Source organism: Hippoglossus stenolepis, chromosome 19 (genome assembly GCF_022539355.2).
Source record: "Hippoglossus stenolepis isolate QCI-W04-F060 chromosome 19, HSTE1.2, whole genome shotgun sequence".
NCBI lineage: Eukaryota > Metazoa > Chordata > Actinopteri > Pleuronectiformes > Pleuronectidae > Hippoglossus > Hippoglossus stenolepis.
In genome coordinates, this window is record NC_061501.1 from 1,185,509 (window position 1) to 1,329,687 (window position 144,179).

General features: G+C 39.9%; 1 pseudogene; it reads right to left on the reverse strand.

Moving 5' to 3' along the window:
- Nucleotides 1-16,130: 16,130 nt before the first annotated feature.
- On the reverse strand, nucleotides 16,131-88,755 carry LOC118098899 (annotated as a pseudogene).
- Between the last annotated feature and the right edge of the window lie 55,424 nt (nucleotides 88,756-144,179).

A 144,179-nucleotide genomic window follows, 5' to 3' on the forward strand; every position in this document is an offset into this window, starting at 1 on the left:
AAAATTAGAACCAGGACAAGTACACCAAGTGGTTCAGAACAGGTTTCTGTTTACTCTATGTCTGCCCTGGGAACCAGTTAATGTGACCTGTTCTTTTGCTGCCTTCATGGGAATGGGACATTATATTATCATCTATAAAATTTGACGAACAGATTTAGTTCTCCTGAAGAGATTTTAGGGTTTTAGATAAACTTCATAAATTTCCAAACTTTAATCTTCAGGCAGTATCTCTTTGACTGAGACTCCACACAACCTATTCCCTGGAAGAACCAAGAAGTCATCGCTATGATGAACTCCATCTTCAGAATGTATGGACTAACGACTTCAGTCTTAAAATTTATGAAACAACATGGTAGTGAGTGAGATTATTGAATATCTTATTATTTGATTTAGAATTTTTTATTTCAGGAAAAGATTTAATGGTAAAATTTAGTCTTAAATAAGGAACCAAGGGGCGGCGTATAGCTCACCTGGTAGAGCTGCTGCCCCAACGAGGCAATGCCTCAACCTGAAGAGGCCCGGGCTCGATTCCGACCCGTCGCCATTCATCCTCTCCCGCTCTCTCTTTATCCCCCCTTTCACAGCTTACTCTGTCCTATCCATTAAAGGTGATAAAAATATAAATTTTAAAATATAAATACATTTAAAAAAAAAGAAAGATTCATCCTCAAATCCAGCACATCCTGAAGGAGTTCTTCTGGATTCAGATTGAGAGATCACTGAAGTTCACTGAACTCACTGTCATGTGCATGAAACCAGTCTGAGACACCTTTTGCTTTGTGACATGGATCAGTATCCTGCTTGAGGTGCCATTAGAAGATAGTAAACTGTGGCCATAAAGGGATGAACATGGATAGCAACAATACTAAGATTCAAACCATTATTCATTGGTATCAGGTTGGGTCAATGGATTCATATTGTTGTCTTTAGATTCTGAGGTGACCATGTGCAGCCTGAGCAGAAATCCAGACACGACAAACCCTACTCTCAGCTGACAGGAGTGGAATATGATCTGGTTTTATGCTGTTGCAGACCATCCACCTCAAGATTTAATGTGCTGTTCAATCTCAGATGTTTTTCTGATCACCACCTTTGGAAAGAGTTATCTGAGTTACCATAATCTTTTTAGGTCAAACCTGTCTGGCGATTCTGCTCAGATCTCTCTCATCAACAAGGCGTTTCATTTGCGTAACTGCTGCTCACTAGACGTTTTTGGCACTATCTTTAGTTAGCTGTGGTGCATGGAAATCCCAGAAGATCAGAAGTATCAATAATAGTTTGAGTCAGTCAAAGTCACTTAGATCACATTTTTTCCTCCATTCCAGACCAAGGCAACACTTTGGACCTGCTCTTAGTTATGCTGCTATAGGTCCAGAATGTCTTGGGATACATGACACATGGAGCTTCTCTTTCTTCTTCTCCTTCATTATCACATTAATATCTCATCAATACATGTCACTAACTTGACTTCTTCCCTGGAGTGCTTGTGCTTTATCGTTTACAGATCCAGGACCTGCATCTACATCGTGGATCATGATGGTGGATCGCGAATCAGAGATCGTGATCCTAATGGCGGATCCTGTATCGTGCTGGCATCTGATAATGGTGGTGGACCATGATCGAGGTGGCAGCTGATGGTGGATCCTGATGGCGGCAGTGGACAATGACTTTGGACTATAGTGGCATCCGATCTTGATGGTGGATCATGATCTTGGTGGCTGCTGACCATAGACTATGATTACAACAAGCTTGATATACAATATGTCTACTCAGATACTCGACCATTACTGACAATAATCCATCAATTCATTTATCTTCCATTATGCTACAAACTGTTTATTCTAATCAATGCTGCTAAAACCTTTATCTTTCTGATGTTCTCCATTACACGTGACATCTACTGCACTTCTGTCCGTCCTGGGAGAGGGATCCCTCACATGTGGCTCTCTCTGAGGTTTCTACGTTCTTTTTACCCTGTTAAAGGTTTTTTTTAGTAGTTTGTCCTTACTCCTGTTGAGGGTTAAGGGCAGAGGATGTCACACCTTGTTAAAGCCCTATGAGACAAGTTGTGATTTGTGAATATGGGCTATACAAATAAATTTGATTGATTGATTGATTGATTGATTGATTGATTGATAATTGTGAAAGGTTGTGTGGTATCATGAGCTGTTTTACCAATAAGCAGGGTGTAGGGCAGTGCTTCACAACAGGACAGAGCAGGCAAATGTGCTTTCAAAACGAAGAATCCGGTTTATTCACCAACACAAAGTCTTTCAGGAAGCAAAACATAAGAGTTCTTCAAAGGCAAAACATATGCTCCATAAAGTCACTCCTCACTTGTATCCTACCAACTGTAGTTGCCAAATCAAAGTTCCCCAGACGCCGAGCTAAGTTTGTGCCACGTACGATGCCCCCTGCTTGGTGTGTGTGTCCACTCCTTTGTTCTCTCTCTCTCCCACACCTGAGCTCTAGCGTTAATCAGAGGGCTGAGGCATTTGCACCTGTCTGAGTAGTGCATTCTGGGAGATGTAGTTTTCCCGGCAGCCATCTTGTGGCGTGGTAGCCACTCCCGGAGAGGAACATAACGCCCCTCTACCACACGTCCTCTCGTGATGCCACAGTTGACTTCAGTATTTTGGTTATATTTGGTTCAGCCAGCCAGGTGTCTGTCTCCTGGCATATAAGATTGTTGTCAACCTTCACAAAGAACATACACATACTATATATATATATACACATGTATATATATCGAAAGCAAAATTCAGTTCCGTTCAGCTCGTAGCTGCAGAGGAAAGTTAGTTCTTAAATGAATAGCAACTAACAAACCAAAAGAAATGTTATTGTTACCTTAAGAGTGATTTTGTCGGTGAGTCAGTTCAGTCCTTATCGCAAAGATAGCGTGTTGCTCTGAGTTCAAATCTCTCTCTCTCTCTCTCTCTCTCTCTCTCTCTGTCCCACTCTTTCCTCTCTTCCTCATTCAGTCACTGATTTACGTATATACTGGCCTGAATTGTGGCGAGAGCGAGCAGCGAATAGCAAGTGTTTGGGGGAAAAAATGAATATTTACTGTGCGTAACCGGCAGTGCAATCCTGTGGTGTCCATGTAACCAGCTTCCATTAGGAACTCAGTATCTGCTAAACAAAATGGGTCGTGAATGCTCTGCTTGAACTCCACCTCCACCGTAGCTGCACATGATAGCTGTAATGTGATCGAGTGGATCATGGCTGCTCGTGGTAAAAGGCCATTCTGTCTGCACTGCAATGACTTTTCTTCTTCCTTTCTTTTTCTGCTCTCATTCCTTTCCAACTCTCTCTCTTGCAGGTTACCGACAAAGAGATGGGTGGGTGTCGTGGGCTTCTTTTCGGTGCAGAATTAATTAAGGCCTATGGCAGCTGACGCATCAGATTCACATTGACCTGCAATTAAAGAGAACACTTGAGTTTGGAGAGCTGGGGATATAACAGCCTAACATATAGTCCTGCCAACTGCCATGGAAAAATACATCCTTTTCACTGGGCTTTACACTCTCATTAAAAGTTACTTTGTGACATTTTGCTTTGGTAACCACAGATATGTTTTTTCCTGCTCTAGTCTGTGTGCTTCTTCTGCTGCTGTTCATGTGAGGACTCCATATTTTCGCAAAAAACTTGATTCCTCATTAAATGGGCAGGGATCAGAACAACAGTGAGATTTAGGTTTGAAGATGGATTGATCGTTAAAGGGATAGTTCGTCCAAAAAGGAAAGTTCACTCATTATCTACTCACCACTATGCCGATGGAGGGGTGGGTGAAGGGTTTGAGTCCACAAAACACCTCTGGAGCCTCAGGGGGTAAACTTTGTTAGACCAGAATCCAATACAATTGAAGACAATGATGAGTCACACGTAATAAAACAATAGAAAAAACATAACTGTGGTGTCATCCAAGTGTCTGCAAGCCCCGACATTTAAATTTGATTCGAAATGAGGTCATTTACACCAAGGTTTTAGTCTAAATATCCTGATATCTCCCGACGAGGTACATTCAGGGACCGTTGGAAATGCTAAGTCCGCTAGCTCAGCCACTTCTGGTGGACTTTTAGGCTAAAAACTTGGTGGAAATGACCTTTGTTTCGAGTCGATTATGAATGTTGGGGCTTCCGTACACTTGGATGACACCACATGAGCAGTATGGAGGCATGATATGTTTTTTCTGCTGTTTTATTGCGTGTGAAGATGTGAGTTGCAGTTTTAGTCTAGTCTGGGGTGCACACAATAATGGAGAGAAAAAGAAAAGGATGTGTTCCAGTCGTTCTTGATCAACAGTTTTTACACAGTGTCAATCCTGATTCTGCACTTATAGTTTTAATTATATAAAGCTAGTTATTAAGAGTGAATGAAGATCAACAGGTTTGGTGATATTCTGGACAAGGATAACATTTTTTCCAGGGGAACATCTCTCTGGTTACTGACATTTTTAGTTTCACGTGAACATTCTAAATACAATTCATTGCAACAGCTCTGCCATAAATTATTTTTAGAATGTTCATCTGTTCTTGCTCACATTTTCAGGTGATGTAATTCGATATCAAAGAATATACATTTTTATTTGTATTTCTTTTAGCAGTCATATCTCAATACAATTATTTTAAAAGAACCTAATAATTAGAACTGTCTGCACCGTCAAGCTTTTCTCCACTGTTCAACATGCTCACTCCTCCATACTGACTGAATGTTGTGTGCATGCATGAGACCAAGTGGGGGACTAACAGTCTACAGTTGCGAGTCCCTGTGTTTTTTTTTTCACTTACAGAGTTCTCTGGTGGCTTGTCAGGGCCTGCTGATGTACAAGAATAGGTTGTCCTTTACAGTGAGAGCTCTCTCTATTCACATGTGGAAGTTTCTCTGATAAAATGGATGAAAGTAATATTTTATAAATCTAATACCAAGTAACCTTTTAGGGTTAAAATTTAGTTTGCCTCAACCTCTAGTTGGCTTTGATTCTCTGTTTCAGTTCAAATAATGAATGAGTCAACACTGCATCATTTAAAAGTTGATTCAAGGTTATTTTTTCATTGTGTTGGTGCTAGAACCATCAAAATAATCAGTTTTTCACTGTCATGCTGTACTCAATACTATTGTTTCATTTTCTCAAGGTACTGCAGCATCTCTCTGTGTGTTATAAGCTTGCCGCACTGCGGTGGGTACATATTTGTGAGCCACCAGCCCCCATATGATGCCAAATATTATGTTTGGGAAGCTTGGTTAAGCATAGCTCCTAATTTTTTCTGCTAAGTGTGACATTGTGCAGGTGTGAGGAGTTGGAGTGGACCAGCACCTATGGGTGCGCCAAACTTGAAATGTCAGAACTCTGTCATGATGAAGACAGCTTCCGGTCTTGGATCCATGTGTTAACCTCGAGCTGAATTTCAGGAGAGCGTTAATGAAATGTTCAAAGGAACTTTATGACTACACAAGAATGTCAGTGTGGGATGAAACCCATATTCAATCCAATGACATTTTTGCCTTTTTTCCCTTCTGCAATATCTGTGCATGATGACCACAGTATAGTTATGAATTGGGAGGGATCATGGATACTGCAAATAAACTCGGTGTGATGGAGGGACACTTAATCATGTAACAGGGTATTTATATGTTTAGGATTTTACAAGTTTTGGCTGACGATATATCAATGTCGTATATCAATTTCCACAGCCTGTGTTGTCATAATTCAGTGAATTCATCTTCAGATTGGCGCAATTCCTAGAGACACAGACGTGGTAATGTAATCATAAAAAACAATACATCATTCAATCCTATAGAACGTGGACTTTCACCTAATTTCAAAGCGGGGAGTCCCTACTTTAGGTTTGGCTGGAGAGCAGGACAAATGCATGCGCTTGCCATACACTTCAGTGCCCTCCAGTACAAACACTAACATGGTGAGTGACAGTCCAACATTGCAGGAGATTTCGAGGAAATTTCATCATGTTGCGAGAAACCCATGAAGTGGTTTGTGTTGGGATATGTGTTTGCTGTGCCCTGTGTTTTCAAAGTCAAGGTCGTCTCTGGGTGCACTCAGATAACTCAGAAGCACTGCTTTCATGTGCTTTACACACACCTTATGTACCTTTTTGGTTTCTTTTCTGTTCTGTGTTACCATTTCTTTGCTTTGTTCCTCTGTGAATGCTAAAATGCATTAGCAATAACAAATAAGGGTTGATGTCCAGGTCAGCAAAGCAAAACAAAATTAAAGAATAAAAACACCTTCAATAAATTAAAATGCAAGTGTTTTTTTCTCACATTGATATCTATCTTTTCTTTTAAAATTTTGAACAAATATTTCTTATTTTTGGTCTGATAAAATATCAAGAGTTAAGGGATATAGGGGTTATTTTAAGTTGTAATAGATAATTCTGGACTGAATTCCAAAAAAAAGTATCCAATTTAATGAATAGTTTAATTATGATGCTCTTACATCATTTTTGTTGATACAAATTTAGACCTCTGCTCTCTGCATTTTTTATTTGTATTGTTCATGATAATATTAATAAATATTGTCAAACCAATAAAACTCGATTTTACATCTAAAGTGTCTTTCTTGTCTTACACACCCAGTACTCTATGTTCCACTGTATGAACCATACACTAAAGTGTGTGTTTTGCTATCTTCCACAAATTCCAGGTGTGAGGTTTCTATGACTTTACAGTACATGACTCTGTACCAGTTTGAAAGATAAGACGTTGACAAATAATGGCAGTACAGAACAGTGTGACAGGATTTAAAAGAGCCAGGGATCATAAACTGAGAGAACAGCAGGTTTATAAGAGTTAATCATTTAACACCAGTTCATTATGCTATAAAAAATGTAATCGTGCCTAATTAATGTCAGTTCAGGTATGAGCAATATTAGAACAATTAATAATTAAAAAAGTTATATGAAAGTTTATAGGAACCATAAACAGATATATAGAAAAATGGTTTCATAATAATGATAATAAAGTTCATTTCTATAGCCTCGCACCTTTCAAACCCCGAGTTACAAGGGGCTTCAAAAATACAAAACGCAGTAGCTGCAATGATATCAAGAGCAATTAGACAAAAAATAATAAATCAATAAAACAAATTACATACATAAAACAGGGATTTGAAGAGATGGGAGACTGAGACATGAAGAAAGTTTTATTATACAACATTACAACATATGAAATATAAACATTTGGCATTATAAGATATACGAATGTTGGTGGGTTTTTCAAAGGTGGGTTTTTATTTTAAAAGCTTTTTTTTAAATGACACTGTTCTGATATCGAGGGGGTGTTTATTCCATGGAGCTAAAACAGTACAGCCATAGTCCCCCTTTTTAAAGTCAGGAACATGCAACTTTTAACTATATTCTATTATTATAAACGAGTAACTGCTTCATCATTAGGGCAAGTAATTAATGAGTTGCATTGGTGGTGGTTGAAGTCATAGTAGGAGCTGAGGGTGTCGATTAATCGTTCAACTTTGTTTTTGCGATCACACGTTTGGGGATGCATCTAGGAGGAGAAATCCATCTTATTATACATCCTAAAACACTGTTTCATATATTTGACTTTCAGCTCCTGTTAGCAGGTTCTCAGCGTCCTGTAAGAAGTACAGCGATCTTTTAATGTCTTTACTGCCCACTGTGTGGTTGTTAGGCCATTTTTTATTTGATCTATTTGTTTTATTTGTTTTAATATCCTACTTTGCCAGTGTCTGGCCATATTTAAATCCTTCCAGTGAGTTAAAAACAGTGCTGTGGAGAATTCTGTCATATTTATTTGATATGTAAGCTATTTCAATCAGCAGACGGGTTATTTGAAAGAGATGCTTAAATAGCGATAAAGTCATTTTATTTTCCATAGATACAAACTAATAAAGCACAATAGAGAAACTTGTGAGGAATAAAAATATGTGAGGAAACTTAAGCAATTTGACCCGATTGTCATTAATTTAAAGGGGTAGTATTCTATGAGCTGGGAAGGATGGAGTGTAGGCACAAGAGGTGGTGGTACACTTATGGAGTGAAGGACGATACCTGAAAACGTGGGTGGATGTGATCGGGGTTGGCTGTCCCAGAAGGTCAGGAGCTCGAATCCCAGCCCATGCCAAAGTGTCCTTGGGCAAGATGCTGAACCCCTCCCAAAAAATGGCCCCATAATTGTAATGAACAGATGTTTTGAAGGTATGAGGTTGCAGGAGGATTCTACTGATCTATAGTGAAATGAAATTGCCCTGTATGCTCCTCCATGACAGCTGTCTGCTGCGTGTTCCAACGTGAGCTTGGTGTGTGATGGTGTTGTCTGTCCTCTTCCCATGCCCCTGTCTTCTCTCTCAATCTCTCCACACTCCTGCCCTTCCTCAGGAATCAACACACCTACCTTCCAATGTATGAGAACCCTGCACCAACAGCCAGTACCTGCTGGATCATTATGCAATCTATGGTTTGTTGATACACCACGCTTTAGCTCAACCTGTAAAGAATCAATCTGTCGTGCTAGTTTGAGATATTAGCCTGGCAGTCTCATCTAACACCTATCTTCCTTGTCCCCAGGATGTCCAACCTGTTTGCCCACCTCACCAGCTAGCTCACTGTTCCAAGGTCCGCTCCGTCCAGCCTCTACTCCTATAAACTAACCCAGAGGGTTTTGTCTCTGTTGAAAAAGAGGTAAGACCCCCGTGCTCATGCATTGATTTCATAACACTCAAAATCATTGCTGTAAATCATTTGCCTCTCACAAACTCTACCTTTTGATTCTATTTCAAATATTAAGTGATGCTATTCAAAATCTGGCACATGAGGTGGTCTAGTGTTTGTTTACTCAGACAATATCCTTACATTTAACAGAAACCTCTGAACAGCTCCTATATATACAAACAAATACCTGACAACATCAACTACCCAACAGTAAATAACTATGATGTGGGCAGTTGTGCGCTCCTGGTGGGGAAACAGGCAGTGGATGAATGGCTGAGCTACCCTGGTTGATCTAGACTGGGCACAAAATCTGCTGTATATTGAGTCCGAAAGACGTCGCAGTGCTTATCGAGCCAGGTGGGCAGTTTCTGTTTCACTTTAACATAGAGGCTTCAGGAATATTAAGCAAGACGCTCTGTCTCCAGTCCAGTCCTGTCCCTGTCCAGCTATTCCCCTGAAACCGTTATTCCAACGTAATGTGTTGCAGCAGTCTCTACCTGGAAGAGCGAAGGTGAACGAGGATGAACGCCACATAAACCCATCCCAACCTGGTTAAAGGTTCCTTGGATCACTTGTCAGATGCTGTTAGGTCCGAGTGGGTTCACTCTTCAAAGCTAACATGGCGTAACTTGTACTCAGGCCTTCCTCTATAGCTGCTACTAGTAGCCGTCAATGGAGTACAATTTGGGAACAGAATAACACTAACCTTGCATTGACTTGAAAGTTGTATGTATATGGTGACAGTGATGTTGTTAACAGTACTGCAAAAAAATACTCTACTACTACTACTATGAGCAGCATTATCTTTTTGTTGGAACAGCAGTTAGTAATATAAAAGATGGCTCTCATTTAGAGTGCAGACAGTTATTAAATCATAGATTATGGAACACAATATGGCCTGCATATTCAATATCTTCATCAAGCAATTACTGTGCCTTTGTCAAATTGGTTGGCCAACTAATCTTGTTGAGCCATTTGCCTGAGGCCTAATCCATGGAAAGTGATACAGTGAGCAACACAACTATTTAGAGGCGTCACTGTAGCTTCATATCAGGACCCTGGTATTGTGTTTGTAATTATTAAGACGTAATGTGGGAGTCAAGGAGATATTATATGTAATGACTATCTATTCTTATCATCTATTAGAGGACTCTGGAGGCTTTTAGGTTTTGCATGTTTTTTCTACCTGGCAGACGTCCTTCAGCCAGCCAACAATTCTGGGACGAGGTTTTTGTATGAAAAGACATAACCGCATTAAAGTAATGCCAAGTTAATAGACCTCATCATATATTGTGCCAAAATCATGCTATGCAACCCTAATCCAGAATGATTGCAACCTGGCAGTTAGTGAGTGACACATTGCTATCTCCTCCCCTTACCTGTGATATTTCCCACACCAGTAGTTTGATGTGGTAAGATCTCTCTTACTGCACTTAACATTACCAAACCAAACTGGAAGTTGAGTTGTAAACAATTGTAAAACAACAGGACAAGCCCCAACAGTCCAATTACAATAAAATAAGTAAGATAAAAAGCTAAAAAGTAACAATTTCCCTGGTAAAAAAAACAACACCTACCATCGATAAGACATTTGGACAAGACTATTTAATCTAAAACAATACTAATCAAAGTTAGTTTAAAGCATTATACAATTAAATAAAAAATATTGTGTATTTAGAAGAGGATTGCACCTTTTGTGCAGAGGATGTGATCAAACTGATAATTTACACATTTTTGGGAAGACTGCCCTAAATATTATGATTTTAGGGCAGATATGCAAGGACATATTTGTGACAAAATTTTAAAAAGCCACTCAACTGAAGTTCTAGAACAAAGTATGTGAGTGACCATTAAACCTACTCATGTGTTTAATGAAAAACATAAAGGAAATCTACTGCAGTAATAAGCACATTAATATATTTCTGAATGTTGGGATATTTGGTACAGTGCTGGAGTTACTAGTACAATAGTTTCAAAGCCAAGGTGCATGGGTTTGAATCTGCTGGATGGACAGATGATAAAACCATCACCTATAAGCAATTTGATATATGCGGCTGGAGATTACCTCTAATTATAGCTTTTGTTGGTGTTTTGTTTGTTAGCAAGATTACGCTAAAACCACTGGACGGGTTACCAAGCAACTTGGTGGAAGGATGTGGTACTGGTTAGGACATGGTTCATTTCATCCGGATCAGAGGGTGAATCCAGGAATTAACAACACAAGATTTTTGTCAATTTCCAAAGAAATACAGAGATCTTCATGTCATTGGTGGGGCTGGATTGAATTTAAACGGACTGTATGTGATGTGCTCTCTGAGTACCATTCTAGTTTTAGGATGGAAAAACAAAACAAGGAAAAAGTGCCCCGGGAGTGCTCAATATTTTATGAACAACATGTTATTGTTTGCTGTCAAACTGACAGTCAGCTGAGAAGATTAATATCGGGTTTATCTGTGGGAAACAGCCATTGTCCAATTCTATCCATCAAAGTGAGTCACCTGGTTTTGTTTATCACTGCCTGCCAACCACACTACGAGGGCACACTGCCTGTATTCTCAGCACTAAAAGGTTGTTTTGTTTTGGTAAAGTGGATTTATTTTATATTGAAGGTATGTTTTATCTTTTTTTGTGGTTTAGGAAAACAGTGTCTTCCTGCTTTGATAGTGTCTGGTAAGCTAAGCTAAGAATGTCCAGGACTATAATGTCCAGTGAACACAGAATTATACAATTATATAATTCTCAAAATGAGTATTCCTTTAAGGTATATAATATTTTTGCCTTTACTGTGCAGGCTACACATTTGAATGCGCAACTCTGCAGTTATAATTTACTTTCTGTTAACATCTACCACCCTGTTATTGGGTGAACACACATACAGTATTTGTGCCACAGTGTCTGATGAGAGACACATAAAACATATTCACAGGCAGGCCAGAAAAAATGATCTCAACATACATCATATAGCTGCGTCGAAAAACAAATATTCATGTAACAACATGCCTACATGTATCACTTTGTTATGTTCTGTCTTTGTCCATGCCCACCTTCACACACAGCATAGCTCATTGTGTATGCGTACAGCAAACACAATTACATAATATAAAGCCTTGTCAGTCAGCAGCCAGAGGCATCGTGTCCTCAGGGGAAACAATTCACACACAAACAAAGCACAGAGACTACAGACAGCAGTACAGACAAAAAGTTTTTGTTAAAACGTTGCCTAAATGTTCAAATTCCAGAGTGACACTGAGAGATTTCTTTGATGGGTTTGCTTTACTAGGGTTTAATAAAGCCAAAATAAGTAACTCAGTAGGTCCAGACTCCATTAACCACAATAATGTATCTCTCTGTCCCATAGGACATATTTGTATGAACTGTATAGCTGTTTAAATACATCATACAGTCAGGCATGGTTTTTGCTTAATTTACTTAACTCGTTTAATTGTTTACACTTCCTCTGTAGTTTTTATGTTTACCTTGTTAGATACTTTGTGTTGGACTTTGTGAAAATTGCTATGAAAATAAATGTATAATCATTAATAATATAAGACAATCCTTTATTCGTCCCACAACATTTGCAATTTGCATTATTATGTATGATTTTCAGAGCTCTATAAACATGGACTCAAATGCACATCTCTGATATTTTGTAAATGGTTATCTTGATACATGATTATTCTCATTTGAATCCACCCAAATGCACAAACCTGTGTATTTGAACGTGTTCAAGTGTTCCAGCCACACCCACTATTTCTGCAAGCATGGCTGTCTGTAAGGCAGGGAGGAAATGTCAAACTATAATCTATATTAATCATTATGTAGTGTGCATAATTAGTTTTTGAGCTTTATTTAAAGGAAACTACTTAATTACTTATACATGTGAAAACATAATAGTTAAGAGATATTTTTAAATGAATTCCATTAAGTTAATACTTTTATAATATGATTTATCATTGTTATAAACAAATAATATAATGCTATAATACAATTTCATAATAATAACGATAATAATATTTTTGAATGAAATACCCTACTGTAAATGATCTGTATTTATATGGAGACTTTCTAGTCTTGATGACCACTTAAAGCACTTTACAGTACAGTTTTGCCATTCACCCATTCACACGCACATTCATACAGTGCATCTATGTGCAGCACTATTTACCGTGTTGAAAACAATACACAACCTATGTGATGTAAAAAGTAACATATGTTTAATTACAAAAACCCCACCATACACCAGTGTCATTCAAATAATATAATTTCTTATTCAATAATAACTTTTTATACTTTTACTTAGAAAATGAGCTGCCATACATATTTGTTTATTTTCCCATAGCATCAGTTCCAAAATTCCACTTAGTTAACTGGATGTTTTTCCTTGATCCTCACTCATTATGATGGTGATGATGATTAACACAATCTTTACAATCTTAGAATCAGCAAAATCTTAAATTTTAGAGCCTATAGATTAGTCCTTTAGATATAGTTATATATACTTTCATTAACATATAGGTGTTTACACAGCTTCAATATATTGCATGAATTCAAAGCATGAAACCTTGATTTGTTTTGTTTTATCTCTTTAATGTGTTATAGTTCATATTGTATGGAACTATAACGGAACACAATGAGGTGCCTAAAGAACATTTGTAAGTGATCTTTAAAATTATAGTTGGTTGTAAAAGATAATGAAATTGGATGAAACATACTATATTCCAATATTACCCTCATATATCTTTCAGATTCCGAAATTTAAAAACACTCAAAAGCAGCCAAAATGAAACTCAGATTTTTGTTGGGAATCCCTGACTCCCTTCACCAGCCCCCAGGAGTCCCCAGACTCCAGTTTAAGAAGCGGTTAATAGCAGTTACAGAGAGAGACCAGCTCACATCAGAGTAGTGTGGCCTCTGCTGAATTCACTTTTCAGTCACAGAGCATGCAGTCACCCAAGAAGAACAGAGGTGTTTCCTCTGCTTGCAGCTTTGCCATCTCACCGGGCTTAGTTCAAAGGTACAGTGTTCTCCCCCTGAGCTCTGGCTTCATTGTTTACAAGAAGCTGAACACCCTAACAAGCCTTGACACTGTGCAGGCTGCCAGCCTCTGCTGCCGCACAAATAGCTCCACAAGAAAACAGCCAGCTCAGACTGGTGTGTAATGACTGAAGAAAAAGAGAAGAAAAGTCTTTGTGTGTGTGTCAGCATCTCCAGGAAATCGGTTTTCTAATCTGTCTAGTGTTAGGACTACTATCCTACACCCACTATAGGACACACACACACACACACACAGTTTACCGGCACATTCACAAACACACAACGATACACATGAACTCAGATTGATGCTGATTTCCGGTTTTGGCTCTGTTATAGACCCATTCATCATGAAAGTAGTTGTGCAGGAAAGTGCATTGCATCCACATCATCTAGCTTGACACTCCACCCCACTTCACCGCTTGAGTGGCTTTTCCTACTGTCATATTTAATTCATTAAATATATAAAGACTCTGTTTCTGCTAACCAACCACACGGAAATCTTATCAGCAACCATTGGACACTGCGTATAGTGATCACATCTGTCCAGGTGAAAATCAATATCAGCACTTTTGTCTTTACATCTCATGCAGATAACCATTAACTATAATTGGTATATTAATCACATAAATGACCAAGGATCAAACCGCTGACATTCTGGTAAGAGGACGACCACTCTAACCCCTGACACAAGCACAAGAGAGTATGTACAGTGGGATGCAAAAGTCGTCACCTTCCCAGTTGGACCAATTTTCAAGACTTGTACCCAACTGTACACACTCATCATGACCATACTGACTTTAAGCGAACTACTTGGTAACTATAAGCAAATTATCGAAATAGCATCTGCATAATAATAATTCTTCGCCAAACCTTTTGATCAGTATGAGCTGTTGATCATAAGCAGTTTCACTTTTCCCAGTATTTCTTTGTTTTGATTTCTACATTACATCACAGCAGACAGAGTGCTCTTTGTAGTAGATTGCACAATTATTGCCTCTGCCTTTGTAGTGTAAGTGGCATTTGCTCTCAATCGGTCTGTCTGAGTTTCTGCTGTAAGAGCACGGTGTAAACAGCAATCACAGACAGATGCCTCATAGTGTTTGTGCACGATTGGCATGCATAATCAATGTCGTCCTGTCCTTTGCCCCTGCTGAACAAAGGAGCAGCTCGGTCGCAACTAAGCAACATTTGTGACACATTTTTACAGGTCTGACATATCCCCCACTAAGCACCATCTAGTATATGCACAAATTATATAGACTGTATGTAAAAATATTTATACTAAATATTAAGTACTACTACTCCTAAATACCAAATGTACTGCTAAAGTTTAATATGTACTTTACAGGGTTCCTGACATTAATATTCTTCATCAAATAGGCCTCTGTCTGAGAGTCCTAGGATCTCAACGCTGCTTAGAACAATTGAGGGCCTACGTTGAACGCAGAGCCCTGACTCAGGGTTTCTTTAAGCTCTGCAACCATTGTTGAAACACTGGACGAGACCCACTCGATTCCTCAGGTGTTCCATGTGATGTGGCTGTGACATCACCAAGGTAATTGGAGTGGACTTCCTCCCCTTCTCCCCCTCTTTCTCAGTGGGCTGTCATTTTTCTGTTTCACTTTGGCTGCTGTAAGCAATAAAAGTATGGCACCCAAAGTGTAGACCTCGGCGGGTCTGCGCCATTATGAAGTGACTGAGGGAGCTGCTGTGAGGGGGCATTATTGAATCAAAGAAAAGTCATTGATTTAATTAACCAGGCAATACCCTTGAAAGGCCACATAACAGCAACATATGTCAAAATCAAAGAAAAAAAGCTGTTACATAAGATGTACCACTATATCGTTATTGCTGCCGCACAAACGTCTTCTGCTGCGGCTCGAGGAACAAGCTGAATGCAACATCACTGCTGCTGCTGGGGCCACTGCCATGGGTTGGTGTTCTCTGGTGTGTCGAAGGATAAAAATGTATAAATAATTCCTACATAAATAGATCTCTAATCATCATCTCCATCAACACCGACCACATTATACACAACACAATTACTACAGTTCCTCCCCTTCTCTGAGTCATGAACACAAATAATCAAAATGTTTAATATTTAGCCTTTTCTCTATCGCTCCTTAGTTATGAAGAAAAAATTAGTGAATCCATTATTGTATCAAAAATCTTAGTTGAGGCTAACGTGATGAATGGGAACATTTAGCTAAATTCTAACCACACAACATCAAATGGTAAACATTAGCAAGTTTTTATTTACTGTCAGTGTATTTTAATAATTTCTGCATAACCCATGTATCATATCAACGAGCACATATCTGACCAGTTCATTCTCTGTGGATTATTTCAATGAATGACCATGCCTGTCAAAATCTGACACTAACAGCAGGTTCACACAGGACGCTGAAGCGCCCCGAAGCTCCGCTCCGCGCCAGTCTCGTGCGCGCAGCCGCCTGGCTGTTCACACTGGACGCGATTTTCTCCGCGCCAGTCAGCCCACTGCTTTCTCTGGTTGTTGTATGCTCCGTTCTATGTAGGGGTTAGGGGGTAAATGATAATGGTCTTCATGCCCCCCCTCCACCCCTCTCTTTCTCTCTCTGTCTGTCTGCTTGTGTGCCTGTAGTGGATGGGCAGATGGGGAAATTTAATCATGTGAGGGGAAAAATCGGGGAAACTGAAACTCCAGGACAACAGCAGTGAAATCCAGAGTATGGGATGCATATTTGATCATTTATATCATATATAATATTTTTCAGTGTGTTTCCTGCCGCGATACGCTCGCGGCGAGCAGAAAAAATACACCAGACGCCGAAACCATCGGTGCAGAGCACGAGACGCCCTCGGCGCTGCGCGGTGCATCGCAGCCGATGTGAACAGCCCAATTGAGTAACATGGGGGCAGAAAGTAGACGACCGGCTTTTCTTGGAGCTGCGCGGCGCGGTGCTTCCAGTGTGAACCCGGCGTAAGTGCTCTTTGGCCCTTCTCTCCAGCTCTTTCACCTTCCCATAATCCTGTCTGCTCAACCCATCCTAATGACTGTGCCCACTTCTATCATCGGCCACATAGAACCTCATGGACAAAGCCTCGAGTAGCATTCATACCGAAGCATAGTGTAGTTTAAAATCTGTGCATGCACCCAAAAAATAGATGTATGTTATAATGCTCCAGCAAGATCACCCAAACAATATTTTCTCTGTGCTTCCCAATCAACGTTAAATTGATGTTGGAGGACCACACTCCACCACTTCCCCACCCTAAATGTAATATGCTAATTTGTATAAATACGCTTTGCGTGGGCTAACCCTCTCTTTTCACATTCATGAAAAATGCAAAAAATAAACTTAGGTGAAAATGCTGCTATCAGCAGTAAAGTAAAACAAATTAGGTATTTGGCACACTGTACTCTGACCAATAATTAAAGGAATAAAAAGGGGTAGGAGAGTGTTTCAGAGGCCGTTAATGTGGTGGGCACAGAGAACAATTTCAGACGACACTATTCACAGAGACATTGGCCGTATGTGAGAGTACAAAAGCACAATGAAGGTAAATAAGTTATTCTGTATTTGGGTAACCTACTAGATTTGTTTATGATAGGGTATTTCTTATACGATAGCCTTTATATTGCACGTCAGATGTAATTTTATACGTAAAGAATCAGTATTGTAGACTACCATGTGGGCATCCAAATGTATAATAATTAAACAGAGTGCAATGTCTCCTGCTAATTCCTCCTCTTTCTCATCAGGGTTACTAGCCTCCAGCCAGCACCCCAGTTGGCTAGCCTTCGGCCTGCTAGTATTCATTCTTCTCCCTGGCCCACTAGCTTGCACCACAGCCACCACCATTTCAGATGCTGACTTTAAAGACCCTGAGCAGTATCCTCTCTTTGGGACTTGCCTGGCTATTGCCTTGAGATATATATACCTAGAAGGAAGTGGGGGTCATGGAGATGTCAATATCCCCCATTCTACGGAGCCTCAGCTGCCTAGCTCTACTTTCAATGCCGAGCCAGAGCCTAAGGCAGATCCTGAGTTTAATATCTCTGCTTATGTTCTGCCTTTTCCTGTGTTGGGAATCCCTGCCGACGTCTATCTAAACCCCATTTCTCTCCAACCCTCCATTCCTCTGTCAACAGTACCAAGATGGCGTTCCTTTATGACACTACGTTAACCTGCTTAGCTGGGAATGCCAAAGAATGATGAGAGGAAATGTCCCCTGGGATGAGACAGAATACTCACCGCACTTTGCAACGTGTAAAGTTATGCCCTCAAAGCTTTGAATGATATGTGTTAGAAGGCAGATACCATAATACTGTAATATTATACTTATATACAGGTGCAGTATGTAAAATCACGGTTATGAAAATTTGCCTTTCATATATCTCATACAAACACTGCCAGCACAGTAGGCTAATCCCCTGATTTTCCATCCAGCCCCACCAGCGGGTCATATGGTGGTTGTGGAGGTGAGGTGGCTGGGAGAGCACCTTCACCGGTACTGGAGGATCAATCAGCAGAGGTGAGAGCTTTTAGCTGATTGATCCTCAGGTTTAAAAGGCAGCAGCTGACCTGCCTCACTGGGACGGACACACAAGGACTGAGACCTTGTAGTGTGTCTCATGAGAGACACTTCCGAGCTGCAAAGCTCACACGCCAGCAGAAATTCTCTGAATAAAATTTTAAAGCCTGAATGGTTTGTGTCAGGCTGCTGTGGTGAGACCCCGGTGGCAACATCTATTGCCACAGTGGTCATCATGGTAAACATAGTACCTGTGTAACCGGATAGGTGGTCTTCCACCCTATAGTCCAGGCAAAGTAGCGTTTTACGACAGACTAATTGTAAAACAATTTTTTGCAGCTTAGATCATTTCTATGAGGTGTCCAGAACAACATACTAAAAGTCCTAAGAAATCCTAGTTGAGGAAATATGTTAAATTCTCATCAATCCGAGATGTGTGCCAATAAGGCCAGGCAACAACACACCCCAATGGGGCTATTTTTTTCCTTTACTCCTACCACAATAAAACTTTACATAGTAAAAGTATACATGAAAAGTAACTTTTTTTGTATTACAAGTTTCTTTGAAAATGAATTTTAATATGCAAATGAGCTATACACTAATCGAATATGCCCAAAATACACCCAAATAGGCTTAATTTTTTCCTTTACTCCTACCACAATAAAACTTGAGCTCCACACTTATTGAATATGTCCTAATTTGCATAGGCAGAAACACCATTCATATGTATGACAAATACATCGGCCCAATCTTCATCCAATCATCCTACTGCCAATGGGTGATGGCAATGCTGCTTTTAGACTGGCCTCGAAACCTGAAAACTGCCTGGCTTGGTAGTACCTGCCAGGGGTATAACCCCCGCCGGTATAGTCTTGCATCTGGTGATGCATCTGGACCCCTAGGCCAAGCTGAAGAGGTGCAATCATCGTCCTTGGTCTTATTGCTTGCATGATGGACTGTCCGATTGATGCAACCTTTGTATCAATGTTTTTACCAGCAAACATATTCCTCAGTAGAACTTGTAGTGACTCTGGAACATAGCTTGCAGCAGCTGCAATGTCACTTGAGTCTGGGTAAGAATCGTTTAGGACTTCCATGAATTTGACATCACTTCCAATTAACTTTGCAGCTGTTTTAATTATATTCAGCTTCTCGTCTTCTGGATTCTTAGATTTTTGTTGCTTGTGAAATTCACGAAGAATTGAGTGGGCTGTGTCTCGCAAAGTGACCACACATTGATTTTCCAGGCCAGTCATTATTACTCTATCTCCAAAGTGTTCCTTTATTTTAATTTTCATCCACTTTGCACAATATGGTTCACAACCTGTGTCTTGCAAGTACTCTGTCATCTTTACCATAAGGTCTTGAATAGTAATTTGTTCATCATCGTATTCTTCTAAAAAGTTTGCCACCTTTAGGAATGCTGTTGTTCTCTCATAATCTTCAGGTCTTCCGACTTTGAATCTTTTGGGTTTGTTGCCAGGGTTTGCAGAGAATTGACTCGGAATATTCTTCATATTTCGAAAGTTAGTGTTGCATATGTTGTGGTACATTGCATCGGCTGCATGAAGGTCATGGACAGATGATATTCCCCCCAAAACTGTATCAGACCCTTCATCGTTCCTTAAGTGGCAAACCTGCACAATCCTTTCCTGGAAGTCTCCTGTTCTTACTGGGTAGATATCAATTTTCTCTCTCTGCTTATTTTTATTATCTATTTCAGTTGGTTGTCCGCAGAACAAGCAATGCTCTTGAAAATGGAAGTTCTGTTCTGAGCCGAGATTATGTTTGATTTGTGGTTGTTGCAAAGATGGTATTACATTATCACGTACAATATTTTCTGCTTTACAATAGCTGCGGCGGCATTCAATGTGTACTCTGTCTCCAGGAATTGTCACTAAGCTACTTCCACGTTGAGCACTGGCACGGTTCACACCATTGCTGCCTTTTGCTCGTAGAACAACCGATGTGTTTTCATCACTGAATGACTCATTACATATTTTACACTTCTCCATTTCTCCCTGTTTACATACATTACACACTGCAGAAACAAAAAAGAAAAGAAAACAGTGTTGTCTAGCAATGAAATTAGGCCCAATAGAATTTGCTAGTGCTAGCAAGCTAACGTTAGTTCGTTTCAGTAGGCTAGGCGATGCTACTTCAAGATGAAAAGTAGTTTTGGCCTTAAGCAAAATGTGTCTACAGTAAAATGTCTAGTTAGAAAGGAGTTGGTAACTTAAAATGTTCTGATTGGGTTACTGGCACACATCTTGGATTGATGAGAATTAAACATATTTCCTCAACTAGGATTTCTTAGGACTTTTAGTATGTTGTTCTGGACACCTCATAGAAATGATCTATGCTGAAAAAAATTCTTTTACAATTAGTTCTATTTTTGGCTCCAAAATGAGTTACTTTGCCTGGACTACTACCATTATATGGCACTGTGTCAGATTTACCAGCACCTTGATTGATGGGCGGTGCCGTACACCCTACACATACAGGTATGTTGCCTCCTTTTGCTTTTTCTTCAAGCCAGCATTCGGGTTGGTGTTGTTGCAGTTAGGCATGACTGAGATTAGTTGGCGGGACTAGGACATTGCCTCTCGGCCTGTGTCATTTTGTTTCCACTTTGTTTGCTGCTGGTTTGTATTGCTGTTCTCTGTTCTGCTGCATAGTCTTGAGTTGTGCAGCTCTCCCCCTCCTGCTGTCTTGGAGACTTCACCTCTACTCTCTGGCTGCACTCCAGTGTGCATAACTTCATCGACTGCCACTATCTGGGGGAAACTGCTGTCTTGGTTCTCTCTCTCTTTTTGGATCTGTAAAGTACCAACCCCATTGAACCCTGATTTGGCTCGCCTTATATTCAGTTTTGAAGTTTGTTGGCTCTCTCCTCACCTCTGGTCTGGCTCGCCTGTTCGTCTTAGGCAATTAAGCATTGTAATGCAATATTTATTTTCTTTTTGGAGGAGTAATGGATTTTGAGTATCAGTTATGTGATTTATTAATTTGTATTATTGTATTTGGGTTATTTGGAGGATTTATTGTGTAGTTGTTTTTCCGTTAGTAAGTTTAAGTATTGGTACATTTAGGTTTTGTTTGTTTATCTTGTTATTTTTCATGTGGGACTAAGTGAGTGTCAACCCAATCCCCCTGGTGGTGGTGTCTCTTCAGAATCTTCCTTTTGTTGGTTTGTTGTGTCACAGGTGTTTTTGGCTCCAACCCCCCTTTTGATTAGACCCATGTATAAATGTTGAATTGTTAATAACAGCATTATACCAGTGGGGGATTGTTTGTGTCTGTTTTAAAGCATTTCCAATTATATTTATCTGTAAAATAAGTAAGTTATATGTTTGGAACACCCTCTCTCTGCTCAGTGTGTTAACTGACCTGTGTGACCTTTCTCTTTCCAAGTGGTTGAAATGAACTTTATAATGTTCCTCCCTTGCACCTGCTACACCTGCTAAAAGACTAGTTTTGACATTGTCGCCATGAGTACATTACCATCAGGCTTCTGGGATTGCAGTAGACTTCCATTCTTGGTTTGGATCTTCCTTTTTTATATATATATATATTTTTGCCTTTAATGGATATGACACAGTGTAAGCTTGTGAAGGGGGGACAGAGAGTGTGGGGGAGGACATGCATAAATGGCTGCGGGTCGGAATCGAACCTGGGCCTCTGTGGGTTGAGGCCTTGCTTCGTTGGGGCGGCAGCTCTACCAGGTGAGCTTTACGCTGCCCCATAATTACTAAAATTTGAGAGCACAGTAACATTGCTAAAGCAAAGTCAGAAAATCAGAGGTCATAAACCAAAAGGTTTATTGAATTTAATAATTTGCTATAGATTACAATAAAAATCACCAAGGCCAGTTTCATGAATTTCATGTCACTGCAGAGGTAAACTATGAACATGTACGCACAATATTTAAATGTTCTTCCTTTTATATAACCTGTGTTTTGTTTAACACATCTTGCTTTTCGTTGAATGTTATGTAGCAGTGATCCCACATCTTAATCAATACTGTGGAATAAATCTGAATTGTATTTAGAATGTTTGAAACACCACACATCTGCCTTCTGCGTTGTATTTCATCTTCTATTCTTCAATAAAATAGAGGATTGTTTGTCACTATAATTCTAGAACAATCCTTTTGATTGTTAATGTTTGCCTCTTGGGTATTCAAGTGCATAGCTCAAAGCTAGGCTAATAAGGATGAAAAAGAAATGTGATTTGCCAGTAAAAAGGGGAAACTTTCTGAAGCTTCCCAGCCATAGTGCAAACGTCAAAGCTTTCATTAGTGTCTTCATTTGGGGACTGGTGACAACAGTGGCACGACCTTTGCTGAACACTGGGCACTTAAGACAGGGGGATGGTGGGTGCTGGGATGCCTTGGTGACTCCCTGCTACTGCTGCTGTTGGAAATATCTTTTGCAATCTCATAATAATAGCCATCTTTGGTGCAATTAAATCATCCATTTTTGCCCTCATGGCCTTCACCTCCTGTCACCTACATGCCTTGGATTTAATATCTACCACAGATAGGTAAGGACGGAAGAAAGGAAAGGATTCTCAAAAGCTGTAGAAAACAAGGAGGGGGGTGGGGGTGAGGAAAGAGAGAGAGGTCAACAGAGAAAGAGAGGGAGAGACGGAGAGGATGAGAAAGGCCTTTTGTGTGTGTGCAGATTAATTAGAATCCTTCTGGACTGCCATTAGAGCTCATTAAAAGGAGCCACAGCCATACAGGCATCAAACAAAGAACTGGGACTGAATTCAAACCCACCCCCACCACTGTCTGCTCTACTCAGAAGACTGTGTGTGTGTGTGTTCATATATATATATATATATATATATATATATATGCTTTATATAAATCTGCATCTTATGCTTGTCTACGAGTGTCAATGTGTGCACACATTTATGTATTCATGTATTCATGTTTTGCAGTATGTGTAGCATATGTAGTATCTGTCCTCGGCCCTAAACTATCACAAACTATGTGCACGTGTATTTATGCATGTGTGCATGCTCATGTATATGTGTGGTGTGTGTTGTGTGTGTGTGTGTGTGTGTGTGCGTGTGTGTGTGTGTGTTCCTTTGTGTGGGTGCTAGGATTGGTATGTAAATGAAGCATTATGTTAATGATATTTCCCTCTCTTTTTTGGCAGGGTCTCCACAGGCCCTGTTAGCATTAATGATGCTCCCCCAGCTAGTCGAGTGAGGCTCGCCCATTACCACTAAAGGGATGAATTAGGCCTCCGAATCCCAGATCACATCCATGTTCATTTTCAATAAGGATTGGACTGGGGTTCCACATGCATTATGGTGACAGTGTTTATGGGTGCTTGTTAGTTGGTGGCCAGGGTGGCACCGAATGAGAATGTCCTGGCCTTATTTTAGCAACATACAGATCAGGCATGCCGCTTTAACAATTATGATAACAACCTGTGATGGTTTAAAAAAAATTAATAGCTTTATATTTCAAATTTATATTGACTGTGTGTGTGCGTATGTATAATGTGTGGAATGTTACAGGTGCCTGTTGTGCCAGTACTGTATCTTTCTCTCAACTCAACTTGTTGGAAATAATTGACAAAATTCGGCAAGGTTTTAGAATGAACGAAAGCACAGCACACCTCTTGTCAGGGTGATAAATGATTTGTTCTTGTCTTTACAAAAGGACACAAATGGAAAGCTAGCACCTGTTGTAAAAGTGGATAGGAGGTAACAGTCTATATCACTAGACAGTTGTAGCATCTGTAGCATTAATGGGAGTTTTCTTCCCTGTTCTGCTATCCAACTATTACATCAATAAATGTCTGTCTGTCCTTGAATTTTCTCAATAACTTATCATCTTATTGACTTGAAACTATAGATGTGTTGCTGAGGACAGGTGGAATGTGTATGTAAGTGAATGTGATTGAAAGCACTTAACATGTCATGAAGCCCAGGATAGTTCCATATCAATAATAATAATACCTAAAATTTATGTTCATGTTCGAAATTATATTTTCAACTTTCCAAACTCAGAAAACCCACAGGCTTTCACAATCTTTCATCTTCCAATGCAGTGTTGCCAGATGAACGCTATTTATTGTATTTGTATAATAATTTTGATGTCTGTACGATGTGCGATCAATAATGCATGATGTGCCATAATTTAGTCGTTTTGTGACACTTAGTATTATCAGTTGTAATCTGGATATTAAAATATGGTTCACGTCTGTGTTTACACATTTCTTTTCAAGTGACGTCTTTCCAGCAAATCATGCATGTTGTGATTATGAACATGAACATGTACCCCTACATCTGTATTTATGCATCTCTTCTCACGTGACGTAGTTTCAACCAATCATGCTTATGAGGATGAACATGACAGTCACGTCGTGACGCTTTGACTCGCGTCTCGGGAGCTTATTACAAGTCCTTCCTGTCTCATCTTTCAAAATAAGAGCCTTGTGCCTGGAAAATAATTGTTCCTGTACATCATGACACAGCTTCGAAACTACGGTATGGAGCGTCCCTTCGCTATACCATAATTCTCTTCAAAATACGATAATTTTCTGCTTCTGGTACGACACTTCAACATTTTCCGTCTGGCAATGCTGGGAGCACATCTCTATCTGAGAAGGGAGGCAAGGAACCAATGTTAATGAGTTATCTGCTGACCCCCCTCGGCCAGCTCTGTCCAAATAAGGTGCAGTGCCAGTCATGTGTCTGTTTTGTCAGGTTAATAGCATTTCTTTTAGATGAAGAGCAACCCTTGCTTTTGGTTTCCTGTCTGACATGGAGGTTTTATGGTTTAGGGGTTGGGAAAAGGTCGACCTGCAGGTCATAGGATCTGGATTCCCACATCTTGGCTCAGTGAGGCCTCGAGCCACGTCAGGGAAGTCGGATACATTATTAAAAAATAAACTTGTGTCCAGAACCAGTGGAGGAAGGCAACAGAGTGAGATAGACAGCCTTGTCAGCAAAATGCCATAAATCTTAGTTTGCAACTTGTAAAAAAGCTGAAAGTTTTATCAATATGAAAGAAGATAGGACAGGTTTTATGAGGATATACTTAAGTCTACAAAGTCAAGATCCAGTAGTTTAGGAGAGAAGTGATCATTTAATACTAATTAAGGGGGATCTTAAAGTTTTCTTTAAGATCATGTTTACTTAGTCAATAAATCAATAAAACGGCATTTGTATATAACCTGTCATACATGTTCATATATGTTATTGCCAATTAAAGTGATACACATTTGACTGATGACCCAATAATACGACAAAGAAAAGAAAATACCATGAAATAGATTCAAACAAATATAACAATAACGACAATAAAACAGACACAATGAATACAAGAAAAAAACGTCAAAAGGGAATAAAAAATATACACGTATAATATTAACAGACAGTTAAAATTAAATATAGTATACAACATAGATGCAAAAAAGTCTATAAACCATAAACAAAAGCCAGGCAAAACAAAAACACTTAGTGGAAAAAGTCACTTGTAACAAGGACATACAGTATTAAAAGAGCTTGAGTCATGCTTATTTGACAAAGATTTTCTAAAATAGCCACAAAAAAACGACTGGTAGCCAAGAGAATTTATGTTAAGTAAGTTGATTGTGATGATATTTTAAGCATACTATTGTCTGTAATTGGTATCGCAGGTGTCTTCAATCTTATAATCATTAAGTATTGTATTATGTATATTTATGTAAGTATTGTATTGAATTATGTGTGCACCAAACTAAACATGAACAATAGAAAGAAAAGAAGAGATGAGGAGATGAAGAATAAAAGTGGCAGGCATGGTCAAGATAGGCTGCCGCCCCGTGAGGATGTGCGCCTCTGCAGCTGCCCAGGTTAAAGTCCAACCTGCGTCCCTTTGCTCCAATGTACCAATTGTACCAATGTGGACCAGTGGGGTTGTTGGTGGGCCAGCAACCTAACATCAGATCTAGGTGGAATTTCCAAGTACTTGCTTTACTTGCCTGGCAATGAAGGACCTGCCGGCTTTCTCAGTTGATTCAGGTTTGGACGCCACTGGGCTCTTTCCTTGCACTGTTGAATTCTTGTTAAGTTTGAGGTCGGAATGTAGAATTTTGTGTGTGTCCTAACAGGTACTGTCTAACAAATTTCTATATTTGACTCTGCTAGAAAGCTTTTTGGAAATTGGCATTGGAGCAGTCTTTCAGGAAAGTCTGTTGCACTGCTTTGTTGATGGAGCTTCAGATATTTCTTCTGTCAGCATTACTTATTTAAAAGTAAACTTCATAAGTGACAGCATGTGAATAAGTGGCAGTTTGGCCTTTCAAAATTGGCATAGTTGTTTGGGAAGTTTGCATTATGACTTTGGAAATCACACTTTTAGGACCTCCCAATCTTGTAGTGATCTTAAAAAAGAATGTGCTAGATACACGCGGTGTGTGTGTGTGTGTGTGTGTGTGTGAGTGTGTGAAAATGACAGCCTGTGCCAGCTTACCTCACTATGCAACATATTGTAGCAAGCTTGCCAGTTGGCAGGGGTTTATGCAGGGCCATTGCCTCTGATTATCTTTAACATCTTGCTGAGTGCACTGCACTGGGCTGCTGGCACAGTTTCAGACACACACACACACACACACACACACACACACACACACACACACACACACACACACACACACACACACACACACACACACACACTTGGAGCTAGTGGGCCGCTTATTACTCTCTTGGCCAAGCTTATTTTTAATAAATCAACAATGATGATCCTGGACCTGTGTGTGTGTGTGTGTGTGTGTGTGTGCATGTCAACTGACATACTGGTATCTTTCTTGTGGTTATGCCTGAAAATGTGTGTATCCATACATCTATATCTTATAGAGCATCTCCACAAACTCGCTCCCAGGTCATCTCTATCTGTCTGTTTGTATGTTCCTCCAGAGGACCATCATTTCAGGATCACCTCGTTTCTATTTCCTTTCTACTTGGTTTAACTTTCTACTTCATTTGTGGCTAATTGTTTTCCTACCACCAACATGGCCAAGGAACCTCCTCTAAAAGACCACCAAATATATTCTTAAACTGAAATGGCACGCGCTAATTCAGATTTCTTCACTTTCACATGTGCGCATACACACACACATACTAAAACAGACACAGGTCACATTTAGGTTATGCAGTATATTTCATGTCTCTTATTATTGTTCCACAGGGAAATTGATAGATGGGACATGACATGGCAGACCTCAAACTTGCAGTATTGGAAAACTGTAAAATACAGATTTAAATATAGGTGTATGTATTTTGTCTGAAAAACTAAAAAACTAAAAAACAAGACCTTAAGAGTGGCCAATGTCTTCATTTTCATCATTATGTAATTAAGAGTCAATTCAGTTTGTCCTTTCACCCACAATATTTCATTCAAACATAGAGAAGTGATCAGTACAATAGGGTTGCACAGTGGAAGGAGGTATTTTTATGAAGTTATGTCACTTTTCTTATGGCTAAGACACTAACAGTTGGGATACTTTACCAGAAAATGTTGGGATTTAAATAAAATAGTAAAAAAAAAAAAATACCACTATGAAATCTAACCTGAGTTCCAGGCGTTGATTTGGTTAGAGTTGTTGGTTAGAGAAGATGGAGCAGATCGAGATAGCAGGTGAAAAGAGATACTGCAAATACAAAAACCAGAGTAAAGCCAATCTGCAACTGTTGTAAATTTCAAAGCTGGCAATATGCTCTCATTCTTGACACTACACACAAAAAACAGTTCCAATTTAGCAGATTTTGCTTCTTTTAGGCTGATAATCAGAGAGACACTGCAACAATTTGATTAATTCTCACATCTCTAACCAGCTACACATCAGCTAACCTGCAGTTGAAGTCATGACTAGCATGGTGGCAGCAAAGCAGCTCCAAGGTAGAATTGGTACAAAGGTGATGACTTCTTGTGTGAAAGCCAGCAGTGTTTGACACACAGATCAAGGTGTGCTCCGTGCTGCTGAGCTGCATGAATACATGCATGATTTAGTGCCCCATTATGCCAGAGCCGGTATCATGGCTCCCCACTGATCCCATGTGTGGATTTTAGTGCACATGTGTGTATATGAATGTGTGTGTGTGTGTGTGTGTGATCCCACTGTTCCTGCTTCATTATGTCTGTCACCCCAAGGAACCCAAGGAACCCAAGGAATAGTGGATACACATCAACTTGGTCATTCACATCATGAAAATGTTATGGAAGATAAGGGAATGGCAGTGTTGTTATGGGCTCTATGGTGATGTTGTGTTATGCATACGTAAGAGCTACACATCTGTATAATATAATACTGCTTCAGGTCATAGAGAGGACAAGTTTGGAGGTGCTGTAAATTGGCCTTCTTTCCTCACACAAATTAAAAATACACATATACACACATTCAGTAGCAATACCTGTTGACAATCAACAAGTCATTTGAAGTACTGAAACCTAGATTGAATAGTCAGTGGAACATTTACAGTGGGACATTTAAAAAGGACACTGCAACTGTACCAGGTCCAGGTGTGAAGTGCACTGCAGGGCCCTTATGATCAAACATTACTGTAAGTTGACTGTATAATTGTATCAATAAAGATCAAGATGGCCAGAAAATAAACCTATACCAAAGTACACTAACCCTAAGCCCTAACGATAATGTTGTCATTGTTAATTGTATTGCTCTTCTTTTCTTTTTGTCTTGAATTGCTTGTGAATTTCCAGTAGGGCCCTCAGTGTTTTTATGCTTCCCGCCCTGCGACAGCCAGTGGCCGGAGGCATTATGCTTTTGGGTTGTCCGTACGTACGTCCCATTCCTGCCTGACTCGCCAACACACACACAAAAACACACACACATACAGACACACACACCAACACCGACTCACTGACGTCACTGACCAGCTATGTCGTTTTTGTGCGCTTTCATTCATTAATTCAGCTTGTATCTCGCACTGACATACGCACTCACACACATACAAACAACACATGGTGTGTACTTATATAGCACTTTTATAGTCTTGATGACCCCTCAAAGCGCTTTACAGTACAGTTTTACATTCACACACACATTCATACAGTGCATCTATGTTCGGCACTTTTCTCTATGAGAAGGGGCAATTTAGGGTTCAGGGTCTTGTCCGTGTCATCGGACACCTGTGTAAACTCAGACTGGGTAAAACAACAGAATTTGTAAACTTGGACAGTGTATCGTGAGCCGGAGGAGATGCCAGGGCACGCTCAGTTTGGCTTGAAACACCGAGAGGAGCAGTGAATTACTGACAGAGCCGGCAAAAACTGTAAAAAATTACTTCTTTATCGTGTATTGGCTTCATGGCTTGAAGAAATCAAAACAATGGTTCAGGTGCCAAGTAAAGTTAAATATGTTGTTAAAAGCGAGACCTAATTAGGACATTGATGTAGTTGTAGGTAACTGTCTTCTATACCTGACTTCTTTCTCTGCACCAGAACATCAGGTAACTCCATCAGATCTGTCTTTTGTCTCAATTTTCCTCTTTGGGTGTATCAGTCAATACAGGGCTCCTCTAACTGAGTCTCTGTAAAAGTCAGCTAGTCAGCTCCTGTGTGGGGTTATATTGAAGGTATTGATGAAATAAGCGGTGGTCATGGAGAATCAGTTACTTCTTCGCTCTGTTTTGTTGTGCTGTTAAAAAAGCGGTCATGGCTCTTAAACAAATAATATCATCGTCATATTTATGTATCGGTAAGTTCCTCAGTTTGTGTTGAATCTTAAGACGGGACAAGCTGCACATTTATTGACTTCTTGTTTGTTTTTGTACATACAGTATATGAGGTTGCACCGAAGAGCCACAACATTAAAACAGGTAACTAGTTGTGATGTTGCTGTGGCTCACGAGGGGGAGCGGGCTGTCCACTTCCCAGACGATTGGCAGTCAGATCCCAGTCTCCACTGCTCTGTGTGCCAAATGGTCCTTGGACGAGATACCGAAACCCAAATTGCCCCTGACGAATGTGGGATTATTGTGTGATAGAGAAAGTTTTGCACTAAGATGTATGTGTGTGTGTGAATAGAACAACTGTATTGTGAAGTGATTTGGAGTGGTCATCAAGACTTGAAAAGTGCTGTAAAAATATAAACCATTACCATTTCCACAAAAATGGGATTTGTACGATCCTTGACTGCTGGACAGTGTGTAGATATAGGATGTTGAAAAATGTAGCTTAAGTGTGCACTGAGCTGTGGTGGCATTTTGGTAAAAAATAACTTATCAAATACCCAAAATGTAATCGACTTGAAACAGCAACATAAAGCCGGGCACTCGTAAGTAACCACACACAGAGCTGGCAGACACTGCAGTTGTAGCATTAAAATACGATACACACGCAGATTAGATCAACTGACTTCAATTGGCAATCATTGAAAAAAAAGCCAAAGTATTCAACAGTTTCTGATGATAATATATCACCAATGAAAATAAACCAGTCCCATTAATAAGCCATGTCTCTGTGTGATGCCCTCACGCCGAAGCTGTATACAATGTGCCATGTGTGATGAATCCCAGTGAATTTGGTGATCCACTGACTCTCATTCTATGGTCACCATCAGATGGACAATTTGGGTTTTCAGTAAAATGTCTCAAAAACTCAAAATTATTGAATGGATTGTTTTTTAAATTTGGTTCAGACATTCACAGTCCCCCAAGGATGGATTGCGATTACTCTGGTGATTCTCATCGGGATTTAATTTGACTGATTTGACCATTACCTTTAAAATTAATGACATTCCTCCATTACAGTTATTATGTCAAACCACTTCACAGACTCTATATGTTGTCCAACAGTCAGCTGGTTGGCTGTGGCTGCGGATGTTTTTACCAAACCTTCCCATTACCATTCTACTGCTGGCCCATCACTGTTTGCAATCTTGCGGTTCCCTCCTCACTGACGGAACGACTGACCTTCTCCAAAGCTTTTGTGTTAACATACATTGTATTTCTCGATCCACATAATAAGACTAGAGTGAATCCTAGGCCCTTGGATGTTTGCCTTTGGTTTTGTTTTTTAATCCTGTCCTATTGTTCCTTTGAAGCATTGGTGGTCTGCTGTTGTAGCCACAGTAGCTAATCTGGCTCTGACTAATCTGGTTAGCCTTGTTGTTTTAGTCTGTTTGTGAATTAATGATGGTCTATTTACTTTGCCCAGACCAATGCCTTTTGTCTCACGTTCCAAGTGCTATTCCATGTCTGTGTGTGCGTGTGCTTGTGTTATCCCACCGAAACACTTTACGTCTTCCACTTTTGGAAGAATTCTGATGATCCCTGTTTTATTCCTGATGACTGTCTGTCTGAATACAGTGGCCCACTTCTTTAAGTGTGTCACTGTCTTACAAATGCCCTTACCCTTGCTCAATAATTAAGTTTGGAATTCCCTTCCTGTTCTCCTCATTTCGTCACTGTTAGTCCTGTAAATGCAAATACAGTGGGAACCGCTTATAGGTGATCACATTTGTCCCGGCAAAATTGATCACTATAAGCATCTGTTTACTATAACGTAATTGCGTAGCTTCTGTGTGATGTTCCCAGATTTTGAGGGAAAGGTAACAGCAATTTTCAAAATAAGGGCGATATCACATTGGGCACACACACACACTCATTTGTCTCTCTTTGCGCTGAGTCACACGCATACACAGAGACACAGATTCTGCTGACCACTCTGATCCGCTACAGTTGAAATGTCCATTTGTTCTAAATAACCGTGACAATATCAACACTGATCACCACATAACGATCAATTTTTCAATGAGTAAAATCTTTCTTTTATTAATTAATTTGAGCTCTTCCTGACTGGCTCTCTTCCTGTCTCCCTCGTGCTGACACACAGAGACAAACGCACTCACACACACAAATAGTGTCTTCGGACACATCAGTAAACTTAGACTGGGAAAAAACAACAATTTGTAAACTTAGACAATGTATGGAGAGCCGGAGGAGATGGCGGCGTGCTCGGTTTGGCTGGATGCGGTCGACAGTGCGCAGCTCAAATGATGGAGACAGGAGGAGTAAATTATTGACAGAGCCGGTAAAAACTGGGAAAAATCACTTTCTCACTGTGCAAATATGTATCAATTAGACCCCGAATGAACACTGTAAGCAGACTACTTGATCAATATCATCGGATTATTTAAACAGCATTTGTATAGGAACAATTCTGTCCCAAGCTGTTTGATCCATATAAACGGTTGATCTATAACAGTGATCACTATATTCGGTTTCCACTGTCGCTCTTACCATTGTTTCTTTTGAGTCCAGCTCTAATGGCATCTGTTTGATCACAACGCCTGTGCACACTGAACACAACTGTATTTACACACATCGGGATCACAGCCCTCTGTACCCACAGAGTTACTGCTACTTCCTTACTTCAGTCATTCTGTTCTGTGTCTGCAGGCTCACTGTATTCTGGAATACTAATAAACTTACGTCACTGCAAACTCTAAATTGGGCTGTGGATGATTTCTTCAGCATACTGCAGCTGAATCAATTCAACAGTCTTTCAGCCAATCCATCAGTACGTTCTCAGCAACACATATATTATCAAACGTAGAAGGGAGGTGTCAGAAATGAACTATGATATATTTTCTATGAACTTAATGACTTCTCACTAAATGGTTGGGTTAGAAGTACTTCTAGCCAATTTCCTGACTGCTCGGCAATGTTTGTTCTTTGATACCACAATTCAGAAAGCCTCTCTACTCTTCTCCCAAGTAAATGGTCTCTCGACATTTGCATCACCCTCTAACATCCTAATCTCAATACTTTCAGTTATCGGCCTAGAGTGTTCTACTTCAGAGGCCAAAGAACACAAAGCTAAAATAGCATGTGAGTGTCACATCACTCATCAGACAATCCTACACAGAAAGTCCTGTTTTATTGCTGCATGTTGGATATCATGTTGTGGCCTCTAACTACACTTTATTACCATGTGAAATAAAAAAAAGATTATTAGAGCAATGATGACATTTGGGGCATAAATAACACCCAGACATTTAGGTTTGTCAGAGCCCCACGTCATTGCCATAAATAAGAATCTTCACTCACAATTTTTCTTCGAACAGAGGAGAACAAGCAGCTTTATACTTTGCAACATAGCCTGTTGGATACTAATTGAGGTTGAGCCAGGAAACACATCTCAAAATTGTTTGCTGTGGATTGGAACAAACCACTGCTGAAGGAAGCTTATATGAGGAACATGGAAATTATTTGACCAGTTTTTTTCAGGGGAAATAGAAATAAGATGTTTGCTGGAGGCATGCAGAACACATTAGCTATTTAACTTTCAAAAAATGCTTAGATAGCCACTCTTGAAAGGAAAAGTCATAATAAATGACACAGTGTGTGTGTGTGTGTGTGTGTGTGCGCACACTGCTGTGAGAAGGCAAACAGAACTGACTCATTGCTCTGGTTTCCGCCACCAGGGAGGTTATGTTTTCATTGCCACTTGTCTGTCTTTTAATCTGTCTGCAGGATTACTCAAAAAAACGATTTCCATGACCTTAAGCTTTCAGACATGCACTAATCCTCATTTTATTTTCTCAGGAGGAGATGAATGCGTGAATGCAACTGTCCAAGTAAGTCGCTGCTCAGTTTCTGCGGACTTTCTCTGCCTGACCTCCTAATATAATGTCCGTAGAAATCCAGGGTCAGTCGATGTGTGAACACAGCAGGGGATCCCTGATGGATTTACTGCAAGCAAGTTGGGGGGGGGTTGATGATGCTCCTTACGCGCGACAGATGCAACAATTAAAACAAGAAAACAAATATCTCTGGGTGAAAAAGCAGTGACACACGTAGAAGACACCGACAAAGATGTCAAAAGAGGTTGAGGTGTTAAGAGCTGACGACGGTGTCTGTGTGTTATCAAGAAGACCTTGTGATCTCCGCAGCACAGTTAATACGTCACGTCCTGCTTCTGATAGAGTGATAGAGTGCATTAGCGTTCATGGAGGTAGCACCCTTCTAGTGTCAAGAGATCTTGTAAATGCTACAAAACAATGGAATTGGTCTATTTCAACATTGGTGTTGATCTAATAAATATCTTGTTTTATTTATATCCTATTTCTGTCTGTATGCTTCATACTAACTTTGCTCTGGCTAGAAAATAATATATAATAAATAAATTTAAAAAATGATATGATAAATAATTTCATCCATTACATTCTGCGTTCAACCCAAAGTAAACAGTCTTTCTTCAGTAGGGATTAGGAATATTCAGACCTGTGGCAGATCAGTGCATGTGAAATGAAGTTGCACAGTAGAGGTTTCTGTGTTTCTCTTGACACAAAGTGAAAAGTTGGCTGTTGGCAATGAGACATGATAGGGATGGAGTCAGGGTTGAGCTAGAGAGCATCACGCTTGTTCTGTATAAGGGCAGAAGGTGCTGTTGTTTAGTTTGTAAAGCCCGATGTGGCAAAATGGTTGTTTGATGACATTGAGACACTATGTGTTCTGGAGACTATTTGGCTATTTGGCTGGAGATATACTTGCTTTAAACTAACCATATGCATATTTGCACATGAACGCACAGTGTAGTGTAGGGGCGGAATTTGACCTACAATTTTATTTCTTCCCATTTTCAGTCCAGAAGTTCTATACAGTCTGAGTTCTGTGGTGTGCCCTCTAGTAAGATTATTAATATGCATAGTACACTTGTAGTACCCAGCAAGTGTGTGAACAATTACGTTCACAACACATCTTGTAATCTACATGAATGTGTAGTTTAACGGAATAACAGCTAGTATATCTCCGGGCTAAATTTTGTTCGTTTTTTGAAATGCCACAATGTTTCATCTGATTCGGCTGAGTCATGGATCACTACATATTATCTGACTTCATCTTAACCCGCCTGTCACCATTATAGCACAAGTCATCCCATCCCTCTAAATGCCTTACTTACAGATCAACCTATATTCCCTGAAATAATGAAATTGTATGAAACTTCATCATCAGTTATTTCCCCTACAAGTCAATGAGACATCATTTATTCTTATATTCAAAATCTTAAATTTATCAAGTAACCATTGAAGGAACCATTTCTGTCTAGCTAGAAAAAAAATATTGCCAGGATGTAACTATTGCACTTTGAAACTACGTCTTTAGAGCTTCACAGTTGTGTGCCATTACTGTGTCACTCTCATGGCTGCCTTTCATACGATCAGGTCACAGCTCCTGCACAGAAATGAATTGGTAGAGACTTGGTGAAATTACAGTTTCACAGACACAGCATTTTATATTTAACTGCTGCTCTTAAACTGGTAAGTGACATCTTTGAAGTACTGAAGCACTGCAGAAACAAACTAAGCGACTTCTGATGAAGGCTTTTGACACAGATGGCCGTGGTACCTTTGTTTATCAATCAATATGCAAGTCATTAAAACTGGTTGACCAAAACTCGTTTGCATAAACATTAAGTACCTGAATAAGTGTCTAATTGTTGGTATGTAGCAAACAAAAACGAAACTCATATTAATTTCAAAAATCTAAACGTTACAAGCTCACCAGACTATCAACTGAGCTTTTACTTGAAAATAATATGACCTGAAAATGACTTGTGTATATGGACTGAAAGTTATTCTAATAATCGTTCTCCTACATTTCTTGATTATTCAAAACAATCCTTTGTATCTTGCACCTCAAGTCGCACAGTAAGATGCTATGATTAGCTTGTTTATGCTTCACTTTGTATTGAAGAAAATTGGATCTAGGGTCTAAAACCCATCATATTATTTACTGTATTGTACTCATTTGATGTATACAGTATTCTTATGTTGCATTCTTAGTAATTTATTCTCTATTTTACCAGGTAAAATGAATAATTTAACAGTATAACTCATAAAGGTTTAAAAGGGTTGCTGTCTGGTACACAGAACTAACCTTGTACATTTGAGCCTGTGCATTTGTGAGTGTGTCTGCCGGATGCTGTGGAGTGGAGAAGCTGCTGATTGCTGATCAGTGTTAAGCTAATGCTAGTCTACAGCTTCACTCAGAATTGAAAAGTTGAGTGGGGCCACTGGTGATTGTAATGGAGGAGTCCAGCTCTCATCATTCTGTTCTTCTTTTCAGCGCAGAAGTGCAACTGTGTTGTAGACAGAGGAGGAGAGATGGTGCTAGTCTACATTGTCTATTTCTTTTTCAAAGGATTTTCAGACAAAATTAAATTGTACTTCAAGTGACAGCTAACTTGACTAAGAAGTGCAAGTGCATGTAAACAGAAACATAAAGCACAATCTATTAATGAGCTGTTTATTATTGTTTATCTAATTAACAATATGACAATCTTCTGACTTCATAGTTAAGTCATGACGATGTCATTTCAATCAAATGTTAATAAATTATTTTTCATTTGATATAAGCTTTAGGTTGTGTTTGTAATAATACTAAAGGAAGTACAGGTATGCGGAAAAATGCATTGATGCATAATTTTCTGATTTCTTCATGACATCATGACTGACTATGGTGTTTCCAATTAAATATCAAGACTGTGGCAGCCCCCTATAATCTAATTATTCCCACCAGAGCTTCATAATGATTCAAATATCTTTAAACAACAGGAAAGATCTCTAACTTAGAATTGTGCACGGTTCGTTCATTGCAGAGCTCTGTGCAGCACTCAGTGGTTGCTGTTGTTCTTGCTCACTCTCCCTGTTTCTCTCACTCTCTCAGCCACACAGAATACATTGTGTCACAGTCAGACTGGCCAATATCAATCAATCAATCAATCAAATTTAGTTTGTAAAGCCCATATTCACAAATCACAATTTGTCTCATAGGGCTTTAACAAGGTGTGACATCCTCTGCCCTTAACCCTCAACAAGAGTAAGGAAAAACTAAAAAAAAAAAACATTTAACAGGGTAAAAAGAAGGTAGAAACCTCAGAGAGAGCCACATGTGAGGGATCCCTCTCCCAGGACGGACAGAAGTGCAATAGATGCCACGTGTAATAGCAGCACCAAGATAAATTCAGCCTGCGTCATTGCACCTTAATACAGCCATAAAGTTTTTACATAACATTGATAGATACAGTTTTAGCTGCGCGTTCACTCGACAAACTTATAGTTCTCATGAAACAGTCAAACCTGCACCATGTGCACATGAGAGCTTGCAGTGGGCTACGTTTGCCAGTTAGCAACACAGCAAATGTGTGGCATATTTTGCTATGGCATTATACAAATATGGCAGCTATAACTGCATTGATTTAGATTAGTCCCGAATGAGTTTAACTGAAAATGCTGCAGAGCATCTTAAGAAATTAAAAAGAAGGTTTCAGGTTCAGCTTCAAGATAAAATAGACATAAATTAGAAGAAACAGTTTGGCCCTGCAGTGCGTCTGACTGTCAGAGTCAAGGAAGGTGGGAGTTAGCTAGTGCTGCACATTTTAGTGTTTTCTGATTTGTGAATGCACAATTAAGTATTTGTATTGAATAATCTTTGAAACCAAAAAAGGAAACTATGATACAGAAAAAGGTTCAGTTTTCTCACAAAACCACAGCAGACCAAACCGTTTTCCTGACCAGAGCAGATTGTGTTCTCTTTCTTCACACACACACTGCTGCTCCTGTGGGATTTTGGCATTGACAAAATGGTACAAAGTGACCAAGGTTCGGATTTCACTCCGCAATTGTTTTCATAGGCTTGGCGGCAGCTCCATATAAAGCACAACCTTGTATCTGCTTCACATCCAAAGTGTAAGGGCACTTTGTAATCTTTTCATCAGCCCTTAAAGTCAGTCCTGCACTCGTGTACTGCCCTTAGCTGTGATTGGGAGGAGGGGCTGACGTGGCTGCTGCTCGCTGCCAGGGAGGCTGTAAAGGGAAAGACTGGGTGTTGACTAAATTGTAGCGTTTGATGAATTTGTACACATTATGCAAAAAATAGGGGCAGCATCTCAGGGAATATTCAAATAGGAATAAGTAAAGCATATAGATTTTATATATTATATATTTTTGATGTATGGAAGAGACAGGTGATAATTTGGGTGATGGTGGCAGATAATATATTTGAGTAGGGTTGTGTGGTGATAACATTAGCAGCAACTAATATATGAGTGAATGAGTGAGTTAATTTAGAGGTTATAACTCTGGTAACGACATTAACCCAGTCATGTGAGGGCCACTGTACCATGGACATTCTTGGGCTCAAACCGTGGTTCGGTGGCTGGTAACCTCACGTCAGGTCCAAGTGGTCCGTCCTTGCGACGTCAGTTGTTCAGCAACAAAGTTACACCTGCTTCTTGACTGAATCATCTAGATAATACTCATCAAAATGCAAAAAAATCATTAAATGCATAATTATGTCTGTGGTCTCCCAAATTTTTAACCAGTTAAGATGCAAAACCGTAACCAAGTATTGTGGAATGTATGTATAAACTTAACTGAATGTCAACAAATACTCATCCAACAGCTTTTCAAGGTTCAGCGTGATTCTGTTCGGAGGACTTATTGGGTTGTTCTGATGAGTCTTCTCTTTGTAAAGTGACGGGGAACACAAAAGTGATGCCAAGCACCCTCCCATCCCTCTCTGTCTCCATTTTCCATCAGAGGCTCTTGCTGCAGAGTGTTTTGGCCTTGAACCTGCAGGCTAAAAGCTACACAAAGCTCCACTCGAATGCTGCCAGGAGAGTGGAGAGAAGAGGAGCCATTGGAAGAGGAATGAGGAGAAAGGCTGCGATGTGAATACATTCAGTATTCAGTAAATGGGTTTACAGCAAAATGAAAAATTGTATCTGAATTTTGGGGGGGATGAATGCAGGTTTATATCAACTACCATTTTAAGAATATTATATTACTCATATTACTCATCAAGACATACAGCTTGTGGTGACAATTTACCAGTCCGGTGCTGTTAGGACATTGCAGAACAAGATAATACAACACAATGCCATCTAAAAGAGTCACAATTAAATTTAACAAATGATAAAAGCCTAAATAAAGAACTTCACAATCTCCTCATTGCCCCAAACAGATCAGCCCTGGCTGTGAGCAGCATACGTCATTGTAAGTCCTGTGCTTCATGTCATGAGTGTTTCCATTGCACATTTTTGTATTTTGCTTACAGTATATTAACAACAAGCCGACTTTTCCACCTAAGCAAGGATTAAAATATTTTCTTGCAATATTTTGAGATATTCATTGATTTACACTGGGTGTTTTAATGCAAAAATTTAAAGTGTGCAAAAATAAAAATAAAAATGGAAAAGGAAACCCACCTAATAATCTGAGCCACTGGAGGTATCTGGTCAAATAAATTTGAGTAGTATCGAGTTTTGTTCTGCATTTGAGATTCTAAATTGTGTGATTATAAGTGCATCCTTCTTCAGTCTGGGTCTATCTGGGTCTCTTACTCTTGACAGTTTACGTTTCCTGTCTGATAAAGCTGAAAGTCAGGGCTTGAGCCAGCCCCTAGTCACGTTGCTATAGGCCAAGACTGCCAGGGGACTTCCCGTGATTCACTTAGTGCCAAGTGCTTACTCAGAGGGGAATGTTGAGTCTGTTAATAATATAAATACAACTACAGTGTAGACCTGATCCATATGAAAAGTGCCCTGAGGTAATTTATATTCTGATTTGATGCTATATAAATGAAAGTGACTTGACACGATGTGTGTCTTCACAACAAATGTAGTTCTACAATGACATGTACCATTGTCACTGCTGCAATGAATTTAAACAGTCCTCTAGTGTACAATAGGAGTGTTTTATTTACTGTTTTACAAAACCTCATTAAACATCCCACATCAAGAAAATTGGCATTATAAAAATCACACTAAACAATTTCTTACCCAAACTTTACTTTAAGTAAACCAGTTGGATAGAATAAATGCAGCAATCATTAATTAAAACTAAAGTGAATATTTAATCAAATAGTCATCATATCCATCAAATTAGTGGCGGGCGACAGTAATTGGGCTGTCTCATTTGAAGACACACACACGTGCGCGTGCAGACACACACACACACACACACACACACACACACACACACACACACACAGTGGAACAACATGCTGACAACAGAGTTATCTATGGAGTCCAGGCAGCAGCAGCAGAGAGCTATTTGTATCTGCATGAGAAAGCCTGGTAGCTGAGTTGGCAGCTCATTGCTGTTGCTGCTCTCCTACTCTCCTTAAAGGCAGGTGGAAGTCTAATGTATCTATTGTCGACAAAATGCTGTTGTTTTCGGAGGAAAAATTTAAACTCTGCTGAAGTCTCTCACTCAATTTTAGATTTGAAGCTCCTTTTTCCAAGTAGAGTCCTGTTTTATATTTGTGTCCAGATAATGTTATTGACATCCTGTATATACTGTATGAATTAAGTTCATTTCATTTTGCAGGAGTGTGGTGATAATTCAGCAAACTTAATTACATAAACTGACTCTACATTGTTTAAGTTTAATAATTATTAATTTATCTATGTCTGTGCTGTAAGTATAATGAGGTTTGGATGAGAAGGTTGGAATAGCTTTTGTCAAATTAAAGCCAATTATAGTCACTCCTTTCATATCCTTTGATTCACCGTCATGACTCAAAGTTCAAGAATCCTGTGGAGAGTTTTCCTCAGAGAAAACATTTCTGCCTGGGACCTTAAGAACGTCAGATATGAATACAGCAGATCGAAGATAAGACCAAGAGCAGCTCACGACTCTATTAGATACATTCACTATTGTGAATGTGCCCGAAGATCCACCAATTATCATGTTTCCCATGCATAATAAAACGTATTTGTATGTTATTAAAATTCTATACTCACTTATTTAAAATGCTTTGCACACCTTAGCTATCTTTTGTTATTTTATCATGATAAATTTACCCCCAACAATCACAAACATATTATATTAGTCCGGACTGATCCATCTGTACTATAATTAAATATGTGCTGCTCTAAGCAAAAAGTTAAGTTCCTGAGTCTATATGTGGGTTGACAGTGCAAACCACCCCCCCAATCAATATTTGATTATTTTGAATGTTTAATCTCACAGAAATACTCTGCTGGTAATAGTTGAAGTCTGTGAAAGCCTGGTGCAAACTAGAGGATTTTCAACTCTTGACTGATTTAAAAAAATGTGGGAAAATACAGACACATGACAAATTTAACCGATTTTTAATCTTATAATCTTCAGAACACACACTAGATGAAATGGCCAGAACGTCGGACCACACACTTGCCGTTTGTAGGAAATGATATCAAAGCATTGATTCCAGATACTTAAAATCTCACAGAATCTTGTGATATTCTTCTTCTTCTTCAGTTTTTTTATGGTTATGGTTGGTTGGCAACAACTTTAAGTGCATTACCGCTGTTGAGGAATGTTTGACCATCCTCACACATTACTGTTTATGCCCCTATATATTATGTTTATAGTGTATATTACACATTATATCTCTACAACATTAAGAGAATAGTGCCTTGTCTTGTTCCACAGATTCTCTCTCCAAGCAGTACCAAAGGTCAGGTTATATCAGGCCCAACCAGCAGTACATTGCAGCGTCTACGCTTAGAGACTTTCATATCTAACTCAGATGAGTCAGACAGAGAGGCACCAACTTCAACTCTCACAAACTTCAACTCTTTTGCGTATTTCACCAGTGGCAAGACGTAAGGACACTAACTTTAGGCTTAACTATCCAATAGGATGCGAACACCTACATGTAACATGGAGAGTGACAGCAATTCTAGACTTTCACGGATGTGCTGTTAGAATGGGTGACGCAAGTAGAGGGAGATATATGGGGATGCTGTGGGAGACATCTTCAGACTTGGGGGGACAATTGCTCATTTTACTGTGTTAGCGTTTGTATATTGTTTCACCTTCTGGTCTCCTTGATGCATCAAGTCTACATTAAAATCTTCTGCATATAAGACATCAGCTGCTGCCTGAGTTCTCCTTTCACCAGCTTCCAGAAAACTTCCATAACAACCGCCACCTTCTGAACTGGAGTGTGGAACACTTGCATGAACGTGACTTCAGAAGAAAAACAAAACACGGGGGAGGACCGACGTCATGTATTCCAATTTGCAGCGAAAAAACGAAAAATGAAAAACAAACTATGGATGAAATCATGGCTGAGAACGCGGAATTGGCTTATACGTTTTGCAGCGTGAGTTGGAGGTGAGTTAGAAATGTTTGGTTGCAGTGGGGGTGATTAGCGCAGCCGATTGCTGTTACCTAATCACTCCGCTGTTTAAAGGTGGCAGCATGTGAGAGCTGCCACAGACAGAGAGAGAGAGACAGAGAGAAGAGTCACACAGAGTCTGTAATTGTTTTTCCACATGAGAAACAACGATAGGAAATAAACCGTGTGCCACAAGACCCCGGCAACAAGGTGCGTGGACTGTATTGTATATTGTATACAGCAATAAATAGCTGAGATCAAAGCTCTGTGTCCTGTGTGCTCGGGGCTGAGATAACCCACCATGGTAACCAACCAGTGTTACAATATGATGTCTTTAATGTGGTCGTTTTGAACCTGGGATGCTTTATGATGTCTGTTGGGCTCTTTGTCCTTTATATGCGAACTGGACTGAATCCCAACTTTTACGATACAAAGGAAATTTTCACAAACAGTTTTCAAACAGTTTGTATCCACACACTGCACTGTCCCCCATACATACACATAAACTGTATGGTTTAGTGCTACTAGAACAGCATAGCCCTCAGCCCTCCTCTCCTCTATAAGTGCTGACTACAAGCTGCAGTAATGATAGTTGAGTTTGAGTGTATTGATTGTCCCTAACAGCTCTGTCCACATGCAGAGGGCGTGAAAAAGAGCAATGGGCACACACACACACACACACACACACGGAGAGAAACAGGGAGAGAGACTAGAAGATGTGCAGTAGACATTCCAGAGTGGTATTGATTAAAATTCTAAAATTAAAACACAACTCCTCATATGTGCATCAGGCTAAAGAAAGAGCTTCACTGAACCCTGGTTGTTGCAGGTCCAATGGGCACTGCAGTGAGTCTTTGGCAATGGGAAATTCCCCAAAATGTCAAGGCACTCTGCTTTGTCAATATAAACGTCAAACCAAAAAGCTTTATTACAGCGGCTACATGATTAATAAGACACATTTTCCAGTCAACTACAGTACAGCTTTGAGCTAAATGCTAAAAAAAAAGGGAGCGGAAAGGGAGACCAGGAACACTAGTGCATCATCAGGAATCAGCTCTGAAATTGGGTATATAGTGAATAAGTAATAATAGGTATTATTGTTCATAATAACAGTAATAATAATAATCCTGCAGAGAGAGGGAGACTATGGGAGGAAACAGACACATAGTTAGTGACATGTAAATAATTGAATGTGGGACAGAGAGAAGGGAAGAAGTGCTCAGGGAAGAAGTTTCACCAATCATCTAACTGTTCAGTTTACCCATCATTGTGAGTAAAGAACATGTTTGTATTTTGTGACCATGAAAAATAAGATGTGGCCACAATTTATCTCATTCACATGGTTTATTAACACGTCACCATACTATCATAATTTTGTCACCTGTAGGCTCCATAGATTCCAACAAAGGGAATTAAAACCAGGCAAAGGGCAGATACAATTTCTAAAACAAGAGAGTAACACAGCGAACAAATATGAGAGAGAGTGAACATGTAGGTTCAGGGACAATCTGGCACTATACAGTGAGATATATAAAGGGGTTTCTGACAGGGAAAACAGGGGCAGGAAATGGGTCGGAACCAGGTGAGTGGTTAAGTAAATGGCAGAAGGAACTGCAGTGACAGGAAGTGTAAGTGTGCTTTCAGAATAAAACAAGTACAGAATGCGTGACAATTGCGTAATGTAAACTAAAGTAGTTATGGATAACAACAACTAACCAACAACAACAAACTAGTTGGAGCTGCAGAAAACTACAACTAATCATAAGACCTGGTCCATAATGCAGCGCGTTTTAACGAAACCTTGTTAAAACATTGAATGGATTCAGTCTACAGAAATGCTTGAGTTCCTTTAGTTTGAAACAGGGACAAGTGTAGCAAATATTTTATTTGTGACACATTAGACGTGCTGTGCATTTGGTGGTGCAGCACTTGGCTTTTGGTTCTCTGGCAGTTTCTGCAGTACAGGTTTCGGTGGCGTCAGTTCCAGAGGAAGTAGCCAAAACCAGATCTCCATGTCGCTCTTAACCATCCTCAGGTGGTTTGTTTAAATGGTATTAAATAGGGCTGGGTTCATTTAGCTGATTTTTCAATGTTGAGTTTGGTCTGACTTTAGTCCAGGCAAATTAATCCAATAACTAAAGTTTTTTTGAAACAATGTTTATATTTTAATTTGTAAAATGTATCATAACACTTGGCTTCATGACTAGACAGAGACCTACTACATTGCAAAGAAGAGTTGCAGGAGCATTAACCGATGATGCTGATGCCGAGACTCATCTTAGAATCATGGTTTATTGTTTGATATTGTTTGTGTTAAAATGTTTTGACAATAATGGATTTTAAAAAAGTCACAATTCATTTCCTTTCTTGTGGAGATTGACATTATTGAATATTTGGATATTGGGTTTTGTTTACTTTTGTTTATTTTAAATCTATAATCCACTCCTTAGTGAGAAACCCCCTTAAACAGCTTATCAATGAACTAGGTTTGCATGAAGAAAATCCTCTCTGAGCATTTTCTTACAAGTAATGTTAAAAACCACAGACGGCTGAATGCACGGTTGATATTCCACATGTTAATGATTAATAGTTCTGGGAGGGGGTTCCTCATTGGGATCCATTACTCCAAAAATATGAAAACCCACAATTTCTGTCTGAAAATAAAGTGCAGCTTTGACCTTGATCATTTATTTTACATGCATTAATTCTGTTTATTTCACATGTTCAAACATGGCAACATTCTACAGATAAGTAAACAATAGCAGAAGAAAACTCCCAGTATGTTGATGGGTGAAGATCAGCATGCAGATCATTACTACATGTCATTCATACACATTTTGACAGGTAAATGAAAGTTATATTATTATTCTCACTCCGCACTTACCTGCATCTACCACATGTATTTACCACTGATGTCTGTGACTCTTCAAGTTACAGAGAACTGGTCCTGTGCACATATTTGTCAGATGTTGTGAGCATTATGTGATCTGCCCCTACAGGGGACTTTTTGAACTTTTTTGAACTTGTCATTTCTTGTTTAATTTCTTACCTTGTGTATCTGGTTGTTTTACTATGTATGTGTCCAGTTCTCTGCCTCTGTGGAAGCAAGGTTTTTGTTTTGTGGGAGATAAAAAATAGAAACAAATAATTAAATAATTACAAATAATTACCAGTTGACTTCTGAATTTCAAGCCGCTTTTATATCTTCATGGCTTTATGTTAATATGATGGTAAATGGTCTGTATTTATATAACTCTTTACAATAAAGTTTTTGTCATTCACCCATTCACACACATTTATACAGCGCATCTATGTACAGCAAATTCTCTATCATAAATCACTCGCATACTGCCGGCACAGCCTTTTTTTTATGGGCTCAATATCTTTCCCAAGGACACTTGGACATGCAGAATGGGGGAGACTGGGATCAAACCATTGACCCTCTTAGTGGACAACACTCCTATATCTTCTGAGCCACAGCTGGCTCCACCCCAATGATGGTAATTAAACATGTCTGTCACTCTGGTCACTTTAACATAAAAACCACATACGAAATTGATATTGAGATTGAACCTGTAACATGCCTGTAACAATTTCAACACAGCACAAGTCTGAACTACATGCCCTTTGATACATGTAAAGTCTGAAAGAGAGTTAATGTGTGTAGATGGCCAGGGATTCAGAGATAGCTGTTTTGTAACCAAGTTCCAGGATTCCTTAAAAATACGCCCCACCCCCCCCACTCTAAAGGAATAGTTGGAAGTAAACAATGTTGTCAAAACGTGGTGGATCTTCTCCCACAAACTATCTTTTAAAAGTACTGACAGCGGTGTGCAGAGACACAAGAACTAACAGCAGCCAACAATAATTTGTCCCAGCCAATATGACAAATTGACAACATTTATTTTAACTGACAAGAGCAAAGCTCACAACCGGTCAAAATTGGGAAAGCTGCAGCTGAATGTTTACGACACTGTTAGTGATTATTAGCGTTGGAGCTCAGTGAACCTGTGTAAGTCACTCACTGCTGCACCCAAATGATATTCCACATTTACACATGCTAATTTCCCCCGGCTTATGCATAATAAAGTTGTTCTTAGTTCTAAATGCCACAGAAGTCTGCTCAGTCAATTAAGACACTGAGGACATCCTGGGTCCAGCAGCTTTTGTAAGCAGGTTGTCTGCCTCGCTTTGAGCTCAGCCAGTGGGCCTGGTGAGATAAGTTGATTCTTTTTTTTCAAAGGACAACCTTGGAAGAATGTTTATCAACCTTTGTGTTGGGGAAAAAAGACACCGATTGGCCAGTATTTCTTTAATAAATAAATCTTATAGTTCACACACACGTATGTTGAGATCATACAGTAGAGACCTGCTTCAGTTTCCGTTTTCCTTGCATATGAAACTCTAATAAGGAGCATACATGGCTGAAATTTAGATTTTGCAGTTTCGCATGTAAATAGAACCCAAAATGTTGTGTCTATTTTCTATAGTATGGTATGCAGAACTGAGCACTGCCAAAATGCCAGGTGACCTGCACTAATATAATGCCTGAAGTTACACACATCCTGTGTAGAAACAAGTGGAGGTTTGACACCGTTATGCTGCTCATGCTGCATTTGTGTGGACAACGGCATCAAAGGTGTGGTGCTGCTGGAGAGCACAGGAACTACGCTTTATTCACCAAGTGAGGAAAGATCATAGACATTTTAAAATCACTATATAGTAAGTCATACAAGAGAGTAAATACAAAAACAAATAGACATGCCAAAGTTGTCAGATACACAATGTCAGCTCATGCAGTAACACACCAAAATATTATATCTTAAAAGTTAGCAGAGGTGTCCATAACCATAGAGCAACGTTAATAAAATAAAAAATTTACCAAGCATCAACTGGTAAAGATGAAAAATGGTTTCTGTATTTGTGATGCATTTGCAATGAAACATTACAAAGCCTGTTCTACATATAGTTGGGGTGCATCCTAATGTTGTCCTGAGAATGAATGGTTTGAATGTGGCTTCATTTACTCGGCAAAAGTCAGTAAATTATCATTCAGATACACAAACTAGTTGGGTTCATTGTCCTTCACTGCTTAAAACCACACTAATTAGAACAGGACATCCATGGTGTCATCTAATACTTGGCCAACTGCCACGTAATCTTCTCAACATGATGAAATTATTCTTAAAGTCAGTCGTGATCGTTTGGTCAGTTACAGATGATACAAATATGTAAACCTGCAGGAGCAGTTGTTACTTTAACTTCAAAACAAGTCACAGCTCAAATGTGCAAGTGCACACGTGCATCCACATCAGTTACACAATGACAAACAAACAAACAAACAAACAACACTACAGTTCTGGAGTGGCGAAAAGGATGAGTTCTCTCCTTCTTCAGCGCCAGCAGGTGAGCGAACTGGTTCGGGGAACTCATGGTACACAGTGCAGCTGAACTGAAAGGATTCCATCTGCATCTGACTGTCCAAAACATCCAAAACAGCATAGCTTCCTATATCCAGAGACAGAAAGTACTCCACCAAGTCATGCTGCATCATTACCCAGTACATGCACAGTTAACTGTAAAGAAGTGATAAAGTACACGCTCAATATTCTACATCTTGGGACGGATATCCTGATCTGGGACAATGCAGCGCCTTAGGGGAGTGCGTGGTGCTGAAACTTATGGAGCCTTGAGAGAAACACCAATAAATTAAACCGTCACTGTCTCCTTCAGTGCAGCAGACGGCTGAACTGCATGACACAAAAGAGAAGCCAAGCGACAGGACAGCACTCACTATCTGACAGGGGAAAGAGGAGCAGGATGTCTGCCATCTTCCAAGTACTGTATCTGAAGTCACTGTCAACTTTTTCCTGCATCAGACCACATCGTTTCTCAACTTTAACCAAAGGCTGTGTGGTTTATAATCTACTGCAATAGTAGTATATTAGCAGAAAACAAATATGCTGTCTGTGAACATTCTTCTGGTATGTTCAGAGTACTTGTGCTGCCCATAGATGCACTGTATGAAAGGGTGTGTGAATGGGTAAATGTAAAACTGGAATGTAAAGCGCTTTGAATGGTCATCAAGACTAGAAAGGCGCTAAATAAATACAGACAATTTACCATTTACTTCAATTAAGAGTTTATCACTATTATGTTAATAGAAAACAGTCCGGTCACAATTAATGATTCCTACCAACTGTATTGGCTGTTGCAGTTCATTAGTATGGAAATTACATTTTTAGGTAGCACTGTGGTCGTGTAACTCATAGACATTCCTAAACAATGACAACATGTGCTCCACACACACACACACACACAGAAACAATAAAAAAGCGAAATATATCGAGCACCCGTAGATTAACTTGTCCGTTAAATACCACATGTAGCACAAATAACACCAACGGTCTTCTCTTTCTTTGATTACATTGCATATCATTTAGCTGACGCTTTTATCCAAAGCGAAACAATAAGTGCATTCAACAATTTGAGGATGATGGAAGAAGAAACCGAAGATTCTTTAGAAAAAAAAAAAGGTTAAATATATAAATTGACAATTTAACAATTGTTTCAGTCTGATGATGGAAACACTAGTATATTCATATTCCTGACAGAGACACCCACATCTGGAGGCCTTTCTCATCCCTCCAATTTATCAGACCCCAGGGAGTCAACTTGGACAGCAGGGGCTCTTGTTAAAAATCATATTTTTAATCTCCTCACATGAAATGATTGTCCCCCTCATTCAACATTATGGATGAGGTCCCATTAAGGAGGGTGCCAGGTTTATGTGTCACCAGTGAAGCAATATGAAAGGAGCCAGGCAAGGAACAAATGCTCCACTCCATCACCTCCAGATAAAAGTAAATGGATCATGTCTGTAATAGTTAGCCTACTTTATGACGGATTTCTTGTTCAATGATTTGCATGTTGGATAGGGGGGGGGGCAGAGACATTTAGTCATAATTTTAATATGAAAATATAACACACACACACATATATTTATATATATATATATATATATATATTGCAGTCCTCTCTGTGGCACTCAATCGGGTTAACTTGCGTTGACAACCTTGTGGTTATCTTGTCAGAACAGCTAAAACACAGCGACATGTTTGGGATTTGTAGACAGTTTTAATTGATAGTTTGCCGTCCTTTTGGCAGGGTGCCATATGCCATCTATAGTATTTGAACAGTAATTGATATTGGTAGCCACACTGGCTGCTTTCACTGTGATGATTTAAGTGTTTGACAAAATACCATACCATTACTCTCTCTTTTTTTTCAGTCATCTGTCTTTGTTTGTCACTCTAATGCACAAATAAAAGTTGACATAAGTATCAGTTTATGTAGAGGATACAAATACTAAATAAGGTGACGTTGTGATGTGGCTGGAGAAAACCTAACCATGGGCTGAAAGTGCTGCAGGACGATTAATGTGTTTCTAAGTACGAAACATTTAGGCAACGCTCCAAAATTCCTCAGAGTGCATAACCAATTCTAGCTGTATGCAGGACCAGCAAATAGTGCTCTGATAATGAGGTGTGAAAACATTTCTTATCTGGAAACAGCCCTGGATGCTTGTTCTGTCTCTGTATCACACATCTGGTTTCTCCAAGATCTACTTTGATATGATTTGAATTCACCATTTCCCTCTGCCATCCTTTTGGGGCGCTGTGGAGGAAATATTGGCATTCTCTCAAAGGTTAAACCCGGAAACCACTGCAGGCAATATGGCCTGTGTGTGTGTGTGTGTGTGTGTGTGTGTGTGTGTGTGTGTATATGAGACTGATTTAGCATTCAGCTAGATAATGAGCCAGCAGCAGACTTGCCCCTTATCAGTGTGTTCCCTCAGTACAATTACAAGACACTGATCAACCTGGATATTGATTTTCTGTGCCTGATCAAATGTCAGGAGGAGGAGGAGGCAGAGGGAGGTTCTTCATTTATATCTGCATGTGTGCCTCTTGGTAAAGCAAGATCATCAACGGGTATGACTAGAACACACCTTTTATCACGTCTGAGTCACCCTGACCAGCAGCCCCAGGATATAATGCTAACAGCTTGGTGGTGTGTTTACTCATTTTCTCCTCTGGCCTTTTTCCAACATAAACCCTGACCTTGCAAAATGTGCATTTCAGAGGTTCTGGTTAAGATTAGGGAAACCGTTTTTGCTCATGCTGTCGACAATGTAATGTAATTACAATAAAAAAAATGTCATGTCATAATTTTAAACACACTTATTGTGTTTATATAACAATACTAATATAATAACCCTTTTGACAGTAATGACCTCAAAAGGGCATTTTATAGGCTGCAGATCAGACCTGCTCAGTGTTCAGGAGAAGTGTTGGACCATTTTTCCCACTGAGCTGCTTCAGCTCGGACATATTCTCCAGATGTCTGGTATGAACTGTTCTCTTGAGGTCAATCCACAGCATCTCAGCTGGGTTAAGGTTTTCTGTGGTAGATTTACTTCGACATTTAGGGGCATTGTCCTGCTGCGTCACCCAGCCTGTACTAAAGTTCAGCTGGTAAACAGCCATCCTGACATTTTACTGTAAGATACACAGATAAACTTGGGAATCAATTTCCCCCCCCCCGAAGATGTCAAGCTGTCCAGGCCCAGTAGCAGTAAAGCCCCTAATCATGATGCTCCATCCACCCTACTTCCACTTTGTGATGATGTTTTCATGTTGGTATGCAGTTCCGTTTTTCAACATGTGTAGCGCTGTGTGTTCTATCCAAAGATTTCAACCTTAGTTCACTGCACAGAACATTTTGCGAGTAGTGCTATGGTGCTCTTTGAAAAAGTACAAGCTTGCTACTATGGTTTTTGGAGAGCAGCAGAAGTTTTATTTGCACATGGTATACTACAATGACTCCTTTAAACCTTTATCTACTACTATGGAGTTTATTTTTACTACCATACTGAGCATTCTTCATTGTGCCTGCAGAGTCATCTCAGCTGGACACCCGCCTGGAGGGACCGAAGCCACAGAAAAGAATCAGCTCCATTTATAGACAATTTGTCTAACTGTGCACTGATCGATATCTGAACTCGTTGAGATGACCTTGTAACAGTTTCCAGCTTTATGTGAACCAACAATTCTCGATCACGCGTCTCCGGACATCTCCCCCTTTGTGAGAGATTTTAGCAGATGGTTCTCGTGAATTGTAAACTCAAAATTAATAGATTTTGATTGTGCCCATGGTAAATTAGATGAAGATCCATCCGCAATGGAAGACATATAAATACATAAATGCAAGAAATTCCAGAATACACTTAGCTGTTCTTGCCACTGTATATATACAGTGCAGCTATGTTAACAGCAAGGACCAATATTCGACCTCAGCAGTCCGAATGTGAATGGCTGTAATCAAGCCATGGAAAAACATTATCATTGACATTGTCTGCTACTGCAGCTTTCAACGGGCCTCTCTCCTCCGAGAGAATTCTAGTTGCATTTAAATTATTTATTTGAGAGGACTAACCTTCTGTTCTGGTTTGTTTTTTATTCAAATTTTGTTCAAGTATTTCTAACCGTGTCTTACAATAACCTTGTCTCTTAGCAGTTATATTTCTATACAACTAAACTGCAACAGAAACTTTTTGTGGAAAGCACAGTCAGAGGCGACACAGTTTTGAAAATATGCATGAATGAATGAAGTGCTACATTTATTAACAAAAGTAGCATTGCTAGGAGTTGGTACGGTTGGATTGTGAGTGTTAAAAGCATTTAAATGTCTCACCATTGACCACATTCTGAGTCTCGTCAGTAGATAAGGCAAAGTTTAAGTTTGGAAAGGATTGTGGTTTTGACTAAATGTAAATAGTCACAAATGCAGCTATATACAGAGGTCTCCAATGAAAACCTGCTCTGAAAGTTCATGTGACCTGTGATAAGGGCAACGGTTAAGTGAACTGAACATACAGCCAAGACTTGAGTGGCCTCATTTCTGACTGTTGTTGAGTGGCCCAGCCAAAGCCAATGGAGAGACCTGAATAAGGCAGTAGAATGTCCACACGGAGCTGCTCTTGCCAGTGCTATGTTTTTACATAGGGTTTACCTTGAAAATGTCCATAAATAATACAATTTGTACTATGATGCATTGTATGTGAAAAGAGAGAGAGACTACTGCCCATCACATGAAGGGTGGTATTACTACTGTATTTCCTTGTATAAAAGTAGTCCTAGGTACTCAAATAAATACCAGTACTATACAGTATGAAGCCATGCATCTTTCGCGCTTGAAAGTCTTTCACAATAAAAAACGTTTTCAAAAGAAATGAATGAATTCAGTCAACAGAAATGCTGGAATGCTTTTATTTTGAAATGGTTAGGCTACAGGAAGTGTTACAATTATTTATGTTTGTGACATGTCGTCAGATAAGCATTGAATCAGTGGTGAATGATCATTTTCTCTGTATATTCTGCCGTGCGCGCGGAACACAAATCTCTAGAACAGCAGTGAGACTTCTGCAGCTGAACTCCCGCAGCTCAACCATGGTGCAGAAATTAAAAGCAAGTCATTCCGCAGCCATTCTGTTCCAGCACGAGAGGATCTGCCAGAAAATCTGTCTTTGGCAAACTTGTCAAGAGAAGTTGTAATTTCTTCCAAAGGGTTTTCTAAATTAATGGTCTGAATATTTTTATAAATGAGACACTTACGTTTTCATTATTTAGAACATGGTGTGGTGAGCAACAATTGCAGTTCCATTCATTCACAATTAATAATCTACGCTGAAAAAGAAGTGGTCTTCAACATTATTCTATCTACTATGTTTGTGACGGCTGCATAAATTCAGATTGAGAGGCCTTCCATTTGAAAAAAGAAAATTGCTGGAGGGAAGCAACAGATACAGTCTTATATTACATCGTCACAGGAGGAGTAGCATGAGCAGTACATTAGCTGAGCAGCAGCTGCTCTCTGCTGGATGCATTCAGGTCGTTTATATTTTGTGGTTGTAGCCCCCCAAAAAATCAATAAACGGGGAATGTTGAGAAGTGTAAAAGTATTTGGGTTCATTATGCGACTGTAGCGGACCAGAGGATGTTAGCTGAGTAAGAGGTTCTTCATATGTGGCCCAGCTTTCACTCTGTTGAAGGAATTTGGCCGCATGCATCACAGACCAACTCTGAGTGTGCTCTGAGTGATCCGATCTCACATGTGTCCTCAGTGCATCTTGGTTGTGTTCACGTCCGTAGAGCTCTCTACTTGGGATCACCTGTGGAGAGCTCTACATATAGAGCACCTATATGTCAGGTCCGAACAGGCCCTGACAACCTTATACCCAAATCATTGTATTTTCATGTCTCAGAGAGAAAAATATTTGACTTGAAATTTTATGCTACATGATATATTTATCTAGAAATATGTTCTTGGTCTGCACAGTATTCCTGATAAATGTGTGAAAAGGCTGGTGAGAACAGCCTCAGAGGAGCTTGAACATTAGAGAGGAAGTGCAAAAATAGGAGGAAGTAGGCAGCACTTGTGGGCTTGAAGGTTTGCATCTCAACAGCTCCAGAAAGTGAGTGAGAATTTGGGGTTGTTGATTGCGGCTGATGATTGATGGCTTTTATCAGCAGGAGCACACACACCCTGCCTATCGCTGCCCCCTCATTCAGTGCAGGATTAGCCACTGGATACATGGATTATTACACACACACACACACAGAGAGTATAGGAAATACACTGTCATTACACATGCAAGTGTACACACGCACACATAAACACACACAAACGCACACACACACACTTCCCTTTCTCCCCTTAATCCGCTTCACCCTGTCAGACATTGTTGTTTGTGAATGTGTAACAGGGTGTGTGTGTGTGTGTGTGTGTGTGTGTGTGTGTGAGGGCTGTTGGAGGGAGATGTGAGTGTGTGTCAAGGGGGATTATGTGAATATAGCTAAGATTTGGCATCAATAGAAGTTCTTTATAACTCTCCCTCTTGCCCTCAGAGCACATTTCCATGCTAACTAACGTACAATAGAAAACACAAAGGGGCTTGTCTCTGCCTGCAGAGCACAAAGATTACTGCACATGCTTGTAATCTCCATAATATACTACTGTATATTGCTGAAGGGCTCTTAAATGGCTTTTTCTACACAGATTAGTCTTTGTGTGCATGTGTGTTTCAGTGTGTGTGTTTATCCCTTGTATATCTACGCATTTGGCTGTTATTGCATCTATACATTATGATGTGTGTGTTTTTCTATTTGTCATCCCTGATATAAAACACATGAGCAAGCATAAATCAGAGACTTTTTGATATTTTGAGTTAGACTACTTAAGCACAATACTATGGCAAGATCACATAAGTCAATTGTTGAATGGTGATGGACTATCTAAAGGTTACAGCGCCACCAACAGTCAATATTTTTAATTATCAGGATATTTGCTCAACATCTTTGTAATGGATTTTCACAAAGACTCAACAATAGTGATTTCCTCTCCAACATGACCACGAGGTCAACCTCAACATCTTCTATGTTCCCTTCTTGATGATATGTATTGACTTTGAGATCCCAATTTTCCATCTTTTGCCATTATCAAGTCAAATTCTAAATTTCTCCGTTTCTATATTTTTTTCTAAATACATAGGAACGAATGATATTTCAGTCACCCTCACCCGTCTGTTAATCTATTGAGCAAATGTTAGCATGTTATTCCTAATTATGTATTAATAATAATGATTAATACGTTTTTGTCTTTTCTTTTAAATTTGATCTCTTTAAATTTGATTTGTTTGTTCAAACTATAAACTGTATAAAATGTCTTGGGAGAAATGATGTTTATATTTCTGTGTGAATAGTTTGTCAAAATACATCTGAAACAAACAAACAAAAAACATACAAATTGATCTCCTCTGGGATTGTGTTTCACACCTCTGCACAAGAAATCAGATGTAATATGTTGATCAGAGTAATAAATTATGAAAAATGAAACCATAACCTTACAATTGATTATTACCACATTGCTTTAATGCAAACACTAATTTAATTACACAAGGTTTCTGCTTCTTTCAATTTGTTCAAGGTTTGGCAAAAGGGATCTTCTAAAATAAGCCCAGTAATAAAACTGTAATAATGTAATAATGTGTGTTTCCTGAGTATAAGGGGGGCAGGGGATCCTTTTAGAAACAGTCATGTTTAACATAAAGATAGGGGCAGCAGCATATCAGTGGACCTAATAGCTCATATTAATCACAGTTATTTTAGATGAAAATTCATAAATCTTGCACGACAAGCTAATCTTTGAGCTCCACTCGATGGGGGAATTCTGCCGCAAGCTGTGAATAGCTAAGCAGTTAATACAGGCCATATGGCACATTTGGAGCACTTAGCGTACACTACATCATAGTGTTTATGATCAAAAATAACACACGTTGATAGTAAGCACAGCAGCAGTACACGTGTCAAAGGCCTTTAAGTGACATCGTGCCGTCCTGAGCTGGTCGTGTCACCATGTGAGCTGGGAGGAGCTGTGCAAGAGCAGGGTAACAGTGAGTTCATAAAATGCAGAGAGGGAAAGTGGGCAGGACAGAGAGAGAGCATCAGACATTGTACACACAAACACACACACACACACACACATTTTGCTCCAATTGCTCCCCAATTATGAGTTCGCACAAATGAACAAATCATATTATCACAATTAGTTGACATTGTCACCCTGTGTACATCCATCCATCCATCAGCTGGACAGCTTAAAGGATTCAGGAGGACTGGAGGCAATCCCAGCTGACATTGGGGCGGGACGTGGGATACACCACAGGTCACCAGTTTATCACTGGGACATCGCTTCAACATATTGTTACAAATCAACAAAACTATTTAAATTCTTGTTCTGTTAGTTTGTGCAGATGTAAGTCTTTTTTAATGAGTGACTAACTTGACCAATTATTTTAAAGTTCTATTAGCCACTGCCACTGCAAATTGTGATATTGTTGTACAAATAAAATGTAATTGACTTGAGTGATTGGGTTTTTTTCAACAACTAATACTTTCCACTTGGAAATGGACTAGGTTTGTGGCATGTTCACGTCAAACATCAGACACATGAGATTTGCATTGATTGAGACATTGTGGTCAAGCTGGAATTGATCCACTTCAATTCAAACCTTTATTATGACCAGTAGCCGAGAACTTTCTAAATGTTACCTGTAGTAGGTTGTTTTTAATGTATTCTTTTTTTCTGCATCAATCTTACACATTGGTCTCTTAGGGATGTTGTAGTTCCCCTCATCTCATCTCCATTTATATACTGTGAAGTCCATGTGAACCATCTCCTCTGTTGCAACAGGATTTATAAACACAGCAGGTCCTCTTCATGGAGGAGATTATGGATTGTGGGGGGTCAACACTTTGTAAACAATGAAATTCTTTTAAAAGCCCTGCTGTAAATGGGAGATTTCAAAAAACAGTCCCTGGATCTGCACAAAGTATTAAAGGTCCAATTCTTGTCACAATCTTGTCACTGCCACAGCTCACGGTCAAGTCTCATATTATAGTATACACAGTACTTACCTGGCTGTAAACACTGTCAAATTTACATAGCTCAAACTTGAAAAAAGCTTGTATGTAAATTAATCTGAATCTATTAACATAGCTCCACTTTGCTCACCAACTAGCCTCCAACTGTGTCTATCTGAAGGTAAGTGCAGGTAAATCAAAACAAAGAGCCGTGTAGAGGTGAAGGCAACTGCACAGTCCGTGTGTTTACTGCATTAGAGGACCTTAAAATGAATTCCACCATAGAGGAAAAAAGATTGGAAATACCAAAATGAAATGGTCAGGGTCAACATGTTGGATGGATGGACCGACTGTCAAGGATACTTGCTGCTGCTGGTTTGAATTTGTGCTGCTGCAATACATATTTATTTGGTTAAACAGTCCGACAAAGAATGCATTAAAAAAAAGGAGAAAAAGACACAAATAAAATGTTACTCTTCTTTGTGATTCATGCTTTGTGAACAATATCCATGAACTATACAAATCATTTTCAAAAGTCTATGAATGTGGTATTTCTGAATCCAGCAATTTTAATGAATTCTCCTGAGTACTCTGCTCCTCTCCCATGAGACATGACTGCATGACGCTCTGCAGTGATAAAAGGTGTTATTTGCTCAATTTGCAGGTCAGGGACCGCCATATACTGCTCAGCATTGTGACATGAGGTCAACTCAGAGTGACATAAATCAACTTTCAGCCACCTCCCAGACCCTTAATGTGGCATCGTGAGTTTTCTGCTTTACAAATCTAATACTGCAACATTTCCATCTCATCTCTGTTCTGGCTCACACAACCCATCTGAGCAGGGGAAAAGGCAATAGTAGGCAAATTGTTTGTGAAAGATATCCACATCCCTCTCAGATATTCAATAAAGCCGTGTCCGCTTGAAGCTGTGTGTACGACAGAATAATTATCAATTTCCATAACATTAGGATATTAGGGTCGGAAACAGCGTAAAGGAACACAATTGCTAATGCCAGATGATTAGATCAAGTCTGCAGTGTGTAGCATTGGGAGAACTTAATTTCAAATCCACCGACTTGTGTTGGCTGCAATCATGAAAATATGATGTCAATGAGAATTGTTTGGTGTCCTCGGAATTACGATGGAAGATGAGAAAGTCGGTATCGCTGCAAAACTGAACACATAAGCAAATTGAGAGCAGCACTGCACAGGGAAATATTGTAATGAATGTCAGTGAAGGCCCTGGAGTGACATCAGCAAACATCAGCATCCACAAAGGTTGTAAATGTTTTATTTACCAGTAGTTTACGGATGCCTCCTGCATTAGATATTGTTATTGTGATGATAGCGTGATTAGAACAATGACAGATTATAGCAGGTGACCTTTGGCTAATGCTTTATTGAAGTGTTTTCCATGGTGTGCATAATTCATGCAATATAAACTCAACACTCCAATTAATTTGACATTATAAACTGTTATATTTTACTATCATCCTCAGGCTGTCTACCAAATCAATAGGCCACAAGAAACATACATTATCGTTATTAATATTTACTTTGTCTGTCATATTCTAAAGTTATTTAGTTGCAGTTGTATAGACATACTTGTATTGTATCTTGATGGTAGCAGGTCCTGATGGGCTGAGCTGCAGGTCCAGAGAAAAATACTGTGACAGCTACAGCCTAGAATGCTGTGAGATTTTTAGCCATGGATGGAAATGTCAGTGTGTGTTGATCCACACAATTGAGTATCTCAGTGAGTCATCCAGGAGCTCACCTGGTTGAGCAGGTCCTCTGCAGCAGCTGTAAGTTTATAGTTTGTACCCTTTGCTTTTTGTCTTCCCCGCTCTCTTTCCCTATTCCACACGTAGGTCTGTCCTATTGATAGGGGCTAAAATACACAAAACCAAATCTCAGCTACTGCTGAATGGATTGCCATGAAGTTTCATTCAGACATTCATGTTCCCTGTATGATCTTACAAAGAATTGCACTCAGCAAGGCACAACAGTGTCCGAAATTCAATAAAGCTTGACCAAATTGCACACACTTGTAGATATCAGTCCTCATAGCGTGCTCTATTTTTTTCATCACGCTCTCTGCATTATTTTTGAGAATTCAAAAAAATGTGTAAAGACGCCCTATCTAACAATATCAAACAAAGCGACTAAACATTCCTGGATCTTCCTCCTTAATCAAATCCGTTACAAAAGTTAATTGGTTTTACCAAGGCCGATACCTAATACACACCTTGTATTTTGGTTTATTAAAACATTCTGAAAAGTTTACAGGCATCATTTTAATAAATCGATACGATAAGGAGCTCCGATATCATTTCCATCTCTCGGAGTAGAGCCGTTGTAGTAGAGCCGCTGTTCTCAAATGAAAGCATACAAATAAAAACTTGGTATAACCTATACCATGCACCGTAAATAATACATGTTTTGTTCAGAATTTGTATTTATTTTGTATCTTAGTTTTTCCAAAGGTATGAAAGACGGCACCTCCTTCAACCATTGTAGGAAATCATTTACAGTTTGACCTTTCTGCTTAGACTATCTTAATGCTATAACCCCATCAGACACTTGCAATGAAAAACCATACTGATATCAAAGATAGCCACAGATCTGCTCCATCCGCCCATTCCCATTGGGTACAGGCTGTGCTCATCAGTCAGCAGAATCTAAATACATGTGGACAAGACTGGTGGAAAAGATTACTTAGTAATTCGTAGCCATTTCCGATCAGATGCAAAACCAGATGTGCATTGGTGTTGGCATATTGTTTGAAAGGACATAGGCCTTGGTCCATTTTATGGACCTGGGTGAGAATTTAAGGAGGTTCTGGGCTGGATCTGGGCTCGGTACCCAAAAAATCTTAAATTACTTTAAAACAGTTTTTGAGACAAATATTACATTTTCTTCAGGATCAGGAAGACCAGGAACCAATTTTGAACAACACCAGGGTTTATTTTGTCTAATGATTGACACACTGCAAGGCCCTCTTAAATCACTAAGTATATAATCCATGACCATAATTACAATGGACGGTAAAGAAGGAGTAGGCCACTAGAGAATGGAAGAAAAGAGGGATGCTTGCTTAAATCAGATCAACCACTCTGCTACCAAGATTTGTCCGTCTCAATAATCACAGCCTGTAATCCTCTTCTCCAAGTGCAGAGCACACAACCCTTCGTGTTTACCTTTAATAACTCACACACACACACACACACACACACACACAAAAAAAATCCTATATCATTAACATAATGCATTCCCTAGCACATGACCATAACAAATTAATGCCTTCCCCTAATCCTAAACCAAATTCTTACCTGAACCTGTACCCAACAACCGGCTACACAACCATACAACGCCTGTGCAACAACACACACACACACACACACACACACACACACACCACACACACACGCACCCAAACTAGATGAAAAGAATAAAAAAGAATAAATCAAAGGCACATGTTCTCATTCTTGGCCAGAGGCCTGCCCTCATTAATCACACCATATCAGCCGCTATCTGAATGAGGAGAGGCAGAAAATGGAGTGAGAAGCGAGGGAGGAGGACAGATGACAACAATGCACAGAGGAGATGGAGGAGTGTTTGTCTCGGCTCACTGTGTGACTCAGAAGCTTAGTACAGTCCCTGACCTCCTGCCACCTTTGTGGATTGAATAAAGATGCAGCAGCAGCCCAAGGGCACAGTGTTAAATAATGCCCGGGCACACTGAGTACATTAAGATTTAGCATAAATAAGGAACAGTAGCATGGCGGCTGGCCTCTGTGTTACCATCTCATTAACCCTGTCAGACGGAGAGACGAACAACTCCAAAGGGAGATGTCAAAGACAAAATGGACGCCCACGTGGAAAACACAGGCGACTTTGAGAAAAGACGCTGAGATTCAAGTCACATTACACAAGTTCCTGGAGCAGGGATTATCAAGTAAGATTTGGATATGTGCCTGCTTCTTTTGTGAATGTGAGTTGAATAGACGAGATGACATTGACTTCTAAATGTCTTTTACATTGAAAAGCAGTGCTCTGCCGCTGAATGCCACAGTGCTACTGAAAAGAGCACACTAAGCATGTTGTCTTTTTCTATACAGTCGCAAATACATCCACCTGGAATGGAAAAAAATACACTTTTTCTGGTTTATTTCTGCATGTATTAAAAGCTCATGTATAAACAAATTTAACACAGTACCTTTGTAATATTTTAATGATTGTCTGTAGCATTCGATCAAACGATACCTCCGATAGTGGTACTCACTGTAATATCACTGTTGTACTGGATGTCAGCTAAATAATGTGGGTAATGACTGAAAGATTCAAATTTGAAATGTGCTTCATGAACTGACAAGAACAATGTTGTGTGTGTTTGCCAAGTATCAGTGGATATTTCGTGTTGTCTCAGTCAGAAGTCAGACCGACCAGTGTGCTCAGTGTGGTCTGGTGAGGCTCAGTGGGCCTTTGATTGGGTTAGGGGAAGAGTCACTGGGTGGAGACTCAAATGAGTTCACAGGTAATCAGATTAGTCACTCCTCACAGGCGTCATTTAGACACTTAGGGCCTGTTCTACTAAAGGTTTGCACGTCTAAAAATGTGTGCAAGCTGATCTACTAATGGTGCGCACTGAGGATTGCGTGCAGAATAACATGCGCTGTCCATTTAGTACGTCTGCCTTAATGAATATGCATCATCGGGCGCGTCTACCCGAGTGCGCAAAATATTGGGAGGAGTAGATGCAAATGCTTTAATTTAGCACACGCACTGTGATTCACAAAGCCTGAAAATAATTGCCGTGATTGTGACTGCGTCTAAATTGAGTACGTTTGAAAGGTAGGTGCTTATCGCCACAGCGTTGCGCACAGATGGCTGCAGTTATTGTGGCGAGGACGGCATGGAAGAAGATGGAGAGAACAGGTTTTCTCTGCTCATCGCAGGAAGTGAACTGCACCTGCTGCTCAATATCTCTTCCACTGGCCCCCCACCTGTATTAATCGCAGAGGTTTTATTATGAGTTTTTTCTTTTGTTCTTCTTCTTATGTCCTGCCATCTTCTATTAATTTCATCGGTTGGTCTTTTTGTTTTATTGTTTAATTTCACTTTGCGCTTGTGTTCACTCTGCTCTCCGTAATGCTCCATAGCGGAAACCAGTAACAGTAAACTCATTTAAATACTACTGCCTGTACCATGTTTGCACCTGTTATCATTTACACAATTATTTTTAGTAGATCACCCGCAAAACGCCCACCAACCAAATGTGCAATCTGTTATAATGCACACAGAATTTTGCACTTTTTATTTGGGATCTTAATAGATCAGGATCTTAGTACATCGACATGCAACTCTTACAGCAGCCATATCGGTGGGTGGACGACTGAGCTACTATACAGTCTTCTACCATGTTATTGCATTAACAGTGACAGCTGGGGTAGTTAACATTCATATTCACTATGCAAGGAGCATGCGGCCTGGGTTGTAAGAATGGTTTCACACGTGGGAAATGTGCTTCTTTACCTTTGAAGTAGAAAGTGTGAAATGTGATTCTGCTTGTGAACATCTAAGTGGGACATTGTGTCATGTGCATGCATTTCCTTTATTTCACCCCCATATGACACAGATGGGAGGAGGAAAGAAATGTAAAGAGAAAAAGTATTTTACAATTCATTGCCATTTATGCTCTGCTTTATGCAACACACAGGCATTGTTTCTAGAGCCCAAATTATATGGTGATGGGGGTCCGATGCTGATACCATATATTGGCCAATTCTTATTTTTATTGAAAATTTTACAGTAATTCCTAAAATATCATTACTTAAACTCAACTGATATTTTACAGTTTAACCATAAACCTTAAGGATAAATTACTAAAAGAAAATACATATTCAACCAAACGTATGGAAGGACAATTTTGCCAAAATTATCTACAATGACTGATTTCTGGAAAGGTCTGAGATGTGTAACAGGCTGTACATTTTAATTCGATAACACCCATTTTAACAAGTTCTTCGCACATGTTGGTGGTTTTAATGGGGAGCGAGTCAAATAATCATCGTAGTTCAAATATTGGTCTGGTTTCCAGCTTCTGGCCTTGGTGGAGGCTTAGATAAAAAAACATGGATAACACCTTTAGAATCAAAGACACTGGGCAGGTGACTAATGGATTCTTTTCTTGCATTAATAAAGAGTTGACATTTTGCTAAGGCCAACAGACAGAGAAAACCCATCCTTTTACTCTGGCTGTCAGATCTCCTTTTCAGCTCCAGAATGATGCCACTTTTACTATCTCCCCTTGTTCTGCCGTCTCTGCTTCCCCCATCAGAAGCTAACATCAACATATTCTTTCTTTCAAGATGCGGCAGTCAGATCAATGAAAAGCCTCTTAGCAGAGCTGCACTCTGAACATCTGCTATCGAACTAGTACTTTTAGGCCTGACCAAAAGTGCAAGATATTCTTCTTTTTTTTTTTACTTCTGGTTTCTGTGTGTGTGTGTGTGTGTGTGTGTCTGTGTTTACTGGCTGACATTTTATATTCAGAAACTATGACCAATACAGACATGTTTTCAGTGCACTAGTCTTGTTAAATAACGATAGTAAGAAGAATAACAATGATTAAAGTAAGTTATTTTTAGTCGAGTGAAAAAGGCTCAAATTGGAACATTGAATCATTTAGCTCTTAAAACAACATATCTGTCAACAGATCAGTTAGTGAGTTTCCTTCATTCAAGAGCTCTCCTGTCGTTAGAGCAATTAGAGTCAATTCACACATTATGGCTAGATTCAAAACAGCTTTCCAATCCAATTATGTTTGACAATTTAAATACATTTGACATCAACATGATAGAAAGGATGTGAATACTTTCTGAATGCACTTTCTTCATTGTGGCCTGGTTTGAAGTTTAATTTGTCAATCAGAGAGAAGAGTGAACCTTGTGAATCTTTACTAATTTCTCTCTGAATCCCTTAAAAATAGCATTTGTGAAGAATTTTAACCCAAATATTCTGCACACTAAAATGAATGGAATGGCAAATAGAATATTTCGAATGAGTGTTGAATGATCAGTTGCACATTTAGTCAACTCATCATTTCAAGTAATAAAAGTGAAGTCACTGTTTGGGGAACACATATATTGTAAACTGTTCATCTAATCATCTTCACACTTGGTACGTGTATTTCTAATGGCCCAGGGAAGTACAGTGTTGGGTTTGGTGCAAAGTGATATGTTCAATATTAATAAAAAATTTAATAAACAGGTAGCCAGCGCTCTGTAGCAGTCAGTGGGGGAGAGGCAGTACACCTTCAGTCTGTGGACTGAGTTTAACATGTCTAATTCTATGTGCTCGGATAAAGTACAGTAGCAGTTGGAAACTGGGTCAAACCATTTACTGAGAAAAGTTGTGAACTTGAGTCAGAACATTGTGTCTATTGCTTAGACCGCCTCTCAAATAGCCGACATGCAATGTATGAAAAAAAAACACCAATCAAGTGAATATTTCACCCTTGTATATGAACCACACACGTGAACCTGTGAACACAAACCAAATTCAGTTTTATTTTATGAAAAACATCGACTATAAAATATTCGATGCAGATAAACAAGGTAGGATGAACGCAACATCACTCTGCACAATATAAAAATCTCTGCACACAATGCCCAGCACACATAATAACAATACAGAAGTGATAGTATGTTGTCGAACTGTTTGAGGAGGACTCACCAATGACAAGGAAGGTTGACACAACTTGAATTATCAGGTTTGAGTCAAATCTACAGGAGAGCCACTGGCATCAGGTGTCCCTACCTGAGGCTCACATGGTGTTGGGAAGTAACTTCCTAAGTGTGCACTAAATGCATTGCTCGCAGGGATTTGGACACCAGGAGCATCTTTATCAAGTGGAAAGGATGGTGACATCCGACCGGGCTGCCGATGAGACATGATCTGATGTGTTTGAATCACATTCAAAATGAAAAGGCTGCTATGAATCACACAGCAGTGTTAAGGGTCATTCACGCATCACAACAATCAGTCATTTGATGGGATTTTTATTATTCTCCTGTCTTTTTCCCAAATTGTTTGATTTCTTAAACTTTCAAATCAAATCAAAATTCACATAAATAATATCTATAACTTGTATGTATATTACTCTATATGCTCATAATATAAATGCACTATAACTAAAATAGTGGTATATGTGATAATTGATGATATCGATGAAAAATATAAATACATAAAAAATTTACAATTTAAATCATACAATGAGGAAACTATTTTATGGCACGGTGATGCAGTGGTTAGCACTGCCGCCTCACACAAAGAAGGTTGAATCCCAGGTTTTTTTACTACATGGATTTTTCATGTCTTCCCCTTGTCTGTGTGGGTTTTCTCTGGATAATCCTGCATCCTCTCAGTCCAAAAACATGCCCCCCTAACATGGGGGTAAGGTTAATTGGAGACTATAACATAGAAACTGTGGAGCGTCTCACTCGGACATTTGCGTAGAGAAAATACGGAGGAACTGCAGAGTCCAGTACATCTCTGAAAGCATTTCAAGTGGTATACATAATGGTTAGAATTGTCATCACTCACTTCTCATATGTGTTGGCCCGCACACATTCTGCATCTCCCTCTTCCTGTGTTGTCTTCCTCTATGAATGTAAAAGCTGTCACCTTTTACAGCACATTGGAATCTCAGAACAGTGCTTTTTCAGTTCCTCTTTAGGTAAGTGGATGGCAGAAATTAAACAAGTAGCTTATGACTGGTTTGCAAATACCATCCAATGACAGTAAAGTTAAAAATCAATAAATTGTTCCTTTAATGCAGTGTATGGTTTAATTGTAGGTTAAGTGACTGCCACCCCTGAAGTTGTTGAGCAAATCTGGGAGGATCCTCCATCATAACCGCTGAGCTCAACAATTAAAAGCCAACAGTCAATGTAATGTAACTAACCCCAGTGCATTGTGGGTGGCATGGCAGGGGTTAACCTCCTCCTTAAACCGCGTCCTTTGCCTCCCTAAGCCCATAGCTGGGAAACAATACCCTTATCTGGTTCACTCAACCTGCCTTCCCATTTAGCCCCTCTGCCAGCCACAAATTTGCATGTCAATCATGGCAGCGGATGACATTTAAAAAGCCTGTAAAAGGACTGGTAGGAAATCACAGAAATTAATTGCAAAGCACACACACACATTTGTGAGAATTGCACATGTGTACACACACACACCCACACCCACACACACACTGTCTCTCTATCTCCCCCTATCTTCCCACACATGCCTCCCACAAGGAATTTGAATTACTTTACATTTCTTTGTGGAGGGAGGAAAATACCAAAATGGTTGAAGTAAGCCTCTCAACTTCTTTTGTGATACAATGAACATTATAGCTATCAAAAGTCTTACATTTTCAATGCTCCTTCCAAGTATACAAGTATTCCCTATTCTGTCTTCTTGGTATTCTCTGTGTCTCTTTGTGTTCAGCTGAATCAAACAACCAGCAGAAAGCACTTCTCCCTTGATGATCAACAGAAAACACCAACAGCTATTTGCCTCTCAGTAGTGGGGAATCAACATGACGTCACTCTGTAGCTCTGCTTTCACATTTATTGTTTTTCATTTTGTTACCATTCAATTTGTGTGATTCTCTCTTTCCTTGTTGAAATGAGAAGAGAGTAAAATGGAACGCAGTCTACAAGCTTGGGAAACTAACAGGAAATACTGGGGCATAGTGTGAATATTAAAATTCTACTTTGTTAAACCTTGTTAACCAGCCCGAGCAGTTGAGGCGCCCAGAGAGGAAAACCGTTTGGTTCAGGCTTGAAGCAGTTTTATTCACCCTAGTGCGAAGGTGATACAGCATCCACCCCCATTCTCAGACTGGCTGGCTTATATAGAGATGGCTGTCAATTGATTCAGCCGACACATACCATCTTTCAAGAACCCCACACAGAATCCCCATTATAAATATACGATATAAAACCATTATCAAAAATATACATGTCAAATTAATAAATATTTACCCACCAAACCATCCCGAATAAATAATATTAAATATTATACAAAAATTCGACTAGGTTGAACAAACTTCCCCCTGCCCACTTCCTTGTTAGTTTTATCCTCCCGGAACTGTTAAAAGGGTATTTGGCCCGAACAGCCAGGGAGAAAGGAGAGCAGACAGAGGTACGTTAGCAACTGAATACCGGTCACTTTATAGTGTGAGTCTCCCGTAGTTAACGATTCACCAACATTTTGCTACATTGAATACTTAATCAATGTGCGCACTTGGTATTTTACATACCATCTCCCGCTGTGACCTCAGTATGCAACCAACAAATTCAACAAGCAATAAATATATATTCTTATACTAAAATACTGTGTATGTTAATTTACTTTTCACCAATTATCTATGAAATTGTGTGCCAAGTAGGCATATCAAGAGAAATAATTTAATGAAGGTAAGACAACTAAACAAGTTTTTAGTAACGGTGAGCCCGTCGTTACAAACCACACTTTTTTGTGGTCCACCTGAGGGCAGCAGAACCAACCAAACTGGGAACAAAACATTGGTATATCACCAACTCTTACAATATATTTGGAGTTGTGTTTGGATCCACTCGGTGACTGTAGGTCCAACATTCATTCTGTTCTAGCTCAGTTTTGGGTCTCTACTAACACCTGAGGAAAAACTATCTGTCTCCTAACTGCTAAATTACTTTTGGCAGCTAATTGTCTGTCTGCTGTTTGCAGCTGCAGGTCGTGCACAGTGGATTTTTAGAGCTTTTCCACTGAAAACCTGGCTGAGTATTAACACTACAGCTGCAGCCACACAGCAAAATGTAATTAGAAAGTTCAAACGATTCTGTTCCCATTCCCAAGTGTTCATTAAAATTTGAAAGCTAATAGTTTAGTGTTGAACAGTGTTTGTCAGGGAAGATGTTACATTACATTCCATTTCATTTAGCTGACACTTTTATCCAAAGCGACTTACAATAACTGCATTCAACCATGAGGGTACAAACCCAGAACAACAAGAATCAAGAAAGTGCAAGTTTCTTCAAGAAAGCCAAACTACAAAGTGCTATATGTAAGTGCCATTTAAGTGCTACAACATTTTTTGTTTAAACTTTGTTTAAAAAATGTTATTCAAGGTATAGTCGGAAGAGATGTGTCTTTAGTCTGCAACAGAAGATGTGTAGACTTTCTGCTGTCCTGATGTCATTGGGGAGCTCGTTCCACAATTTATGAGCCAGGACAGCAAACAGTCGCGATTTTGTTGAGTGTTTAGCTCGCAGTGAGGGGCAGCAAGCCGATTGGCAGATGCAGAGCGGAGTGAACGGGCTGGGGTGTAAGGTTTGACCATGTCCTGGATGTAGACTGGACCCGATTGTTCACAGCACGGTACGCAAGTACTAATGTTTTGAAACGGATGCGGGCAGCCACTGGTTACCAGTGAAGGGAGCGGAGGAGCGGAGTAGTGTGAGGTTTAGGTAGGTTGAAGACCAGTCGAGCTGCTGCAATCTGGATGAGCTGCAGAGGTCGGATGGCACTAGCAGGTAGACCAGGCAGGAGGGAGTTGCAATAGTCTAGGCATGAGATGACCAGAGCCTGGACCAGAACCTGCGCTGCCTTCTGAGTGAGAAGGGGACGTATTCTCCTGATGTTGTGCAGCATGTATCTACAGGAACGGGTTGTTGCAGTAATGTTGGCAGTGAGGGAGAGTTGACTCTCGAGTGTCACACCCAGGTTCCTAGCAGTCTGGGTGGGGGCTAACACGGAGTTGTCAAAGTTAATAGTCAGGTCGTGGGTGGGAGAGTCTTTCCTTCGAAGGAAAAGTAGTTCGGTCTTATCAAGGTTAATTTTCAGGTGATGTGCGGACATCCACTGACAGATGTCAGTCAGACAGGCAGAGATTTGTGCTGCTACCTGTGTTTCAGATTGGGAAAAAGAGAGGATTAGTTGGGTGTCATCAGCAAAGCTATGGTAGGAAAAGCCATGTGAGTAAATGACAGAGCCGAGAGAGTTGGAGTACAGAGAGAAGAGGAGGGGACCCAGGACGGAACCTTGAGGGACCCCAGTAGTGAGAGGACAAGATTCTGATACAGATCCTCTCCAAGTTACCCAGCAAGCGGCCATTGAGGTAGGATGAGATCAGGGAGAGAGCAGAGCCTGAGACCCCCAGATCCTGAAGGGTGGAAATAAGGATCTGGTGGTTCACTGTGTCAAATGCAGCAGAAAGGTCTAGAAGGATGTGGACAGAGGAGAGAGAGGCTGCTCTAGCAGTGTGAAGTTGCTCAGAGACAGCAAGGAGGGCAGTCTCAGTTGAGTGGCCTGCCTTGGAACCAGACTGGTGAGGATCAAGTAGGTTGTTCTGGTGAAGATAGGAGGAGAGTTGATTAAAGATAGCTCACTCAAGAGTTTTGGAAAGAAAGGGAAGAAGAGAGACAGGTCTGTAGTTGATGACTACAGACGGGTTGAGGGTGGGTTTCATCAGGAGAGGGTTAACTCTTGCCTCCTTCAGAGAGTTAGGGAAACTGCCAGTTGACAGGGAAGTTTTGATAAGATGGGTGAGAAAAGGAAGAAGATCAGAAGCAATAGAGAATATGAGATGGGATGCGGTCAAGGGGACAGGTGGTTGGGCGGGCGGAGGTTACCAAGGTAAGAACTTGATTGGGAGACGGGGGTGAAAGAGGAAAGCGAAGGGGATGAAGATGAAGTTGATGGAAATGTAGTTACAGAAGGTGGATTAGAAAATGAGGAGCGTATGTCATCTATCTTTTTTGTAAAGTAGTTGAAAAAGTGGCTTGGTAGAAGGGTGGAAGGAGGAGGGGGACTGGGGGGTCAAGGAGGTTGGAAAATATGGAGAAGAGTTTTTTGGGGTTAGAAAATGAGGATGAATTCTCGTTTGGTAAAAAGTGCTTTTGGCTGTGGAAATAGAGGCAGAGAAAGAGGAGAGAAGAGACTGATAAGTGAGCAGGTCGTCAGGGTGTCTCGATTTTCGCCATTTCCTTTCTGATGCTCGCATAGTGGCTCTGTCGGCGCGCACCGAGTCAGACAACCACGGAGCTGGGGAGGACTTGCGGACCTGTCGTGACGTAAGAGGACAGAAAGAATCAAGAGAGGAGGACAGAGTAGAAAGGAGAGTGTCTGTGGCAGAGTTAGGATGCATGAGTGAGAAAGAGTCAGTTGAAGGGAGGGCTGACAAAACAGAGGAGGCCAGAGAGGAGGGAGAGAGGGAGCGGATGTTGCGATGGACAGGTACAGAGTGTTCATCCACATTATCACTCAAAATGTGTTCCCTATTTCTGTCAGCTCCCATTGCTGATGAAAGATAGCAGTTCTGAACCACCACCTCGGTTGGCAGTGAAAGTCAGAGACATCATAACGAAAGACGCCTGTGTGTCGGACTGTAACTGTGGTTCTATGGTTTTTGGATGACTATCAGATGTGTTATGGTAAATGGTCTGTATTTATATAGTGCTTTTCTAGTCCTGATGACCACTCAAAGCGCTTTACAGTACAGTTTTGAAATTGATCCTTTCACACACACTTTCATAAAATGGCTCTATTAGCAGGCACTTTTTTTCTATGAGGGGCAGTTCAGGGTTCAGCATCTTGCCCAAGGACACTTCAGCAAGCAGATGAGGAAGACTGGGATTGAACTGCCGACCTTCTGGTTGGAGGATGATCGCGTTTCCAAGCTGCATGTGTTTTGTCTGTGGAAGGAAGCCGGTGTATCCGGAGAAAATTTCTGTGAATTTTTTCATACCCACTATTCATACCCACCAGTGTATACCATGAACGATTATTTTCTTTACAGATCTTTCTCTTCTCACTGTGTTTTAAAGACATTTTTGTCCCCTTACTCTTATAAATGCTATTTATATGCACGACTTTGAACTTTTAAAGCTAACCCAGACTGAACTGTGAACTGTGCAGAGTCTAGTCCGAAAGCAAACAGCTTCAGTCCAGCTCAGAATAGTGTCAGGCTGGTCTTACCCTGGCCAGAATTTCTAATGTACTGTAGACAGGCTGTTATCAGCTGCCATTGTTCTCAGTACAATGGAAATCAGTCATGTTGACAAGGTATTGACGGCACAATTACAGCCTGCACAGAAAGCCATCTCCTCTCTTCAGTAGAATAAGGAGACAGTGACAAAATTACCCATAAAACGAAACAGAAAATGGAATTAATGCTCAATTTGTTTTATTTATTTTACAGTTGACAGTGTATTAATTAATTTGCCTACAATATTACAAGGCTATACATTTCTCTGTTACCAGCTACTTTGCCAGGAAAATATCGATATCAAAAGGTCAGTAATATATCTAACATAGCATAGCAGAGTTTTAGATGGTAAAGCTAATGCTACTGGCTAAAATGCTGCTATTTGTGTGGTGATAGAAAAAAACCTTGACATTTTGCTGTTTCAATTTCTGTTAAATAAGATTTGGTTGTAGCCTACATCGACACATCTATGTCTTTGTTACTTTATGTCAGAGGCTGCAAGTAAGTTTGGGTGCAGCCCATTTTTTCCTAAGCCAGTAGATTGTGGGCCAGAGACAATACATTTATTTTTAATTGGAATTTGTTCCAGATTGTCACAGAATGCTTAGTGAATTTGAGTAATTGTTAAATTGTGTAGCACTGTCAGAAACAAACAGGTCCACAGATGTTAGCCAGTAGCTAGGTTTTGTGCAGCAGAATAAACCCACAATAGTAGTGACACATAATCCGGCTCATGTCTTTATTCACATATGTGGAAGAGGTAGGTGTAACGGTAAGTGGGTAGTGCTGTGCAGTGAATCTAAACCCACTGGGTCTCGGGCACAATGCATTAGCATATAGAATATGAAGTTTTGTCAATATACACACGCTACACCTGATTAGAATATGTAGAAGCTCAGCGAAACATCCATGACAACCATTTAACCTAAACAAATCACAATTTCATCACCAATAAACTACATCAGCATGTCGTAAAAACACGACTCAGGTTACAGAGAATGGATAAAAAATGAAATTAAAAGGCCCCGTAATGACTAATTTGAGTCATGTGATACTTACCGATCTCTGTTTTATCTCCCCTTTCCATATTTTTATTATTTAGTGCAGTGTCTGTTCCAAACTTCCATGTTTGCTTGGACTGTGTTAATGCTCTGGAATTATTCTTTGTGATTAGTGGGTCCTCCTTAAACAGTTTACACTTTTTTATTGTTCGTGTGTTGGAAATAGTGTGCAGAGTTTTTTTAATAGTCTGTGGTGCAGAGTACCTGGGTTATCTGCTGTGAAGCCTTTGACCAAATTCTTTATTTTCTATACATATTTTTTTGTGAATGTATTTCATAAAATGAAACAGAATTTACCTTATTACTGGTCATATGTGGTTTACATATTAGTTTTAAAGGGGACATAGCATGCCCATTTTATCACAAGTTGATATGGTTCCTTGGGGTCTTAATGAAATGTCTGTAACATACTTTGGTCAAAATACCACAAGGATCATTTAAAACAGCACCCTTTTTACCCTGTATAAAACAGCCCTCCAGAGAGTGACCTGTTTTGAGTGCCTGTTCCTTTAAATGCTAATGAGCCAGCTCCCCCTCCCCCTCTCCCCATGATTTTAAACGATATAAATTACATATTTTATATGATATAAATTATCAAATATGCATCCCATACTTTGTATTCCCCTTCTGTTGTCCTGGAGTTTTAATTTTCCCAATCAGCCCGGCAGCGGTCTTCCACACAGCCAGCAGTGTGGAAGACTTCCGCAGTGTTCAGCGCTACTGTACGCCGGGTTACAGTAGTTACGCCGGGTTAACACCGGACGCGGAAGCGCGCTGCGAGGCAGCGCAGCGCTTCAAGCGTGCAGCCGCCTGGCTGTTCACACGGGACGTGCATTTCTCCGTGCTGGTCAGCCCCATAGACTGTATATATAAGGTCAGCCCGCGATTCTGCTTTCTCCGCTTGTTGTTGTACCCGTTGAATGTCGGGGTTCGGGGGTAAATGATGGTCTTCATAGCCCCCCACCTCTCTTTCTCTCTCTCTGTCTGCTTGTGTGCTTGTAGTGGATGGGCAGAGGGGACATTTAATTATGTGATTGGGAAAATTAAAACTCCAGGACAACAGAAGGGAATACAAAGTATGGGATGCATATTTGATAATTTATATCATATAAAATATGTAATTTATATCGTTTAAAATCATGGGGGAGAGGGGTGCTGGCTCATTAGCATTTAAAGGAACAGGCACTCAAAACAGGTCACTCTGTGGAGGGCTGTTTTATACAGGGTAAAAAGGGTGCTGTTTTAAATGATCCTTGTGGTATTTTGACCAAAGTATGTTACAGACATTTCATTAAGACCCCAAGGAACCATATCAACTTGTGGTAAAATGGGCATGCTATGTCCCCTTTAAGTTTTTATGAAATTTTTAAAATTGTTTTAAAATGAATCTTAGATTTGTATGCATTTTGATCTTTGTCATGTAATGTGTGCAGAGAATGTGATCAGAATGTTTGTCTTGACCAACGCAGCAACCCTAGTTAACATGTCTGTGAACATTGTCTCCTCTCTTAGATCTGTCCAGTTTTTTAGAATTACTTGAGTGGAACTGGGAAATGTTCTTATCATCATTGGACGCCCACTCATCACAGTTGACAAAGCTGTCCAGATCACGTGGCGCACTTGGTAATGACCTCAGGGTCCTTCTGGACATCTTTGATGACCAGGAAATGTAAGTAGGAGATAAATGCAGGGTTCCCCCTACATTCATACATCATATGTCTGGTTTAGGATGCTTTATTATACAGGTAGTCAAGCAAGCAACATCATTTTTTTTCCTACACTTCGCTTCGTGCTGTGACTAAACATACGGACCATTATCCTGCCTTTCCTGTGGAATATGATGGTTTGTAATATCAGAAAACATATGTTGCCCATGTTCACAATGGGGAAAACCCTGGTTCATGTAGTTGTTGAATATCTTTGCATCAAACACATGCAACCAATGCTGTTCTCTTTATAAAAATTGCTCTAGAAAACAAATATACATAAGTTGTGCATAAGTGAGAGACTGATTTTATTTTTAGGCCATGTGATATTTTTTAATCTTCATTTGGTATCTTTCAGACAACTGATGTGCTTGCACACAGAAAGTCCACAGCTCTCCGAGGTCTGCCTTCCTATTTGAGGGAGGAATCCAGACAACTTTCTGAAGATATGTCTGGTAAGACAACTTTGGTTTATGCCATTAAGGTTGTTTTCATTTTTGACTGCTGGGCCAATATGAATATACAACAGGCCATTAAATCTCTGGTTAGAGAGCAAACAGACTCATTTGATAGGAATTTGCCATAAAACAAATCTATGTTTTTATCTTTGAATTTAAAGGGATCATTCACAACCTGAGTCTGCTAGCGGAAGTAGCAATGCTAACACGCACTCCACACGTCCCCAGGGGGCGAGAGCTTGTGTGCAGATGTGAATGCGGCACCAGTGGAGGAAATCAGAGCACATAAAGTCGAACTAGGTTTATGGGCCTTAGGGATACTTGGATGACACCATAGCAGCGGTAATGAGGAAAGTTTTTTTTCTGTTTTGCCAGTTACTTCAATTGTATTTAATTTGCCTGTTTACCCCTGAAACACCAAAACAGTCTTGTGGACTCAAACACTTCACCCATCCTTCTATCATACTGGTGTGTAAATAATAAGTACATTTTCTTTTTCCGGTACTTTTAACTTACATACATGAGTAGACCTGAATAGTAATGTTAAGTTAGACAAACTTAAGATAACACTTTGGGCGAACTTTCTACTTTAAGTTGGCACAACACGTAAGCCCTTAAGTTGAGTAAACTCAAAAATGCTTTGCAGCTGGTTGCTTTACTTTTTTAAGTTGGCTCAACCTTTTTTTTTTTACAGTGTGCATGGCTGCAGAAGAAGAGGGTGGTGGTGCTGGACTGCGTGCAGTCCCCACTTGGCCACAATAGAGAATATGTGTCACATTTATCATCAAGCAGAACTAGTGACAATAAAGTTCCAATATCTTGGACATCATGTCCGTGTTAGACTCTGTCCCATGTTGAGCACCCTCTTCAGTCAGGTCTGGACTTAGTGACTCATTACTCTGGATCAACCCAGGGCAAGTGACTATTTTTTTCAAGATCAGCAAAAACACCAACATTGCTTCGTGAGTATAATGAACAAGTTATCGAATCAGTTAAATCAGTTTTTCCACAGAGAAAATGTGAATGCACTAAACGTTTCTGTCCCTTGGTTTACAGTGGGGCTACTTTACCGTAAATTATATAAATATTGTTTTACAGTGTAGTTCCTCCACAGAGGAGGCTGGTAGCTGAAGGCTCTTACCCCACACCCCCCCCACACACACACACACACTATACTAGGAACTACTGAGCCTGCATTTAGCAAAGTGATATATTGAGATATGAAGGTGCCATGAGCTCTTGAATCTATTGCACTTACAAAATGACCCTCACTCAGGAACTTACTGCCCCCTCTTTAGCACTGCATCTGTATAAACTAAATGTCTGAATGTATGTTGCCTCGCCCAGTTTAATTCCAAACCTGAATCCTGTTGTTTCCAACAAAGTCTGTGCATTTTATATCTGTGGGAACTTGTGCATGCCTGTGTGCATGTGTAATTGATAACCTCATCTCAGAGGCGGGCATTCAAAAGATGAATATTCGCAATTACAGCCTTCTCATTAAAGCGTCTGACCTTCAAGTGTGCTCCCTACATATTGATCGTCCTAACACTGGCCTTTTAGTGGAGATTGCTCACCACCACAACAACAACAACAATAACGCATCCGTTCAAAATGACCATAATCTACTGAGGAGCAGGGCCAGGGCAATAATCCATCCTGCTGGCAGAGAGAACAGGTGATGATCAGTAGGAATGAGGAGACAGGCCCTGTAGTGGACAGTGGCACCAGTTGAATTACAAACTGTGTTAATCAGCTAAACAAAAGCAAATTTTTGAATTGAAAAAGAATATTATTGAACGTGTCGAGTCCAAAGTCACTAATCAGGGTGAAACTGTAGGGAGGTACATCCATCAGTCTTGTCAAACTTGGAACGTTGTGCGACAACTCTTATTTGATTAAATGAATGCAGATGTCATAAAAAACTTTGCAAAAGTGCTGATACTGAAAGGTAGTAGAAGTCTATTGTAACTCAAAACTGTCATTTAAATGATCTCAATGCTCTTGAGATTTATTTAGTTGTTTTAAGGAGACATAAATTTCAGCCAGTGCAATATGTTCACTCTAAACTTATGTGAGCTAGCCAGGAACAAGACTAAGCTCATGCTGTGCCAGGGCCAGTGCTAATCCTGGTTTCGGGGCTAGTTCAACTTTTAAACCTTTTAAAAGTACCAGTGCTGCCTTAGATTCATGTCATTTCGTCACCATACACCTCACTGTCCACATCTGCACGCCTCAACTATATAAATGAATCCATTTGGCTTATTATTTATACATTATATTAAATTATTTATTATATCAAATTATATATATATATATATATATATATATATATATATTAGTTCATTCATTCAGTCTATCCTGACTGCTTGACTGTTTTCTCTGTCTCTCTCTCTCTCTCTCGTTGGTACGCAGGCACACTCACCGACAGACACATCGACATAGCTGACAGCTCAGTTTAAATGTTAATTTATTTGTAACCTCTGCCACAATATCAACACTGATCACCACATATGATCGATATTTTTCTTAAATGAGGACAATCTTTTCTCCTAGCTGTACACATTCATTATTTTATTCAGCGCCTCCTGACACTGCCTGCTCTCTTCCTCTCTCTCTTACCCTGCCACCCAGACACACACGCGCACACCAGCCTAAATTGCACAACACAGTCTTTAATACAGAACTCTAGTGTGCTGACAAAGCGATATTGCAGAATGTTACAAACAACAGGTTGACACTGACAAACTAAGTATACTCAGAATGTTGTGTCTGAGGAGAGTCCAAGGCAGAGCATCTCTGTGTGCTGACTGAGACGCTGGTGGTAAGTGCTGGCTGAGTGACAAAAAACAACAGGTTAGTTCAGACAGGCAGGTGACACAATCTGATCAAAAGTCAGTAGTTTAGGAATCAATAATCAAATAATCAAATTACATTCATAAACATGATGTGAAAGCTTTATTCCCCAAAATACTTTTAATTGCTTCATTCTAACACTCATCACACTTGTAAAAGCTGCTGTGAAATCAGGCACTTTGTGCTGCAAGAAACGCAAAATAAGCCCACAAAATCCTGGATGGACGAATCTTCTGAGAATACTTTTAAGGAGGAGTACCTTTAGTCACCACCAAAACACGATGACAACAAATACAGCCACTTCACGAACAGTTACATCAACCAGCACAGAAATGACGGTTTACCACATCAAACACTATCTTCTGAACAAATTACAAACACCAACAAAAAGTAACACATGCATTTTGAAGCAAATTAGCAAACTTAACACACTGTCGTCTGACATGCTACTCAGTCAAGCACAGGCATGATGGAAATCACTCCAGCCAACAATTATTCCTCGGTCAAGTTGCAAACCCTTATAAGCATCCGTCAGTTGGGAAAGCTCCTGGTTGGATGGGAACAACTGGCCCCTCACAAGGGTCACAGGAACTGTGACACATTTGCTTTACATAAGCACAAATGACACATTTCTCTTGGAGAGCAGCTGGACCCTTTTCTGGAGTTGCTTAGGAACAGAATGGGCTATAGTCTGGATATTCACAAGTCCTAAAGTTTTTCATGTCTTTGTAACCTTATATTGCTTAGCAGAGGGCTGTGGCTGTTGTGTGCACCTATTCACCACACACACACACACACACAAACATATATATATATACAACCATAACAAGTGTTATATTTACCTAGGCATCAGATGATGATGGTACTAGCTGCTACTGTAAGCAACAGTTAAACACTAAATGTGAATATTGTACTCACACTGCAATAGTATATAGAGAAATGTAATGCTACTGTTATGAATGATAATATGTACAATAAGTTACTGTAGCTGTATGCTTGCAATTGCTAACTATATGTTCCTGTGGTACTGACAAATCTTCCATCTGGAATGGTGATGTCACTGAAACTGTGGTACTGTACCATAGATTTACCACACAGTAAATATCCCAGATTAAACTGAAGTGCCTCATCTACTTTATTTCAATGTTTCAAAATCTTTTGAGTCAGTTTTCAAGGTAAAATAAGTTGTAACTACAAAGAACAAGATACAGGAGCTTTCAGCTTACAGTGCTTAAAATGTCTAGCTTTTCTTAGCTATTGTTTTTAACATTATATGGACTAAATTTATCACAGACCTGATCAAAATCAGAGTAAGAGTTGCAATAGTCCCACTAGAATTTGATATGTTAGATAATGGAAACCTGACCATTGTTACTGACAGTCTTACCAAGCTTATTAATACTAATTTATGATGATTAGCCCGGGTAAATGGCAATATTGATCACATTAAAAAGACAGGTGGGCCCAGCTCTGTTAATATTTCTGTATTTTTGTATTGATGGAACAAGTGTAGCTCCATAAAAAGCGGTCAGCTGGATAAAGTCCAGGGTAGATATTAACATTTAATGCCAGAGGCATAACCCCAGCCCCTGCATATATGTCCCCCTTCTATTTGCTATTGTTTGTTTTCATGTTGTTGCTCTTGTTCTTGTCAAACTCAGGAGAAAAACAATGACTTGATCCTTAAAAGGAAGCTTTGGCTGTCACCAGAGTAACATGATTGAACCTTCAAATACTCACCCATTCTCCTCTGGAAAAGAGGAGAGGACTACTGGCTGAAGTGACTGCGATTGCTTCATTGTACCTGTTATAGAAACACTGGAGAAATCAGCAGCGTCATGTGTGTGTCCACAAGACAATCTGTCGGCACACACAGCTCTGGGAATTTCTGTCTTCTCTAGGAGCTGCAGCCAGATGAGTGTCGTTTCCAGTATGCCGGACCAGTGGTCAGTTTGATGAGGTGCTAGCTCGAATTTGTGCCAGGATCTGTCTGCCATGAGTGTCATTCTCAACACTGATTGGCTTTCGCAACATCACATCAAGCAAATGTTTTAACTCAAGCGAGTTAAGCAAATGGCATGAATCTTTTCATCTATCCCATTGCATAATTCATTCAATCCAAACTCTGGTGTCCTTTTGGATGAGGGCAAGGATCCTTTTTTTTCTTTTCTTTCTTTCGTTTTTCAGTTTTTGGTTTGTAACAAAAATCATAGTGCCTGAATGTACACTGGCTATTTATGTGTAATGACCTTTTCGTACTGTGACACAAACTGAACATTAGACATTTCAGAAACTTGGTCTATTGTATTCTATTGTATTGTATTGCCCAGGTGTTTACGTTATTGCATCCACCCCCTGTGTAAAAGATAAAGAAAGAGATGAAAGCACACACCCACACACAACATGAAAAACCTACCCTCATCTCTCTGAGGTCCCACTTCTTTTAGCCTCTGTCTTAAAGTTTCCAGACACTAATAGGCTTAGAAGCCCCTAGCAGTGGATTAAGGGCAGGAATAAAGGCAAGCCACCTCGCTGTTCTCGTCTCGTTTTCCTCTTAAATGAAAAGAGGCACTGGCTTTATGTGTGGCTTGGTATGAAGGGAGCACATGGCTCCCTGGCTGTTCATTTGAAGAGGGTGACATGCAGTGATCTAGTTCCTCTTTCCAGGTCTGTCTAATTACTGGCTTGATCACCGGCCTGACCTTTCACATTCAGGCTGGACAAAAGAAAGCGCTGCCACCTTGATAGAGCAGGATAATAAGACGAGGATGGGGGGCAGGGTGATGTACTGAAAAAAGGAAAAAAGAGTGGGACTATAGTACCTTTTGGTAATTGCGCCTTTTTATTCTTTGAGGAAGTGAAGAAATCATTTGTGCTCCTCTGATCATTTTATTTTTCCCTTTCTCTTTTTCTGTCTCTTTTTCTGTGGGGCCTCACCTTGCTCTCAAAACACCCTCAATTCTTTGTGGCATGAATTCCACAAAATGCTGAAAAATTCCTTTGAGATTCTGCTCCATTGTGACATGACAGCATCAAAATATTTATATGGCCAATCTCCTGTTCTACCACATCCCAAAGGTGCATTCTGCAGACTGCATTCACATCTGGTGACTTGGTAGGCCGCTGAAGACCTCACTAACAGGGTACATGAAACCATGTTTCAGACAAGTTGCTGTGTGGCCTGGTGACATCACTCTGGATAAAGATTAAGGGGCTCAAAGCTTGCAAGACAAATATTTCCCAGACCATTTCATCACTTGCAGTAGCCTATACAGTTGAAACAAGGAAAGTTATCAAATCCTATGCCTACCATCAAAATATTTCAGGCCAGAGGAGAATTATAGTCAAAACCCACAACTACTACGGCACAATCCAACAGCTACTTCAGTCTTCTTTGACTGGTATATGATCAATAGAAAAATCACATGATCTCTGCAGCAGAATTAATACGTTTTATCCTGCCTCCGTCTGCTGCACCAGGCCTAACCCGAATCGTGCAGGTTATTTGTTGCTGTTATAAACGCATCTGAGCAGAGAACCACCCCTACCCTGCTGCATTGTGCATGTGTGAAACAAATATGCGCTGTCCCTCTTGTGTACATTTAATATCTTATTCAAAGTCCATCTTGTAGATTCTTTGAAGCCCAGACTGAATCTGTGTAGCTAGCCCAGTAGTAGGGAGCCTTCCTGCCTGTTGATTATAGGATGATTGCTGGTGTTGGTCAAAGGCACTGAGTGAATCACACATGCCCACACTTACACCTATAACACACACCACATCTGACATTTTCATTTAATTAGTTGTTACCATGCAAGTAACTAAGGCTCTCCCAAAGACTCTGGCTGGAAGCAGTGCCCTGATTATCTCTTTAAGCTGCATTGTGGGGCACGCATGCACACACACACACGCACGCACACTTATCATTCAACATGGTGATCAGAAATCAAAATCAGCAGATGATCAAACAAATGCAGCAGGGAGCAAATCAAAAAAATGTAGCCTGATGCTCGGAAGCTGCCATCACTGATAACCGTCATGGCACATGAAGGACGGTCCCTTGGCAGTGTACCACAAGAAAATACCGAACGGCATCTCTTTCAAGTGTGTTTTTGGCCCTGTACCACCCTCTCACCCCCAGACTCTCCCTTGCCATCTCTTCCTCCCAGAAGAACAACAAGCACTGATTGTACAATGAGCTGATGTTTGCGGGATCAAAGACTTTCTCCCTCAGTTTCCTTCACACCATCATCAGGAAGTAAATCATGGTTGACACTATTCATTATTGGCGACATCTGGAGTAACTTGCTTTCTGTGTGCTGTTTGTCTAGGTTGCAGAAGAATGTGACAGCCTTCGATGATGAACAAGTAGAGAGGGATGTATTTAATGGGTGTGGGTGACAGATGCTTTACCCTGACCTGAACCTATATCATAACATAGGCTCAACCGGGACATCAGTACAGAGCCAGGTGCTGCCATTCCATCTGTGTTCATGGCAGACAGGTAAGAGATGGATGTAACATACAAACTGTGGCAGTGAGGGGACGAAAACACAAAGCTCAATACAGACTAGGAACAGATGACTTTAACTTTGACATAAAAACTCACTGGCTACTTTTGCTGGTTGTTTAATGAGGGAAAGGCTATATTTTGATCTGAGGCAATTTCCCCTGAATATGCATCTTTAAAAAAAAAAAAATTGAAATATCACGTCTCTTACTCCTCTCACTGATATTCTTGTAATTAGAGAGTGAATTCCATACTAGATGGATTTATTTGTACTTTTCTTCAATTGTAAAACAAATAGGAACACAGTCATATCTGTGTTTCTACAGTGGTTGTGCATAAATAGTTATCTGTTTAAGACAGACTGCCTACAATAATTGCAGCATCACCTGATCAGCATGGTCAAATACCTAAGTACAACCAATAGCACATTTAATGGACATAGTCTTCATTGGCTGTGTGGACTATTTCTGTAGTCTGGCAGCAAAGGTGGGAGTAGTGTGACACTGTGATGGCACCCTTCTTCTCTGACACAGTGTCAGGATAGATTAAGGGTCTAGTAACTTTGTCTCTGGTTCATTTCAATGCTCCTACCAACAATAAACTTGGTGTATTTAACAAGGACCCTAATTAATAATAATATCCTTAATCATATAATTCAAAAGCATGTTTAGGCTCTAAATATACTAAATTTATTAGGGAACACCTCCAACTTCTTATTCATGCAAGTATCCAAGCAGTCAACAGTGACAGCAGTGCAATAAGTTAATAATCACATCAAACATGAGAATGAGGAACAAAATGTAACCTTAGTTACTTAAACCATGGCATGGTTGTTGGTACCAGACAGGCCCCAACAAATTACTGATCTCCTGCCAATTTTGCACAGAAAGGTGTGAACAATAGAAAAGCCCTGAGAACCAGTTCTGTACATTTACCTTAATGAGAAAGGTCAGAGTAAGGCTATAGTAAATCAAATAACTCAACTCTTTACAACTCAGCAAACAGACTGACCCGGACCAATCAGTGAGAGCCAGATAAGGGCAAGATCAAGTCATGTAATGACTAATTACATCAGGCTTAGAATATTGTACAGTCTGGTCAGCTCTTATCTTAAATCAGACCAGCGCATGTTCAACAACAATTTGGGCAGATTTACAAGCTGTTTTCGTTTAATTGTTCCGTGGAGTCGTAAAAAATCGTTAATTTTGAAGTTTTAATGCATGGCGACGTAGCAAGCGAGTTCACTTCCTAGAATGAAACCGGACGAAACTACATTCAGCCTGCAGCAAACCGCAGAGATGTTCACCTCCAAGCAAGAACATCTGTAAGAAATTAACATTACACTACTTTCATGAAATTAGCGCTTTAATGATGCAAAAGTCAACTGGAAGGGTACTCAATCGAAAAAAGCTTGCCAGCTACGAAAAGGCATTTGTTTTAGCAAGCGATCTGCCGCTGGCTAGCTAGCAAGCCTGTCAGATTACTAGCGTTAGCCACCTCATAAAGCCACTTTAAGCTGTGGTGGAAGAGTAGCGTGTTTTTTTGTTGATAGCTAGTCTAAGTTTTAAGGCTAGCAAAACTTGTATTTAACGAGCGGCCACCTGTTAACTTTTCATACAAACAACAGTCTTTAGGTTTCTGGTGTGAGATGTGAGATGGAATCGAATACAAGATGACCTAGTATTGCCATTTGTGTCATCATACTCTTGTTCTTTTAATATTTTTGGGAGGCAAGAATAATTGTCTAAATTGTAAACAATGCATGAAGTGTCTCTGGAAGGGATTCAATCAACTGCCATCAACCACTCTCCGTTTCCCAGATCTTTTAGTAAATGCCAGTCTTGCTCTGTCTGCTAAGAAATTTATGAAGCAAATCAGTAAAGGGAGAAAGGCAGGAAGCCAGATTACGTCATGATGTCTGGATGTCCTTCAGTGATGTCCAGGACTAGACTAGATCAAAGCCGATATGTGGACATCATTTCCAGGGCTTCATCACCAGGATGTGATCTTAACGACTTAAAATAGCTGGATCTAGGGCTGGTTAGGGATATTAAAAGTAATTGAGATGACGTTGAAATCATTCCCTTATCGGCTGTGATCTGGTCTAGTCCTGGACCTCACTCAAAGACGTCACCACAACATCTTTTGGATGATGTGAACTGTAGCGTGTAATAATCTGTTCAGTCTGTGTCTGTTTGTATTCACTTCCTGTTTTATTTTGTTGTCTGGGTTCTTGTGTGTAGTTCTACTTCCTGTTGGTTTCCCCACACACCTGTACCTTGTTTGTCATTAAGCTTTCCCTATTTATACCCTGTGTTTCCCCTCACCTCCTGCCAGATTGTCATTGTCTCCTTCGTGTGTAATGCTCTCCAGCGTTAAGTTCCGTGTGTTTGCTTACCTGGCTTTGGACTCTGCCTGGATTACCGACTTTGGATTTTGTGCCTTTTCCCTGAATGGACTTGTTTGCTTCTCTGACTGCCTACCCTCTTATGACCTCTGGATCGCGAAAGTAAAGTTTTATTTTGTACTTTATTTTTTGTCTCCCGTGCTTCCTTTTGCAACTGAGTCCCAGCTTTGTACAGAACCGTCACATAGCGAGCATCTTAGAATGAGTAATGTCAAAACACAAGGCAGATGATCTGACAGCTGAAGACCATGTCAGTATCCAATCCTGTCATCCAAGAACAGAAATCTGAACCTGCATTGGCACAAGACTCACCAATACTGGACAGTTGAGGACTAGAAAAAAGTAGGCTGGTCTGATGAAGGATTTCTGCTGAGGCTGCAGATGGTATGGTCACAAACAACATCAACAGCATCATGTGGTGTATAGGTGTTAGGAATGTTTTATTCAAGCACGTGTAGCCCATAGATCAGTCATCTTTTGTCACAGTCTACCTGAGTATCGCTAACTTCGAGCAAGATAATGCTTTAGAAAAAGTTATTTCAAACTAGTTTCATGACCACGACAATGAGTTCAGTGAAGTTAAGGGGCTCATAGTCACCACATCTGCATCTGATAGAACACCCTTTTTAATGTGACAGATGAGATCTATAACATGAACATGCAGCTGACAAATTAGCCGTTTTCTTATGTGATGCAATAATATCAACATGGAGAAGAATCTAAAAATAAAGAGATCCCATCTTGTGGGATCCATGGTGCAAATAGGCTGCTTGAGGCTATTTTGAGAGGGAGGGCCTATTCAGTGTTACTATGGCGTTCCTAATAATGTGCATATTGTGTTACACTACTGTTACTGTGAAATGTAATTACATTATTGTATTCTGTTTGTATTACCTTAAAGGCATTACCCCAATCAATCTAAACGTAGATAAAATAACAGACCATCTATGACAGCATACTGTTTTAATAATAATGCTGTTAAAGAATTACTTACAAAATCAGGCTATTATGCTAATTTACTGTTGGTCCCAAGAGTTACATAAAGACAAATATCAATCTCATTTGAATTCAAAATGTGGTTAGCTTAGCATAAAGATTGGAAGTAAGAAACAACAGCTAGCCTGGTTCTTGCCAAAGTTAGAAAATACCCCCACAACCCTGCTCTAGCTCAAGTATTAATACTCTGGTCTAAAGTGTATTAAATACAACCTCAGTTCTTCTGGTATTATTGTTGCAAATAGATTTAAAGGGGACATATCATGAAAATTCCACTTTGTTAGTGCTTCTACACGTTAATTTGGGTATCTGGCATGTCTACCAACCCAAAAACTCTGGGGAAAAAACACTCGCGCGTTTTGTTATGGTTCCTCTAAGTCAGAAACGTCATGCTTGAGTGACTGGAATGAGCTTCCTGTGTACTGTGTCGTCACAATACACTGGAAGTCTCCCTACATGGCCTTGGCCCACCCCCCACCTTATCCCCCCGCCCCCCCACACTCGTTACGCCGGGTTTACACCGGATGCAGCGAGGCAGCGCAGCGCCGTTCTCAAGCGCGCAGCCGCCTGGCTGTTCACACGGGACGCGCATTTCTCCGCGCTGGTCAGCCCCATAGACTGTATATATAAGGTCAGCCCGCGATTCTGCTTTCTCCGCTTGTTGTTGTACCCGTTGAATGTCGGGGTTCGGGGGTAAATGATGGTCTTCATAGCCCCCCCCACCCCTCTCTTTCTCTCTCTGTCTGTCTGCTTGTGTGCTTGTAGTGGATGGGCAGAGGGGGACATTTAATTATGTGATTGGGAAAATTAAAACTCCAGGACAACAGAAGGGGAATACAAAGTATGGGATGCATATTTGATAATTTATATCATATAAAATATGTAATTTATATTGTTTAAAATCATGGGGGGAGAGGGGGGGACTGGCTCACTAGCATTTAAAGGAACAGGCACTCAAAACAGGTCACTCTGTGGAGGGCTGTTTTAGACAGGGTAAAAAGGGTGCTGTTTTAAATGATCCTTGTGGTATTTTGACCAAAGTATGTTACAGACATTTCATTAAGAGCCCAAGGAACCATATCAACTTGTGGTAAAATGGGCATACAATGTCTCCTTTAAAGGAAAAAATTGCGGAGGTCCACCAATGCACTTGATGCCCCCATGAGCTGAAAGGCATGAAGACAGATGCAAAGGTTTGCAGTTTTCGCATAACAGGTGGGCAACATTAGTTTTGCATTGTTTTACAGAGCCAACCTGTTTTGTCCCATTGGCTGTGATAGCTCATCCCAACTGGTTAGCTATCAGCTACCAGTGACACGTGTGTTCACCACCGACATTCAATCCACTTTCTAGTTTTCCAGTATATGTTGTTGATGTGTTGTGATATATGGTAACAGGAGAGTAGTGAATACAACTTTCTGAGGCTGGTGTCCTTTTTGCTCCAGCCAGGTAAAAAGCATCCACTTCCATGCCATTATAAATGCTCTGGAATTCTGCCATAATTTCCTGTTGGTCAAGTTTGCCCAGCTGTTAGTAGTACATAACACTGACATTGATTAGCCTACTTGTCCTTTATGAAAATTTCTCAAAACAATGATATATTTCTATTTCACTACTACACAGTAGCAGAGGGGAGACAGAGAGACAACTTAAGCACAAATGAAAATATACACAACAATGAAATACTTAATAATTTTAGCCTGAAAGGTATTCTACATTTACTGCACTGGCCTTCACTTGCTGTCCCTGGTAAGATTTGAAGGTTTAGGTTGTGATCTTATTCAACTGGAAGTATTCAAATCTTTGCAGAGTTAGCATGAGTTAGCAGCTGAAGAATGTAGAGACGGCATTTTCTTCCCACAGTATTGCAGGAAATAAGTAGAATGATAAATCCCTTAATTGAACTACACTGATTTCTTTCCTTAAAGGACACAGATATACAGGCTCATTTTCAGCAGGGAAATAAGATATGAATGAATCCACAACTGTTATTAAAGTGAAATAAACTTAATCTAGCAAAGCTGCAGATAATTATCTTTGCCTGGAAATCTGATCCAACATTTCCCTCTAATATGGTAGTTATATCACATATTAGATGAGGCACTCTCAATTGAAATCTTCCTTATGTGGACGATAATGACTTTGCTGCTTGAATCCAATTTAAGAGCCTCTAATGGCCCCATAATGTTTCCCTGCACGGCAAATTAACAGCCATACATGAGGCGGTGGCACAGAAAAGAGACATTTTTACTCACTTTTAAACTCAGTGATTTGCCTCCCCAGAAGAAATAACACAGGGGAGAGGCAAACATGTCTGTAAAAAAAAGGAGTGAGACACTAAGGAAAAGAGGTGCAATTATTATTAATATTACCCCACACTCTGCTGGGTTTATTGCATACGTGCACTATTTAAATATTAGCTTTCACAAACAATATTGGATGTTATAGTACATTTCATGCTTTTTCCACAGCTTGTAATAATACAGTCATAAGTGATTGCTCTTTGGAGCATTTTCATTTGTATGGCTGGTGAAATGACTGATCTTATCTGCTTATACCGATGCCTATCACACCCAATAACAGTGAGGAACCTTGAGTCCAGAGGAAGTGTAATATCAGGCTTCACACCCCATATTCTGCTTTCATTTCTACAAGATGTCACACTGTACAACTTAGGCAGCTGACCCACAGGGTTTAGGCAAACAGAGCTGGTCAAAGGTTCCATTCCATCAGCATTACCCAAGCGTAGACTTTGGTTTTAACCTCTATTCGGGACCAAGCATTCTTCTGCGGACCTGTACAGCACTACTCTTGGGCCCAATACATTTGTGTATCCAGGTGAAAATACACCTGGTTGTACCAAACATTCCTTCTAAATGTAATCCAGTTATCCAGAAATGTCCATTATCAATGTTCTGTCTGGCAACACAGTTGTTGCAAGCCTCTATTTGAGTTTGTTCCATGCATATAAACTATCAGTGCTGATTAACCAAAATTATTAAGTTACATCCACTTATTTTCATAAAATTAGGAACCTTGGTGTTACAAGCATTGAGCTGGAGTTTGTTCCTCCCATACAGTGCTGCACAGCTGAGGCTGTGCGGCAGATCCAGCCATCTGCGGAGGTAGCTGCTGATCTTCCTCTGCATACCCTCAACAGTTGATAGGGTTACCTCATACACCGGCAAAAGCCAGAAAACTCAAGGTAAAATTCCACGCTGGTAAATCCAAGCCTTGAACCTGCCAGGTAGGCCAGACTTGTTGACTGAGGTAAGCCATGTGTCTATATCCTTTATGGTAGCTTGTACTGACGCTGCTTCCCTGAGGCTGCAGTCAAAGATCTTGCTTAGGCACCTGACTGGTCTCTTGGAAATGGAAAGGGTTGCAATGTCATCCACGTAGAAACGGAACTTATCCACAACGTTGTGCCTCTTGAACACCATGGCCCTGGATTTAGAAGGTTTGAAACTTATCCTTGCCAAGGATATGATTTTTTTTCCAGGCCCTGGATGATCCACGTAGCTCCAAGTACTGTTGTTATGGTGACAGTGAGTTGATCTTCAAAGAATCTGGTGGAGGGCTGTCGAAAACCAGACAGGGGGCCTCTGCACTCAGTGTCTGTTGCCTTGACCACCATATTCAACGCAAGGGTGAAGTGAATAACCGAGATGGTACACCCAGATATAATCGCCTTTTCGAGCTGGTGCCAGTCAGATGTTATATTCCCAGAAGTGACTCTAAGCCTGAAGTTCCCGCAGTAGTTCAGGATGAGGTACTTGATCTTACTGGGTACATGGTGGTGGTGGTCCAGGGTGGTCTCGACCAGCTTGTGGGGAATAGAGCCATATGCCATATCCCTTCACAAGCTTCCCTGATCAGCTGATTATTTAGGAGGAAGTCTGTTATCCTTCTGGCTAGTGTTGAGGAATTTTTGACCATCCTCACACATTACTGTATATACTACTATATATTATGTATATTGTTTATTACACTATCTGTACAGGAGAATAGTGCCTGTGTAATTCCACACATACTCCCTTCTCTCTCTAACGCCGGGTTCACACTGGACGCGGAAGCGGCCGAAGCGTCGCACAGCGCAATTCTCGCCCGTGCAGCCGCCTGACTGTTCACACCGGACACGGATTTCTCCGCGCCGGTCAGCCCGCGATTCTGCTTTCTCCACTTGTTGTATGTTCAATGTAGGGGTTCGGGGGTAAATGATGATGGTCTTCATTGTAGCATCTACACTTAGCGACTTTCATATCTAACTCAGATGCTTCAGACAGAGAAGCACCAACTTCAACTCTTTTGCGTATTTCACCAGCGGCAAGACGTAAGGACACAATATGATTTAGGAATGCATACTTTAGCCTTTACTATCCAATACGATGCAAACACCTACATATAACATAGAGAGTGTCAGCAATTCTAGCCATTCATGGATGTGCTGTTGGAATGGGTGACGCAAGTAGAGGAAGATATATGGGGATGCTGTGGGAGACATCTTCAGACTTTGGGGGGAGGCTCATGTTACTCTGTTGACGTTTGTATATTGTTGGACCTTCTGGTCTCCTTGATGCATCAAGTCTACATTAAAACCTTCTGCATAAGACATCAGCCGCTTCCTGAGTTATACTTTCACCAGCTTCCAGGAAACTTCCATAACAGCTAGAACACTGAAGAAGATCTTCCCCTCCATGCTGAGAAGGGACATGGATCCGAACTTCTCCAGCTTGGTTGAGTTATCTTTTTTTGCTATCCAGACCCCCTTCCCCTGCCTCCACTGGTCTGCTGCCAGTTCCTTGTGCCAGATGATTCACAGAATCTTCCAGAGGATTCTGAGGAGCTCTGGAAAATACTTGTACAACTTTTATAGTACCCTGCTGGGTGCTGGAGCAGAGCTGTCTCTGGCTGCAGTAACCAGCTCCTGCACTGGTGTTGAAGTCCACGGTGGGAAATGGTATGTCCAAGAGGGCTCTGAAGGGCACAAGCTCCTGCTCTCTACCAGGGTCTTGGTGTTGTGCAGGAAGCGGTCTACCTCTTCCTTGGAGCAGGCAAGACGTCCAATGCGCTTCAGCCCTAGCAGCTGTCTTGTGAATCCAAGATATAGGTGCTCTTATTTTCCTAATAAGATTTGAGTCATATTAATGGCATCTATGGCATGCAAATATAGCCCAGAACACCAAAGATGTCTCCATGATAATTCATTATCTCCAATGATGCTACTGTTGCTGTTGCACTCATGGCTATATAGGTCTAATGGAGGACACCGTATTGGTAACCACTAACAGCCCAATATAACATGATGAATTAGCTGAATTGAGGAGGGATCCAATTAGATATTCATGGTCAGATAAAATGGATGTGCTCCCCTGTAATGAGACAACAGGAGTGAGGGTGTTGTTGGTTTGCGTGTGTGTGTATAGACAGTTGTTTGAGGGGGTTGGAGGGTGTAGAGCAAGACCAAGGGGAAAATGGGAAAGGATGAAACAAAAACAAATTGGGAAAAATAAGAGTAGAAAGACAGTGTCAGCTAGGTTCCCCTGTGTCCCAGTGCAGCGCAGCTGGTTCTTAACTCTAATAATGATGTTCCATTAATAGCACTTATCAGCCTGACACAACACTAATTACTTTGAGGGAGACTGGGGGTTGAATACAGGTAGACCAGCAAACACAGTACTGTCCAAAAACACCTCTTTCTCCAACAGAACTTCACACACATATTACAAAAACATTAAAATATAAATTAATATTCAATTGATCCAGTCATGGTGTCTTTACTAATACAACAGTATTCACTGTGGTTATCTTCTCCAAGTTTATGCAAAGCCAGAGATTCAGCTACATTACACAGGTTTTTGGCACAACAGATTGGAATTTGGAAAGCTAGAGTAAAATACATTTTTGCTAATACAATAACTGTGCTTCATGTGTCAAACCTAGGTTTTAGTAGTCTTGAGCCGAGTCAACAATGTCAGTTTGTCTGCAAAGAAAAATAAAGTAATTGAAAATGAAGGTTGTTATAAATTCTTGCCAAGTCACACTTGAGTCACTGTAGGTTGGAGCTGAGAGAACAATATTGAAAATGAAAAAAGTCTGAATCTGTGAAGTTAGAAAGAAGTTAGTTTACCTAATCTCAGCAGCCAATCCTCATCTGACATTAGAGGCTCCAGATTACTAGCATAACTAAAACAAATAACTGAGTGAATGCTCTATCAGTGCAGTGGTATTTTATTTGCTTCAGTATCACACAATCAAACCAAGATCACAAGATGTCATGGTCAGTGTTGATATTTCGGCAATGGCCACACACAAATCACCGTATGGACACAGATAAGAGTAAAAATAGGTTCAGTTCATAGTGACACTGTAGCTTCTCAGAGGACATCAGCTGAGTAGGCGGTCCTTCATATATGGCCCTAGATGCATTCACGCTCACACTGCTAAAAGAATGTGGACACATGTGGCCCAGACCACTTCCGAATGTGATCTGGCGGGATCAGATCCCTATCTGATCTGAGTGCGTTCACACCTGTACTTAGAGCTGTCCACCTGTGATCGGATCACTAAAACCACATGTTAATACCAGGTGTGTACGGGGCAGCACTGACGTACTCTTGCCAAGTAATTTCTATGGCAGAATAGAGGAAAGATGCCTCCATCTAGCCCATCATGCATATCGTTGTTGATTTTACAATCACAAATATTGTTAATGCAGTACAGCTGTTGTCTTTCAAGATACTGTATCATTATTTTAGGGCTGTGTTTATTTTTTTTAATGGACTTGTAATGTCTGTACACATTGTGACCACATACAATCGTGTATCATATTTTATTAAAATGGTTGGTTGATCATCAGTTGACAGTAAGTGATGAACAATTTATTTTATTTGACAATGAGTCATTCCTGGCATCTCCTTAAGCAGATATTGAATCTGTCCATCTTGTAGTAGGGGATAGGCTGCAAATCAGAAATACAGAGTGTTGTGTGGCTTTTTCAGTTTCAGTATGGGATCTTCCTTTTTTACTTCTTTTTATCCGTATCCTTAGCAGCCAGCAGACAGCTGTTCCCAGTTAAAAAGCTCTGATAAACCCAGTGTATACTACCTGTCTGACACAAAGACAGTTATGGTCTGTCTACACAGGAGGTGTTTCAACAGCGTTTCTCTCTGGTCATTGTCATGCATGTAATGATAGAAGATACATCCTATTTATTCCAGCTGTCTATGCATGCCATGAAACATTTTACATTTGACTTAAATTAGATGCCCACACTATGATAATCTTGTGAACATAATAAGGTTTTTGCAGTGAAGAGCAGCAAAAGCTTGTACAACCTCCACAAATGTATACTAATTGCCAGAGCTGCTAGCTTTCCCCTTAACTTTCCCTTTAGCTTAAGTCTAGGCCTCCCAATCTGTTTGATATATTGAGTTCAGAAGCAAACTTACTGTTAAGTAATTTTTACAATAAATTCAAGGTCCCCATTTGTATCCATTCTGCTATCTCGATAACTGCGCCTAAGCCAGCATTGTGTGTCATTAGTAAACTGGTTGTTGTAACAGTGTAGCGCTATCGTGATTAGCTTTTTAGTGATTGTTTGACCATTCAATGTTTAGGTTGGTCATGCCTGGGCTCAATCACATTTTTTAATTCTCCCAAACTGGTCGTGTTTTAACGATCCAGACAGCGTATAGAACATTGACTATACATCGTAATGTCATTCACTTGCTGTAACATCTTAAGTATCAAAATATGACACCTGACTGGTTTGTTTAGAGGATAAATGGCTAAACATTTATATATGGATAATCTGGGTTTGAGGGCGTAATCTCACTGTTAAACTAAAGTATCTCCACTTATCTTTGCACTCCAGATATGGCTGGAATCCAAACACATCAGGACCACAGTGGAGTTTGATTGTTGGTTAAACTCAGCTGAGGTCTACATGAATACATTTGAGATCCCACCTAACATCTATTATCCATCTCAGAAGTGGAAGTCAATTTGAAGGGCACATCAATGCATTGTCACCAAGAATAATACAGTATTTCTATGCCTATTTTCCACCATAACAACAGACAACAGCAGTGAGAGAAAAGCAGCACGATAACCTTTACCTTCAGCTGTCAGAAACAAAGCTCCGGTGGATTTCCACTGAACGGCAATCACATAGCTTTTTCTCCCTCTCCTCATTCTACTCTCTTTCTCTTCCACACATGCACTCTCACTCACTCTCACTCACACACACACACACACATAACCGCTTCTCTCAAGGCAACATGAAAGGCCTTGGCAGATACAGAGACATTTTAGGGCCCTCATCTATCTCCCATTGCCAGGAGCTCTAGCGCTTAGCAAATGTCAACAGAAAATAATGCACACACAAAGGCAATCTTATTTGTTCAAGAATCGCTCTAGGTCACCGCAATTCAGCCAGGCAATGCAGAGAGAGAAGAGCCACCAATACAGCTCCACAAAGACCTACCACTTTCCCTCTGTTTTGTTTTCCCCAGTAATTCAACCTGCATTTCTTTTTCTCTCTTGGGTTCTATATATCCCTTCTGCTGTGAAAGAAAGAAATATCCTTACGGTGTTTTCCAGCAAAGGCTCATCTTGTCAGGGACCCCCTCCTCTTTTTTTGAATCCCTCTCTCTCTCTCATCCTCATCCTCCTCCCTTCTTCTCTCCTAATAATCAGTTCCATTTTGAGTGTTTTGAGTATAGTGTATCCCTTCGCATTATGTATCATCATTGCATCGCAGGTAGCTAATCAAGGGAAAAAAGGTTCTCTATTATTGCCGCAGCAGATAAGTCAGCAATAGAAAAAAACGGTGAATTCAACCACACTTCTCCGAGGGGCTTTCATTTGTATGATTGCTTCTCTGCTTTGCTTAGTCCCCTTCTCTTGTGTTTATTTGTACTCATCCGCACATCCACACCATCTTTCAGTGTTGCCTTTTGTGATCTTGTTTTGCTTCCTCACTTAATAATTGTGCAGGTAAATTATTTCTAATAATGATATTTCCCAAAATGTCAACATCTTAATTGAATAAGCTTTGGAATCAATAATCACCTGGTAAATGATGAAATATCCCAAATTTGTAGAAGTTGTATCTGCTGGAATTCGTTCTTGGAGATAGGGGTGGGGGTGATTCTACAACTGACCAAAAGCACCTTTCAATTCCTACGATACAACTTCTACTTTGGGGGCTCTGGCCATGAGTTCCATCAATCATAATAACAATGCAAGTAATATCCTTAAATCGGCCAAGTTGTAAATAAACAATAAATCATCCAGATTATCTCTGTATTTAATAGGGTAGATGCTATGAGTATCCCTCATAGCATCCATCAAATGTAGTAAACAAACAGAAACAACAGTGATCAAAGTTGAAGGAGGAAGTCAGCCTGTAAACTATACTGGATGTTAAAAAGCAGCAGTTTAATATTTTTATCATTCACCTTTCACTAAAGAGAGACACAACTGCACTCTGAACAGTTATCGGGAAATACAATCTGAGTGAATAATGCTTAAGAAGTTACTTTGCCCCCCAAAAATGTATTGTTTCTTTCTACAGGTTATTCTTATACTACACATAGGCAAGGTTTTGCTTGTGTCAGCAACAACATTCTTGGCTCAATATACCGGTTTTCTGACATGACCTCCGGAGGAACTCTGTAGAATTGGGTCTGGACTTACTCCAGAGGTTTCCTTTCAAAAATGAACAATGCAGCAGGAGATTCTCTGCTCAGATGTGTTCACAACAGCAACAAATCCTCCGATTCAGGCAAGAGGTGGCACAGCAGGCTGGGACAGAATGTTATGTATTAATTCCGCTGCGGTGATCACATGTTTTTGTTAACAGCACATTGACGCCAGCATCAGCCCCTGTCACCAAAAGCAATCTTGATGTCTGTGCCTTCTAGGTGTATGACTCCGCTTTTTCATCCTGAGATATTTTTTTCATGTTTGTTTTTTTCACTTTTGCATCTGCCGCGTGTTAGAAAGAATTTGTTTGCAGTAAATCCTGCAGAGGATCTCCTGCTGTGTTCTTTCAGCGGCTTCTACAGACTTTCTGCGGACTTTATATAAGGGGGCTAGACGGAGAGTGTCCACAGTCGACATTTGCATTCATATATACAGCCCCTGCACAGAAACTCATGAAGGTTTTTCCATTGAAAACAGAGCAGGTTATTAAGCAATAGATCAAGTCGTCTATTTGACACATCCTTCTTAAGGACACTGTAGTGAAACAATAATAAAGGATGTTGAATAGTAAAAAAATTGGGATGTTGGATGACAATGCAAACTCCCACACACTGGACCAGTCAATGTGTAAATGGCCATGAATATTGAATTGTTGGTTTGGTAATCTTAGCTTGAGTAGAACTAATAGTATTAACTCGATGGACTCTTCGGAAAGGGCTGGCCTGATCCCAGTTTAAGGGCAAAATAGTGTATCACTGAAACATTAATGGTTCAACATCAAATGAAAATATTAGCTTGTCACCCTCCTCTCATCTGTGCAGCCTCAAGGCTGAGTCAACAATGTTGTGTCATGCATTTTAATAGCAGATCTTGTAGCACAAGTATGTACTTTGTAAGATAAAACAAATTGATTGGATGTAAAAAAAAAGTTGGTTAGTCCTTCTCCAAGAATCTTATTCAGAAGGAATACAGAGAACTCTGGAGATCAGCAAATTGCTTCATGCCTAGTGACACAGAATGGCAATCATGGCTTCATGGTTTCTACAAAAGAAACTGGTGGCGCTAGGAGTGCAGGGAAAAAGGAAGAGAAGTGGAGCTGAGGTGGGAGGAGGTGGAGCAGAGGCCAGCGAAGGACTGTTACTGCAGATTTAAACACTATAAACCTTTAAACACTCTTACCTGTCATCTTAATTGCTTTAACTGTCAAAGTTACAGACCAATTAGACAAGGCCCTTTATCGGAGGGGCCTGGAAAGAGACAGGTGGTAGAGGCACTTAATATTCAAATCATCCATTCCAATATTTAAAATCAAACACTGCGACAATGACATTAATTATCAGAAATAACAGCTATCTGGACTGAAATACATGATTAGAGTTGTCAATTAGTGGAGTGAGAATTGGTGTGTGAGGGAGAAAAAGGGTTTTCCATTTTAAGTCAAAGAAAGGAAGGTAAAACCTATTCAGGTATCAAGAGTCTTCCTTTTTAAATATTCAAATAAGTTAGTTAAAAGTATGCCATGCCGCAACCATCATGCCAGGTTCCATTTGGATTTTTCATGTTTCAGATATTTTTTCAAAGAACTACAGAATACAATATCGTCTCAAAGGTCCCTATTCAAGTCCCTTCAGTTGCACGACACTACCAGAAAATACATACAACAACACATTTTGAGTACTGCGTTAATATCTAATGCTGGTGAGATATAAAACCAATGTGGGATGTCCAACTGTACATCTAAGAATGTCAAACCTCACTTATTTATCTCGTAAAATAATAACAATTAGTAAAATATTAAAGATATTGCTGTTGACAACAGCAGTGTTGATTCTATTCTAAGTGATCAGTGAGGTGAAAAAAGTGTCAATCACACAGATAGAACATATAACTTATATATTAATATTATACTTAAATATATGTAGATATTAAAATGATCATTACCATTCACAATGAATACTTTTAAATGACAAAGGTATTTATATGCTATTTTTAGCTTAAGTCTGTGGATTAACAATGCATTGTATGATGATTTGTTATAAGAAGTGCTACTAATTGTATATAAATACTAAATATGTGGCATCAGTATTTTCTGCTTTTTTGTTGCTTTTGTGAATTGATAGTTATCAACTCTAATAGAGTTTAGTAGAGGGAACATAGTGCCTAAACACACATAATGGTGAAGATACATAGAAACACTCCCTCTCTAATACAGGGAAATATGATTAATAATATTGAGAGTGTTCTTTTTGTGTGTTTTAGTCCAGCATGGTTAGGCAACATATGGCACTGGATGAATGTAGAAGGAGGAAAAGAGAGTATCAAAAAAGCAAAGAAAGAAAATCAGTACACAGCCAGAATTAAAAGAAGAATTTCTAAGACAGGAGAAACAGAGATGGAGAAAGAGAGTTAGTCAAGGAGAAATAAAGACAAAGTGCAGAACCACTTCACAGATCTGCAAAAATCGAAGAACCTTCTCTTGTCAGGAAGATTCCTAAACAATACCTTCTGCTGAACAAAATTAGGCACTTTGGTCTGACATACAAAACGCTGAGGCCAAAAAAATCCAAAGTCAAAATGAAATCTGATGTAAATGGCTGGTCTAGCCATGTGCGTTATTCCTTTTGAATGTTTTCCAGAAGAATCGTTAGTGAATCAGGACAAGCAGGGCACTGCAAAGTAGCGGCTGGAAGAAGCGCGAAGCTCAGCAGGTGAGTATCATGTGTTGCCCTTAAATGTTGCATGTTATATAAATATAAATGTTATTTAGCACTGAAAACTTAAAAAAAAGGGAATACTAAAGAAGCAGATCCTTAGGCAGGAGTTAATGAAATTTAAGTGGTTCTTAAGGGCAAAGTAAGGTGCTTTCTGGGGAGGTGCGCCTTTTTTTTGGGGGTTGCTTAAAACAGATTTTATGCTGTTTCTTCTAAAAAAAATGCTGAGCCTCTGGCAGGACTCCTGTCTGCTTCTCCAAACTGGCGGGATGCAGACCGCCATGTACTGTGGGTAATACACCGACACCTTTTAAACTTTTTTAGTATACAAGTCTACTCTGACAAGGAACCGCCCGTTAATTATTATTTCGTGTTCTATTTATTTTCATTACTTTAATTGTTTTATAATATGGGACCTTATTTAAATGATAGTGTTTACTAATTTTCCAAGTGTACAAATGTTTTTTTACAATGCAATTTGTATTAGGGATATGTCCTTTTGAAAGGCTTGAAGGCTTTAGTCTTTGGTTCCAGCTCAACTTGTTGCATGATTATTGTCTGAATCTTCCAGGGTGGAGATGTTGGATGACTGTGATAGGTTCTCTGTGAAAGCGCTCCACCTCAACTCCACTGATGTAAACAGGGTTGTAAGTCTTTTACCTTTTTTTTCCTAAAGTCAAAAATCAACTCCTTGCTTTTCAGCAGCACATTGTTCTCTGTGCATAAGAATTGATATTGTTCTTTGAAACCCGACCGATGATGGTGGTGTCATCCGAACTTTACAACAGAATTCTTTCCATATCCCGTGTTGCAGTCATGGGGGTGCAGTGTGAACAGGAGGCGGCTGAGTACACAGCCCTGGAGGTCTGTTTGTGAAGTCCAGTATCCATTCTGACGTAGGTATCATTATCCCCCAGATGTGTGTAAACTGAGTGGAGGGCAGTAGAGATGGCATCCTCTGTGGATCTGTTGGTTCTGAAGGCAAACTGATTTCATTGTTTTTTACAAGGAAAGGCTTTTTTGTGTTCTATCACAAGAGTGATGTAAACTGGGTACTTCAGTTTTACACTGTAGTTGATTCAACTCATAAAAGCGTTTTCTGTCAACTTTTATGTTCTGAGATGGTCCCAACAATTACAGTGAAAAAATGTGAGGTGATATTATGAATATATATAGTTTCAAGTTCAAGGATGTAGTTTATATGTTTCTTTAATGTCTAGAAATTGTGGTCCTAAACTGGTAGTCATTTTTGGGAGGTCTCAAGTTGGTAACAAATACAAGAATGTTTGTGTGTGTGTAACAAACTTTTAATAAAGGTAAGCTAAAAATGCAGATGTCTCATTAGAAAGCTAAAACATAAAGATACTTAAGTTCTCAGTTATTTCACTGATAAGGACCATATCTGATATGAAGACGATCACCTTGTTGGACAGAGTGAATATGGTACGATGTCAGGCATCAGTGCCTGTGTCCTTTTGTTTTCGTTGTGTTTTCTCTGCCCTTGTGAATGTTGTTTACCCCCATGTTGTCCTTGGTCCTGTCTGTGTCTCTCTGTCAGGGTTCCTGTTGGGTGTGGCTCTCAATCAACCTGGTTGTACCCAAGCGCATTCAACCAGACAGTAGAGCCTCCAGTCTTGCTTAGTGGTAGATATATGGAGCTTTTTTCCTATCTTTAGTCAAGAGTGCGATCTTTCAGTTTGAGCGCATGACTTGTTGAATTTATGTTCAGATTGTGTATGACTTTCCATCAAAACCCTGCCCTTGCACTCAAATAGCCCCTGTTTGCACTTAAATTCCATCTGCTTCTGCTCAAACTGTGTGTTTGCACTCAGATATATTGTTGCTCACACAGATTTCCCGTGCTCCTGCTTCAGCCCTTCTCCGCACTCGGGCTGCTTTCTGTGCGCTCGTGAATCGTCTGCTCTCAGATTTCTCCTCTGCTCTTGGATTTTTTTGTGGAACAACCCTATCAAAATTCCCCAATCAATAGAATAGAGGTGTTGACCACTGGTCAACCAATGAAATGAATGATATGATCGCTGCCTCATTGCGGGCACGTTCGCTTTACCTCAGAGCATCCCGTGCGGGCGGTTACTCTTTCATCCACTCCCACCCTCCATGGCTTTCTTATTTGGACTTCCCCTTGCTTTCTCTATGACTTTTGTCATACAAAAGACAGCTATTGTATATACTGCAATATACAGCAAGCGGCAGGCCACATAATAAAGCCGTGGAGGGCGGGAGTGGATGAACCCGGTTAGAGTAACCGCCCGAAACGGGACGCTCTGAATTTAAATTGAACGCGCCCACAACAAGGCAGGGTTTCTACTGGTTGGGGAATTTTGACAGGGTTGTTCCACAAAAAAATCCAAGAGCAGAGGAGAAATCTGAGAGCAGACAATTCACGAGCGCGCAGAAAGTAGCCCGAGTGCGGAGAAGGGCTGAAGCTTGGAGCACAAGAAATCCATGTGAGCAACAATATATCTGAGTGCAAGCACACAGTTTGAGCAGAAGCCGAGCAAATTTAAGTGCAAACAGGGGCTATTTGAGGGCAAGGTTTTGATGGAAAGTCATACACAATCTGAACATAAATTCAACAAGTTATGCGCTCAAACTGAAAGACCACGCTCTTGAATAAAGATAGGAAAAAAGCTCCATATAGATATGCTACGATCGACTTTGTGTCTGCATCTTACTTCAAGTATGCTGCTTTTCAGTTCTTGTTTGCCGTGCCTCAGTTCCATTATCTTTTGCCTGCCGTCTTCATTATGCATAGATATCTAATGTTCAGCAGCTGACCGAGGGTTATCATTCCTTCTGATGAGGATCTTCTATCTTTTATAAATACTCTTCAGAGTATGTTAAAGGAATTTGTCGTCTCAGAAGATCCTCGCCCTCCTCAGAGACCCATTAACAATTCCATGCGCCGAGCTACACAAGATCCTATAAGAATGCTGATGTCATGTTTCAAAGGAATTGATTGGTCAGTGGGCGGTGCTTTTGTACTGTTCGATCTCCTATGTCTAACTTAACCTACTCCAGGGCAGGTTATCCATTCAGCATAAGTTACCATGCTGGTTTGCCCCGATACGAAGTGAACAAGCTTCATAGGACTGAAAACCCTGAAGTAAACCTGAAGTTTTCGCCTCTGGGGCCTGTAGTTAATCTGGATAATCTGTTTGTTCACTTTAAGTTTTTTTAGTTTACTCCTGGTTGGTAAATATGAGGCTCTGCTGTCAGTTCATTTGTCCATGTCTGTGATTGGTCATATGCTGTAAACCCCGCCCTTTCTACGGTTGATAACTAGCATCAGGTGACCGCTTTGCCTGATTTTTAGGTTAATTCACCGGGATATTGGAGGGAATCCTGTGCATGTTGAACTCGCTTCGTAGTACAGACCCCAGGTGTCCCCTGGATAAGTGTAGCCTTGGGTCCTTTGGCCAAAAAGCACAGGTGAAGATGCATTATGCCCAATTATAATCCTGTAAGTAGACGTGCCCCTAGAGTTTAGTTACCAACAATGAACTGCAATGTTGCCAGTTATCAGAGATTTTGGTCATTGGTCAATTACTAACCCACAAAAACATAGGGGCCCAGGTTTAAAAATACAGAATTTCCCTTTAAGAACTCCAACATTGTGAGCTGGATTGTGTAGCTTGCCACTGAGCCATACCTGGTTATGTGAACTGAGTTTATATCAACAAGGAATAGTGCAGGAATGCGGTGGTTGTGTCCAAACAGTTATTGCCAAGTGCTGGCCGTATCTGCCATGTTCCCTGCTGTATTGAAACTATCTATACTGCAGGTGCTGTGCGGCAGCATCAGTGATTAACAAACACCCTGATGGGTTTTTCATCACTGTGGGTGATTCACATCTCATTACAAAGTTCCACCACTCCATGAGAAAATATACTGGACCTTGTTTATATTCAAGTTGTTGCCATGCTCACTCTTATGCTGATGAGTATGTGGTATTATAGTATTATACACAATAATTTTACAACTTTTAGTGTCAGTCTGGAGTCATTTTGTTGGTTTTGCGCCATTGTTTTAGTTTTTCACTCATCGTCACTCATGTACCTGTATGTTGTACTCCAGTCCATGAAGAATGACTGGATTCATTTTCCTGTATTTATGCGATATTATATGTGGAAAGGACTTTGAAGCCTTGTTACCTTTTACTGATTGCTTTTTATGAGAACAAAATTATGTGAAATGATAATTTCCTCCCACTGTTGCTTCATATAAAAGCTTTGCACCAGGATATCAGCAGGAGGTCATTACTGAGATGGAGCCAAAAGAAAGGCAAATTATTTCTCACTAGGTAAAAAAGTGTTTTTTTTTAACCGGTGCTGGAAATAAGTGATTCTAATTGTGTATATATATTAAGATAAGGACATTGCAACTCCAGCTTGTAGTCCTTTTCTCTTTCTTTCCCTTTAACACTCGAGCTGTCCTAATACAATAGAGGCCAACAATATAGTGTTACAGTGACGAAATTAAGCTATTTTGCCTTGTTATACCATAACAATTATCTTGTGTAAATATTTGGAAAAAAAAGTGGTTGACATAATGCCCTTGCTTCTAATCCATTTGTGTTCTAAATGGTAAATATATTTTACTATATAATAGTATATAAAATAAATTGCCTTATGTGTTTTTCTGTTTGTTTCAGATTTGTTTAAAAATAAAAAAAGTACATTGTTTAAAATAATTGAAAAAGCTGATCTGGCAGTGGTGGTGTGCATTGTTCTACTATGCAAAAATAAGGGTTGAACGGAATACTTGGAAGAAACGAGTATTCAGTACAGATAATGTACTTATACGAGCACGAGTAACAATCAGAGTAAAATGTGTCAATATCCATACTCGTGATTAATGAAAATCCCCATTGGATAGCTGTGTCCACATCATTCCTTGATAGGCCAGCCACACACAGAGCGCTTCCCCTACACAGAACATAGACTGTATGACACAGAGCCTATAAAGCGCCACACATTACAATCATGTCATTGTCACAGCCACTCTGTCCACAGGGATACTAACGTGTAATATTGTTATGTATGATCATATATTCTCAGCGTCCACTGGCCGCATCAGAGTGTACCACGCCCGGCTAGACGCACACGGAGCGAGCGCTCCTCTCCACCAGCTGAGTGAGTGAGTGAGAACCAGGCAGCATGCGGGGGCTCCACTGGCCAAGTCAGAGTGCACCATGCCTGGCTAGATGCACACGGAGCCAGCACTCCATTCCACTATCCGAGTGAGAGTCAGGCGGCATGCACGGGCTCCACAGGCCGAGCCGCGGTACACAAAGCCCGGCTAGAGGCACAGAGAGCGAGCGCTCCTCTCCATCAGCCGAGTGAGTGAGTGAGAGCCAGGCGGCATGCTGGCGCTCCACTGGCCGAGTCAGAGTGTACCACGCCCGGCTAGACGCACACAGAGAGAGCGCTCCTCTCTCTCAAACACTCACACACAATGTAATTTTTAAAAAGTCATAAATAAAAAAGAAAATGTTGAGTATGAAAACTCGTTGAGTTGAGTATGTTGAGTATGAAAACCTGCATTTTACTTAATACGTGTTACTACTGCATGTGTTGTGTTCATTGATTCACTGAAGTTTATTCACTTAAGTTTATAAAATGATCTGAATAGTTATCTTACTCTTGTGATGTAAAACCTGATCTGCAGCTCAATTCTAAGGCTGTTCTGTAAATAATTTTCTAATAAACAATAAATATAGCAACTTCTGATCAACTCATATCCATGTCAGGCTTAAAATACCAGCTTCTGGTTTGAGCCCCGCCCTCTACCGAGTACATATATTTTAGTTGGTTGAACAGATACAGATAATGGTATACTCGCTCATTCCTAGCACAAATATTGTGCAGGAATGTGCAAGTGAAAGATCATAAGAAGGAAACCTTTTTTTGGAACCTCGTAATCATCATTCAAAGTTTGTTAAGCAGAATCTTAAAATAAGTCAGTCTGTGAGTGACACACACACAAACACACCCACCCACACACATGGGAAAGACAAAACAAGAGGCAAGTTGAAATAAGGGGGAAAGGAGGGAGTGGGTTATTGAAAGGAACAAAAGAAGGTGTTAACTGTTCAATTGTTAAGATGTTTAATCAAAATTAGTTGTTTTTTTTATAGCCAAGCACTTTATTCCAATACACATGTTGATTTTTCTATCATATAACCCCTCCGGACTTCGGATTGAGTGTTACCCATACTTTTTCATACAAGTCAATCTACAGTGAGCAGTGTATAGTTAAAAGAAAACGTAAAAAAATCCACAGAATCTAAAACCACTTTCCGGCACCTCAGTAAAAAACATACCAGGCCAAAGGCCATTTGCAATCCATTTGAGAGTCCATATTATGGTTTTCAGGTTTCTCTCTTTACTTTAGAGTCCTTTCCTATAGCTGCTGTGAGCATGTAGAAGGTCTGCTAAGTTACAAAGGCTGAAGTCGAGTGCTTCTCCCCCACACAAAACACGGCTCCTTGAGGTGCCTCAAACACCTTGTTCACATTCCTTGCTTTTTTCCACAAAGCTTCAACATCACCAAGTTACACACATGCCCACCAAACTTTTGGATTGGGTGTAATGGTGCAGCAGAGCTGAACTTGTTACCATTCCTACAGGGGTATTCACAGCTGAAGAGGAAGCCTCTGGATCAGTTGACCAATAACAAAACAGTGGAGCAGCTGACCAATCAGAGCTCAAGGGGGTCTTGTAGACTTAAATCTTGTATGTGCACATATCTTACTGTAGCTACTTTCATAGCATTTCTAAAAAACAAGAATGTTGAGGGGAAAAACAGTTGCATGTAGTTTTTTTTTAGCTTTGAGTGGTCATCAAGACTAGAAAAACTCGATATAAATACAGACCACTTATGTGACAGTTTAAAATATAAAGTACTGGCCCATAGATTACGGAGTTGATTCAAATTGCATTGTCTCAGCCTAAAGTCTGTGGGCCAGAATTGATGCAAAATCTGCATCTGCATCAGAAATTGATTGACAATTTGCCCATTTCTGGGAGAACAAAATATATAAGCGTGGTCTTACGCGTCATTGTTCATAACACGCAACGTGTATCCTTTGCTGGACGGAGTGAAAAAAAAAAAAGAGGCACCACTACACCACTGTTCTACAAAGCAAGACAATTATGCTACAACATGTCTGTACAAAGAAGCGGGACAAAAACATCAATTTTACCCAGCTCCAGGTGTGAAATGCCTTTAAATTCCTTCATAACACATCAATAGATACAATAAAGGCCTCAGAATTGTCCATGCTGAGTATTTTTCCCTTTTCTATTTCCATTCTTTTTGTTCCTGTCTTAAACGACAATCTATAAATCCCACTGCTTCTCTCACCTGTTTTCTTTTTCTATATTATCTTTCTTTCTTCTCTTCTGTCTCTGAAGAGTGGGGTCACTTCACCCCAATGAAGTCACTCGCCGAGCGTTAGAACATCATTTAAGGATTTACCACTTTAGATCCCGGCACATATTGCTGTTATTGCCCGGATTTATGCTCTTGCACTTCCCATTTGGGTGAAAGGTTTACGGGGGATTGGATTTGAATATCCCTGCTATGATTTGTGCTGTATAAAGGTGGCTGAGTGGAGCTCACCTTGTTAACTCCGGCAATTAAAGTCCTGTCATACACACATATCCAGGCTATTATGGGAGGCGTGGAGGAAATACAAATGAGCAAAGAAAAAAAAACATCTATCTCAGTGTTAAAGGTAGAAATGTATTTACTAAGCCCTGAATTGATACGATCTAAGATCAGGCTATTGTCATATGAGACCATTGTAAAATAAAAAAATAATAAGATAAATCCTTTCAATATTACTTTATAGATCAGGATCAGCACTTCAACATGACCCTCCACGCTCATATAAAACATCCACAGCATCTCTTTGTGTTTTCTCTAATCAGGAAATTGTAGCTTCATCGAGCTCTTAACATGTTTGTCCCATCAAACATTTGTTAGATTTAATTAAATCTCAACATAGGATTTATATTGAATTTACATTGGCAACTTGGGATGTTAAAAATGTAAAAAAAATACATTTAAAATAATAAATGATTGAGAATAAATAAAAATATAACTCACCAACCAAAAGATATTCAAAATGATCAAATTGATGAGACATTGCAATGGAAAAAGAATTGAAATCAACTAAATGCCTACTTTTAAACACTGGGCAGGCAAAGGTTTGACTGAAACAGTTACACAAAGTTATATGATCTACCAAAACTTTTTGGTAGTTATCTTTATATTATCTTCCTAGTTATCATGGAGTAGATACATCCTTTAATGGTAACACATCTAATAGTTTAAATGTTTCTGTATAATGCGTCTTAATGCAGTTTGGTGTACAGGATGGAGAGCAACAGCAACTCTAAATAAATTGATAATTATCTACCTAAAATCATAACAGTAGTGTCACTTCAGCAGATAACAAAGGGTTGAAACCAGAGGCAACACAACAGCAGCATTATTATTATCTGTATGTTGACTTTTAGCTTATTACTGTCACAGCTCCTCTGTGCCGCCCAGTGCCCCCCCCTCCCCCTTGTGTTTCTCCTCTCCACAGGTGTGTGCCATCTTCCCTTGATGACTCTGTGGAGGCGCGGCCAGGGACAACTCACCTCCAGCTCATCCGCTGATCACCGGCAGGATATCTACCCTGGTCGTGCTCCCAGTCATCTCCAATTTGTCCTTCACAGTGGTAGTCGCTCGTTCTTGGCTGCTCTAAATTGTGTATTAAGAGTTTAACTCCCCCTGTCTTGGTTCCTGTTTATCTGACAGTGTTTCTCCTTGTGTCTCCGGATTCACTCTGGTTCTCCTGCCTTGCATCCTCGCTAACTGGATTCCTCGCCGTGCCACCTTTTGATCGGACAATAATACACCCTTTAACTTTCCATTCTGAGTAGTGCTCTGTGTTCTGTCTCTGCACTGGGGTCCAAAAACACTCAAAAGTAACAATTACAGCCCTAAAGAGCTGGCTGTTAATCATCAAAAGAGGTTGATACTAATGTTGAATGCTGCTACCAATCAGATTTGAAACTCTCACCACTGCCTTTACACAGATAAGTTTAATTCATATGTCTTGAAACACAATCATTGTTGACATCTGAATGACTTTTGGCTACAGCTTCCTACTGGATTCTCTGTATCAAAGGATGATTTGCACATTATCATTTTTTCAGATTTATGTCAAACAAGAGTGGTTTCAATAATCTGGATAAAATGTTGGCTTATTTACAAAGTATGTCATCTCATGACATCCCACTTTGGTGCAACATTGTTCCCATGTGATTACATTACATGTCATGTGGCGGACACTTTTATCCAAAGCGATGTACAATTAGTGCATTCAACATCTATGAGGGGCCATTTAGGGGTTCAGTATCTTGCCCAAGGACACTTCGGTATGCAGATGGGGAAGACTGAAGATTGAACCGCCGACCTTCTGGTTGGAGGACTATAATTCTACCCCTCAGCCACAGCCGCCTTTCTTTCATTGTATTTGAAAATGCTCACATAATTTATCGGAAAAAAAATAAGTATTCTAAGTGTTAATGGACTATATTTATTGGCAAACCCTTGATGAATACTTGCAATATGAAAGGCAAACAAGATGTGCCAAGGACCGTCAGAAGATACTCCCTCAAGTCATTTAGCATTATCTCTGAGGGCTGTGAACACGATGTGCCGTTAGCTTTGTTATACTATGAAAGTGTCAAAATACAGGCCAAACAAATATCCACCGATATTTTTATGGGATTCAGAGAAGTGTCACCCAGAGTACACTCATTGCCATGCATGCGGGTCTAAAGACCCGTTTATTGAGTCTCTTTTTTTCTCTGGGGAGATTAACAAGTCGTGATTCAACTGAAATTGTGTTAATTTGTTTGTAAAACATACTAATGCACATAAACATAATGTGACTGTAATAGAGGGGAAACACAAATTTTCAGATAGGCACTGAACAAAGGCCGTACACTGGCTTATCTCTCTAATCTCTGCAACATTAATCTGATTCAAGGACAATGCTGTAAATATGTGCATATGCATTGTATGATAATTGTAGTAGCCATCACACTTTGATAAACTCAAGTCTTCAGCATACATGGCCCTTCTGGATGCCATTGTCACTTTGAAGCAATGGTAACCAAAATGTCACCTTGATTTCAGAGATAATTTTGAGGCCCCTCATGGGTCAGTCCAGTAAAAGTTGTTTGTTTGTGTTGGGCCATGGTTTTTTGTGAAACCACACTTCGGCCTACATGTGCTGTCAAAGCCTGAAGCTGCATGTTCCTCCAGGACTCAGTCTCCCAGGGGCCATCAAAAACCAGAGCAAGGAACTCAGTCTCCCAGCGGGCATCAACGTCACACAGAGGTGTGAAAACCCCCCCCAGGGACACAGGTTTCAACTCCCATTGGTCACTCTGGACCCCATGACCTGTGAGGTCACCGGGCCAATATAAGGCCTGTTCTCCCCCTCTTCTGCCTCTTTCTACACTCCCTCCACGGAGAGAAGGCTGTCGAGCCTCTTTCCCTGCATCGCCGAGGGAAGAAGCCTGGCTTCTCCAGCTCACATCTTCTCTTTCCATCCAACTCTTCGAGAGGAGCACAAAGGTGCAGCTTCCAGCTCATCTCACCAAGGACACCTCCTCCTCATAACCCAAGCTCTACCAACGTCCTAGCAGCGATGCGATGTCCTGCAGGAAAACTTCAACCAGCAACTGAGCTACACAGCTCAACAGAATCACCAAGGCAAGAGCCACAACCAGCCAGAAGACTTCACAGAACTTCGAACTACACAGCAACTTCCTTTTTCCCCTTTCCACGGACGGGTAACACAACTGGGCTTAATAATTATACTAGGCTAAGCAAGACTGTTTATTCAATTCTGTATGATGTTTATAAGTTTGATTTGTGTTGTGATATTGTGGTTACAAGTTGTTGAGAAAGTTAATGCTAGTTATGCTCTTCAGTCCTTCCTTGCATACATCTAGCAACCTTTCTAATTTGGCACACATACAGACACACGCATAAGTCTTCACCTCATTATCTCTACAGGTCGTAAACATTCCAATGGGGAGGGTGTTATATTCAATTGGCCAGCCGCCATTTTGAAAGCACGCTGACTCACACAGACACACACACATACCTATCTTTGTTAGTAATTTGTGTTTTTATACTTTATTATATTCATAATAAATGTTTTCTTTCACAAATGTTTTTTCATTAATGTTGCACAAGTGAATTTTGCCAACCTCTACACTGTCAAGAACTCCATATCCTTCAACTTAGCTAACTATCTATATGGTAATTTTGGTTATAGTTATTAATTTAATTGTTAATCAGAATTCCAAAATTGTAGTTAGTACTTTTATGAGACTTAATCAATAAATTGGCTATATTTTCCCTTCCTTTGAAGGGTGGTGCCCCGAGGTAACTTTAATCAATTAAAGTTATTATTTAATAATAATTAATATTAATATTAAAATTTTGATAACCAAATTTATTGAATGCCGAAAGGCACACCATTTTATGGTATCACGTTTGATGCATTATGGCACAAAGAAAATCATGTAAAGTGTTCCCAGGATTCAATGGCTTTCTTCAAGCCTTAGACAGTTTGTTGGTCCAGCTTTAACATCGTTGGTCCAGAAGATTAGAGTACAAAGAAAATTATAGTTTGTCACCATTTAGTGTAGCTCAGATTTAGAGTATACACAAAAGGAAGCGACATTGTCACATCTAAAAGGTACATTTCTTAACTCATTCCCTCCCCCTCCAGAATGATTTGTACATGCTATGGATTATCACTGGGCTGTACACCTTTCTGTGGAATGACAATAATTCAAGGACTGTCTGGGGGCATTGGACTGCTTTCATCATTGTTCTGTGACAACACAATTGAGAGCCTAATGATTTCAGTGACGCATTTTTTCGTTTATATTGCAAAACAGAATAAAAGGGCATTAGCCAACACATCTTTCACTCACTAGCAACACCAGAGAAACAGGCTCTGCCTCTTTCCATGTTTTTAGGAGGTTGAGGTGGTATATTTGTGTGGCTCCACCCCAGTCAGAATGCACAAACTCATAATCGACACCCCCCCCCGACGTGTGACCATGAAGGGCCCTTGCCACTTGGCGAGTAATTTAGAGCTAGAAGAGGGGAGGGCCTGGAGCAAATTCTCACGTGATAGCTACACGAGTTTTGCTCTCAGGTCCAGGACGTACTGAATTTCATTCTTACCTGGGCTTGGACCTTCCTCGCAGTTTTCTTTAAGTAGGTCCAGTATGTCACCATTGGGTATTTGTGAATATCCCCATGCACACACTTAATATTCACCCAACACGCCTCCAGCAAAGCCCCAGGTCGAACCAGGTTCTGGTGAATTGTCAAGTTCTTAGGTTTTTTGTTCAACTCTTGCCCAACTTGAAATGGCCTGGTACATGAACCCCAAAGGACGCACGGGACAACTCTTTCCAACACAGCTCAATATTTATTTTTCCTTATTTGTTTGTTGTTGAATGGTTGGTCCATCAGGTTGAAAACCTTCAAAACACAAAAAGAAGAAGTTATACAAATATGCAAATATATTTCAAACAATTTCAATCCAACGAGTAAAGTAAATATATGTTTTTTACAGTGTACCTAGGTCAAAATGAAGGAAATAAGTACCAAGGATTACAACAGGTGGAATTGCTAAACAGTCCAACTAATGAATGGACTGTTTAAATGAATGCAAACAGATTCAAACATCAATATAATTGACAAACAACTAAGTACACTAAACAAAGCCAACTATTGCATGCAGCAACTGATATGCATGCTGTCTGTATGCTGTGCTGTGGTTATTATTTTACAATTCATCAAACAAGACATCCTAACATCAATGACTATAGCAGCACTTCCAATATCAAATAATCATCAAAATAAAAGTCTTGTTACAGTACCAGTGGCTTCTTTGGTTGTACCATGAGTTGAATCCTTGTTTGCCTCTCTCTCTGCGCTGAGATGTTTGCTGAGAGTGACCTTCCATTCACAGGTGTTCCAACTTAAGTCGTAATGAGTAATGAGCAGCCTGCACTGGCCTGCTGGTGGTGCATTATGGGACTTGCAGTCTTTTAGGTAAAGTGAGCTGATGTGATGAGGAACTGAAATGAACCTTGAAAATGGCAGGTTTGGAGAGTTCCGTCTTTTTACCTCAACATGAATCACTGACTGCATGCAGCAATAATCCACCATAGCCTGGTGAACACCCCCCTGAATTCTTACCGGGACTCGGTATGTCTCTCACAAACCGGGGGAGGGTGTTGCAGGGCCGGCAACCCGGATCACTTGCCCCACTTCCATGAGGGGACAGGCCTCCCGGAAGTACCCGAGCTGCCCGCACCTCCAACACTCCTGCTCAGACATTCGAGGGGTCCCCTGCGGGTTGGGAGTGGCGCTTGTAGCTGCTGGTACCTGTGGGGGAAATAGGCGAGACATAAGAGTGTTAGTGCGGGAGCTGGTGGTGGTTGCGCCGTGCTATGGTGTTGAAGAGTGGCTGCAGGGAGGGTCCTTCGGCGAGGTGCGGGAGTCGGCCGGTTCGGTGTGGGCGAGCGGCTTCCTCCACCCTGGCCGCCAGGATGAACAGCGAGGTAGTCCTCTGCCAGAGTGACGGGTGCTTCCAGCATCGCGGGTCGATGGTACCGTACCCACGCCGAGGTCCGGTCTGGGAGCCCCTCCATGAACTGTTCCAACACCACCAGCATCTTGTCCTCCGCGGTGGAGCCCCCTGGCTTCAGCTACCGTGTCGCTGCGTCACGCAGCTGCTAGGTGTACGTGAACAGACGGTCCATGGCCCCCAGCCTGGCGTCCCAGAACCTCTGGCAATGGTCCTCCGTCGTCAACCCCAGCCTGTCCAGTACCGCCCTCTTCACGTGCCGGTACTCTCCTCTCGCCGCTCCCTCTTTGAAGACGCACGATTCACTTGATTGAAGCTGCGTATAGCAGCGATGTTGCTGAACTTAACTGCTCCTCTAATAACAAAGCCTCCTGTCCTACCAAACGTATAGCCATACACTGATGTCATGCATATTTGAAATGTAGGTCGCCATGATAAAGTTTCCCTGACAGATCTTACATGACTTTCAAGGCTGCAATCTTCTGTAATCTTGTCTGTGTTGTCTCCAAACACTGTAGCACTCTCCGTGTCAGGATTAACTTCACCTGCCTTCACAGAAATACTAATAATGGCATACCACTGAGCACCTAAAGACTCCAACTGACACATTCCATCCCTCAACAATATTTCTTGCAGCCCTTGTTGCAACTCGGACTCTTCTCCCAACAACCCAAAATATACTGTGGCAATTGATGCATTAACATTACTTGTCAATGCTGCTGCTCTAACATCAGTCCCAGCTACAACGGCCAATTGCAACTTATCAATCAAAAGGTACAATACTCTGGCCTTTCTTGGATCTTGTGTGCGCCGCTTAAGAAAACCCATCTCTGGCACCGACAATGAAGGGATTCAGCAACTGACTACTACTGACAATTATATGTGGACAAAAATATATAGAATTAGGTTGTCCTTATCAAGCCTATCAAATCTGCTTTTCAGACATCTATACTTCCCCAAATTAAGGGAAAGAATTTTTGTTAAATAGAAAGTCAATTCTCTCATTTGAAGTTTCTATAACAGCGATTGGTATAAAACCATTCAAATTAAATAGGGCTGCAACAACTAATCAAATTAATCGATTATAAAAATAGTTGGCATCTAATTTAGTCATTGATTATACGGGTCTGGTATAATACACACACTGCAGCAGCGTCTCCTGAGGTGGGGGCAGTAAACCAGCCAATCCCGTGACTTTATTCCTCCCTAGGAATAAACCTTTGAAAAATAGCAGTGACGAACGCCGCTCATGATACAGAGGAGACCTTAAGTCCCTAAAAGTGTGACAAGTGTTCAAGAAGAGCCAGCTGCCAACTGTGTCAAGCTGATTTCACAATGAAGAGCAGTTAAACATCAGGGTGGAATGAAACTGAAGCGAAAACATGTTGGAGGCTTTTGCTTCTTCCTCATCTTCCTTACTGGAAGATCGTTAACAATTTTAGGTTCATACCACATTGATGTTGTGCTGCTGTTTTATGTGTAATCAGCTTTACACAGGTTTTCTTTCAGGTTTTAACATAACATGTTCACACACTTTTAGACAGACAGACAGAGAGAGAGAGGTAGCACCAAACCCAGAGCAGTGAAACAAGATACTAAACGTAATTTTCAGGTTGTTTCGCAGCGGTTATGTTCTAAAGCACAAAAACAAACTGATAGAAGAGTTTAATGTAAATACAGACATAAATTCAGCTCAGAGCAGCTGGTCTGATCTGCGTCACACAGACAGCTCTCAGTATCAGGCACATTCAGCAGGACAAGTAGATTTAACATTTAATGTGTGTTGAGCGTAATTATCCACACACTAGTAATACTGTCACTGTGACGAGTAATAATTTTCATACAAGATTTATATAACATTATTCTAAATATTCAAAAGAATATCTTTGATTCTGTTTTAACTACTCAAAACACACATTTTCAACATCTGTAATTACACAGTAAGATTCAAACTACTTTTGTCCTTCATGTGTGTTATTTTATTATAGAAATCTACAATATAGTTGAGTTTTATTCTACTATAATCTTTCATTCCAGATTCAGATATACACAATTCAATTCTGACTAGTCATAAATACAACACCATACAGACTAGTTCAAACTTTATTTAAGCTATCTTGAATTTAGATGAATTTATGACATCTTGAACTTGGATTATGACCAGTCAGAATTAAATTGTAGGTATATGAAACTTGAATTATAGTCATAAATAATTTCAGATGTCTGTAATACATGTAAAAACAGCATTGTACAAGAATAACTGATGGAAAGGTTAAAATGTAGCTTTTTGTCCCAAAATAAAATCGATATATTAATCAATTATCAAAATAGTCGTTAGTTGCAGCCTTAAAATTAAATGATTCATTCAAAATTAATTGCCATGGTTGCATTACAACCTCAAGTATGTATAGTAACTATTACTTTAAACAATTTTTGCAGTAAAATCATGGAATTTTAAAAAGGAGCTAATATTACCCCCTTCTCCCTTACATTCATTATCAGTGCTTCCCTCACTATTATTTAACTATTAATCTAATTATTTATCCACATTTGGCATTTACTCAAAGTCAGCTCCCCATGTGCCCCTCACACTCCTGCACCTCACTGCGCACACACACTTCTGTACCCCACGACCTTTGTGTCTGCTCTTGAATATCTTCACAAGCAATGTCTATTGAAAAAGTTGCACATAATATACAGCGCACATTTAGGATCTTTTCGGGCATGATTCTGGTTGCACAGACTCGTGTAGATGACGCTGATAAAACTTAAGGCCTCATGTGTCCAGCTCCATTAGGCCGCTACCCGTTTTCTCCGTCTAACCAAACACACCGCGATTGTACTGAAGTCACAACCAGACTACAAACAGCTTAAATCCACAGCCATATTTCTGCCAAGTAGGTGGCTCAAATAACGTCGTAATCCACATAAATGAAAGAGCGAAAATCAATACAGGCGAGTTACACTGATTATTTATTAAATATAGAATCATCACCATTAGCTCTCCTTTAAGCACAAAGTATCCAAACAATTACAGTAAAGCTTATAGTATAAGTAAACTGCCATTGAGTCAGGGCCAGGTTTAGTTGGTCATTTGTTGACAGTTATACATGCATACTGTGTTAGATTACCAAGCTACTGGTTTTAGCATGCTAACAAGCTAGCCCCTCGTAACACTTTGAATAAATATGAAATAAACTTAACATGCATCCAAACAAAAAACAAACAAAAAAACACAACCCTCATTTGATCTTAAATCCTTGGCAAAGCAATGTAAGGGTTGTGTTGAGTGGATTAAAAACCTTGGGTCTAGCCGTAAATCTCTCAGCCGCTCAATTTACCTCAGACCTCATGGTGAACCGAAAAGCAGAAGCAAGAGCAAAGCGGCGACACTGTAGTTATACGGTGCACCTTTCAAAAATCCAATTCAACCAATCAGAGCCCCGTATCGGAAAGGTGGGTGTTAAGATGATTCAAAAGACCGATGGGTGAAAAGTACATTAACATTACTGCAATTATCAAAAATAGTATTTATTGCCACTCATATCTTAGACTGTTTTGAATTTCAGATATGAATTTGTGTGTTTCGTTATGGCCGGATAAACTATCCCGTACCACACACAGACACTGAATGGTACATTCCAACATACATGGCATCTGTAGAATTAAGTTAAAATACAGAAATAAAAACAAGCCAGCGGAAGTTGACAAAATAAGAGCGGTTTTATTTTCAATAATAGGTAATGAACATTACCAGAACGCTTCACATTAATCTTTCAGAAGATAATTAAACGTGTAGTGTAGACCCTCTCTTCCACCCTTGCATACAAGGACCTTACAATATTAAAATGAAAACTACATGCATCACATCAAAATAACACTTAACAGAGTACTAAAACAAGAATCACATGAATTGTAAACATGTAACATAAAATTTGCTTTCGGAGACGTCTTCTGTCTCCTCCATCACATATGCACAAATAGAGAAAAAAGAAAAGATACCATTCATTATATTATTAAATAAACTATTTTAGTCAAATTAATGTTCTGTATAAAAAGAAAACCATTAAATGTTTACAATACTAACAAACTCAAAAAATCATTCATTTTAAAAGGCTAGCAACTAGTTTGAAAACTCCAACAAACGGTACAAGTTCAGTGGATTTAAGAAAGACTGGAACCTTCGATACTGCAGTGAAACCAAAACACACAATAAATTAACACTGTAAACATCATACACAATGCATTCTTATCCTTGACGTGACACAAAGCACATTAAGACAGTTACCATCATTACCGAAGGCAGCACCTCCACCTGCTGAAGGGCATCTTCCAGTTTGCCCTTCATTGCAGCAAGCTGCCCCTTAAAGGCCGCAGCTTGCTGCTGTGCAGCCCTCTTCAGCCGCACATTCTTGACTAGGCAAGCCATTGCCTGGCTGTGCGACTCGTTACGAAGACTATACAGCTCCTGCCAGCCAAGGGCTTCATCCAGAAATGCATACTACAAATAGAAAACAACATGTATATATGGATTTAAGAAGACTATGATGAAGTCAGTTTTTCACACCTGAATGTGCCATCGCACGCAATCTCAATCCTTCACTCGTGTTCACATGAAGCCAGTTTAAAGACTCAGCTTATAAACACACTATCATCAATCAACACCAATACAATAAACCATACATCATTTTTTGTTAGGTGCCGATTCATTTATTAATTTTTATTATTATTGTTTGTATTGCTCAAGTGTTATGGCAGTGTTTAAATACTGCCATTAACTCATCCAGTTTAATAAACCATTACTTAACACCTAACTATCCAGTCACATCAGAAAATGGTTTTATACTACACATACATATTAATAATGTTGTTAAGTTTGAAATTCCCTCCCTGCAGTTTAAAAATTAAATATAGTGCCACTTCTTTTAAAGGACAGCATCACTTTCCAGTTTCCTTACATATCCACTAGAGCACACAACTCTAAACTGTGACAGAGCATTTGGCATCATTTCATCTGTAATGTATTAACTGCATGTTCATGACACCACAAATTCAAAATATTTAACAATATTAACTGCATGTCCATATGAACATCACCTTGGGGATTTTGGCATTAAGAGTCTGAAAATGTCTGATACTTATTCTATATTTTCAGTATTATGAGTTATTCAGTATTAATAACAATCAACCACTTTGAAAACTTACACTGGTGACCTGGAGCGCATGGCACACACCCTCCACCTCCCCATCATCAATTTTCTCAAATTTAGATGGTGACCGTCTTGCCATTTTCTGTCAAACATAAAACAGTTCACATTGTAATATGGACATACTAATTCTTCGCCAGCAATCTCAAAATGAACACAGAACCTTACCTTTCCTGAAACAAAGGACACAGTTTCCTCCTTACCACCACTTGCCACCGATGCTAGAGAGAAGACAATGAGAATGGAGCGGTAAACTTTCAGAGACAGCGCATGCGCACAAAGAACCACCACCACGGTAAATTGGGGGTTGTTTTATCTCGGACATACATGGTCCAATTGAATCCAAACGATACATTTATGACAAGAGTCCTGGCCCGACGACACCTACACACCCCTGGTGGCAACAGGAAATGTCTTTTTTTCCACGTCTTACACTTTGGTGTACTCCTCCTCGTCTATTGAGCACAGCCATGTCAAACTTTGTCATAAGGGTCTCAAAACATTGATGTCAGGATTTTGTTGAGCAGGTGGACTCAAGATACAGAGGCTTAAACAAAAATGTCTAACAGAGAGAACTCAAAAAGTCTAAACTGAAAAAACAAAGAGCACACAGGGGAAAACACTAGGAACTTACAAGAGACGGAGATGATGCAGAGGACAACAAGCACAAAAGACGAGGCATTAACGACAAAAGAACCGACAAGGGGAAGCACAGAGACTTATATACACAGGGAAGGCAGGGGCAATTAAACACAGGTTGAACACATGACTGGTGCAGACAATCACAAGGGCGGGAAACAGGACAAAGACAGGAAGTGAAGAAAGAAAACACACAAGGAGCAGAAACTACAAAATAAAACAGGAAACAGAACAAAGGGAGTGGGAAAACATGACACAGGAACAGGTCATACAAACAAATAGGGATATACATGAAACACAAGGAGGTAATAATTAAACTGAAAACACTCTTCATAAAGAGTGTCTTCATAAAGAGCATTTTGTCCGATGACAAAACATGACAGATGATGTAGTCATATGGAAACTCTGAGTTGTCGTCGAACGCCATGTTAGTGGCGTGGCGTCAAATTTTAACATGTTGCCGTGAGTCACGAAATTGTGGTAACTTCAGCGTACTTTGTTCAATCTCGCTCAAACTACATGTGTGTAACAACAGCCCCTGGCAACAGAAAGTGACATGTTTTATACTTTGAGGCACTGTCCCTGGCTCCTTTACAATATACAGCTCAAATGAGCTCAGTCAAATCATAGGACCATGGTCAGAATTGTGACATTTCCTCAAACCGTGTAAACATTGAGGTGCGGCGAAGGTTGATCCTTCGCCAAAGGAGACAAAGTTATCATAACTCCACTGTGCATTGTCCAATCAGCACCAAAATTCTGTCACATGATCAGAGTCCAGGCCTCAGACTTTTTTTATTAATCAACCCTGTGTATTGTCCAAAAGGTCCCAAACGCTCACCTAGGATCAGAGTCCCGACCTGGACTGATCTATTAGTCTGTATATAGTGATAGTGATAATGCCACTTTCTGGCAACATGAAGTAAGCCTCGTTTTACAACTTTAATTAAATTTACATTAAATTTACACCATGTGGTCTGCACTTAATGGCGTGGACCATAATGCGTGATTAGTGGGGGCGTGGTTTGGCGTTGCTTGACGGACACAGAAATTGAAGCATTTATCCTTCCCACGCTGCACAAAACGCAGGCAACACGGAGCCATTTAAAAATGAAGTCACAAATCCGAAATACCTAAAATCAGTAAAAACAATCTAAGTTTGCATGTAACATTAGGTAAGATAATCCGAAGACCAGGAAATTTACACATCTTAAAAACAATACATTTTGCAAGAAAAAAAAAAAAAGAGACTATCTCCTATGATGCAGACACAAATCACATACGTTAAAATGTCATTGTTAGCTGGGCCGGGCATTCGAGGCGCCCACAGAGGAAAATGTGCTACAGGTTCGGTTCAGGCTCGGTGCTGTTTTATTCACCCTAGTGCACAGGTGATACAGCATCCACACACATTATCAGACTGGCTGCTTTATAGAGAGATCAATTGATTCTGTTTGCACATACCATCTTACAATAACCCCACAAATAATCACATGTACAATTAATAAATATTTACGCACCAAACCATCCTGAATAAATATCATACAAAATATATAACAACCTACTAGGTTGACTAAACTTCCCCCTGCCCACTTCCTTATTATTTATATCCTTCTGGTACTATTAAAAAGGTATTCGTGCCCCCGGGGAAGTCTTTTGCCCAAACACCCAGGGAGAAAGGAGAGCAGACATGGGCAAGTTAGCAACTGACAACACATCTCAATGTGCCAATACCGGTCACTTTATAAAAGTCTCTTGTAGTTAAAAATTCACCCAAATTTCGCCATTGTCACGGTTTAAGTTTAAGCAGGTGGACCTAAAATGCAGAGATTAAAAGGTAACCTAAAGTGTCCTTTAATTAGACAGAGCTGACAAATCCAAAACAAAATAACCACAGAAATCCCAAGTATACTGAACTCAAAAGGGCTACACAGCCAAAAACAAGATAAACACCAGGAACTTACTTGAGAGGTGAAAATGGAGGAGGAACCACAAAGGGGAGGTGAGACAACCATATACAACGATGACAAACTGACAAAGGGAAGCACAGGCACTTATATACACAGGGAAGGCAGGGGTAATTGAACACAGGTGAAACACATGAGGATGAATGAAGTAGACAGTTTTATTTTGTTCTGTCCAGCAGGTTACGCAAAGGACAAATAAATGTATAAATAAATAAATAGATAAAATTCGAAATATATATATATATATATTTATAAATAAATTTAGAAGTATATAAATAAATGTATAAATAAAAAAATGTATGTATAAAGGTATAAATAAATACATAAATAAATGTATAAACACATTTAGGCATTGAATTACATAATTATTTATTTATTGTATTTATATAATTATTTATGTTTTTATATATATATATATATATATATAGTTTTGGCCCTCCACCTGCCACCGATGCTATAGAGAAGACAATGAGAATGGAGCGGTAAACTTTTGGGGACAGCGCAATGCGCACAAAGAACCACCACGACGGTATTGCGTGAAAATTGGGGGGGGGGGACTGGGTGTAAAGAGGGGCTCTCAAGGAGCAGACACTACTAAATAAAACCGGAAACAGATATATAGGTTCAGATAGACGGTGGAGAACACTGCAGAATTTGGAATGTAGTGTAAATGTAGTCGAGGAGAATCATGAGATAGATGTTGTTTTATTGAAGTTTACTTATAATACTTATAATAACACTTTTTTGAGATAATTTAGAGACCTCTTCTTTTGAACTCCCTCAACTGGACGAAAGCTCTAGCAGAACCAGACTCAATGTGGGCGGCGATCTGCCTCGACCGGTTGGGGACAGCTGAGAAAAATAGGGAAGAGACAAGAGTTGAAAAAGAGAGGAGAGAAGAGAGAGAGATAAGGGAGGATAAACCCCAAATTTGTTCAAGGAGTTATTGGAACATCCAATGAATGCTAATAGTCTAAAGCAGTGGTAACCAACCCGACGATTGTCCTCATTATCCCCGCTCTGAACTCACTGGCTGCTGTTGCTCCACAAATCAGCTGAGCGTCGGTTGTCTGTTGTTCACAGACAGTGTGTCCTCTACTGGCGGCAGAGCTGCTGATATACATATCTACTGCATTTCTTTCAATATAAGTCGGATCCTGTACTAAACTAAACACCAGGACTTGGTATGAAGACGTGCATCTTCCGGTCTGTCGATAACAATCAAGGCCCCGTTAGATCAAATGAATGGTTTCAGAGAGTGAAACGCCGGAGTACTTTTACTGTGAAACGGGTTTGGGAAGTGTTGTAAATACGTTTGTGTCATAGAGAGATTGTCATGATTATGACTCTGGACTATTTATTCTCTCTACTTGTTGCCTCTTTTATGAAGAGTGTTTTCAGTTTGATTATGACCTCCTTGTGTTTCGTCTCCATCCCTGTGTTTATGTTTTTATTTGACCTGTACCTGTGTTTCATGGTGTCCCACTCTGTTTATAAGTCTCTGTGCTTCCCTTTGTCCTTGTCGGTTCGTCGTCATTCATGGTTGCCATTACTCAGCGTCATCACCCTCTTTCCTTCGCTCGTAAGTTCCTAGTGTTTCCCAAGCGTTATCTATGATTTTCAGTTTAGGCCTTTGATATCCTTTTCTAGTTGTTTTTTCTGTTTTGTTGATTTTTCCGTTAAAGGACACTTTTTCTTAAAACATTTCTGTCTCTGCAACTTGGGTCCACCTGCTTCTCACAAAACTGACAGGGATAAACAGTGTGGTTCACAGCAGAATAAACAGAGAAAATGATCTTTCACCTGAGTTTTAATATTTATCTGTGAAATTTTTTGTAGGCATTTCAAAAATAAATCTATTCATTTGTGTAAAAAAAGGGTTTTTTATTGTGATGTATTTACTGGAGTGGAATATGCATGGCTACATGCTATATAGTACTGGTATGTATTTGAGTACACAGGACAACTTTTATACAAGGAAATACTCATATTTATGGCCATATTCAAGGCAAAGTCAGTGTAAAAACATTGTGCTGCAGTAGCAGCTCCTCTGCAGAACATATTGTTGAACTGAGAAGCTAAATATTGTGCATGGAACAGATGTTTTAAATATGAATTATTGTGAATTATTGTATTAATGTGAATATTGTGTATTAAATAGATAAAGTTGCATTACTGCCTTTCTTTTTGTATATTTATGCCCGTACATTGAGCATTTAACCGAAATTTAAAGTTTTTTTGGAAGATATTCAGGTGGTAGATCTCAGTTTACATTTTGAATAAAAGAGTTATCTAAGCATTTCTTATGTCTTGTGAGTAGAAGCTGGTGTGTGTGCTAACAGGTTTTCACATTTTTGCTTCAAAGCACAAGATTCTTCATATCTTCACCTGAACAAAGCAGCTGGTGCCACATCACATATTGCAAACGGCTTGAGTTCTGCGCTTCAGGAGGACGAGGATAGCAGTCGTTTGTGTTGATTTAAGCCATCACCTCTCTAAATGGATGTACATGGACTTGACTGATACATTCCCGCTCCCTTCTCTGCACTTATTCATATGCAAAGACACACACACACACACATGCTATGCCTAATCCTGAGGAGCAGTAGCAGTGAGCCAGGCAGTGTCTTCAGATGTGTCTTGATCAAGGCAGCAGCCTCGCTGTTTGATGTCTAACATGATTAGCTTTTAGGGAAACGCTGGATCTTTCATAAAAGTGTGTTGGCGCCCTCGGAGGCCGTTTAGAAAGGCATCACAATCAGTGCAGAGTGCAGAGGGGAGGGTGGTGGGATCTGAATCAACCAAATGGCTTCTGGAGCCTTGTTTGTGTACAAGGCTGAGGGAAGACGATTATATAAAGAAGGAAGAGGAGTGAAAAGAGAAGAAAAGGATGTCACAACCGGATAAGACTGAAATATTCCTTGTAATATTGTTATATTCAGCTACATATCAAGTCAGTGTCAGGTTTTATTGTCTTGTAGTCATTTAATATACAAATGTATTGTTTTCATTCAAGGTTTTGTATGCTTGAATCAAAGTTTTTGTACATATTTACAGAATCAAAGCAAGTCTAGTAATGTTCAAAAACATTTTATGCCTCAGAACCTCTGAGCCAAGAAATGATGAAAATCAATACCAGGTATCCATGTTGTTGCCTATAGGCTGTGTTTTTATAGAATACAGTATATTGTACACATTACCAGCCTAATTACACTCTGAAATCTCAAATCCTATCAGTATACCTAGAAACCAAGATAGGTTCAGATTACAATACTGACGTGTCCACACGTAAATGTTTCGTTCCCAGCCATTATACATTCCTCATGGTCATAATAGTCGTCAAGTAACCTCCATAATCTAAATAGCAGGATGAATGTAGAATAACAGAATGCAAACACACTGTGTAGTACAACAGAAAAAGGACATTTTTAACTATGAAATCGAAATTACTTACTAAGACTAGAAACATTTGTCTGTTAATTAATGTTGTGGTGGTTCATTATGTTGTATAATTTGATTAGCTTTATATAGTAAAATCAGTTCATAGATGATCATAACGATTTTTGCAGAGTAAGTGCTATTATAAGACATTGTGAAATGTCTTTTTGCATAGAAAAGGTGAGTGAGTATCTATTAGTACATTGCGTGTATATGGACCCTTTAATGTGTTCTCATAGACAGCCAGTTTGATGGGTCTATTACACACTCCATATTCAATGATCTTCACTATGTCATAGATGAAATATGTTGCCTGTTTCATCTGCTTTACGGTATTTCTAGTAAGGTCAATACTGGTTCAATATATCACTCTTTACTATTCCAAGGAGGTGCATTTGTGTGTCTGTGTGTGTGCGTGCACATGTTTTATGTGTGTGTGTGTTGGTGTGTGTGTGTGAGAGAAAGAATCTGTTAATCCCCTTAGCTTCATTAAAACAGATAGAGGCAGATTAGCAGGAGGTGCATGTAAATGAACATAATTCCAGGAGAAATTGAAACAGCGGCAGAGATAAATATGTCATGAGGGAGAGACAAATATAATCAAAATAGCAATTAATTGAAATCCCTTTACGAAGCATCGCCTGTTATTTGGTGGAATTACAAGCAGCTTCAGTGAGATAATTGGTGAGGCCGGTGGTCAGGATTAGCGTTACGTATCTTCTTCCACCACGTCTGTACCATCATCTTCATTCATGTCTCCTCTCCATCCTGTCATTTTCCTTTACATGTGGTACAGTATGTCTCTTCATTATTACTCCAGGTTGCTTTGTCATCCGTTTCTTTCATCTTTTTCAATCAATCTCATTTTTTCTCATGGATCTTTAAAAAAAAATATATATATAAACTTTATTTTTTCAAATGAAATTCATACATGCAGATTATCTGCTTACAACATTATTAATTACAATCCATGACATAGAAAATTGTTATAATTGAGAGAAATAATAATAATGAGAAAATAAATAAATAATAATAGTAATATTAAAAATAACAATTTACCTCAAACATTGAAAAGGTATATCAAAAAGAGGAAAAGAGAGAGAGAAATAATAAAAATGGGGGGGGGGGCAGTGTACAAGCATATGAAATACAGGTTGATATTGCACATATCACATTCGATATACATATATTTATACATATGCCATATATACCTATATACATGCTACCATCTGCACATACCCACATATTTTTACCACATTATTATGTATTATATTTACTAGTTTGTATACTTCATAAAGCTTATATGGATCTTCATTTTAAAAAATTGGGTGTGGTTTCGGGACTGATTTGGTGTGGCTTGATGTATTTATGTGGACTGTTGGGCCTTGGTGGAGGTATGAGTGCAATTCTTGTTAGTAACGGTGTGTGTACAATATTAACACATTCTGATGATGGTTCCCATGTAATGCAATGCACTTATCTGATCCTTTTCCATTGTCCCTAACAGACAACAAACACACAACATAAGTAATATGTACAAACACCAAAAATACCAAAGCAGACAACATAACACAGAAAGTCACACAAACCATTATGACACGCAAATTGACAAGTCACTAACTATAAGAAAAAAATCCAATCAAAATTCCTCTTTAATCCAGGCATACAGTGTGTGATTCCACACGATTTCTGAGTGGTGCAATTCTGACCAAATCTCGGCTTCATAGCAAATCCATTGTTTTGCAATGTTAAGAGGGGAGCGAGGACAGATCATATTCTCCCAACCACTCTTCTGAATGGCTAATGATGAATTTTTGAAATGTCTGAGAGTTTGGTCGGCCGGCATCAGGTTCTCGCACAATTGAAGTAGAGTCACGAGTTGAATCCCACAAACTCATTACCTTTTCCCTAACTGCGTCTGCACGAAATGGAAGAACACAATAGTAGGAAATGTAGTTTATGGTGGTAAGCAATTGCACAGCAAGAAAGCAAAAGAAGGAGATAAAGGGGTTGTTACAGTACCATAATAAGAGTGTAGATAACTTCGACTTCTTTCTCTTAGACAAACACTGGTCCAGAACTGGTCCAGTGGAGCCGACGCAATGTATTGTGTGCGCAGCACGTAAATCATGAGCTTTGGTTTTCCATCTCAGACGATTTACTCCTACAGTGTAAGGTGGAATTCAACAACAACATTTCCAAAGTCGCACAGTTTATGACCAGCTTTACAATCAGTTCATGTTAAACTATAAACCAATCTCCCACAAGATTAAAACCAAGTTTTGTATATGGTCTCAGCAAAACTGATTTTCTTTCTGACAGATCAGTCAGTCATCAGGTTGGGTCAGGATGTGGTAAGACCCAACACAAAGGCTGGAAGCTCGATTGAAAAAAAATATACACAACCACCTTCCAAGACCTCTGAAACTGCATGTCATTACAATGACACTATTATGTTTTCTTCCATTGTGTGTGTGTGAACATTTTGTGTAACACATTGTGAAAAAACAGAGAAACTCAGCCATGAAGCTCTGGCAAGTTCTGTACCATTTCCACACCTGTTTCAACATCTTCGACTGCTTTGCTGGAGACTAGCACATAATGTTCAATGACATTTGGGTCTTTGTACAGACTATGAATGTATCATCTCTTTTTCTTCCTGTGTATATACTGTATGTGTATTGCTGTTTCCATGGTAACATAAGATTCATCGGATGGTGGGGGCAATGTGAAGTGCGATACTACCTCATGGCTTCCCAAAGGGCGCCTCAATCACTCAGTGTTGTGTGTTGTATGTCATCAAAGGTGTTCTCATGGTTCACACAGCTACACTGTGGTACAGAGAGGAAGGAATAGACACACAGACAGAAACTGTGCAAGTGTGTGTGTGTGTTTTTCTTAACAGGAGACCACCTGTACACTTTCCCAGTAGACGTCGCTCGGGAGATCTCCTGGAGCTGAGTTCAATGAGATACAACATGTGACAAATGGGGCCTGCAGAGAAGTTGTCAGAAGAAGTCTCTGATGTTTTCAGTGTGAACGCTGCAGACGTTGGGGGACGGGGAGGGATGGTGGCTGCTGCTTTCGTGTAACGTAGCCGGCTCTGAGCTGCTGAATAGAAAGGGAGATAACACTGATAATGACACATCTCTTGACGAGCAGCGGACAGACAGAGCAATGAGGAGAAATGGTATTCAATGAGCATCGGTTGAGATATGTTTCATAATACCAATTAGCCAATGTTATAATAATGATGTCATATTGTTGACATTTCACCAATTTTAGTAAGTTGTAGTCCTTTTTGAAAAATAAGAGATGCACTTATTCCAGACAAAAACATTTCAATTCATTCAGCAGTTGTAATTTTGAGCTTGGATGAAATATGTCAAACATTCAGTACCAGATGGTGTTCAGATGCATTCAGTGGATATGAAGTGAAGTGAATACCGGAGTCATTAGGACTCATGGTCTGCTCGCTCCTTTTTTGTTGTAAAAGTTCAACTGATGCTGCAAGGTTTCATAGTGTACAGACATACTATGAACAGGCTGAATTATTTGGATTTGTTTATTTGGTTCTAATGGCAGTTTCTTGGCCGTCTGTGGTGTAAGTATTTTGATCAAACTTTATATTTAGCAGCTAATGTAAATTTTTACTTCCATTTCTGACCTGATCTGTTATTGCTTCTATGTAATCCAGCAGGTCTGCACATTTCCTGTATAAGTTGAAAATATCATTGCCATTAAAACATGTTCAGAAAGTTATTTGAAATGAGCCAAAAGGTCAGAAATTCCAGGTAATATCCACGGAAGCATGTGCAATCTTAATCCCTTCCAGCAGACATGACAATGAATAGATCAATGTCATAGGTACCAAAATACCCTGAGGGTGTGGGTTCAGCCATAGGAAGGAATGTGACGCCATATCTAAATGCAGTTCTGCTTATTACATCCATGTTTGCCAGAGGTTGTGGTGGATGCTAAACGTTTTTACCAGCTTTCTTCTTTTCTCTGTCTGAGCTGATGTTGAGATGAATTACTGGAGATAATTGAAAATAGTTTGCCACTAACACCCCTGACTACTGCAAGCTGCCTGCAGCTTTATGCCCTTTATTGCTTTGTATATTAAAATGCCGTCTATTCAGATGATGATAACATAAATTCTCTTCTGTAGTTGGTGTTTTGTTTGCTTTGCTGCTGGCGCTGGAAGTTAGGATGTTATACTGGCAGTCAGCAGGTAATTTGTGAGCATGTCCTTGACATATGTTGCATTCAGGGCTCCGCTCTTCCTCCCAACAATGCTGAGGATTTCTCCAAGTAAACTGTGGTACTTTCTCCTCTGCAGTGCCTCACAGTAAAAATTGGCAAATTCCCTCAGCTTTCACTTAAAATGTCCCCTACTGGAAATGAGAGGCATAAATCATTGTGCATGTCTGGCACCAATGTGCCCGCTGTGTCACATCAGCTTGAATTTTTTACAACATGGAAGGAAAGCGGCGGGCCCGTTGACACTTTCCAGCCTGGGAGCTACTGTTAGTCAACCACTCATATCCATTTTTAATGAGCTCTCAGCCATGATATAGTGTAATTTCACCTCCAGGACCCAGTGACGCCATTTACTGTTAACGAGAAACAGCACAGCATCGGCCAAATCTTCCCGATTGGAGCGTTTATGAAATTCACAGGTTTATGACTTGGACAGGGCTTTTTGTACGTCTGTGGGGGTAAGCACACTGCCTGTGTGTGTCTTAGTATAGACTTGTGATTCTAGTATGGCTCTGAAACTAGTTTTTGTGTAACCACGCATTATAGTTAAGCACAGAGGAAAATCTAGGCTGTCCCTTAGAATACTCCTCATGTGGTGTTTAAGGACAAGGCAGCTGAGGTCTGAGTCCGTCAGCCAGTCTGCAACAATGAAGAGCGCAGTTAAAACCAGATCAGTGCTACTGGAACATGCAGCTCAGTTTTATAATAAAAAAAGACACTTTCTGCACCTTTTCTATTCTAATCAGCTACAGAGAGCAGCCATAGAAGAAGAACTGCTAAAATATGCATTTTATATGTTTCTAGTGTACAATTATCAGGCTTTCAAGGTAATAATGCACATACATGTTTTAATTAGAATATTATGTTGGTCACAGAAAGTTTTATTACATACAACCTGATGCTAGGTTTGGGTTATGTTTTTTTAAAATTATTAATATAACCATTGAATCTGTCAGGCTATCAACTGAGGAAGAATTTCTGTGTTTACCAACTATGTTCATCTGGCCATGTTACTTACATACTTTTTTCCATATTGGAAATAATCAAAGATAAAGTTGATACTGCGGAACAAAGAAAGTGCTGTGTTAGTGCTCAGCTGCTACTTAGGGGCTTTCCTGGTGTTTCCAGTGTTTCTGTGCTTCTCCCCGTCTTCCCTTGTGTCTCCTTTTCACGTCTGTGTATCTGCGTATGTGTGTGTGTGTGTGTGTGTGTGTGTGTGTGCATGTGCTGTGGGCTCAGTTTCACTCACCTGATTACCTCCACACCTGCAGCTTAAGAGCTCCAGCACTCAAGCCTCTCTGCGCCCTCGGCCTCACCACTGCATTCTCTTGTAGTTTTTAGTGTTTCGCTCGTGCTCAGAGCTAATTGTTGTTTCCTTGCTTTCAGGACCGCCACGCCTGCCACAACCAACGTCAGTCTGCTCACCTGTTGCTTTGTTCCTGCCGTGCCATGTGCACCAGCAGCCCTCAGCAACTCCTCACATGCCCCTGGCTCCAGCAGTGCATCTTTGTGTCTGGCTCTTGATCCACAAAAATGTAACATGCTGTTTCTAAAAAATAGTAACGGGAATCTCTGCAGGCAGCTCCTTCAACAATATGGCTTGGTTTTTGCTCTGACATGCAATGTCAGTTGTGAAGCCTTACACAGACAGTTGTGTATGTTTACTGCACTTTCGAATGTGGATTTGAGTCAGGGTGTAGAAACATCTCAAAAATAATAAAGACAAATGAGAGGGACCTACTTCCTCTTTGTCAATTTCTGATGTTTTATTTTTAAAACATTTGAAATAAATGATCAAATTTGGTCGTTATGGATAATAGGTGTAGGACCGGTGTTTTTGTCAAAGAAGTCGAAGTTTGTTTGCTAACAATGATAATAAGGGAAAAACACTGCAAACAACATTTGAGGCTATTATATTGTACATTTATAATGAGCTACACTTGGATTTTTGTACTGTAAGAGCACCTCTTTTTTATTTTTGCTGTCCAATCGATTCCAGCGATAAACTACGTTTCCTACAATTGTGATTAGCAATTTTATGCAAAAAAGATGAAAGGACTATTCTTCCAATGTGCGAGAGCCCGAAGACGGCCCAACACAATTTCGGACTTTCTGTAATCTCATCTAACCGTCAGAGGGGGATGTGGCAGAATCCGATTGCTCCTCGCACCCCTCTGTACACTGCATGACACGACACAAAACAAGGTTGAAATTTGGTCAATCTCTAAAGTCGGCTCAAATTGCACAGTTCATTGAACCAGAGTCCACCACACCCTTCATCCTTTTGTGTACCGTCTTGAAGACTACTTTGTTCGCTCAGTACTGTTTGTTCGCATACAGTACATGTCTGCTCCATCCAGCTGTCTCTGTCAGATTATGGGATCAGAATTAGTCATTCGCCTGCCTGCTCTGACACTGTAATCTTGTCAGCTTTACTCACCTCCCTGTGCTCCCTAGAGCCTCCACTCAACCAGCAACTGTCTCCAGCTCATAAGTACATTTGCAGGTTGTGCAGTAAACCGTTTTACTCGACTGCTATCTCTGCTCTTATGTTCTGGATATTGAGTCCAGAAAAAGTCTTAAAAGCCACCTAGTTTAAAACGTGCCCAAGTATGTGCTTGATAAACTGATTTTATGTGAGGTATGCCAATCTTACTGCCAGGACAGTTGGTATCTATTACCCACCTTTAGCTCCATATTCTCAGTTTTCCCGTAAACCAGTCAACTCTAAGTAACCCCAAGTTTTTTATTTTGTCTTTTACACCCGGCATCTATTGCACTTCGGTCTGTCCTGGTAGAGGGATCCCTCACATGTGGCTCTCTCTGAGGATTCCACGTCTTTCCCCTGTTAATAGTTTTTTTTGGGGGGGTGTAGGTTTGCCTGACTCTTCTTGAGGGTTAACGACAGAGGATGTCACACCTCGTTAAGCCCTATAAGACAAATTGTAATTTGTGAATATGAGCTGTAAAAATAAAATTGTATTGATTGATGTGGATTGGCATAGATCCAGGGGAAACCATTCCATAGGTTAGGGCCAGCTACACTGAAGGCCCCATCACCCATGGTGTGGAGCCTGGAGAGGGAGGGAGAGTAGTTGGGAATCAGAGGAGTGGAGTGATCAACTATGTGTGTAGAGATGGAGGAGACTTGAAAGATATCGAGGTCCTCAGTCATAGAGGGATATTTAAACAAGGAAAAGAACTTGGAACTTTAAAATAATGTTATCAAACTGGGAGCCTATGTGATTGTTGAAGAGTAGGGGGCCTGGTGCTTTCAGGACAGTGAGTGGAACAAGACTCTTCAGCTGAATTCTGGACATACTGAAGTATTTTTTTCTTTAAAACCCATGTGTGTACATACCTTAAAGAACGGGTGCTATGTTTGTGTGCTCCTCTCTTTAGAGCGGTATAAGAAGTGTGATGTCATCATTTTCAAGACATGTGACTGATTAAATGCATCGTGATTAACTAAAATACTTACGGGAAAGATGAAATGCATTATGGGAATAGGAAAACCCTCAGGTTTTAAGGGGTCGTATTTAAACAATGTTGAGGTCTTAATGGGCTAACATCCAAGTGCATGTAGGTATATTGAGGAGAACAGCAATAGTCAAGACCCCTGCCATTGTTACAGGTCACCTGACACTTAAATTATGCAGATATCTTGTTTTTATTTATTTATTTTGGGGGGGGTGAGGTGTTAAGTGATAGTTCAGGAACCTTATACTCATGTAGAGGCATAAATCGTTTGCTGGTTCATGCATCTGACAGCTGGCATTTTGTTATTGATGCTAACAGCTCTACCTGAGGCAAACACTAAGCATATCTCTAAAGAGCAGACAATGGAGACAGGCTTTCATAGCTCTGAGGACTTCCTCTATCTGGTAGTCAAGGCCAGCGGGTAAACATTCCCGTCAGAGAAATAAGATGGACTCTGTGGCACGGAGGGGGGCTTCAGAAATCTGAGCTATGCATTCAACCTTTGAAAGGGAGTAAAACTTTACATAAAGCATTCCAATTCAACAACTTTCTGGCATTTACTGAGTAACTCTCTCTGGCTTTGTGTCAGCGGCTGAATAACCTTGTGCCACATGGAGAGATCAGCCAAAGCAAACACATTTAAAGAGCGAGTCGAGGTGTGGAGAGAGCACTTAAAACACAGAGGAAGGGAAACTTTGAGAGGTTTCTTTGTTTTTTGGTTTGCAGCTGTGGTTGTTCCCTTTGCTTTATAGATTTCTGACCTTTATTATTGGAGTGAGAGTGGATGGTGGGCAAAGTTTATGAGTTCATGTACATCATCGATTATGAGTAATTTGTCTTTTCACTATTGAGTCAAATCTAACAGACAACAGGGAGAGGCGTTACCTTGCCACCAGCTTGAAAGCACTGTCAGAGCATATATCAATGCTAGTAGGCCTGTGAAGCAGTACTCAGGTATAACTGTAACTCAGGTGTAGTGTGTTATTGTGCCAACATTTGCTCATTAGCAGAAAACACAGTAGTATTTAGGCTGATGGGGAGGCCATAAGGTCTTTGGTCATAAGCCAGACTCATCATCTGTGAACTATTGGGATTGTAGGGAATGAATATTGACTACTGGTGCTGACAAATTTCAATCTGGCCATATCAACGTTGTGACAGTAAAAACAATTAGATAGTTACATAGAAGAGGACAAGGTACATTTTTAAAAGAACCTAGTTTCACAAGACCAAAAAAAAGAACCTAACATCTTGCTTGTGTCTTCAATATGAAAGGGCACAATCAGCATCCCAGTTCAAATGACTACACAGAAGTCATTGGTATTTATCAGCTCTGATCAGCTGTGATGTAAATATGAGAAAAATAGCTAGGTGTGTCTTACAGACATCTGTTGTTTACACAAGGAAATCATCAAGACATAGATTGCCATTTGGAAACAATTCAACAGGTCAGAACTAATAGAACGATTACCTGAGTGGCACAGGTGACAACCCATTGGCATTGTGGCCAGTGTCATCTTGGTTTTTAGAAATCAGTAGGCAACCAGAGTTGGAGGAGCAGGAGAGCCTAATTGAGAATGATGGAGATTAACTCCTGTAAATGTGTATGTCAATCTGTTGTGGTGAAATAAAAACACTAAATGATCAAAATGATCAGGCGACAATTTTTAACGCACTGTTTGACCTAACTGCTGCTGTAGTTTATCTAAGGACGTAGAAGAAGACGTGTTCTACTCCTAACACAGACTGGCCCCGCCCCCACTGACTGCTACAGAGGCCTGGCTGTCTGTTTATTCAATTTCTATTAATATTGAAGGTGCCGCATGTCCAAATCACACCACACTCGGCACTGCACCTCCCTGGACCAGTAATAATATAATTGCCAAGTGTGATGCCAATTGGTCGAATGGCTCGTGACATATGTGTTCCACATACAGACAGACTGAAAGACACACAGACAGACAGAGGTGGAATTAATGGGTAAATACAGGTTTTAGCCACTTTCTGGACCTGGAGACTACGAGAGAAACATACCACTGGTGGGGCGCAGGACATCTGGTCTCCTGTCTGACTCTGGGGATGTCGGTGAGCCTGAAACAATAGCTGTAGTAAGATGTGGAAAACCAAGCTCTCACTACGCATGGACATGACAAATGTTGAGAGGATCTAGATATAAAAATGAGGCTAATATTAATAGGCCAGGTGTTGATTACAGGTAAGGATTTATTTTTTTATTTCTATTAGATTGTATTTTATTCATTGTTTTAAAGAATCGCAAATCTGGATTTGCACTCTATGCCTTCCCCTTCATTTAAATGTTCAGCTCAAGTCAGCTCACAGATTTCAAATGTGACACAGCAAATGCTTGCATACGCCTGATGCGTGTCTTGGACTCACAATGATGTTGCATCACAGCACAGACTTACTCGTCTCAGATTGTACAACAGTTATGTCTTCAGGAGTTGACATATCCCCCTGCAGCCACAAAACTTGATAGAGCAGAACATTTGGCGCCATCAGAGGTACCTTATTTCATAATATTTCCCTCAGTGACAGAGAACAAACACACACATCAATCAGAATGGTACATCAAAATAACATAATATAATTTTATATCACTTTAGATGACAATAATCTCTGATTGTTATATAAAGTGTTTAATGCGTGGGTGTCAAGTGTTCCTGAAAAAATACAAAAGTCATAAAACCAAAAATATCAAAAGACCCCACATAATTCTTATAATGGTGAACGTTCATGTAAAAATCGGTTGTATATTGGTTGTTTGGGTTTCAACCTATTAAAATTGCATTACACAAAAGAAATCCACCATTATGCAATTTCTTTTTTATACTCTCAGACACAAATGTTTTTCTGTGCTGATCCCATTTTCACCAGAGGTTCTTGCCACAGAGACAATACTAAAGAAATACCTCTCAACCAGAGACGGACAGATGCACATCTTAAAGATATGGAGGTTCTGTATGAGATGCCATCAGTTGCAAATTTTAATACCGTCATGCTTTGCCTGAAGCATCACCCACGTCCACCATCAAGTGTTAAAACAACACAGATCATATTTCATTCAATTAGGTTCTGAAACACTAATTAAATCATATTAGAGTTATATATATTATACATCTGTGTTCTGTTGCAGCTCTTTCAGAACCACATTTGATTTGAGTTAAGCTTTTTTCCCCTGCTTTAATGTCACCTGAGTCAAGATTAAATACGGTTTTAAAATAGATTTAGCCAATAGCGTCATTTCAACAATGGCAAAATTGTTTTATCGACAAAAATGCTGTCATTTACCGCCGTCTTATACAACCCACTGGCCCCTTGTATTTCTTTTACAGGCCGTGACAGAGTCAGACCATACAGACGACATGTAAGAAACCTTTTCTTGTCACAATGACACAACTTTAACTGCTGCTGACACAGTTTAAGACAGTTTTCTCTGTTTTGAGGGTTTCAGAAATAATCCTGCAACAAACCCAAGTTGCCAGAGAAATACACTATTGCCAGGTAGTAGTCTGAGGTCCTTGTTCAGTGGAATCCATATAATAATTTGAATATATTACAGTTATTATGTGTAATTTATGTGTAATTTAAAGTCTTCACTGTGTTCCAGGGGTGGCCCACAGTGCTGGGTCTTACACGTGTTACACAACAAGGGGTGATTATTAGAAATCAGTCAGTGAAGAACATGATGTTTTGTATTGATATCATTTATGAGGACGTGAACCAGATGTGGGCAGGGCTTGTCTTCTCTTCATGTACAAGGTAAGGGCTACTAGTCTTTCTGTAGCGTACACTATCTGCATCTTAAAAAACCCTATAATAATTAATTATATGGTTTTATGTTATAACATGTTATCAGAAATAATTGTATTACTGATGTCAGAAATGAAGGGACAGATGACTTGCACAGCTGACAGCCTGTTGAAACAGCTGCCTGGAGTGTGATGTTACATTTTTGCAGCTGTCTGCTGCATTGCACTAAGCCAGGTTGGACACATGCGTGCACACACACACACACACACTCAGTAGGTCTTAGGATTGACCTTCTTTCATTGTGGACAGCCTAACCATAACCTTACCCATAACCTTAATCGTGACCAAATGGCATTATGTTTCATTAGAACTGATCTTTGTTCCCCAGGAGGCCTATTGTTCCTTTTGAAGTGTAGTGTCAGTGAAGGTATAAGTATAAGTACTAGAAGTAACATAAACAAGTACACACACACACACACACACCTGGAGCTGTATGTGTTACAATGAGCCAGAGCAAACGCTTTAACTAGAACTTTGCAGATTTTCAACCCACTTTGTATTGTTTAAATATCGACAGTATATGAAGAGGAGCAATATTTAATTTCCCACTGTGTTGCCTGGACCAAGGTATAGTTGATCTTTTCTTGCCAATAGTCCGCCAGATGGTGTTTTTTACTTCACTGGCGGACTTTTGCCTGCTCCCTGCCTGTGTGCTAGAACTAGAACATGCACTTGTGTATTAAATGAGCCTGAATACACTGTGGAGGAACTACAGCGTATCGAAGAGGAAGAGACCGTCACTGCATCGAGTGACGTGACACCAGGACGTGAGGAGAGCAGTGCAGGGCTGCCTGATAACGTGGACAACTGGTGGAGCCGCTGTGGAAAATAAGCACTGATGCAAACAAAAGAGTTACCTGAGTTGCAGCGAATTTTTCAGCTCCAGGAGAAAAGAGAAAAGAGAAAACAACCAATACCAATGGGAGAATAAGATATCTGAGCATAGAGTAAGATAAAAAACTGATTTGTAACTGACATGGCGATGTTACATCATGAAATTAAAGTTTTATAAATTCTCAATCAAGACCAGCTGAGCACATACACTGCTTGTGTATGTGTATTTGTTACCCGGTGGTGCAATAAGAGTTTCAAGGTTATTAGCTCTGACCAGCTCTTTGTTTTAGTAGCAGTGGTGAAAGTAAGCCTCTACTCCGTACCACTAAATGCTTTATTAGCGGTACACAGTACCCGGAAAAAGGGGACAAGAGCTGGCGGACAAAACCCACAAAGGACAACCGCATTATGACACAATACTTAGCTTTCTGATAAAAGCTTCTCAATAGCTTCAGCATGCTTGTACTCAGAGCATGCCTGTGCTGTTGCTTTTTAATCCTTGGCTATCCATACATTCACAATTGGCTATTATTAATAGTAAAATAAAATATTAATATAAAATAATAACTTGATTTTAAATTTACCTCGGCGCACCAGCCTTCAAAGGAAGGGTAAAGATATCTAATTTACTGATTCAGTCTTAAAGGCAAATTATCAATTTAGACAAAATCAACACTTCAAGTTAACAAAGGTTGAGGCGTTTGGAGTTCTTGGCAGTGTAGATGTTGGCAAAATTCACACTTATGCAACATTGATAAAAAGACAGCATGTGTGTACAAGCAAAACATTTAGTAGAAACACACTTACTAAAATGTACTCTCAGTATATTGGTGTGTGTGTGTCTGTGGGTCACAATGACTGCTGAGACCACAACAGAGTCAAAAGGCCAGCATGGGAAGGTCAGACCATGTGGCTTAGGTCAAGTCTGTGTTGGCGGGAGATGCGTGTGTGAGTTGCTGGCGCCAGGTAAGAGACCCTGAGTCTGTGTGTAAAGCATAACATAACTTCCAACAACTTTCAATAACTTTAGTGTCAATAATATCACAACAATTGAACTCAAACTTTAGAAAAAACATCACACTGATCAAAGTCTTGTGCTTAGCCGAGCTTGATTAGCCCAGTTGTGTTACCAGTTCTCAAGGGAAGAGGTTCCTTAGTGTGCTGCTTTATCAGCTGGCAAGTCCTGATGGATGGGAAGGCAGTCCTTGCTTTGCTGGATTCTGGGATCATAGCTCCCTTCAGCCTCCCTTCACCTGCTTTTGTTGTAAAGTAGAAATCTGTAGAGATCCTCTGAAAAGCTCTTCCTTGTTCAGGGCTGAGGACCAAAGGTGACAGGGCCTCAATCTGCTGTCCGGGCCCCAACCCTCGAGAATAATGTACCTCCTTTATCTATTTCTTTGACCCCTTCTTTTTCTAAGTTTGAAAAAAAAAAACTGTTTCAGGATTAATATAACTAATTGTCTTTTATTTCATTTCACTTACTTAAATAAATTCCTTTCTTTCATTCTTTATATTCTTGTTTTCTTTATTATTTTCTTTATTGTTATCTTAGGCTCAGATCTGAGTTTCAAGGCCAACATTAACCAAAACCAAATTCTTCCACCTTAGAAACATAGCAAAGGTTCGGCCATTCATAAACCAGACAGATGTTGGAAAGCTGGTTCATGCCTTCATTTCTAGCCGACTTGATTACTGTAATACACTTTACAGGCCTCCCAAAAAAGAGACTCCAGCTCATTCGGATCTCTGAATCTCATGAACCAAAAGGAGAGAACACATTACTCCAACTAGCTGCTCTGCACTGGATACCTGTAACACACAGGATTGACTTTAAGGTTCTCCTCTTTACAAGGCTCTGAATGGGCTAGGACCGAGTGACACAGCTGACTCTCTATTGAACTATGTCCCCTCTAGAACACTGACATCATTTGCAGCAAGTATATTAGAGGTTCCCAACAACAGCCGAAAGAAAATCAGAGATGCAGCTTTTGTAAATTCCGCTCCAAACCTGCTAGAAATCAGAGACGCTAGTTCAGTTAATGTCTTTGAAAGAAAACGTAAAACATTTCTCTTTACTTTTCTCTTTACTAGATCTTGCACGTTTTCATCACTCTCTTCTTTTTGCAGTTTTTATGCATTTTTTAAATGTAATTTTTTTTATTAAGTTTCTTAAAACCTTTTCTCTTCTTATTTGAATTACATTTTAACATGTTTTTATCTTCTGGTATTGTATGTAAAGCACTTTGAGCTGAATTTCTTGTATGAAAGGTGCTATACAAATAAAGTGTATTATTATAACTATTATTTGTGTTTCTTTTTGAAGCACTCTGTAATAGCTGTTTTGAAAGGTGCTATATAAATAAAGTTAAATTAATTGTCCTTATGATACAATCTAAATTAAATTATAACACGAATTGCAAAAAACAAGTAAAGTAGGATAATTTTGAGACAAATCATTTGTTTTGGGCCTGATAAACCAGAACCACCCCAACACAGACACAGAGATGGACGGGTAACATTTCTTTGCTTAGTGATGGCTTAAAAGACTCATTCTTTAATAGTTGACAAATACATTCAAAACTATTCTGCCATAATATTTGCCACTTTATGCAGTAGACACATTTAAAAATATTGTCACCATTGCAATATTAGCAGTAATTCTGCTGTGGCAAGGCCATAGCACACACTGACAAGATGCTGGACAGTGTGAAGAGGAGATCAGATATGAAAAGAACAGCTCGGGGTCTGAAGGGGAGACGGAATGTGGGGTGGGGGGGTCTGATGGTGAAGGACAAAAGGTGAGGAGACAGAGAGAGGGAAGATTTAAATCAAAGGCAGCTGAACAGAGTGGAGACACGAGCAGAGCAATGGAGACTAACAAAGGAGGGGTGGGGGTGGACAAAGGGAGAGGAGGGAGCTGGGGTCAGTGCTTTCCTCTCTCCTGTTTTTTTTACAAGGATTTGAATAACTCTCTTCACCCTCCATCCTTCTTGTGTGTGTGTGTGTGTGTAGCTGAGATAGACAGGAGTGGGGGGCCGAGCGAGAGAAAGAGAGAGAGAGGAAGCTGCTTTAAGACATGCTCTGACATTCTCAGGAGGGGCTGTATGTAAGAACTCAGAGGCTCTGGACATTATCTGCCCCTAGAAAAAAACTCCAGATAATGTCTGAGTGAGCCAAGTAAGTGAAGTTGTTCATCTTGCTAGTTTATCATCAGAAGCCAGTTTAACTCATTTTGATAGAGGTTTAACTGTCAAGCTAGCCAAACAATTCCATGTGACTTTATACACATCCTGCTTGGACATTGATAACTGAGGCAGCTACTTGCTTGCTGTGTTCGCTTGCATTGAATGCAGTGAAAGTGCAAATATGTGTGTTGGTAGTGTAGATTTTTTAATTAAGCTAAATATTCAGTTCTTCATAAAGTTTCTTTCTATGCTTGTGTCTGTAATGCCAGGCTACAATTTATTCTCTCCAAATACATTTCCCTTAATCTGCTCAGTCATCTCAGTCTATTTTCTTGGTGAACGTGGTGCATATATCTATAATGCATAGGATTTGACATTTGTGAGCACCCATGGGGAAATTGGTGGGTGATCATACGGTGAGGAGAAATATCTTTCTCCTGTCAAGGTACATAGAAGAGTGATATCATTGATTTGAATTTGAACTATAATCACATTACTTACAGTAAGGTGGTAATTTAAATATAATTTGAAATACAAATTACTTCCCCAATCCTCAGAGCTAAGGGAAGAAAATAAGTTTTTATGTTTGGTTCAGTGCACATATGTGAAACAAATGTATGGCCCTGTCCCAATTCCTCTTCCTTGGCCCTACCCCTGGTTTGAAGTGCCCTTTGCAGGGAGTGTGCCCCCCAAACGGAGCCACAAGGGAGAGGGCTAGAAAATCTTCCTACAGGAATTTGGACACCACTTGCTACGTCATCAGCAGCCAACCAACATTATTACTACAGTGACAAACACTATCAACTAACGTTAGAATATTAACAACTTTTATCAACCGACACAATAATAGTGGCAAAACTGCAGGACAGATGGGACAGATTGATTTATTGTTAAATACACAATAATGTCAGTCCTGTCAGTGAAATAAAAAAAAGGTGAAATTGTTCAGCGGGGAAGGTTTTTTCAAACTGAATAAAGATTTTCCTGAAACGCTTGTCACAGCGGTTCAATGACATTTTCATGTGGTACTCGATTAAAATAAGTTGCTCCGCTTGATTTAAACATTTGTTTGTGGTTGTTTTACAAGATTTATTTTGCCATGTTGATTCACTTTGTCCGTTCGTTAAGCATTCGGGAATTTACGTCTACCCCTTCGTTTTTAGGGGGTTGAAGTACGGTTGAAGTGGTGTTTGAAGGGCTAGATGGCCACCGCCCCTACATCACATAGAGAAATGGGACAACACTACCTCTTCACAAAAGCTTAACTAATAGATCATGATATAATGTGTTACTTTAACACACTCTGTCCTCCTCTGTGACTGAATGCAATTGTTTCCACAGTCAAAGGCAGGATGTCAGATGTTATTGGGTACAAACAGATTTGTGTGCAGGGTACTCAGTGTTGCAATATTTCTTTTGACCATTTTTCTTCAAGATACATTTGCAGAGACTTGAAATAACTGCACTAAATGTCACCCTTTTGTCTGTATATGCACGGCTTCTATCGCATATCACCTCTCTGGCAGTTCTTGGGGCATAAAAAACACATATAACTGATTTACAATTAATCACTTCTTAATTGTCCGACAACACAGATCCCTGCAGCGTAATTCTAAACTGGGAAGCCGCAACATTTGAAAACCCTTCAATTTTCAATGATTACATTACAGGGCAAAAAATGCATTACTGCTATTCAAACAGGTTCAGCTTAAAAGGGCAGATTAGCTGCTGTATTAAAGTGTGGGTGAACCGAAGTGAAGGGGAATAATCAAATCAAAGTTGATTATTGAGTTAACTTAACCTAAACCAAGGACAAATAATTTCCAGCTGTGGCTGTTAAAGACATTTTGTAGCAATGCACAAAGGTGGACGACTATTATAATTATATTGCCAAAGCAGCTGATTCAATATTTAACCCAATCATTATTTGCATTGTATTACTGTGGGATAAACAGGGCCCACTTACAGTTTAAGTTATTATCATGCTTAATTTCCTGAGCTACAAAAACAAATCATTGGATTAAAACATGTCAGTACCTGTCGAGGAAAGATGCTTTGCCTTAGGGCATCAGTATAGAGTATAGAAAGTAATGAAAGTGTTTGTTATTGGAGTATTGGAGATATGTCGGCATACAATATAACACAAGAAAATGAAATGTAAAGTAACATTTAAACTCTATTCTGGTGGATGTTAACCTGTCCACGAGAAATCTGCTGAAGCCCCATGTTGAAAAACTATGTTGAAACCAATCAAGCTCATCCTGCTCAGGTTATTGTCTTCCAGGATTTTTGTCATTATTATTTAGTTTTTGCTTTGTGACTGAATCCAGTAATGATTATTTGTTTCCATGAAAAAACATAAGTGAAGAACCACGCCGAAGTCAATTGGCTTCACTCTCACACATCATAATTATTGTCATTACGGTTTATGATCCTCTCAAGATCCACTTGATGCAGTTTTATGTCTGTTGTCATGTGGATTCTCATTTATTCAAGTGTTTTATCATTTTCAGTCACTGAAGTGTTATACATGCCATAAAATTCATGGATGTTGAAACAGTTTGAGATTTTATTCTTGTAGACGTAGAATAAGTATAAAAACGTGGACATGCTCCTGCTCTGTGAGGAATATGTGCGGTTAACCTTCTTCAATCTTCAAAGATCCACAGCTGAACGCCTGCCTCTGCTGTTGTTTCCCACATTTCACAGCATTACAGTTACTAAGAAAAAGGGTCATGAACTATACAAGACTTCACAAGTTTCTCTGCAACTTTTAATGACAAATGTTATATTGAAGTATGAATAGAATCAATTACCCGGGCACACGGTGTCTGTTGTCGTGGTTAAGGGGTGGGCATGTACCGCAAACACCGTCCATTAACAACTTTTGTCACGCGCCGTGTGATGGGCTCGCAACTGGCTACCATGGCAACACTGAACCCCCCCCCTCCCCATTAACCAATCTGAAAGTGTAAGGTGATTATCAGCAGCTGTTTGCCTGCCGACCACCCTCCCTCTCTCCTCAGCGCAGCTCTCAGTTAATCCCAGCCAACATCACTTCCCACTAATTAAGTTTGTTTATAAGGGATATTAAGTTTAGGAGGTGTGTAGGTGTAAGTAACCTTCACAAAGTACAGATGAGAGAAGAAGACAGAGGCTTCCAGCTCTCTATTGTGTGAAGGTTGAACACTGATGTGGAATGAGACAATCTGTGTAAACAGTGGGGGAACTGAGAGCTATTTAAACTCATATACACCCACCAACAACACCTACAGCACACCTCACACATCTACGGTTTGAGAGCTGCTGCCTGCTTCATATAAATATATCTGCATGATGAAAGAAGCAAACATTTAATAAAGAAAGGCAGGAACATTTTCTCGACCGTTCTCTTCTTGTTCTCTTGGTCCTCTTGTAGATTTGTTAGAGATGTCTCATCAAGAGGTTTTGATTTGCATTAGAGGATCCTTAAAAGAAACTCCAAAGTGTCTGGAACCTTCAGTCTCAGGAACTTTTTTTCAAGGAACTAAAAGGTTCCTGCAATAGTCCAGGAGCAAGCTGTTTCACTGCATTCCATTTGGTAGCGATAATTCAGACGACTATGCAACAAAGATGACACTTTATATTTCAAACAACACTACAACAACAGGAGGAGATTCAAGTAGTGCAGCTGTTGATCGGAAAACAGATAAGAACTATTTTACAATCATAATCAAAATGCCTAAAATGCTAGACTTAAAGAAAAAGAGTACCGCAAAGGAGTACAAGTTAAGGTTGTGCCCATCTGCTGAACTTAAACTTTTTTTTAGCCCTTCATCTGTAAAATGTTTGTCTAGATTTTCACCAGCTGGTCTCCAACTTTGTGAGCTGTTTGGTGTTGCACTGAAAGGTAAAAGTAAATTTTACTTGATTTAATTATTTCTATTTTAAGTTGATTGTGCCTATTTAAATTTGTAATTATATAACTTTATCTTGACTATGTCGTGTAGAATAATTATATTTGTCATGTTCACTGTAGTTACATTGTATGTATGTACGTACAAGTAAATTCAAGGGTTCAATAGTAAGTTTAGTCAATATTATTTTTTAAGTATTATCTTAACTTTCAATAAATTCAATAATCATTCACATAAAGCAAATCAGATAAAAGTTTGACTATTTTTGTCATTCAAAAATGAATTATTTTAAAAGAATGAGCAGCAGTAATGCTAATGCATTGGTCATGAATGGGTTAAAACACCAGGAAAAAAAAACATTATCTCTATGACGCGCTTCAGCAAAAGCCTTTTTTTCTATGTTTTGCTGCAGTGATTACAATTTGAAAGCAGGTTTTCCACACCATCATAGCCCAAACCAGGAAAGTGTGTAGACACTGATGGAGGACTGCAGCTAACATTGTTGTGGTGTAAGCACATTGCTTTTGATTTGATTTCCTTTTAATAACTTAGCGGGATTGACGGTAAGACCTCAACACATTCTTAACAACGATAATATATTTGAGTGACAACTGCAATTACAAAAACTCTCCCAATGAGAAGTCCACCATCCTCACAAAGGGATAGGTGCAAAGTGCCTTGATGCTTGCTGCCCTTTTCAGGTTGACATCTCTTTTAGCCAGTATAAGATTATTACAATTGTAACGAAAAATGTCTGGAAATTGTAGAATATTTCCAGTTCCCAACTGGAAGCTGCGAGTACAACCCCAGTCTGATCTGCTGGTGATGAGGAGTGCCTTGCTGAAGGCAGGTGCTGTTCTTCCCCTTTTCCCATGATAGGATTCAATTGGGACCTTTCAAGTCAAAAACCGACTGCTCTAACCTGTATGCCACCATTGACCCACAAAGACATAATCAGATGTCTTTAGAAACGCGTCTTTATTTCTTTATTTTATTAGTACTATTAAGTATACTTTTCAAAACAAAGATGCATATTGATTTAGATGATTGAACAAGGTTTTAGAAAAATGTTAGGACTGCAATTAAGCAAATGAAATGAGATAATTAAAAGGATACAAAATCAAATTAAATGGAGCACTCAACATGAATATAAGACAAAACAAATGATTTAAAACAATCCAACACTCTGAAATTATTGTAAACACTTTTGATATTGGCTACATCGGAACTAGTTTTTCTGAGGTTTACTTTCAATATTTTGTAGCTACATGTTTCTTAAATACAAGACATTAATACTGTTCATAAAAAGCTCTAATTAAAGATTATCAATCAGATGAGTGTGAGCCCCCTCCTAACTCAAAAAAGTACACATTTTCCACGATTCTACAATCATATAGCATGGTTCGATCACTCCAAACGCTCCCTAACTCGTAACACTTCATTGTCCTGTCAAACCTTGTTGGCATTCACTCCTCTAATTGTTAAGAGACTTAGCTGCGGGGAGCAAAGAGCTGGGGAGCAAAGAGCTGGAGTCACAGCGCTAAACAACACCTGCATCTTAAATGTTTACAGAGGCCTCCTAACATGGGGGAAGACAGCAGCGTTCCACTTCCTCACTCATCTTCATTTAGACCACTTAGAGACTCACTTAGTCATCATGCCCTCCCGTCATCTCTGCATTAGGGAGAGAGCCCCACACTGAGGGAAGTTATGTTCTCAGTGTGGAGTGTCACTGATGAGAAGCTGATGCACTGGTCTTTAGGTGTGTGTGTGTGTGTGTGTGTGTGTGTGTGTGTGTGTGTGTGTGTGTGTTCCTACAATTGTTTCCCAGTGATGCTTATTTGTAAGATAATAATAGATGATAATAACATTTGACATTTTCCTTTCATTTAAAAGCTGATTTTAAACCAGAATTAGAGCTGTGATCAACAATATGGTGGACAGACACTTAGCATCTGGGTTCTGAAGGGAAAAAGGGGTCATGTGAAACTGAGCTGATGTTTCCCAGCAACATTGTGCCATGTCACGTGCTGGTTCTGTGGGATTATGTTTGTGGGAAATGAATCATTATGAACATGCAGTTCATAATACATATAACCTTTTTTAATATATTAAACAAGAGGCTTAACATGATGGTAAAAAAAGTGCTGCTGATGGGATGTTTGGACTGGTCTCTGCAAAACTAAATTTATCAAAACTGTTGGGACCTGGTATTTGTGAACTACAGTTCGGCCTACATGTGTAGTCAAATCCTGACCACATGTTTTTCATTGTTCTGGAGACAAACCAGAGCCTCCAGAACTCAGTCTCCCAGGGTGCTTCAACGTCACACAGAGGTGTGAAAACCGACCGGGGACACAAGTTTCAACCACTATTGGTCACTCTGGGCCCCATGACC